The 143,427-nt window shown below is 34.1% G+C and overlaps 12 protein-coding genes, 2 long non-coding RNA genes and 1 other non-coding gene across 27 annotated transcripts in view; 13 read left to right on the top strand and 2 right to left on the bottom strand.

The window, feature by feature from the left end:
• The window catches only part of LOC110668072 (protein NRT1/ PTR FAMILY 5.1), a 3,981-nt gene extending 3,598 nt beyond the window's left edge, over positions 1-383 (top strand). The window contains exon 4 of the mRNA XM_021829131.2: positions 1-383. This exon is cut by the window's left edge and continues 624 nt beyond it. Within this exon, the coding sequence (XP_021684823.1) occupies positions 1-253 (253 nt within the window). The 3' untranslated portion in view covers positions 254-383.
• A 17,860-nt stretch (positions 384-18,243) lies between these two features.
• On the top strand, positions 18,244-19,903 carry LOC110668074 (peroxidase 4). Its single transcript, XM_021829132.2, has 4 exons — positions 18,244-18,543; positions 18,816-19,007; positions 19,113-19,278; positions 19,360-19,903. The coding sequence occupies exons 1-4, from the start codon at positions 18,316-18,318 to the stop codon at positions 19,749-19,751; spliced, it is 978 nt and encodes a 325-aa protein (XP_021684824.2). The 5' UTR covers positions 18,244-18,315; the 3' UTR covers positions 19,752-19,903.
• Positions 19,904-23,250: 3,347 nt separating this feature from the next.
• LOC110668075 (LOB domain-containing protein 15) lies at positions 23,251-25,496 on the bottom strand. The gene is made up of 3 exons (XM_021829133.2): positions 25,064-25,496; positions 24,479-24,728; positions 23,251-24,369 (listed from the first exon to the last, which is right to left on the bottom strand). The coding sequence occupies exons 1-3, from the start codon at positions 25,075-25,077 to the stop codon at positions 23,965-23,967; spliced, it is 669 nt and encodes a 222-aa protein (XP_021684825.1). The 5' UTR covers positions 25,078-25,496; the 3' UTR covers positions 23,251-23,964.
• A 12,836-nt stretch (positions 25,497-38,332) lies between these two features.
• On the top strand, positions 38,333-41,501 carry LOC110668025 (WEB family protein At2g40480). Of its 3 annotated transcripts, XM_058151895.1 has the most exons (3): positions 38,333-39,046; positions 39,803-40,145; positions 40,266-41,501. In XM_058151895.1, exons 1-3 carry the CDS (start codon positions 38,810-38,812, stop codon positions 41,243-41,245), a joined length of 1,560 nt encoding a protein of 519 aa, XP_058007878.1. In that variant the 5' UTR covers positions 38,333-38,809; the 3' UTR covers positions 41,246-41,501. The 3 variants fall into 3 exon arrangements, with proteins under 3 accessions (XP_058007878.1, XP_021684742.2, XP_021684741.2); XM_021829050.2 differs by having other exon boundaries at positions 39,806-41,501; XM_021829049.2 differs by having other exon boundaries at positions 38,334-39,046; positions 39,803-41,501.
• Positions 41,502-42,837: 1,336 nt separating this feature from the next.
• Positions 42,838-44,672, top strand: LOC110668092 (uncharacterized). The gene is made up of 7 exons (XM_021829183.2): positions 42,838-43,014; positions 43,112-43,273; positions 43,581-43,668; positions 43,764-43,850; positions 44,006-44,050; positions 44,181-44,263; positions 44,359-44,672. Exons 1-7 carry the CDS (start codon positions 42,938-42,940, stop codon positions 44,396-44,398), a joined length of 582 nt encoding a protein of 193 aa, XP_021684875.2. The 5' UTR covers positions 42,838-42,937; the 3' UTR covers positions 44,399-44,672.
• Positions 44,673-45,954: 1,282 nt separating this feature from the next.
• On the top strand, positions 45,955-48,780 carry LOC110668076 (uncharacterized). Of its 3 annotated transcripts, none has more exons than XM_058151894.1 (6): positions 45,955-46,039; positions 46,189-46,293; positions 47,048-47,152; positions 47,645-47,718; positions 48,240-48,323; positions 48,413-48,780. In XM_058151894.1, the coding sequence occupies exons 2-6, from the start codon at positions 46,278-46,280 to the stop codon at positions 48,422-48,424; spliced, it is 291 nt and encodes a 96-aa protein (XP_058007877.1). In that variant the 5' UTR covers positions 45,955-46,039; positions 46,189-46,277; the 3' UTR covers positions 48,425-48,780. The 3 variants fall into 3 exon arrangements, with proteins under 3 accessions (XP_058007877.1, XP_058007876.1, XP_058007875.1); XM_058151893.1 differs by having other exon boundaries at positions 47,645-47,706; positions 48,408-48,778; XM_058151892.1 differs by having other exon boundaries at positions 48,408-48,775.
• A 2,230-nt stretch (positions 48,781-51,010) lies between these two features.
• Positions 51,011-55,224, top strand: LOC110668078 (uroporphyrinogen decarboxylase). Of its 2 annotated transcripts, none has more exons than XM_021829137.2 (6): positions 51,011-51,306; positions 51,759-51,880; positions 52,688-52,798; positions 53,492-53,722; positions 54,296-54,421; positions 54,530-55,224. In XM_021829137.2, the coding sequence occupies exons 1-6, from the start codon at positions 51,201-51,203 to the stop codon at positions 55,043-55,045; spliced, it is 1,212 nt and encodes a 403-aa protein (XP_021684829.2). In that variant the 5' UTR covers positions 51,011-51,200; the 3' UTR covers positions 55,046-55,224. The 2 variants fall into 2 exon arrangements, with proteins under 2 accessions (XP_021684829.2, XP_021684830.2); XM_021829138.2 differs by having other exon boundaries at positions 51,017-51,306; positions 53,492-53,680.
• Positions 55,225-57,019: 1,795 nt separating this feature from the next.
• Positions 57,020-60,162, top strand: LOC110668077 (CBL-interacting protein kinase 2). Its single transcript, XM_058151891.1, has 2 exons — positions 57,020-57,274; positions 58,270-60,162. Exon 2 carries the CDS (start codon positions 58,635-58,637, stop codon positions 59,997-59,999), a length of 1,365 nt encoding a protein of 454 aa, XP_058007874.1. The 5' UTR covers positions 57,020-57,274; positions 58,270-58,634; the 3' UTR covers positions 60,000-60,162.
• A 13,527-nt stretch (positions 60,163-73,689) lies between these two features.
• On the top strand, positions 73,690-75,879 carry LOC110668104 (adenine/guanine permease AZG1-like). Its single transcript, XM_021829204.2, has one exon. It carries the CDS (start codon positions 73,911-73,913, stop codon positions 75,696-75,698), a length of 1,788 nt encoding a protein of 595 aa, XP_021684896.2. The 5' UTR covers positions 73,690-73,910; the 3' UTR covers positions 75,699-75,879.
• A 5,141-nt stretch (positions 75,880-81,020) lies between these two features.
• On the top strand, positions 81,021-84,110 carry LOC110668041 (uncharacterized). The gene is made up of 3 exons (XR_009150774.1): positions 81,021-82,833; positions 82,942-83,112; positions 83,332-84,110. It is a non-coding gene; the product is annotated as an uncharacterized LOC110668041 (long non-coding RNA).
• Positions 84,111-85,783: 1,673 nt separating this feature from the next.
• LOC110668024 (mini-chromosome maintenance complex-binding protein) lies at positions 85,784-90,879 on the bottom strand. Of its 2 annotated transcripts, none has more exons than XM_021829046.2 (14): positions 90,669-90,879; positions 90,378-90,491; positions 90,173-90,280; positions 89,765-89,896; positions 89,366-89,410; positions 88,799-88,894; positions 88,532-88,690; positions 88,164-88,238; positions 87,876-87,989; positions 87,518-87,720; positions 87,278-87,413; positions 86,798-87,025; positions 86,181-86,248; positions 85,784-86,049 (listed from the first exon to the last, which is right to left on the bottom strand). In XM_021829046.2, the coding sequence occupies exons 1-14, from the start codon at positions 90,834-90,836 to the stop codon at positions 85,935-85,937; spliced, it is 1,761 nt and encodes a 586-aa protein (XP_021684738.2). In that variant the 5' UTR covers positions 90,837-90,879; the 3' UTR covers positions 85,784-85,934. The 2 variants fall into 2 exon arrangements, with proteins under 2 accessions (XP_021684738.2, XP_021684739.2); XM_021829047.2 differs by having other exon boundaries at positions 87,876-87,986.
• A 421-nt stretch (positions 90,880-91,300) lies between these two features.
• On the top strand, positions 91,301-93,435 carry LOC131182183 (putative disease resistance protein RGA3). Its single transcript, XM_058150862.1, has 6 exons — positions 91,301-91,490; positions 91,533-91,611; positions 91,742-92,055; positions 92,164-92,223; positions 92,320-92,596; positions 92,787-93,435. The coding sequence occupies exons 1-6, from the start codon at positions 91,301-91,303 to the stop codon at positions 93,433-93,435; spliced, it is 1,569 nt and encodes a 522-aa protein (XP_058006845.1).
• A 735-nt stretch (positions 93,436-94,170) lies between these two features.
• Positions 94,171-96,571, top strand: LOC110668031 (uncharacterized). Of its 7 annotated transcripts, none has more exons than XR_009150773.1 (7): positions 94,249-94,386; positions 94,653-94,743; positions 94,852-94,963; positions 95,077-95,134; positions 95,587-95,702; positions 95,916-96,031; positions 96,137-96,571. It is a non-coding gene; the product is annotated as an uncharacterized LOC110668031 (long non-coding RNA). The 7 variants fall into 7 exon arrangements; XR_009150771.1 differs by having other exon boundaries at positions 95,223-95,702; XR_009150767.1 differs by adding an exon at positions 94,171-94,238 and having other exon boundaries at positions 94,318-94,386; positions 94,852-95,702.
• Positions 96,572-118,062: 21,491 nt separating this feature from the next.
• LOC110668079 (putative disease resistance protein RGA3) lies at positions 118,063-127,646 on the top strand. Its single transcript, XM_058150861.1, has 10 exons — positions 118,063-120,784; positions 120,867-121,001; positions 124,076-124,143; positions 125,033-125,507; positions 125,612-125,779; positions 125,885-125,958; positions 126,078-126,106; positions 126,396-126,749; positions 126,974-127,089; positions 127,224-127,646. Exons 1-2 carry the CDS (start codon positions 118,063-118,065, stop codon positions 120,887-120,889), a joined length of 2,745 nt encoding a protein of 914 aa, XP_058006844.1. The 3' UTR covers positions 120,890-121,001; positions 124,076-124,143; positions 125,033-125,507; positions 125,612-125,779; positions 125,885-125,958; positions 126,078-126,106; positions 126,396-126,749; positions 126,974-127,089; positions 127,224-127,646.
• Positions 127,647-139,964: 12,318 nt separating this feature from the next.
• LOC131182747 (small nucleolar RNA R71) lies at positions 139,965-140,071 on the top strand. Its single transcript, XR_009151007.1, has one exon. It is a non-coding gene; the product is annotated as a small nucleolar RNA R71 (small nucleolar RNA).
• The last annotated feature ends 3,356 nt before the right edge of the window (positions 140,072-143,427 follow it).

Here is a 143,427-nt window from a genome sequence, read left to right as displayed (position 1 = left end):
CAGCTTTTTAGTGACAATGGTTGACAAGATCACAGGAAGAGGTAGCAAGAGTTGGATTGGCAACAACTTGAATGATTGCCACTTGGATTACTATTATGGGTTCCTTTTGATTATATCCACTCTCAACTTGGGAGCCTTTGTGTGGGCATCAAGTAGGTTCATATACAAGAAGGAAATCATAAAAGTGAATGAGAGTTGTGTCCAACTGGAAGAGAAGACCTTGGACACATCTCCTCTAGGTTTACAAGTATAATTAAGAGATTAAACCATAATTAATTAATTAATCAACATCATCCTCCTTGTAAGATATGAGTGTTAATTTTAGGTTCTTGTTACTTTTAACTAGGATCCTATCAATAAATTTGTATGTTCTAATTGCCACAGATTCCACTCTTTATAACATACATTTTCCTGTTGTTACCATTGATTAAATGATCCAATTAATGTTATGTTTGGGCCCTCAAGAGGCCCACATGTTTAGTAGTAAAGCCCAATGAGCCCAGAAGGTCATAGTTCTTGTCATAGCCCAAATATAATCCAAACTAATGGGCTAAGGTCTAATCTATCAAGACAAGAACTACTTATTTTTAATTCACTACTTGTGGATGCATGAAAGAAAAGACAAATTTTTAAATAATCTGTATAAACTCATCGAACTTGTCTAAAAAGACAATGAATTTAATTGCTTTTCTGCTAAAGTTTGACTCCATTAATAAAAAAATCACAAGCAAAGTTGCTTAATTTACATAAAATAGACCAAGTCATATTGCAAATGATTAAATGCTTCCCTTCGTTTTGCCAATAAATTCAACATTCAAAAGACCTAGCAGCCTGCAATATTAATTAATTTGTTGAAAGAGATGAATGGAGACCCAAAGTCAAGTTTTGCATGCAATCCCTAAAATTCAAGAATAAATTAAAAAAAAAAAAAAAACAAAGCTTGATTGTGATATGGCAAATTAATTAGCTACCCTTTCAAAAGTCGGCCATGTCTTGTTCAAAAAAATCCGCTGTAGTTTACCAACTAAATTGATATTTACGTTATTAAGACCAGAAATTAATTAATTAATATCAATAATTTTCTTTTTTTAGACCTTGATTTTTTTTTTTTCTAAAAATATAATGGACCTCCTGTTTAGGTACCTATATCTTATTAATGCAAAGTCAGACTGATTTTCAATGTTCATATTAAATATTATGATTCCATCCATATATATAAACACACTATTAAATATTATGAGAATTCTATCAAAAATACTGTATTAGCCTGATAGCGATGATATAGAGATTTTGTTTTTTTTTTTTTTTAATTTAATTTTAATCGTGACATGAACTCGAACAAATGACTCGATTAAATTGGTAATAATTCAAATTTATTTTGTTTAATTTATTTATCACTTTAACTAATTGTTTATCACATAATATTAAAAAAATATTTTAATCTTAATGTTTTACCTCGATATTTTTTTTTAAATTTGTAATATTTTAATTGACCTAAGATGAAGGAAGAAGGTAGAGAGAGTCTCTCCCTTATCTCTAGAAATCCCTTATTTTTCCTATTTTTCACATTATTTTTTCTCTTTCTTCTTTTATTTTTCCTTTTTTTTTTGTCTTTGATATAATTTTTTAATGGCCACCAATTAGTTTTTTTTTTTACCAATAACAATCTCTTTTTTTTTTTCTTTTTTTATGTGTTTTTTAACTCTTAGATTTATATTTTTTTTTCCTATAAGAGATCTATATGTTCATTTAGAAAGGATTTTGGACATTTCTCATTAGATATATCATTTTTTATGATTAATTTTATAGTATCATTGTGATTCTTATGTAAGTAAATCTATATAGAATGGCAAACCAATGAGTAATTTACATACAACAAAAGTAGCTATTTTTACTCATTCTTATTACTTTATTATAAAGATAGTTTCAGATTCAATAACTACTTTTACTTATTTGTAAATTACCCATTGCTTATTTGTAAATGATAGATCTTGAATAAACCCCCAAATCTACTCTTATTGGTGGATATTGAGTATATGATTTTATTGTAATTTCTTCCTTGTGGATTTATTATATGTTTTTGTTAGTGAATTGTTTTTTTTTAGAAAAAAGTGTTATATGAGGTGCATATATCATTTTTTTAGTAAGAGACCTAAATTTAAAAATTAAATTATCTAACGGCTCATAAAAAGAAAATGAAGTTAACTTTATTTGTATAAAAATATAATATATTAATTTGTAGTTATTTTTATACTCTAGTTCTAGTTAAAAAGAGGAATTGAGAATAAGATAGGTAAGAATGGCAACGAGTAGGGTACCTGTGAAAATCACTCTATTGGAATTCGAACCTAATTAATATTTTTAAAACTCGAATATTTTCCAAACTTGTAACACCCCAAAAATTTTAAATTTTAGTATTTTATGAGTAATATTGATATTTTATTTATTTAAATTTTAAGAAATTATTTGAGATTTTTCGGATTTTAAAAATCGGGTTCGATTTTTCAAAAATATAAACTTTGATGATTTTTAAAAATTAATTTAAAGATCACGTGGCAAAACTAAAAATATATTTGGAGTCTACGAATTTTTCTGAGTATTCTGGAATTTTTTCGAAATTTTTGGACCTCGTTTTCGGTCCCAAGGCAGAATAAAAAAATTTAAAATTTTGTATTCTGAATCGAACCGGCCGAATCGAACCGGATCGAATCGGACCGATCGAATCTCACTGGCCTTATTCTTCCTTTTTCTTCCTCTCCCGCGCGCGTTTCTCCTCCTCTCTTCCTCTATCGTTTTCTCTCTCCTCCCTCCTCCACTTGCCGCACCGCCTCTCCTAGCCACCCACTCGTGGCGCCGCCACCCACCCCTTTCCACGGCGGCCGACGCCCAGCGGCGAAAACTGACGCGAACACCCTTCTGTACGCGACTTTTCGTTTTCCCGACCGAAATCGGGTCGATCCGACCACCAATCGGACCGGGTCTTGTGTCTAAATCCATCTACTCGTCGAGAGCTTTCCATAAACACCAAGAACACCGAAATCCATCGAGCGGTTTGTCCAATTTTTGCCCGGGAAGTTTTAGCCCATTTTAACTTTTGGGCTAAATTTCTCGCAAACCGTGAACCCCACGAGAAAACCGAGAGTACCAGAGCGTTCCACTCATCGAGAGCTTCGCAGCAATATAAATTTTAAATTTTTCCGACACTGTTTTTTGGTGGGTCCCATGGAACTTCGCAGTGTTTTCCGAGCATTTAATGAGCTTAGAAAATTCTGTAAAATTTATGTACTAACCCCTGTGTTGTGGGCTTCGTGTAGGTATCTTCAATTCACAGAAATCCGACAGTTGTCCAGGTTTGTGAATTTCCTGCCAGACAGACTGGCTACCGGAAAAAGTCTCCGAATTGAATCGAGGTTTTGGCTACCCCACCATTGTCAGATGTCCCGAGCGCGTCCCCGAAGTCGGAATCGGCAAAGGTAAACCCGAACCTTGCTTTTTCATAATTTTCTAGTGCTTAAATAGGATTAAAAATCTATAAAATATTCGTGGAAGTTCAGAAAATTATGATTCTTTTTGCAATAGCCTAGTAATATTGCTAAGGACCGCGGGGCAAAGTTTTAGAATTTTTAGAGCTTGTTTGGGCAATTTTTGCGAAAATGATCAATTATAAGGACTAAATTGAAATTTTATGTATTGTGATGGATGATTGATTTGATGGGCCCAAGAGGGGCTATGTGATGTGATTGAGTTGTGGATATATGGATTGTGAATATAGAAGTGTGTTTTGAGCCCTTTTGTAGATTGGGTAGGTCCTAGGTATAAGGGAGACTCTGTCGGATTTTTGGCACGACTTAGGACGTATTTGGTCTTTTCTTGATTTGTATTGAGTCAATTGTATTAAATAATTATAATGTAATTGTCAGGTAAGCCGAGACTGCCTTCTTCCTCCACCCAGCCGCCACAGTGATTGCTGTCAAGTTTGTGAGTAAAATATTAATTTTAATTGTAATTTCACTATTATTATATGTCCAAGCATGTCCATGCATCACTTATATGTATGTATCTATGTAGTTAAACTCTAGGCACGTTTTATGTGGCATTCATGACTGTTAAAGTGCCATGGATGTTGTTGTGGTAATTTGGAGTAGTGTGCGTGCGTTGGCGTGCGTGTGATGTGGTGTGGACTATGGATAGGACGGGTAGATACGGCTTGAGATCTTCGCTGGGACCCGGTCCTTCGGGGTAGTCACGGCTTGAGTTCTTCGCTGGGACCCCGATTTGGTTTATTAAGCGAAAGTCCGGCTTGAGTTCTTCGCTGGCACCAGGTTGGATTTAAGAGAGCTGTATAGGGGATCAGCTCCCATATATTATGATTGATATTACTGGGTGTGTGAGTGCTCCAAATTACCTTTTTGCTGTTATGATGTGAATTTGTTGCTGATGTTGCATTTCACTCTACAGGATGCATTAGTTTAGATAGTTATAGAGATTATGGTTAAAATTGATATTTTACTCTCTGAGTCGAACGCTCACTCCTGTTCAATATTTTTCCAGGCCACAGGAGGATATTTTTGAGGTTAACCTGCTTTTCTCCCTCGCAGGTCATCTATTTATGTTTGTGTAATTTTATAAACTTCTAGAATTTTCGCATGTGTTAGAAATATTCATGCGAATTGGGTCTGTAATATAAATTGCTATTTTGGACCTGTAAACTTATTATTCTATACATGTTGATGGACTGGATGAGGGAGCAGAGCTCCCATTTATTTTATGTTGTTATGAGTATATGGAGGGTGAGCTGAGCTCCCCAATTGATATATATTGTGTTTACAGGTCGGGTGAGTCAAAAACTCCCCGTTGAAAGGTCCATTTTATGGCCGGACTCTGTCCGGTTGAATTTTTGAAATTGGGCCCAAATGGGCCTTAGAGTTGGGTTAATGAATAGTTAGGCTTACTACGGGCCTCGAGGGCTTTAGGCTGGCCCAGGTCCTAGTGCCGGTCCGGCCCATAGGTTGGGTCGTGACAAATGTGGTATCAGAGCTTAGGCTCCATATTCTTAGGGATTGTTTGTCTAAAGTGTTGAGAAGAGTCTACTAGGAGTCACATGCGGAAAATAGGGTCCACATTCGTCTTGCATTGTCATCTTTGCTTCTAGTTTCTGCTTTATATATTGTGTGTAAACATGAGTCTATAGAGCTATGTAATGTGCAGTTTTGAATTTTGTGGGCTAATGCTGCTGAATTTTAGGAAAATGCGTAGAAGCAGGAGAGCTGCCACTGCACCAGAACCAGATGTGCCTGATGAGGTGTCAGCATAGGATGAGGCGCCTGCCCCGAGGAGGCGGGGTAGGAGGCCTAGAGTTGCTCAAGTAGAAGAGCCGCTGCCACCAGTTCAGGAACAGTCTTTTATAGCACAGGGTCCCATGGACCCAATGGCAGCTACTCTAGCTGGGTTGCAGAGAACCATCGACATGATGGCACAGTATATGGTCCACCCTCCACAGCAGCAGCAGTCCACCGCACCAAGAGGGGAACCTTACAAACAGATAATAAATTTCAAGAAGTTGGTACCTGGTACTTATGATGTGTCAGACGATGCATATCGGTTTTTGGAATCCTGTAGACAGCGAGAGCAGTGCGATTGGTGATAGAAGACTTATAGAGTGTATGCAGCATGTCATGGGGCCTATGCCTAGACAATGGATGAATGATTACATATTACCTCGGATGGAGGGTTTGTCGTGGACTCAGTTTGTGGAACTGTTCATTAACCGGTTTGTACCAGAAAGTTTCAGAGACCAAAAACAGTGGGCCTTTGAGGCCTTAAGACAGAATCGCAGGTCTGTAGATGAATATGCTACAGAATTTCTGGAATTGAGCAGGTATGCCCCTACAGCAGTAGCTACAGAAACTATGAAGGTGAAGAGATTCCTAAAGGGGCTTGACAGGAGGTATGCAAACCTGGCCATGATGTCTGATCAGTCATTTGATGTGATAGTTGATCGAGCCAGACAGATAGAGATTAGCTATGCTGCTGATGACAGCGGAAGAGCAAAGAAAAACAGAGCAGAGGGTTCTTCAGGTGTTCCCCATATGGGTACTCCAGATAGTGGTGGCCAGAGTAATTTCAGAGGAAGAAGTAGGAACAAGAAGAGTGGTTTTAGACACAAATCCCGAGGGTTCAAACCAGGTGCAGATCCAAAGCGGTGGTCACGGATTCGGGTACAGCAGCCTGGTCCAGTTCAGATCCTCCTTGGCACCTTGTGCACAGTGTGGAAGAGGACATTCAGGACCTTGTATGATGGGTTCAGGAGTATGCTTCAGATGTGGCCAACCAGGTCACTTTGCTAGGGAATGCCCCGTGTTCAGTGAGCCACAGATGGGGTCACAGGGTTCTATTGCAAATGTTCCTCATCAATTGTAACCGGTGCTTCGGCGCATGGCGGCGTGATCGATTCGATGGCCAATAGGGCCGAGGACAAGGGGGACGTGGATTTGGAGGTAGATCAGGAGGTAAAAGTCAGTATCAGGGTTTTGCCACTCAGGGTAGGGGTCAAGCTCGGGTTTTCACCCTAACCCACCAGGATGCTCAGGCTTCCAATGCAGTTGTGGCAGGTATTCTTCTAGTCTGTTCTTATGAGGCTCGTGTTTTGATAGATCCGGGTGCTACGCACTCATTTGTCTCCCCTGTGTTTGCCATGAAATTGGATAGAAACCCTACCACTTTAGAATACCCTTTATCTGTAGCTACCCCACTTAGTGACAACATGGATGTAGATATGGTTTTTTCGGGTAGCCCAGTAGTAGTGGATGGAAAGATTCTCCCAGCAGACTTGGTTCCTTTACCAGTAATGGATTTCGATATAATCTTGGGGATGGATTGGTTGGCAACTCATTATGCCACTTTAGACTGCAGGAACAAAAAGGTGTATTTCCACATACCTGGTGTGGATGAGTTTAGCTTTGACGGTGACAGGAGCATGGCTCTATATAATTTGGTGTCAGCAATTAGTGCTAGAAAAATGTTGAGGCGTGGATGTCAAGGGTATTTGGCATTGGTGAGAGATACATTTGTAGAAGGTGTCAGCATGAAAAATGTTCCTGTTGTTAGAGAATTCATGGATGTCTTCCCTGAGGAGCTTCCAGGGTTGCCACCAGGAAGGGAAATAGAGTTTTGCATTGATGTTGTGCCGGGTAAAAAACCCCATATCAATGCCGCCTTACAGGATGGCGCCAGCAGAATTGAAAGAGCTAAAGGAGCAACTACAGGAGCTTTTGGACAAGGGTTTCATACGTCCGAGCACTTCACCCTGGGGTGCTCCTGTTTTATTTGTGAGAAAGAAGGATGGGTCATTGAGGTTGTGTATTGACTACAGACAGCTGAACAAGGTGACTGTGAAGAACAAGTATCCACTTCCTCGGATCGACGATCTGTTTGATCAACTTCAAGGGGCTAGATTCTTTTCCAAGATAGACCTGTGATCGGGCTACCACCAGTTGAGAATCAGGAATGAGGACGTGTCCAAAATGGCATTCAGGACAAGATATGGTCATTATGAGTTCTTGGTGATGTCTTTTGGACTCACTAATGCACCAGCAGCCTTCATGGACTTGATGAACAGGGTGTTCAAGCCATTTTTGGACCGTTTTGTCATCGTATTCATAGATGACATTTTGGTATACTCTCGGACCAAGGAAGAACATGTGTGGCACTTGAGGATGGTGTTGCAGACTTTGAGGGAGCACCAGCTATATGCCAAATTTTCAAAATGTGAATTTTGGCTAGAAAGCATCTCATTCTTGGGACACGTGGTTTCCAGTGAAGGTATTCAAGTGGATCCCAAGAAAATTGAAGTTGTAACTGATTGGCTTAGGCCTACAACAGTCACTGAGGTGCGAAGTTTTCTGGGCCTAGCTGGCTACTATAGGCGTTTTGTGCAGGACTTTTCCAAGATAGCAGCTCCCCTAACTAAGTTGACTCGGAAAAATGTTTCATTCATTTGGACAGATGACTGTGAGGAGAGTTTCCAGAAGCTTAAGGAGTGTCTAACCACCGCCCCTGTGTTGACACAACCTATGAGTGGTGAAGGATACACCGTATACTGTGACGCCTCCAGAGTTGGCCTAGGGTGTGTTTTGATGAAGAATGGAAAAGTAGTGGCTTATGCTTCAAGACAGCTGAAGAGGCATGAGCAGAACTACCCCACCCATGATTTGGAAATGGCGGCTGTAGTCTTTGCACTAAAAATCTGGAGACACTACCTGTATGGTGAAGTGTGCGAGATATACACCGACCACAAGAGTTTGAAGTACATCTTCCAACAGAGGGACTTAAACTTGAGACAGAGGAGATGGATGGAGCTTCTGAAAGACTATGATTGCACCATCTAGTACCACCCTGGGAAGGCCAATGTAGTAGCAGATGCTTTGAACAGAAAATCTTCTGGCAGTTTGGCGCACATTTCAGCAGAGAAAAGACCGTTGATCCAAGAAGTACTTGAGTTGTTAGATCAAGGTTTAATCCTAGATCTTTCAGATGAGGGGGTATTATTGGCTCATTTTTCAGTGAGGCCAGACTTGCGAGACAGAGTTAGAGTTTCCCAGCACAGAGACCAACAATTAATGAAGATCATAGAAAGAGTACAGCAAGGTGAAGATGGTGAGTTTGGATTTGCCAATGATGGCACCTTAGTGCAAGGTTCTAGGATATGTGTGCCCGATGTGGACAATCTCAGAAATGAAATCATGCGAGAGGCACACTATACACTGTACAATGTCCACCCAGGCTCCACCAAGATGTACCATGATGTGAAGGATAGCTATTGGTGGAATAGCATGAAGAGAGACATAGCAGACTTCGTGTCCAAGTGCTTGACTTGTCAGAAGGTGAAGTTTGAACACCAGAGACCGTCAGGGAAGCTGCAAGAGCTCCCTATCCCAGAATGGAATTGGGAAATGATTACTATGGATTTTGTGATTGGGTTGCCTCGTACCACGCGAGGATATGATTCGATATAGGTAATTGTAGACTGCCTAAACAAATCAGCTCACTTCTTGCCTGTAAAAACTACATATTCTGTGGCACAGTATGCTCGGCTTTACATTCGAGAAATAGTCAGATTGCATGGAGTTCCTGCTTCCATAATATCTGACAGAGGGCCCCAATTGTCACGACCCAACCTATGGGCCGGATCGGCACTAGGACCTGGGCCAGCTTAAAGCCCCCGAGGCCCGTAGTAAGCCTAACTATTCCTCAAATCCATAACCAGGCCCACAATTTAGGCCCAATATGCATATAAAATAATTTAAATCAAACTGTTATAATTTCATTTCAAGCCAACTTAGCCCAGAAATTTTCAGAAACTAAAATCAGGGGAGCCCAGCTCAACCCTGTTACCTCATTTACAAACTGTTTAAATACCATACAAATCTTCATTTATTAATCTCAAAAATTTAAATTAACACAACATCTACCAAGGTCCACACTATTTCTAACACATGCGGAGTTCTAGATTTTAAATTTAGAAAAGATAGTAAAATAATTAAATAATCGACGTTAAACCTGCGAGGAAGAAAACAGGTTGCTCTGTAAAATAACTCCTCCTGTGGCCTGGAAAAATATTGAACAGGAGTGAGCGTTCGACTCAGAGAGTAAAATATCAATTTTAACCATAATCTCTATAACTATCTAAAACTAATGCACCCTGTAGAGTGAAATGCAACATCAACAACATTTTCACATCATAACATCAAAAAGGCAATTTGGAGCACTCACGCACCCTGTAACATCAATCATAATATATGGGAGCTGATCACCTATACAGCTCTCTTAAATCCAACCTGGTGCCAGCGAAGAACTCAGCTCGGACTTCCACTTAAATACCAAATCGGGGTCCCAGCGAAGAACTCAAGCCGTGTCTACCCCGAAGGACCGGGTCCCAGCGAAGAACTCAAGCCGTGTCTACCCGTCCTATCCATAGTCTACACCACATCACACGCACGCCAACGCACGCACGCTGCTCCAAATTACCACAACAACATATATGGCACTTTCACAGTTATGAATGCAACATAAATCATGCCTAAGGTTTAACTACATAAATATATGCATATAAGTGATGCATGGGCATGCTTGAACATATAATAATAGTGAAATTACAATTAAAATTAATATTTTACTCACAGTACACCGATTACTAATTTGGCTGCTGGACGCAGAAAAATAGCTGATATCGATCACCTAATAATTAAATTATAAATTTATTAGTACTAAGTTAGAATAAAACTCTAAAGAGGCAATAGACAGCTTAATTTATGCCGAAAATCCGGCAGAGTTTCCCCTATACCTGGGACCTACCCAACCTGCAAAAGGCTCAAACAACACTTCTAAATTCTCAATTCCCACAATCACATCTCATCAATATCACATGGCCCCTCTTGGGCCCTCCAAATCAGACAATACTCAAAATCTTAAAAATTACATTTTAGTCCCTATAATTGACATTTTTCAAAAATCCACTCAAACAAGCTCTAAAAATTCTAAAATTTTGCCCCGCTGTCCTTAATAATATTATAAGACTATTGCAAAAGGAATTATAATTTTTCGATCATCCACGAATATTTTATGAATTTTATTCTAAATCGATATTCGTAAAAAATGAGCAACTTGGAGTTCGGGTTTACCTATGCCAATTCTGACACCTGGAACGCGTCCAGAATGTCTGAAAATGCTAGGATTGACTGTAATATTGACCACATTCTGAGACGGGCGTCGGCAAATGGATCTGCCGAAAATGCGATCCGACGCCGGTGAGCTATCCTCGATCCGATCGCACCTAATTTTTAAATTATCATAAAATTATTTTTAAATTTTAGAAACCGAAAAAGTTCGAAAATCTCACCAAGCGATCTGGACCGTCCGATTATCGCCTTTTTCAAACAGTGTCCGATCGGAGCTAGACCAGTCCTATCTCGAAGATCTCGTCGTCCTGAGTCCATCGGTGGCCTCGATTTCGACCGACGGCGGATCTCCGTAAAAGTGATCGAAACCGAGAAACCCATATGATTTTCTTCCAACTTTCCTCGCCGGTTCTCTTCCTCCGCCACCAAACGGGTGCCACCGGTCTCATCCGAAAGTTCATCATCTTGGGAGTCCGTGGCACTTGAAATCACCGGAAATGGCCGCGGAGTTGGCCGGGCGACGCCGCTGCGCGCTCTCCCTCTCTCCTCTCTTTCCTCTCTCCTTCTCTCTCTTTCTGCTGCTTCCTGCTCGGTGCTGCCACCGTCTGGTGGTTACTCCGACACGGGGGGAGGCCGACGGTACCTCGCCGGCACTGATGCTGGCCGGCCGGATGAAAAAAAGGGAGGGAGAAAGTGAGGGGGAGAGTGGAGTCGGGGAGAGAGAAATGGGGTAGGGGAGTGCTGCATTTTTTTGTTTTTAAGTTTCTGCAGTTTTTTTTTTTTTTTATATGGGTTGTTACACCAGTTCACTTCTCGGTTTTGGAGAAAGTTACAGGAGGCACTTGGCACACAGTTGAACTTCAGTACGGCCTGCCACCTTCAGATAGACGGACAGTCCGAGAGGACAATCCAAACACTGGAAGACATGCTTCGCATGAGTGTTTTGGATTTTGGAAGTCAATGGGATGATCAGCTAGCTTTGGTGGAGTTTGCCTACAACAACAATTACCATTCCAGCATAGGGATGGCACCCTATGAGGCACTATATGGAAGAAAGTGTAGGTCTCCTCTGTGTTGGATGGAAATGGGAGAAGCGAAGGTTCATGATGTAGACCTAGTGCAGTACACTTCAGAGGTAGTTCCTTTAATCAGGGAACGATTAAAAACAACTTTCAGTAGGTAGAAGAGTTATGCAGACCCCAGACGGAGGGATGTGGAGTTTCCAATAGGCGACTATGTATTCCTGATGGTTTCTCCAATGAAGAGAGTCATGAGGTTTGGAAAGAATGGCAAGTTGGCACCTCAGTATATCGGACCTTTTGAGGTTACTGATAGAGTTGGAGCAGTTGCCTACCGGTTGGAGCTACCACCCAACCTTTCTCACGTTCATCCTGTGTTTCACATCTCCATGTTCAGGAAATACATTCCAGACCCTTCTCATGTACTACAACCGGATGTAATAGAGCTAAAAGAGAACTTGACATTTGAGGAGCAACCTGTAGCCATAGTGGACTACCAAGCGAGACAGCTAAGATCAAAACAGATCCCTATGGTTAAGGTTTTGTGGAGGAGCCAGTTAGTGGAAGAGTGCACTTGGGAGTCAGAACGGGACATGCGTAGCAAGTACCCTTATCTGTTCAATGTGTAATCATGTACTTTATTCTGCCTTGTGTAAAATTCGAGAACGAATTTTCTGTAAGGGGGGAAGAATGTAACACCCCAAAAATTTTAAATTTTAGTATTTTATGAGTAATATTGATATTTTAATTTTATTTAAATTTTAAGAAATTATTTGAGATTTTTCGAATTTTAAAAATTGGGTTCGATTTTCCAAAAATATAAACTTTGATGATTTTTAAAAATTAATTTAAAGACCACGTGGCAAAACTAAAAATATATTTGGAGTCTACGAATTTTTCTGAGTTTTCTGGAATTTTTTCGAAATTTTTAGACCTCGTTTTCGGTCCCAAGGCAGAGTAAAAATTTAAAATTTTGTATTCTGAATCGAACCAACCAAATCGAACCGGATCGGATCGGACTGATCGAATCGGACCGGCATTCTTCTTCCTTTTTCTTCCTCTCCCGCGCGCATTTCTCCTCCTCTCTTCCTCTCTCGTTTTCTCTCTCCTCCCTCCTCCCCTTGCCGCGCCACCGCCTCCCCAGCCACCCCAGCTCGCCGGCGCGCCGCCCCACCCCTTCCCCACAACCAGCTGATGCCCCAGGCTGCCGAAAAATGCACACGAACGCCCCCTTACGTGCGCACGACTTTTCGTCTTCCCAGCCGAAATCTGACCGATCCGGCCACCAATCGGACTGGGTCTTGTGTCTAAATCCATCTACTCGTTGAGAGCTTTCCATAAACACCAAGAACACCGAAATCCATCGAGCAGTTTGTCAAATTTTTGCCTGGGAAGTTTTAGCCCATTTTGACTTTTGGGCTAAATTTCTCGCAAACCGTGAACCCCACGAGAAAACCGAGAGTACCAGAGCACTCCACTCGTCGAGAGCTTCGCGGTGATATAAATTTCAAATTTTTTCGACACTGTTTTTTGGTGGGTCCCACGGAACTTCGCAGTATTTTTCCGAGCGTTTAATGAGCTTAGAAAATTCCGTAAAATTTATGTACTAACCCTCGTGTTATGGGCTTCGTGTAGGTATCTTCAATTTGCAGAAATTCGACAGTTGTTCGGATCTGTGAATTTTCGGCCAGACAGATCGGCTACCGGAAAAAGTCTCCGAATTGAATCGAGGTTTTGGCTACCTCACTATTGTCAGATGTCCCGAGCGCGTCCCTGGAGTCGGAATCGGCAAAGGTAAACCCGAACCTTGCTTTTTCATAATTTTCTAGTGCTTAAATAGGATTAAAATTCCATAAAATATTCGTGAAAGTTCAGAAAATTATGATTCTTGTTGCAATAGCCTAGTAATATTGCTAAGAACCACGGGGCAGAGTTTTAGAATTTTTAGAGCTTGTTTGGGCAATTTTTGTAAAAATGATCAATTATAAAAACTAAATTGAAATTACAGATTGTGATGGATGATTGATTTGATGGGCCCAGGAGGGGCTGTGTGATGTGATTGAGTTGTGGATATATGGATTATGAATATAGAAGTGTGTTTTGAGCCCTTTTGCAGGTTTGGTAGGTCCTAGATATAAGGGAGACTCTGCCGGATTTTCGGCACTACTTAGGACGTATTTGGTCTTTTCTTGATTTGTATTGAGTCAATTGTATTAAATAATTGTAATGTAATTGTCAGGTAAGCCGGGACAGCCTTCTTCCTCCGTCCAGTCGCCACAGTGATTGCTGTCAAGTTTGTGAGTAAAATATTAATTTTAATTGTAATTTCACTATTATTATATGTTCAAGTATGTCCATACATCACTTATATGTATGTATCTATGTAGTTAAACTCTAGGCACGTTTTATGTGGCATTCATAACTGTTAAAGTGCCATGGATGTTGTTGTGGTAATTTGGAGCAGTGTGCGTGCGTTGGCGTGCGTGTGATGTGGTGTGGACTATGAATAGGACGGGTAGACACGGCTTGAGATCTTCGCTGGGACTCGGTCCTTCGGGGTAGTCACGGCTTGAGTTCTTCGCTGGGACCCCGATTTGGTTTATTAAGCGAAAGTCCGGCTTGAGTTCTTCGTTGGCATCAGGTTGGATTTAAGAGAGCTGTATAGGGGATCAGCTCCCATATATTATGATTGATATTACTGGGTGTGTGAGTACTCCAAATTACCTTTTTAGTGTTATGATGTGAATTTGTTGCTGATGTTGCATTTCACTCTACAGGATGCATTAGTTTAGATAGTTATAGAGATTATGGTTAAAATTGATATTTTACTCTCTGAGTCGAACGCTCACTCCTGTTCAATATTTTTCCAGGCCACAGAATGATATTTTTGAGGTTAACCTGCTTTTCTCCCTCGCAGGTCATCTATTTATGTTTGTGTAATTTTATAAACTTCTAGAATTTTAGCATGTGTTAGAAATATTCATGTGAATTGGGTCTGTAATATAAATTGCTATTTTGGACCTGTAAACTTATTATTCTATGCATGTTAATGGACTGGATGAGGGAGCAGAGCTCCCCTTTATTTTATGTTATTATGAGTATGTGGAGGGTGAGCTAAGCTCCCCAATTGATATATATTGTGTTTACAGGTCGGGTGAGTCAAAAACTCCCCATTGAAAGGTCCATTTTATGGTCGGACTCTGTCCAGTTGAATTCTTTAAATTGGGCCCAAATGGGCCTTAGAGTTGGGTTAATGAATAGTTAGGCTTACTACGGACCTCGGGAGCTTTAGGCTGGCCCAGGTCCTAGTGCCAGTCCGGCCCATAGGTTGGGTCGTGACAAAACTGATCGATTATTATTAACTAGAAAATATCTGAACTCGTTTAATTTTATATATTTTAATTAAAAATCTACATAAAAAATTATTTTTGTTAATAATTTTTATTTTAAAATTTTAATAATTTCATAAAATATTTCAATTTTATTTAATAAAATATATGAAAATTTATAAATATTATTATAAAAACATATCTTTTATATTTAATTAAATATTTAAATAAACAGGTTTGGGTAATGGATATTTAAAATGTAAAATCTGAATCCGATCTAAACCTGTTACGAGTATAAAATTTCAAATTTAAATCTATCTCAAATTTAATTATATACTATATAAATCTATCTATTAAAATTAGATTGAATTGAATACCGACGAAAATCCAACCTATTATCATCCCTAGACGCTAGAGTTAGGAAGAAAATTATGGTGCGTGAAGAGTGATTGCAATTTGTGGTTAATCAAGAGTCAAAGCATGAATGATGAAAGCGTTGAGCCATTCCCTAAACATAACATGGATAAGAATCAAACATCCACAAAGTCAACCATAACCGACTAGTTTTAGGGTTAATTTCTCTATTGTTGATGCTGACCCCTTACTTCCCTGTCCTCAATAAATACAAATTAAAAAAAAAAAAATATATATATATATATATATATATATATATATATATATATATATAAATAATTTAATTTAATTTAATATTTATAGTGCGCATCTTGTATTTGACATTTATGGAAGCTTGAGTAGAAAGCAAAAAATATATAGAGTAAAAATTAAGATTTAGTTATTCCAACTTTTAGAAAAATTTCTTATTCAACCATTTACATTGACAATTTTTTTTTAAATTTATTATTCAAATAAAATCAAATATTTATGTTGATAGTTGATTATATTTAAAACTTTTAATTTTGAACAACTTAATTATAATTCAAAATTAAAGAATTTTTATTCAAAATTCAAAAACTAATTTAGAACACAGAGAGAGATGAATCAAATAAAAAAAAATGAGAAAATATGACATGCCATGTCACATAACAATCTAAATATAAAAAGTCAAAATCTCCACATTGATTTTCGAATTTTGAAAGTTATGATTAATTTGTCCAACGTTAAAAGTTTTGAATATAATCAATAACCAAGATAAATGTTTGGATTTATTTAGCCAAAAGACCTTTTTTTAAACATAAATAAAAGCTTTAATTCAATAAAAAAATTCCTTTATAATATTAAAAATAAATCAATTGGTTAAATATTTGAATTGATCAAAAGACGAAAAGCATATTTCACTTGATTATAATTTGATCTATTGGATTGTTAATTCTAATGTTTGAAAACTTAATAGGTGAAAGAATTTAATTATTTTTAACTTAAAGAATTTTTATTTAAAAAAAATAGAAATTATATCAAAATAATATTATTATGTCAGAATTGAATATTAAATTATTTTCTTCCAAATTGATTTTTTTTTTTTCAAATGATTTGTAATTGGAATCTATACCTAAAAACCTATCAAAGAATAAAAAGGGGAAACATAAATCAGAATTCCTAACTAAATGATTTGATATGTCTACCTGGCCAAACTTCCATGGATATTGTTAATTTTCTAGATAGTTTGGTATAATAGACTATTTAAACATGAAAATCTTCCTTTTTTCAGAGGACAAATATGATTGCTAATTGAATTAAGCCAATCCAAAGAAATCTAAATAATGCATGTTTTGTCTTGGTTTAGATACTTCCACTTCCACAGCCTATATTCAATGAGTAGGATGGATGGATTGATTCTTTTCATACATGGTGATGAATTCTAAAGCAACTTTATATGGTTTAACCAAATAAGACATGTTGAGCTACATTTTGAAAACAATACATGATTCTAACTAATCCCATTAATCTTTAGGAAAATTCAACTAGAAAGAAGAATTTTTCCAAGTTGATTTTGATTTATTTATATAATTGTGTTTGAATTTCTTTTCTATAATTTTTTAATTTGTGAGTCTCTCTCTAGGTATTATGCATAAATATATTTCAAGAGATTATATAGGTTTAAATTATAAAATAATTGTGAAAATAAATAGTTTTTTTTTATATTATTTTGATCAATTTCATTGTTAATATCTAATAGATGAAAAAATTCGAATTCCACAGTTCCATTTTTACAAAATAAGAAGATGAATAATTGTGCTTATTTGACTTAGTTAGCTTCAAATTGAAGCTACCAAACCCTTCTTTTGCAGAACCTATAAGTTGAGGACAACTAAAAGTAAGTAAAGATGATATTGATGTAGAAATAGAGCAGAAAGAAGATGCTTATATTGTAGCAAGGAAGTACTCATTTGTTGGTATAAATACACAAAAAGTGTTGTGAAATTGAAATGGTGTAGTATATGTACCCTATATTTAGAGCCTTCTCTAGATATATAATAGTCACCCTGCATAATGGACAAGCAAAAGAAACCGCGTTAACTTCACCAAACTTCACCAAGTACCTTCCAAAAGAACAAGTCAATGTCATCCTTCTCTTTATTTTTTTTTTTAAGTGCATTGATTAGGATATCCTTTGTATGATTGATGAAAGATTGATCCCTCGCCGGACTGCATTTTATGGTCAATAAAAAACTAATTCAAACTAAACTCAAGTTAATAAGTCTCTCAAATACACCCATAATCTAGAGATTATGGATTAAAAATATTAAGTGAAAAAATCTAGTATAACATCAGAAACAAAAATATTACATAAATAGCTCGAAGGCCGATCGGAACTAGTGAAAGATAATAACTCTTTATTATAAAAATGATAAATTTAACTAGATAAAAGAAACAATGGCGGACAATTGTATTCATCTTTTTGTTCCCAAGTCTTTAACCAAATCTTAGAGATTGATGCGTTTATGTGGGGACCTTATGCTTTGACAAAAATCGTTACCAATAAATTAATACCCAAGCTGGAAGATTTGACAAATTATCAATCTCCATATCACAAAAAATTCTCAAGTCCTTGTAGCATACCATTCAAAAGTCGCGTTCTTACTCAAAAGTCTAATCTTTTTAGTTAAATTTCACTAATTAATCAATAATCAAAGCAATTTCAATTCTTATTTTAACGTAATATAATGCCATGCACACACACGAGTCTACGTGTTAGGTTACCTGTCTTGTGTCGACCATAAGAACCTTGAGGAAATGTCGTCTATATAAATCCCACTTCCTTGCATTTCTTTTCAACAACACACACAAACCCAATTTCACTGTGTTTCTAGTAGTGCTGCAACTGTTTAATCCATGGCTTTTTCTTCATTTTTCAAGCCTATTGTAACTTCTTGTCTCCTTATTTTCCTTTTGGCCATAGGACTCACCATTGCCAATGCTCAACTTTCAACAAACTTCTACTCCAAATCTTGCCCTAACCTCTTTTCTGCTGTGAAACCTGTTGTTCAATCTGCCATTAATAACGAAAAACGAATGGGTGCATCCCTCGTTCGCTTGTTCTTCCATGATTGCTTTGTTAATGTAAATTTTCCATCTTTTAATCATTTTTATATTATTGAGACATGATGTTAATTAATTTGTCAAAGAGTCAACAAAAGTGTCTATGAAAGCTGTCTTTAGGATCTTTTTTTAATCTAAATTCGGTTTATTTATGTTCTGCAATAACAGTACATATTTTGTCTAAAATTCATGATGGATAGAGTTTATTACAAAAATGTTCTGCAATAATTGTACATATTTTTTTTTCTTACCGTTGTATCAATATGATCATTTAATTTAAAACTTCATGACAGGGATGTGATGGTTCAGTTCTACTTGACGACACATCTTCTTTCACCGGAGAGAAAACTGCAAATCCAAACAGGAATTCAGCTAGAGGATTTGATGTGATAGACAACATAAAATCTGCAGTTGAGAAAGCTTGTCCTGGAGTGGTCTCATGTGCTGATATTGTAGCCATTGCTGCTAGAGACTCTGCTGTCATTGTAAGTTCTTTTAATATATAATTTCACTCTGTTTTATATATAACCTATTTCATGGATCAATTATTGAATTAATCATGCGTTTTCTTTCTGCTAATAATTAATTAGCTTGGAGGTCCAAGTTGGGATGTTAAACTTGGAAGAAGAGATGCTAGAACTACAAGCCTTTCTGCTGCCAATAATGGCATTCCTCCTCCAACTTCAAACCTCAACCAACTCATCTCAAGATTCAGTGCTCTTGGCCTTTCAACCAGAGACCTGGTTGCTTTAACTGGTTAGTTATCTCTTTCTATATATTTGTTACATGAGCTAGCAGAGGTCCTGATGACTAGTTCCAATGCTACATATGTTACAGGATCCCACACAATTGGACAAGCAAGGTGCACATCATTTAGGACACGAATATACAATGAGACCAACATAGATAGTTCCTTTGCTCGGACAAGGAGGTCAAACTGCCCAAGCACAAGTGGGACAGGGGACAACAACTTGGCACCACTTGATTTGCAGACTCCTACATCTTTTGACAACAACTACTTCAAGAACTTACTTAACCAGAGGGGCCTCCTCCATTCTGATCAGCAATTGTTCAATGGTGGATCCACTGATTCAATAGTTCGCACCTACAGCAATGGCCAAAGCACCTTCTTCTCTGATTTTGTTGCTGGCATGATCAAGATGGGAGATATCAGCCCACTTACTGGATCACAAGGAGAGATCAGAAAGAACTGTAGGAGGGCGAATTAATAAAGAATTGTGGGTCTTGGTTCTTATCTTTGGATTAAGAGTTAAAGAATAAATTAGATTGTCCGCGAGTTTTGACTGCGTGTGCATTTAAGAATTTAGGTTATGTTTGTGATTTTTCATTATAAAAAGTAGGTGTTCCTATCTTTCAAGAACACTTGTGTGTATGTGCATTTTTTTTTTATTAAATTATAACTAAAATTCAAATTTAGCAAAATTATAGCCTTACCCCACCAGATAATCTGGGTTTTAAATAATCGATGTTGAACATAGTCAAATTGCCCTGTTTTCAATTTACCAGTCTCCAGATTCTTGTGCTGAGCCAAGGTGTGCCCCAAGCTCATTCCATGGCCAGTGGGTTGGCCACCAGGTACTAGCTTATATGATTATTTTCCAGGCCTGGGCATTTTGGGAGGCCTTCTTTTGAAGTCCAGACCCAAACAGTCTTGGCATTACCAGAGGTTCTTGAAAGTCCAAATACTTGGATGGGCCTTGCAATGGACTTTCTTTGGGCCATTTGGGAGCATTATACTTGGAAGGAAGAAAAAGTAATGATGACAATGATAAGGAATCTTGATTAGGATGGGAAGTGTAAAAGAGAAAAAAGGTTGGAGGATTGAAGGTCATATTGACATATAGAATTTGAATAGAATGAAGAGACGGATGATATTGACAGGGTTCTACACTAGATCATAATTCATGTCCCCTAAATAATAGAAAATTTTATATGATCATCAGATTCTGAATTGATTGATGATTTCACGTCCAAAATATTATAGTTGATGAATGACTAGAATTCAAATTTTACAGGCCACCATCATTTTACCTTATCACATGACAGGATTCTTCTAAACCCACTAGCCATTTGAGCAATCTCACAGATTTCTTTAGAAATTAATTGCCTTCTTTAAAAAATAAAGTTTTCTTGGAGGAATTTGATTTCTTGATGAAGGAACTTCTTTTATATGCAAAAAGAATGTATAACAGCTAGATGTGCGGTCTAAGTTTGCAGAACCCTCCTCTATGGGGTCTAATAAACATTTGAATTTATATATATATATATATGGTGATTAACATTTACAAGAAATATTATAATCATGACCTACTGGTTTAATTTAATTTCTATTTTCATATCGAGATTTGAGAGTGTGCATGTGCTGCTGGTGAGACACAAACAATATAGTCATTGGTCAAATAATATAGAATATACATTATTTATACCAAACTGTCATAAACAGTGAGGGTTTCTTTAATCTAATTAAGTCTGCCCATTTTTCCATATTCAAGATATGTATAATCTGTTTTTTCTTTGAAATAAACAGGCCAATGAGTAGCTGCAAGCAAACGGAGTACTGTAATTATTGCCTTGTAACAAAATAGATATTTGATTCCTGAATTATCATCATTATATGTTGACAGGTCTTAACAAGTGTAAATTAGGCAGAAGAAGCAAATGCTGGGCCTGTAGCAGATGGGGAAGTTACACCCACTTGATTCTTGATGTGCATCTTTCAAAGCATAGAGAAGAGCTTGCTGCTCTCTCTCTCTCTAGTAACCATTCTGGCATTGGATGAATAATCAATAATAATAGAGTTAGTCTTGTAAGGATACGATTCCCTCCTTTTTATAATTTAATTTTCGTTAAAAATATTTTAAAATTATTTATCTGAAAGCTCCCAAAAAATTAATTAAGTGATAAAAAAAAATTCATTCAATTTAAAAAGAATTAAGTTTAAATTCCGATTAATTTCATTCATAACTTTACGAATTAATAATAAACATGGGATTTCTATTGTTTTCTGTGAAATACAAGTTTAAAGGGCCTTGAAGGACAAGGTATGCCACTATTTCAAGCAACCATGACATGAGACCAGATTCAGTCACATCTTCAGGGATTTCTAGACTCCATTGACACAGACTAATCCATGATCAATTTTTTTTTTTTTTAAACCAATCAATTTATTTTTTTATTTGACTCTAAATAAAACTTAAAATTAATATTTCATAATTTTAAAAACATTTTTTTTTCCTTGCCTTTTCTAAAAAAATAAAATAAAATTCAACAATATTAATCCCTTTCCCCACTCAAGCTAAAATCCACACGCCAAGGAAACCCAACTTGTTGAGAAAATAATTAATATAGCTGCCACAATTCCATTGACTAGCCAACAAATACTTATATACCTTCAAAACTATAGCAACTTACCCTCGAGATAATTATATAATTTTTTTTTAATTCACAAAACATCTTTTTATATTTATTTTTACAGTTTAAAAATAATAATCTCTTCAGAATTTTATTGTTCAAAAAATATTAATCTTTTTAAAATTTATAATTGTGTCTCTCAATAATATCTTTTCTAATGATCGATTCTATATTCTTTTTTTAAAACGGCATAAAACTTTATCAATGCACCCAACACTTATTGGTAAAGAAAAATATTTTATTTTTATTACAATTGATTGAGTTTTTGTTATTTTTTTCATATAATAATAATTATAAATTTAATATTTTAATTTTCTCAAAATCAGATTGATGATAAAATTTATCAGAAAAAAATCATTTAAAACATATATATTTCTCACATAATTTGATGTTAATATTAACTAAAACATTGATAAATGATAACACTATGAATCTTACACTTTTTTTACCAAGTAGACTAGCTTTAATTTATAATTCACACAAGCTTAAATGAGGAGTTTGTGAAATGTATTCAACACAAATTATAGCATACAAATACCTAACTCTTCCCTAATTTTCAAGTCAAAAGAATAATTCTTTAGAAACATTAGACTTAAAAAAAAAAATTCCTTCTTATGTTTACTAAAGTTTTCATTATCAACAAATTTTCCCAGTTTTCAGATAATAATAATAATAATAATAATAATAATAATAATAATAATAATAATAATCTAAATTATAGCTAGTCTTTCAATTATTATGCTATTTTTTTTAGATTTTTTTTTATAATAGCCATAATTTTTTATATATATAAAGAAATTAGAGATTTGAACATGATACTTACTAGGTAAATAATACGCCTTTAACCATTAGATCAAGCCGAGCTAAGTATAATAGCCATAGACTTAAACATTAGTAATCATTGCTACACCATTTAATTTCTATCTCCAATCCATGTATGAGACATGTTTCTATAAATTAATTTAGTAATTTTTCAGCTAACTAGGATATTAAATTTTTCTATATATAATGATCAATCCTTTATATAATGGTCAAGAAAAGCCATTAATTAAGAACCTGCAATATATAATAAGAAGACTAATTGCACCATTGATTTCCTTCTTCTCACAAACTGCTTATCATTTGATAAACAAGCAATTGAGGAATTATGATTGATGAAATATTAGAAATTCATAGAAAATGAAAAATTAATGCAATGCTTCTCCTAACTCATCAATTAAAAATTCCCTCTTCTAACATTTGAAAAGGAAAGGAAAGGAAACAAGAATGTAAGCGCCTCATAAAATAATAGAAATGAAGAATCTCAAACACTAGTAGTTTTCAAACTATTCATTAATACAAGGGTACTAGAGTAATATAACAAATGTAATTTAAAAAAAAAAAAAAAGCTTCTCCTACATGTTTTCCAAACTGTAATCAAATACTTAAGAAGTTTCTAACCTCCATATGGGGATTATCACAGCCATACCTTTTGTCTCCCATCACTTGAAGCAACATTCAGATTCTTCATCAATGGCACAGACTAACATGTCGCGAAAACTGTCGGTAGTGATCCATCTAGCATATGTGCAATGAGTTCACACACATTAATTCATTCCAAGATCAGAAAGAACTCAATGGAGTAATTAGACCATTGATGGACCTTGAATCTGTTATCAGTTAAAATATTCTTTAAGTTATAGCATTTGCAGGTATCATTGTAATGGAGGAAGTGAAGTAAGATAGATGGGACGGCTTAAGAAACATGATCCAAGAGAAGTGAAAAACAAGAAATTCAGTATAAAGGAAAAGAAGTGGAGAAGAAAGAAACATATCAACCAACAATATCTAATGACATATATAGGCCTCAATCAAGCAGTTTAATTAACAGTAATAAAAAACTAATTAAACAACTCCTTCAACCAATCAAATACCAGTATCAATTAATCTCTTCCTCCTTTTTATTGCTCAACCAGATGATTCATGACAGAGAAATAAATAGCTTCCTTTTAGATCAGTAAGAAATTTTAATTAACCAAAGAAGGAGACATTTTCATTTGCAATGGTGCTAAAGTCGGTGACGTTGGTGGGCTGGTGGGTGTAAATGGAAGAAGAAGAGGAACTAGGAGGAAGAGGAGGAGGAGGGGGAGGAGGCGGTGGCGGTGGCACCGGAGTTAAGGATGGAGAAGGTGCAGAAACAGTAACAGCCCCAGAAGAAAGCAAAGCTACATGCGAAGAAGGTAGAATATTTGCGTCTCTATACTTGTATTTGAGAATTTCAGCCCTTACTGCATTAAGTTCAGCTTGTAAAGATTGAACTTGTTGTTGTAAAGCCGAAATTGCACCCATGCACCCATAAACTGGATCTCTTAGCCTTACATTAGCTTCATATACAAGACTATTGGCTGCATCGGCTCTTTGGCTCTCTGGAACCTCCTGAAATATTTATATTTTAGACCATCAAGAACAAGAATTTGATAATAGAGAATGTGATTAGAAAGGTGAAAAATCATGGGGGCATTTTGGTAGGGTTTAATTTAATTACCATTAGCATCTTTGAGACATTGCTGGCACCAAAAACTTTGTGAACAGATGCAAACTTCTGGGGTTCATGTGGGGAGAAATATGGAGAAAAAGGGCATTCTTGTGCACATCTTCTTCTCAAGAGCTTGCAGGCAGCACAAGGAGTAATTGTATTTAGGGTTCCAGGAGGACCCAGCATGTGTCTTCTTCCCATTTGAGATGAGGCATCTGCTTCTCTCTTGATCTTCTTGCCTATCTCGTCAAATCTCTCCCTACATAAAAGAACAAAAGGAATAATTCAATACTAAATTAAATTACTCATATATATATATATATATATATATATATATATATATATATATATATATATATATATAGCCATATATAACTCGAAGAAAAAATTTGATTGAAAATTATTAAAGTAGAAAGTAATTAGAGTTGTTAGTGTTAGTTATAGAGCACTCATCAACATGGTCAAAAAGGGAATATATACGATTCCAACCTCATGGAAGGAAACTTACTAGCTAGAAACTAGATAAAGAAAACTAGCTAGGGTTATAGGCATATCTTGCAATTAGAGAGAGGAGAGAGAGTTTGTATTTGTTACCTTTCTCTGGACATTCAGGCATGCTCCCTCTAGGTATGGAGGTGGAGTTGCAGAGAGAGAGAGTGAGAGAGAGAGAGAGAGAGAGAGAGATTGAATAGAAGAAGAAATGAGAAATAAGAAGAGGAAGAAGAGAGTGCTTGAAAGGCAAGATATAAAAGGGAAAGTGTATCAGAGAGAGCTTATATTAATAAAAGAAAGAATAAACAGAAAGGATATATGTATGTATATATATATATCTGAGAAGCTAGCTAATTTGTGCTTGTTGATGATGTGCGAGGATTTCAGCAATTATAGCTTGAAGAAAGATAAGTAGTGGGAGATTAACGGTGAGCTTCAATGGAAGCTCTAGCTAGCTAGTAACAGTGTGCTATGGCTTTTGAAAGAAAAAGAAATAGCTAATGTATAAATGCCAGCTTTGATCTCTGCTTGCTCACGTGTGACTTCTTAAATGTGTTTTGACTTTCTTGAAATCAATTTATAATAATAATATATATTGGATTGCTTAATTCTTTCCATAGCCTACATGTGGGTCTTTGCTTCTTTCTCAGGAGAGTCCTTAATTATAATGTTTTATTTCCATTATCTAATTAAATACTTAATTAACTTGTTAGTTTTCTGTTAATGCACCTTAAACAAACCATTAAAAGTCTTGAAGTGAAAATTAAGATGATCATCATCATCATCAGCTGTACTTTGTTAATTAGGCTATGTAGCTAAGCTAGGCATGTTAGTTTCTTGTCAATATCAAGAACCCACCTTCATTAAAATGATCATATCTGGGATCTAGTTCCAAAAAAAAAATTAAAATTAATATCAGCATCACCGTGTAAAAACCGCAATCTACACCCCTTTTAAGATGGCTATAAGGCTAACACCAATTGCAGTCCATCCAACAACATTTCGTAATGTAATTGAAATTGCCAATTTTAATTCCCATCATCAAAAATTAAAATTGTGTAAAATAGATATGATATACACTGTAATCTTCTTTAGAATTATGAGATAGTTGAATTTGAATTCTAATGAGAACTAAATAAATTCTTTATAGACTTATAATTCATAGTACTGAACATCTCATATTCATTCTTAATTTGCTATTTGACTATCGAGTAGCCTAAATTTGCGTCAATGCTTTAAAGACACTTGTGATTAAGGAGAAATATTTATCTCTTGCAATAATAATAGTAATTGACATAGTTAGAAAAAGATTGGACACCTTCAAGATAAAGTTGATTCATCTTTTGTAGACAGTAACTTGGTTATTATGTGGATCGATGACAGATTGATGCATGTGCTGATATATATGGAAGACATCCCACCTATATTTTTCATAATTGGAAAGCATTAGGATTCAAGATTCTTCAAAAAATTTGATCCATATTGTCAACTAATCTCGCTAATTTAATTTACTATTTTTTTATAAATTAAATTTTTATTTATTTATAATCAATTTAGTAAAAACTTAATAAAACAAATCACTATAATACCCTAATCAAATAGATCATTCAAAATTTTAATTTATGACTTAAGATGTTAAGTAAAAAAATTTAAAAATTTTTCTTAATTCATATTAATTAAAAAGTATTATTTTTTTTTTTATAAGCAATAAATTTATTGAATAAATATATACATATTAAAAAAAATACTTAGCATGCATTATATAGCTAAGCGCTGATTATTAGACCACACTCGACTTAACTCTATAGGTTGAAACATGTTTATGTTTTTTTTCATCTATTTTTATTTTGATCATTCTTTATCCATTGAATCAATCAACTTATAACATAATCAACCTAGACCATTTTCACCCAATACACCTCAATGCATAATTTTTTACTTAAGTTAAAATTAAATCAATTGCTGTAATCAATGAACTTTAATACCCTAATAAGAGTCAATAAAAAGTCAATTGGTGTCCACTGAAGTAAAAGAGTATTAAAATGATCAAATCAAGATGAACATGCATGGTCTTAGCCTCGAAGATAAGAGATTTTGGATTCATATATCCCAATAGGTAGGGGCTTATGAATGGAAAGCTATACCTATTTATGTAGCTCATTTAAATTCCAACTTACGAAAAAACAAATGGAAGATGAAAATGATATTTGCTTCAATATGATTTTGAGGAGAAGTGCCATATCATAGCCAAGAACACAATCAACCAAAGCAAAAAGATTTGAAATCCTAGATGGGATTGGGATGTTTTGATAGAATATATGTTATATGAAGATGGGTAGCTTTTTTTTTTTTTTTCTCTTTCTTTTGGGTGTGATTTTTGGAGGAGTGATATATCAAAGTGGGTGGTGAAAGAGAGGGAAATGAAAGGAATTGATGAATATTGAAGGGTATATTTGGAGGGGATGGATTGGATTAAATTAAAATGACATAGATTAATTTGCTTAGATTGTAAGGAAATGGCACCATCCAGTTCTTGTTTGACCCGTATTTTGAGGCTAACAAATCGCCCCGTTGTTCTCTCTTTGCCAACCTAACTTTCCCAACTTCTCATTGCACCAAAACCCAGAAGAAAGGAAGAAAACTCACCCACATGATCATGGGCTTGTATATTCAATTCATGTCACTTCATGCACTGGTCAAACTCTCTCTTCTTCATCTCTGAACCCCTAAACAAAACCCCACCTAACACAGTCTCGGATCCAAGACTTGAGACCACTTATATATTATCCATGTATCTCTTTTCAACTTCCTTACCAAACAAACATTCGTTTCAAATCTCCATGGTCAAAATCCAGGAGAGAGCTTTATATATTTCCAGGAAAATTCTATTTACTTGTAAGTGAACTTGGGGCTGAAAGTGCAACTATCATCTACTGTACATGATCTCTTCTTCATTAAAACTCTTTGAATCTTTTTACTTCGCTCCTTCCTTTTCTTTTTTTCTTCTATCTTTTTAGCTGGAGTGATAGCGAGTGATCAGGTGCGTCAAATTATGGTTGCCATCCAATTCAAGAATAGGTTCATCTTTGTTGGGTTAATTAGTCTTCATCTTGCTTTTGTAATATTTTCCTACCAACGCAATATATTGTACTGTTTGAGTTTATGTGAAATTGGCTCTCTGGGGAAGTTGAATGATGCCTCCATGGGCCTAACTTGGAAGTTCAACATATATATATTTCAAAGCTCCAACCACACAAGTCATATTGGGATTTCTTTCCCATGTATTAAAAAAAAGTGACCATTAAGATTTAGTTCAATAATATTAAAATCATTTAAGATGATAATATTGCGAGTTTAAATTTCAATAGAAATCAAATTATATTGAGATACATTTTGTGTGCACCTCGATCAATATATATATATATATATATATATATATATATATATATATATATATATATATATATATATATATATATATATATATCTTAAAGGCAATGGAAAAGAAAAGTGTGTATCCATAATTTGACAAAAATTTTAAATTTAATTTAAAAATATGTTTTTTTTTTAATAGTGGGATTGAAGAAATGGAGACTTAAATTTGAATCTATTAAATGAATAATATATCTTTAATCACTTAATAAATCAGTTTAGACAAAAATAATTAATATATATTGAACTTCAAATCTAAAACTCTTTCCATTGGATAAATAGATATATATGTTAAGATTTTTTTTTTTTTTTTTTTTTTTTTAAGAATGGGCATCTATCATAGGAATTAAGGAGCAGAGGTGGTTAATTGTCCATGTCAATGGTAGTACACTCCATTGTAATTTTTTTTCCCCTTCTCCTTTTGAACAAGATCAGCTTAAAAAATATATTTAATTTGAATGGCACATGCATCATGAAGGAAGAAAATGATCACAATCATGCAAATTCTGACACAATGTAGTCCAATATTTTTCTATGAAATAATTTATTAACCATTCTCAAAATAAAATGAATTCACTAAGGCTGTTATAGAAACAAAGTCTTGTGGGGCAAGAGTAGAAGCAATTATAAGAAACTGGAATTGGTTTTATGAATTTATTTTTTCGAATATTATTATGGGTAATTACATTCTTAAGTTTCAATGAGCTCTGACGGTGGTTTGAGGCACCTGTTGCTATTACCATTTTACAACTCTAGGATTTGCAGTCTTGTGTTCTCGTACTGGTTGCTGCCAATGTTTGTCTCTAGGAGCTAATCTTTGCGTTTTCAGCAGAACTTCCAGCAGTTGCTCTTACCTTTCGGATTCTTCGTCACTTTGTATCTACTCTGTTTTTGCCTGCAGCTGCTTCCATATTGGATTGTTTTTGACTTGGTTTGTTTTGTTACTTACTATTCTCTTTTTGTGTTCTCTACTCTCTTATCATCTTAGTCTACTAAATTATTTATCTTTATATAAAAACAAAATTAATATAAACCTAAAATAAAATATATCTCTATCCATCCGATGATTTTTATCATTCTTTATATATGTTAAATTTGAGAGAGTGTTAAATAAATTACACTTTAATTCATTTTAATTTAAGTTTATATGGGTAATTAGATTACTTTATATATCAAATTAATTAATCAAATTAATATTACAATCTAATCACTTATATTTAAGTTTTTATATTTATACTTTTTCGATGTGAATTTTATAATCCCAATAATATATAATATATTAAATTCTGTTCCTCTCTTCATGAAGCACTCAATGGAGCTCATTTTGGGTAAATTAACCTGTAATAACTTTAAAAATAACTAATATGTTTTTCCTTTAAATTAAAATATTTTTATATGAATTTTTCCATTTAAAAAATGAAAAATCAAAACGCAAAGAGGAAAACAGCTCAACAGTGTGAGGACCAAATAGGTTTATTAATGATAGCACGTGGATTATTAATGCCCAGTGAAAGGTTTCCCCATTGATTGTCTAAGTCGTTAGTCTCCCTTCACTTCAATGTCCTTCTCTCCCTTTCATTTTTTATAATTATCACACGGTAACAATTAATTTTATAAATATTTTTATAAAAATTATTAAATTTTAATTTAATTTTATAAAAATTACTTAATTTGAAATTTACTTGTCAATTATTTTATAAGTAAAAATATCAAAGTAATAATTGCCGGTGAAGAAAAAATAGAGAAAAGAAAAAAATTTAATAGCAAAAAGGGAGGAGTTTGACTGTAAAAAGAGTAACTAAATTCATTTTATGTACTTTATTTTTTTTTAAATTTAATAAAATAAAATAATTTTATTTATAAAATAATTGATAGGTCAACAAATTAACAAGAAAATTTTTTATTTCTGAATACCAATGATAAATTAAATTGAAATTCAATAAATTTTATAAAAAAATTAAAATTTAATAATTTTTATGAAAATACTCATAAAATCGAGTTATTGCGTATGATATTTATCTTTTCATTTCTTCAATTCTTTATCCAAAACCACCAACTCCCTCTTCTATTTAGCCCCTTGAAACCATTTTTAACTCAATCCCACTCGTGACCTCTGAACAAATGCGACGATTTTATTATGAATATTCATAATACCCTCCTTTGAGCATTGTTACAAATTAATAACATTTATTGCATCTAATTGATATTTTAACAACATGCATATGAACAAGACGTTAATTAATGTTAACACAGATGATTTCCATTGCTAATTAACATAAAAAAATAACAATAGAACACTGAACAAATCAAGCTTCTACTTGGAATATAAAAATTAATTATTAACACCATAAAGAAAAAAATAAAATGACGATTTTGAGTTCTTGAAGGTTGATGAGGATGAATAAAATGACGGCAACGATGATGAGGAAGTTGATGTTGTAGTAGAAGACATTGAAGATGATGGTGAGACACGAGTCTTTCTACCATTTTGAGAGGTGAGCTTAGGGAAGATAGTGCTGAAGAGGTTCTGTTTTGTTGATTTCTTGTGCATAGATTTTGATTTTGAAGTGGAATGGTATGAAGGAGGAGGTGTTAAAGGAGGAATAGAGGTATCAGCAAAAGTGTGCTTAGGAGTACCTGGACTTGACTCCCACATGAATGGAATTGCACCTGAAGTTCCTCCATAGTAAACCCTGCGAGAAGAATTGGCCATGGAGGTTTCTTTGGACATGATTCTGGAGAAGAACTTGTCATCTTGCTTGATTTCTAAAGATTTTGGAGGCACTACTTCACGTCTTTTACTTAGCATCTTGAATTTGCTATTAGCAAGTAGGCTTATTTTCTTGGGTTTGCAACACTTACCAAATCTAAAGATTCAAGATCCGCAAATGAGCTGATAAAGAATAGAATAGAATATATATAGACTATAGTTGGAGTGAGTCTTTGGTGCTAGTAGTCTGTCGACTAACTAATTTAAGGTTGTACTAGCGAGAGACATTTAAGGCTTTGTTACTTCCATAACATATATGGGTATATTACTTTAAGCATATAATTTAATTGTGACAACATCTATAAAGGCATTTATATATAGGCTGAGTACAAGTTGATAGAGTAGACGTGTGACTGATATTTATTATTTAACTATTGGAATAATAGAAATAATTATTAAGAATATAGCAAGGCTAGCTTAGCTACAGCCATTGATGGAGGGGTTTACGTGGATATATTTTGGACCCTCCAATTTTAATAGAGCAGTTGAGAAGATGGGAGTATAGTTATAGATGGGGAAGGGAAAATAAATGAGAAGTTGTGGTCCATGACGCCAGTGGGCGGAGCACACTAGGGCCAAGGGGGGAGGGGGGGGGGGGCACTGGTCCCTTCGAATTTCTAAATCTCTTAGGGTATACTAGTAATTTTATTAAATTAAGATAAAAATATCACTTTTTTTTATGTCCTACGACAAACTGATAATCATTATTTTACAGTACTAACGTAGAGCTGATAGATTAAATAACTCATTTTCTGACTAAGAGATAATCATAAATTATTTTATTTTTTATTTATTTTATCTCCAATCATCTATAAGAAAAAAGTTCTTATTTGTTTTAGGAAGACAATGTTCTTAATTTTTTGTCATTGTAATTACATCCTTATTTATATATATATTTTTTTTAATTAGAAAAAAAAAGAACAACATATGTCATAATTATAATTGAAACAAAAGTATAATTGTAAGAATAAAAGTCTATATTTGTGCAACAAATTATATATTTCTTAAATTTATATTTTAATATACAAAATTAAATTGATGTTAAATTTATATTTTTATGTTGTTAACTATAAAATTGAATTGTCAAAGTAAAATTGATCATTAATCTTATTAGTTACATGAAAAATTCATTTCATAATAGGATAGGAAATGAATTACTAAATAATTATTTAATGAATTATATTAAAAGAAATATATTTATAAGTATTGATAACGAAATTATTATAATTAATTAAATTTTAATTGATAAAAAAAAATAATTATTATAATTTTTTTATAATATCTTATTAATTTTTTATTAAAAATTCTCTTATCAATTTATCTCTATTTTATATATGTTATTTTTTATTAAAAATTCTCCTATCAATTTATCTCTATTTTATATATATTATTTTTATCAGTTACATATTTTAATTGTACCTCTCAAATGAATTATTGCCTCCGGCACTGCACGAGGCTATGAAAATCCTGTTTTAATGGAGATAGGATGAGGGGGCTATGGGTAGATGAAAAGATGCTGCTCTCTCCTGCCTTCTATTCCTATTCTATTGCTTCAATTTCTTTCTTTTTTTCTTTAATATATCTAAGCAGCTGCATCTATTAATTTGGTTGAAAAGAGCTTATGGGGGTATGGCGAGAGAGCGTATATATCACTGGAAAGTTGGTTTTTAGGCTTTATAAAAAATAAATATTAAATTATATTTTTAAAATAAAATAATAAATAATATTTATAGTACGTTGCAAAAATAGCTAATTATCTTTGAATGCTTAATAGGAATATGAGTGGTGACACTTGATTTTCGATCAGAATTGATGGTTTCACTTCCTAACTTGAAAATTTAAACTATATTTTATGGGAAAATTTGCTGTGATTTTAATCGCTTTTAGTTTCAATTTGATTTTAAACCAATACAATGACAGTTTTAATTTTGGTTGTATTTGAATTGAGACAATATAATAATTGAAATAATTTTTTTCTTTAAATTACTCTCCTCTCTCCTTTCTTTATTTTAAATTCCTTCCGATTTTTTTATTTTTTTAAAATAATTTAGCTAATTAGTAGCATGTGATTTGCAAATATTGAATTTACACTAAAAAAAAAAAAAAGATTAGCAACTAATCAAAAAATCGGTTGCTAATTGATTTAGCAACTAATCCAATCGATTGCAATAAGTTTGATCATAAATTGCAACCATTAATCAAATTAGTTGTAAATAGCAACTGATAACCAAATCGATTGCTAAATTAATTAAACTAAAAAAAAAATTCTGGTAAAAAATTGTCACGACCCAGCCTATGGGCCAGACCGGCACTAGGACCTGGGCTAACCTAAAGCCCCCGAGGCCCGTAGTAAGCCTAACTATTCATTAACCCTAACTATTCATTAACCCAACTCTAAGGCCCATTTGGGCCCATTTTCAAGAAAACAAACGGACAGAGTCCGGCCATAAAATGGACTTTCCAACGGGGAGTTTTCGACTCACCCGACCTGTAAACATAATAAATACTCAATTGGGGAGCTCAGCTCACCCTCCACATACTCATATCCTCATAAAAATAAATGGGAGCTCAGCTCCCATTTATTTTTATGACATGCATATCATTATACGTTTACAGGTCCAACATGATAATAATATTACAGACCATAATCAAATAAATACTTCTAACACATGCGGAAATTCTAGGAGTAAATAAAATTACACAAATATTGATAAACAACCTGCGAAGGAGAAAAGCAGGTTAACCAAAATAAATCCTCCTGTATTGAACAGGAGTGAGCGTTCGACTCAGAGAGTAAAATATCAATTTTAACCATAATCTCTATAACTATCTAGAACTAATGCAACCTGTGGAGTGAAATGCAACAGCAACCATATTTTCACATCATAACAACAAAAAGGTAATTTAAAGCACTCACGCACCCTGTAACATCAATCATAATATATGGGAGCTGATCCCCTATACAGCTCTTTTAAATCCAACCTGGTGCCAGCGAAGAACTCAGCTCGGACTTCCACTTAATAACCAAATCGAGGGTCCCAGCGAAGAACTCAAGCCGTGACTACCCCTCGAAGGATCGGGTCCTAGCGAAGAACTCAAGCCGTAACTACCCGTCCTATCCATAGTCCACACCACATCACACGCACGCCAACGCACGCACATTGCTCCAAATTACCACAACAACATCATGGCACTTTAACAGTTATCAATGCATCATAAATCGTGCCTAGAGTTTAACTACATAAATATATGTATATAAGTGATGCATGGGCAGGCTGAACATATAATAATATCGAAATTACAATTAAAATTAATATTTTACTCACAGACTTGACGGTGGTCACTGAGGCGGCTGGGCGGAGGAAGAAGGCTGTCCCGGCTCACCTGACAATTTTATTACAATCATTTAATAAATTTGACTCCATACAAACAAGGAAAAAGACCAAATACGTCCTAAGTCGTGCCGAAAATCCGGCAGAGTCTCCCCTATACCTATGACCTACCCAACCTGCAAAAACTGCTCAAATAAGCCCTAAAAATTATAAAACTCTGCCCCGCGGTCCTTAGAAATATTACTAAGCTATTGCAAAAAGAAAATCGTAATTTTCTAAGCTACCACGAATATTTTATGGATTTTTAATCCTATTTAAGCACTAGAAAATTACGAAAAAGCAAGGTTCGGGTTTACCTTTGCCGATTCCGACTTCGGGAACGCGCTCGGGATGCCTGACAATGGTGGGGTAGCCAAAACCTCGATCCAATTCGGAGACTTTTCCGTAGGTAGTGCATGCGTAGGAAATTCACAGATCCGGACAACTGTCGAATTTCCGCGAATTGAGGATACCTACACGTAGCCCAATAATAATATATAAAAAACCAGGGGTGTTACAAAAACTATCGGCAATCGAAATCAATTGCAAATAGCAACTGACAACCAAATCAATTGCTAAATTAATTAAACTTAAAAGAAAAAATTCTGGTAAAAAACTATCAGCAACCGAAATCGGGTGCTATAGCAACCGAAATCGGGTTGCTATAGCAATCGAAACATAATCAGTTACAAAAAAATTTATTGTCTTTAATTTTGTAATTATTTTGTAAATAGGTTATTATTTGCAGTTAATTTAAAAAAATACAAAAAAATTAAATTTTCAAATAAAAAATTCAAATAAATAAAATTTTTAAAAATTAATAAAATAATAAATTATTAATGAAAATTAGTGCTAAAAATTAATATAAAATATTATAAAAAAATTACTAATAATAACTATTATCAAAAATATTAACAAAAAATTAAATATAAAAACATATTTATAAGACAAATATATATATATATATATTTATCTTATAAATATGTTTTTATATTTAATTATATATATATATTAAATTACTAAGAATTAATACTACTAATAATTTACTAACAAAAATATATTTGTACAAAAGTTTTTATTTTAAGCAAAAGAAAAATAAATTAAAAGAAAAAGATAAGAAAGAAAAAGAAGTTGAAGAAGAAAAAAGATTAAAAAAAAAAGATGATGAAGAAAATAGATAATAAAGAAAAAGATGAAGAAAATAAATGAGAAAGAAAAAGATGAAGAAGAAGAAAATATATGAGAAAGAGAAATATGAAAAAGAAAATAGATGAGAAAAAAATGATGAAGAAAATAAATGAGAAAGAAAAAAAGATTAAAAAAAATATGCTATAAAAGAAAAAGATGATAAATAAAAAAGACGAGAATGAAAGATAAGATGAAGAAAATGAGAGAAAATGGAAGAAAGAAAGAAAAAAAATGAGTAGTGAGAAAGAAAATGAGTAGCGATGAAAGAAAATGAGTAGTTGTTTATATAAGTAAATTAGCAATCGCTCATGGTTGCTAATTTCTTTTAAAAATTAGGTGAAATTTTTTTTGAGGAAAATTTTGTAACCTATTCACAATTAGTTATAAAATTAATTAATAATAGCAACTGATTTTAATTGATTGCAGAAATTAATTGCTGTCAGTAATCGATTTACAAATCGGCTGCAAATCAAAATTAAAAAAAAAATAAAATAGACAGAAATTTTTTTTGGGGAAAAATTAGTTGTTAACAATCGATTCGCAAATCAGTTGCAAATAAAAAAAAAATTATTGAGCAGAGATTTTTGGAGGAAAAAAAATCGATTTATGAATCGGTTGTTAATAGCAACTGATATTAATTTGTTGCAAAAATCAATTGCTATTAATGATTTTAATTATTTATAAAAATTAGTTGCTATTAGCAACCAACAAGGAATTAGTTGTAAATAACAATCGATTGCAAATCCGTTGCTAATTTTTACAACTGATGCAAATCGATTGCTAACTCTAGAGTTAATTAAAATAAATTTTTAATTTAGCATCCGATTTCTTAAATCGGTTGTTGTTAACAATCAATTTTAAAATCGATTGCTATTAGCAATCGATTTTTAAGTCGGTTGCTAATCGATCGTATAATTTAAGATTTTTTTTAATATTGATTAGCAACCAATTATAAATCGATTGCTAATAACAATCGATTTAGCAATCGATTCTTGAATCGGTTGCTAAATTTTTTTAAAATAAACTATTTTATTCAGAAAAAATGAAATCACAAATCGGTTACAAAATTAATTGCTAATAGCAATCGATTTCAGTCAGTTGCAATAATCGATTACAAAACTTATTATTTTTTGTAGTGAGATAACATGCCTTCCTCATGCTCAGACATAAATATTTGTAATATGAAATTTACAGGCAAACACACGTGAGAGTGATCCAACATTAAAATAGAATAAATTTTGATACCATATAAAGAAAATAGATCACATCACATTCCATCCCAAATGTTAGCAAAGGGGAGAATTTCAACATGAAAGTTCATTGATACCTTTATTCAATATATAATTCAAAGAATCCGATTTCAAATATTCATTGATGCCCAATTTATACTATAATACAAAGAATATTCCGATTTCAAATTCTTCATTATCTATTTTTAAAAAATATTTGAAAAGATCAATCAAATTAGGTCTGATTAGTTAATAATTAATTTAATTATCAAACTAAAACTTAGAATGTATAATTGTATATAAATGTAAATAATCTTCAAGGATTCAGTTAATCATGAAAAATGATTCATTTGAAAACAATGCACACAATGCAATAATCATCTTTTTTTTGTTTTTTTCATTTTAGGCAAATATTAAATATTTTATAAAAAAAATTAATTTAAAGATATTAGACTTGTCTTCGCTCTCCAGATTGTGAGATTTTCAATAGGATATCCTCTTTAGTAAGGCTGTACCAAATAATCATTTATTAAATTTATTTTAATATTTTAATTTAATTTTAATTTTTTTTAAAAATTAAATCGAAATTATATTAAAATCCAATGGAAACTGCATCGAATTGGAACAAAGCTGATAACAAAACTTATATATATATATATATATATATATTTTAAATATATTATATATTTTTTAATATAATTATATATATTTATTTATGAATATATATATAATTATAAACTAAATATAACCTAATATTATATTTTATTTTTTTAAATTTTTTAATAATTTTATTTATAAATATATTAAATTACTTTATAATTCTTAATTCTAAATATATTATTATCTTATATAATAATAATAATAATAATAATAATAATAATAATAATAATAATAATAATTCTTAATTATATTTATATTTTATACTTAAATATTATATAATTAATAAATAATTAAAATATATATTATATGATATATTTATACTATTATCTTATATAATATATTTAATAATAAATTATATATACATCTTATAATTAAAGATTATATAATTTAGATACAATTAAAAGATATATTATATGATATATTATGTATTAATAATTTAATTTAAAATTTAAATATAATTTTTTTAAAAAATAATTATATAAAATTATTTTAAAAATTGAGAGAAGAGAATCAAAATTATACTAAATTAAATTAAAATTAAGAATAATATTAAAATAAAATTAAAATAATAAAAAATTAAACTGAAATCCTACTAATTTTAATTCAATTTTAATCCCTAAATAAATTTCAAACTGAAGTAGAACCGAAAACTCTACTATTTAGGGAAAGGGAAAAAGGATAAAGGCACAAAGACGGAGAGAGTGAGCTTTTATGCATGCACAAAAAACTGCTTTTTCCTACCAAAATTCAATCATAGCTTCACCTTCCTCTTCCTCCACAAGCACTTTTACAAATCCGCAAATCACGGTCAAAATCATCACCATGATTACCATCACCGTGTGTCCGATCTCACCTACACTCACTCAAAATCCCCCTATCTCAACAAATCAACTTTGACCTTCTACGTCAACCTCCAGTCACATCTAGCCACGTCATTGAAATACTTTCTTCTTCTACCATGGAATCACCACCCAAAAAAGCGGAAAAGCGCTGTGTTGGTTACTCACTGAGCGGAGTGTGGACCAGAGTTGTCTCGCTCTTTTGTGGTCCGAGTTGGTGAGTCGGACCACAAAAGCCATCATCACACACAAACTCTGAAATTGCATTCTCATCATGGCTTTCTCTTTTGACCCTTTAAAGCCCTTCTTCCGCTTTTGCATTCCACCATCACTCAACCTTCAACTTTGCATTTTCTGCAATGGCGGATACTTCGGATTCTGTCGCTGAACCGATACCCGGAACTCCAGGAATCCGGGAAGTTAGGTCCGATATTGGGCCCGAGAGTGTCGGGCCTTCCTCCCAACAGAATGGCGCTAACCAGGGGGCGAGGAAGGTGGGTTTGAGAGCAGAGATTGACACGTCCCCGCCGTTCGGGTCAGTCAGGGAGGCTGTGACCCGGTTTGGAGGAAGCGGCTCCTGGATTCCTTATTTCAGGGTTAGAAATAGTTACATTAGCTACTATTTTTTTTTATTCTTAAAAAATTGAGTTTTTAATGAGAAATTGAATGATTTGGAGTCACAGAATCAAAAAATTAAGTTGGTTGATGGGACATTTAATTTCTTTTAAGCTTTGAGAGATTTTATTTTCACATGGATAGTGACTATTTTCAATAGAGATTCTATTTTTTATTTTGCAAGTTGTAGGTCACCTGAATCAAACAATTTAAGTTGGTTGATGGGAAATTTAATTTCCATTAAAATTGGAGAGATTTCATTTTCACATGGATGGTGACTATTTTCAACTAAGATTATTTTATTTTGCTTGTTGTCGGTGAATTTCAATTTGAGCAATTGAAGAATGTATGTAAATGAAATTGATTTTCATGCATTGATTGTTATGGATTATCTTTTAGTTGTTTGCTTACTTTAAACTAGACCATGTGGTGTTCATTCCATTATCCATTGTTGTTTAATTTGTAACTAATGATTGATTTATGTTAATGATGTCATGCTCAGGTTTATGAGTTTCAGATTATTTTTGAGGATGAGTTTCAGATTATTTGTATTCAGTTTTTTTGTGCATTCCTAATTTACACTGGTAGTCACTATGAAAGGGAGATTCGGAACCTACTCATGCATAAGTATTATGTTTGCAATGTGAGATGTTTAATGTTGATTCTGATGAGTATTGCAATTGGTAATTTGTTATATATCTTCCTTTTCTGATTTGAGAGAACATTGTCATGTACAGCAGGGCTTTGAGGAGATTGACATAAAGAAAGTTGAGGAACAGGCAGCAGAATTGGAGAAGGATCTTATTAGGAAAGAATTGGAAACGCTCGATGTTCTTGAAGAACTCGGAATGACGAAAAGAATTGTTGAAGAGTTAAAGCTGCAGCTACAGAAAGAAGCACTGAGATGTATGACAATCCCAGATGAGCAGATGTCAAGTCCTGCTATCAAAGAAATGAACAAGGAAAATTGTAGCTTTCAGGTCAACCACCGAGAACTGAGGATGGGAAGTTTGAGCTCTTGCCCTACGTCGTCCCCTGACTTAATCTTAATGGAATTGAAGCAAGCAAAAATGAACCTTGGTAAAACTATTAATGACCTTGGAGTGATTCAAACTTCAGTCGATTCTTTGAATAAGAAAATGAGGAAAGAGAAAACCTTTCTTCAGAAAACCCGCAAGAGGATAACGTCAAAATTTGCAGGGGTGCTGTCTCTGGAGGAGGAGCTAAAGCAAGCAAGAGTGAAACCACATATTGCAGACAATGTGGTAACTGATTACAAGGCAGAGCAGTTGAAGAAAATGACTGAAGCTGAAAAGTCAGAAGTTTCAAGAGCAATTTTAGTGAATGAACAAACCAAGACAAATTTAACGATTGCTGAATTGAAGTTGCTTGCAGCCAAAAAAATGGAGGAAGCAGCAAGGGCAGCAGAAGCTGTTGCCTTAGCTGAAATCAAGGCTCTATCAAGCAATGAGACCTCATCAGGATTTGTACTGCCAGAGCCTGAGAAAGTAGCCTCATTTGAGGTACGGACACCACTGATGGCTAAAGCTCAAAACAGAGTAGATGTTGCCAAGCTCCACAAGCCTGAAGTTAATATCACTAAATTGTCTATTCTAAGGAAATTGATGGACGCAACAGAGGAAGTCAAACAAAGTAAACAAGCCCTAGAAGAAGCTCTAAACAAAGTCGAAATGGCAAATAGAAAGCAATTTGCTGCTGAAGAAGCTATTCGCAAATGGATGCCAGAGAATGATCAGATGGGACGGGCAGCATATTATGCAACTAGGTTTGGTAATTTCCATTTGCATCAACCGGACGACCCTCAAGATTCCCCACTAAATGCAGTGAGGGATTCCAATGTAGCTAATGATGATCCAAAACCTGTTTTAAGATCAACAGTTTCAATACAGGATGCACTCAGCAGGAAGCAAGTTCTACCAGAAGAATATGTAATGGCAAGGCCGACAGAAGGCCGTGAAGAAAGGAAGAAAGTGGCTTTGAGTCAAATGCTTCATGAACTGAGAGAGGATTTAACATTTCATCCAACAGCTGAGAAGGATGGAGGTGATCAAAAGCAGTTCTTCGGCCAAAGGAGAAAGTTTGGGTTCATTCACATATCATTGCCTATGACAAAACCAAGTAAGAAAAAGACACGAGATTTCAATAATGTAATGCATTAGACAGAAGAATGTTTTGTGATTGTGCAGTGAAATTTTCTTTCCTTTATTGCCTTTGTATTGGTGTTGAGTTATGGTTATAGCTTGCCCATGTTGTTTGTGTCCTTTGTGGTTTTGTTTAGATACTCTTTCCTTGTGAAGATGTATTGTGTGTGGTTCTTCTATATCCATAGCCTGTACTTAGCCCTTGGTATGAGCTGTGGTCTACTATAATTTGCCCATGATTGAATTGGAAATGTGGTAGCTTTTCACTCTCTTATATTGTGAGTTGAGTTCTTTATGATATAGGATTATGAGTCCATCTTATTTATCTTATTTTTGATTCTGAGGTTTCTGCAAGAAGTTAGCTATCAGCAATTTGCAAGTGAACGTTAGCGATTATCAGCACTTGAAGAATTAAAATTTTGACAGTGAAAAATCATAATTTTCACAATTAAAAAGCTAGCCCAGCAATCACATTTATTGAATATCTTTAACTTTTATTTAAATGAATGGTTGGATCTCAAACACTGAATGAATTCTGTGATTAGATATTCAAAATTATAATTGAAACATCAAGAATATGAGATTTAGCTATTAGCAGGGAATATTTAATCTCCAAAGCCATGGTCAGTAGTCGGGCCATTTTCTTCTCTTTTAAATTGAACCGAATTCGGTCGGTTTGATTTTGAATTAATTTTTAATATTCTTTAATTAATATTTTTTTAGAAGTATTTTTCTCAAAACCAAACAACAATTTTTTTTTTGGCACCTTTTGTAACCGCGGGAAAGTTTTTACTTTTTAACCTCCATTCTAGCCTTTTGCCACCATCACCGCGTCCCGCTAAAAGCTGTTGGGCGCACGTTAGCAATGTGCGCAATCGTTCTTTTCTTCTGTATTTTCTATTTTTAAAAAAAATAAAAGTCACGTATTTTTTTTAAATAAGATTATCACAATTAAAATATTACTTCTTTTATTCATATTATTCATTGATATAATATTTATAATAATATTTAAAAATTAAAAGTATTATTTATGAAAATTATTTCTATTAACTTGTAGATATTGAAAAAATTATCTTTATTCAATATTTTTATTTTAAATTATTATATAAATAATTAATTATTAATAATTAATATTTAACAATTAAAAATTAATAAAATAATTAATAATTATTAAAATAGTTAATATTATTGAATATAGTTTAAATATTATTTATCTAGACTTGATATAGATAGATTTAAAATTATATTAAAAATATATTTAATATTATATTCATCAATTTTATTTGAAAAATTTATCAATTTGTGTATTGAACTATATAAATCGATTTAGACAATAATTCATTATGCACCCCCAAATAAAGCTTATAGATAGAGCCAATTGATAATTTTGTTTACTTAATATATTATATTCTATAAGGCTATTTTAAAATTAGAATATTTTATTTTATATCATTGATTTTTATTTTTTTTTTATTTTAGTCCACTAATCATTGAATATACTAAGACTTATTAAAAATGAAAAATATAAATTATTGTATATTGAGTTGCATGGCGGGAAATTGTTTATTGTTATATAAATTACCCTCGAGCGCATGTTAGCAAGACCCACACGAGCTCTTTTTCCACTTTACTTTCTCTTAGCTTTCGCTTCGCATCGATATTGAAGCATTAAAAGAGATGAAGAGTTGCAGAGCTTGAAAAGATCTTTCAATGGCGAATCCTCCAAGAATCCGCAAAAGGGTTCATGCAGTTCGTCGTGCTCCTGATGGAAGTGCCTTTGAGAAGTGGTAATCTATACATACATTTTCGCGCGCATTCATTTCTCTTTCTCTAGCGGGTTGTATATTTTGATCTTGTTCTGGGTTTTTTAAATACATGTTGTAGCGACAACTGTGGTGCTTCGGTGCCAATTGCTTTGGCTGATATGCACGAATGCGAAGCTCAACCCAAAACGGCTGTGAAGAGATTCAAAGGTCTCAATGGGAAGCAAAACATTGTGGAACGATGCTATAGTGACCAACCCAGATCGCCTTTTCGAATCTTTATGTACGTTCTCAACTCTCAACCTTCTTTTGGATTCTGTAATGTAAAACTTACTGCAATCATTCATATATATTTTGATTTTGCTCTTAAAATGGCATGGTTTTTATTATTGTCTCTTTTGAATTAGCATAAAAAGTTAAATTTTATATGAATGGCAAGTGATGCAAAATAAAGAAACAGCTTGAAATTTAATGTGTCAGCAACCAAACACTATCAAATAATTTTGAGGCTCATGATAAATTTGAACCAGCTGAGATGTTTTCCTTCTTTTCTTGAGAATGGTAGAATTGATTTGGTGGGGATTTTACAGGGAAGATTTTATGAACACTTGCAAGAAGAGGAAATTGATTGACATTGATCGAAAAGGGTTTGAGATTTGGAGAAACATGTCCAAGGAGGTAATGATCATAAAGGGTTTCAATAAGTTCCCACTCACTTTGTATATATATATGTCAATATTAATTTTTATTAATGAATTCTTTTTTGTTTCTAGGAAAGGCAGCCATATGTCAACAACGCTACAAAGGTGAACTTAGCTTATCTTAAAAGTTTGATTCAAGAGGTTCACGATTCATCAGAGGTAATTAGGCTCATAGGCTATGTCAGTCCTTCCTTTTGTGAATTCTTTAAATTGCATATTATTGTCGCCCTATATATTCTGGTGGGTATTAGCTTTTTCCCTTTTTCCACATTTGGGGTTTTGAAGATTGAAATTAAGTGTAAAATTGTTTGTAGGTGGATGAAGAGGCAGATTCAGCAATGGTGGGGAAGTTTGATCCGGTGTGGCTAATTCTGAGGCTCACAATGACTTCGATAAATTAAATTTTACATACCATTTGGACTATTACCTTTATTTATTTATTTTTCTATAAAAGATATACTGATTATACATGTTTTGGCCATTTGATAGTTCTATGAAGACTATGGATACAATGACAACTCTGATAGCTTTGATAGCATGGGAGGATTTGAAAGTTTAAACACCTGGGAATGGTACCTCTCTCTCCATCTCCTATGTTTCTGTTTTAGCACAATTTGCTGCTTGTTTGTTGCTTCAGTAGTATTGTGAATTCTGTCTATTGACACAGGGAAATGGTGAAACCCTGGATTGCTGAGAGTTCTCGATAATATCAAAGACTGGCCTAAAGATTCCCTTGCATTGGACTTAAAAAACCTAAATAGGCAATGGTGTGGATAATTTTTGCCATGATCCACTTTCTCAAAAGGCAAGTCGTTTGGCTATTGTAAGGTAACAATAGGAGTTGAGGTTTCCAACCAAAATCGTTGGCTATTCTTCCTTTGTAGAGTTCAAAAGGTTTCACATTTTGGGTTGTGCTCTAGAATTTTTATTGGGGATAGAAAGTGTGAACTTGATACTTGAAAGGAAGCATTTTGCCTATAATTTTGGTTTCCGATTGCATCTGACAGCCATGCTGTCAACCTCCTCCCTCTAAAAAAATAAAAATAAAAAGGAAAAAAAATTGAATAATGATTCTTGAGCATTACATGTAAAAAGTATATTTTTTTAATTTATTTAGTTTTAATTAGAACTCACGGTTATCGTTTATTTTTACTCAAATAATTGTTATTACATCCATTTATTTCTTTTATTTTTATATCAATAATTAAAATATTATTAAAAATTTATAAATATCAAAACTTAAATTTAAATAAAAATTAAACCAAATGAAAAGAAACCCATATTTTCCTTCAATATTTTTTGGCAACCAAACACAAAAAAAAAAAAAAAACGAAGGCTAGCACTCAACTTCCACTCATCGCCATGCCTCCAACTTTCAGTGTAGGCAAACCCATCGAGGCCCAGACCCAAGATGAAGACGAAGAGCTACCAGAGCTGCTCCCCCGAAGCAAGGGCAAGTGATAAGCCAATAGCACATACGTCTTCCCGGTAGAAATTTATTCCTCCCTAGAAGAAGCATGATGACGAAGTAAAGAGAAAAGAGGATTTTGACAAATTTTAAAATAATATATTAAATTTAATTTAAAATATTTTTTTAAGTAATATATTTAAAATATTTTTTTCAATAAAACAATAAAACTTCGTACGGAAACGCACGTGACTGGCTGGAAATGCCGGTAAGGGGACGGAGACGGAAGATACTCCACGTGACATCCATCTCAAAATATTGAAAGCCACAAAGCCATATTCTTTTTTTAAATAATAGAAAAAGAAAATTCGGCTGGGGCGAGCTTCTGTCTTCTTTATCCGAGTCTTTCTCCTAAATTTAATACGCAACAACCCAAGAGATGGAGTGCTGTTGCAGCAATTTTACAACCTCTTCTTCTCTGCTACTCTCGCATTCTACACCCTCTTCTTGTCTCACTCTCTCTCTCTTCCCTTCCAAGCTCAGATTATCGGTCTGCCTTCTACCGGCTCTTTTTGTAAAATATGTTTTTTCCTTCTGATTTATAATTTTTTTTTGGTTGTGTTTCGTGATATTCAACAGAAATTAAAGGTTCGGAATCTTTTATTGATCAGAAACTCTTATGGGTTCGACGAAAATGGCTCTGTTAATGGGTTTCCCATCACACCCAACAAGCTTTTTGTGCAAGAGGTAACTTTTTTTTTTCCTAAATATATTTTTTATTGGGTAGGTTTTTAAAGGCCTGGTTTATTTATTCCTCGGTGTTTCTGTCTATGTATGTTTTGATTTTGATATTTTGCTTTTTGCTTATTGGGCAATTGGAGCTGAATATGGACAAGGTTTTGAGACATTTAGACAAGATGGGCCTTTGAAGGTTGATGTGTTGAGCAAATTTAGCTGATAATACATGCTCTATGACTCTCTTATCTTATGAATTGAATTTGGTGTTTCATATGGTTTCTGGTGCTGAGGAAGCATAGGAAATATATGACTTACGATAACTTTTTTTTTTTTTTAAATTTTTTCAAATAGGATTTTTTGAATGATAGGCTGCAAGAAGGTTTTCTTCAACGGATACGCAATGCCATGAAACCAGATGAAGCATATGGTCTTATTTTCTGATGGGACAATGTTGTGGTAAACTCCCAAAATTCTGCTTTTGTGTTCCAAATTTCAAAAGAGTCCATAAGTTGCTAAACAAAAGTTACCTTTGGCTAGATTTGTGTCTTGATTCTGAGGGACCAAATACACTTGAATCGTTGGTGTTGCAAATTCTTAATGGAATGCACAGTGAATAATTAAATTTCATTACCTTGCTCCCTTTAAGTCCAGTTACATGGCTTATTTGAAAATGCTTTGGCTTCTGTGTGTCTTGATTTTTGCCTTTGGGTGACGCCCAAGCGAAATGCCTTAAGATGTGTCCTTTGATGATCAACCATTAAAGTATGATAAATGCATATGCATTCCATGCACTTTGCATGAAAGGTGGGATCTAAAACTGAAAGATTCCAATGTTTTTGTTAACTCTCTTTTAAACATTTCTAATGGTAGTAGGATATTTCTTCTTGCTGTTTTTGTTGGCATTATTTTATTTGCTTATTTGTTATAATCAATTGATATGAAGTTTTAATGTAGTAAATTTATAAGAACATCTCTAATTGTCAATGGGCATTTGGAGACTATCATAAGTGGAGAAAAAACGTAACTTATCTCTAACTTTAAAAGAAGACAGTTTAATGTTATTTTCCTCCTTTAACTTTTACCTCTTTTTTCCAAACAAGGGAAAGTTTTCTCCTTACTTTTCACCTTTAAAATCTTTTAAAATAGGAATGACACTGGTAACATGGTATTAAAAAAAGGGAGAAAATTCCCAATTATCTGCATGCTACAGGGCTCATTCTACCGCAATTCCTCTGTAATTTTATGTATGATGTGTTTCTGGCAGATACCCGAGCTATGAAACTGAATGTGTGGAAGCAGCTAGCATCTGAAGAGGGTATGTAAAAATGCTTTACCCTTAACTTGCTGGCAGTCAAAATTCTTCGAGTCCATGTGAACTTGTATTTTTACCTTTAATTTAAAGTATAGGTAGAGTCAATGACAGAATCAGGGGAACTTTCTCTGATGTTTTTAACTTTTTGGAAGACAGCTGCTGATTTTGCAAAGATGTTTTGTCATGATTTTTATCATAAGTTCATTTTAAATGCTGGAAACAGCAGCAAGTATTTATGCAAGATTGCCTTTTGTTTTCTCCATCATTGGAGGAGATGAAAGGGTTGGTATGGAACATCTTGTTGTCTCTAGGTGTCAAGTTGGTTTTATGCAGGTGCTGATTATGTATTGCATAAGGTGTCTAGTTGGTTTTATATGGAGGCAAAGATTTGTTTTTGGTTCTTTTAATTGTCAAGAGGCATTTGGAGGTTTTTCTTTTTCTTTTTTTTTTTTTTTTTTGTGACTCTGTACAATTCTTTGGATTATTGTTGTATAGGAAAGGAAATTCCTGATGATGAATATGCACAAAGGTTGATGCTATATGCAGGTGCTGATCATGTATGGCATAAGGTTTGAGAATTTTGGTCATTTTTAGTATCTTTTTCCCCTTCAAAATCACATAATTGGGTGTTGGCTAAAAAAATGCATTTCTTTGTTTGACGAGATAATTCTTCTTGTTTTGTTTAGATGGAATGAATTCTTTCACTGATTGTGTATAAAAAAGAATAAAATTTAATGATTTTTAGTGGCATGGGCTTGCAGAAACTTATACCGTATTTGATATAAAGGGTTTCTTTTCTATTAGTTTTTAGCACCAAGGCAATTCTGGTTAAGAAAGAAAAGGGGTGCGGGGAATGTAAAAGTACAAAAAAGTTCTGCGAATTTTGGATGTGACACTTTTGGTGTATAATTGCATTGCTCAAAATTTGAAACTTTTGAAGGACAATCACTCCAAGTTTGGGAGGTGTTCTTGATCGACCAGCAGTTGGACTTTGGCTTCATTTGTTTGGTGGTGATGTGGAGTCAATTTCCACTGTAGTTACTTTCTGAGACTCTGCAAGCTTACCTGAGCTTTCACATTATTATTTCAGGCATTGCACTGGGAGACAGCAGAAAGTGAAGTGGATAGATTGAAATTGAGGCTATCACAGCTGTATTATTATCATTTACTCAGAGTAAGGTCCTTTCTATTGACTTTATGGCTGATATGTTTGTCTCTTGAATTTAAAATTACATTGTTGTCAATATTCTTCACTCAGCTCAGAGAATCCATTGAGGGGCTGAAAGAATGGCTGGATGCTGTATTGAGAGCTGGCATTCCATGTGCTGTTGTTTCAAGTCTAGATCGGATAAACATGGTTTGGGCCCTGGAGAGGATGGGGCTGAAGAAGTATTTTCAGGTTTATGACTTTCTGTGTGTATGCCAATATATTTTGTGAAGGGAGAACTAATGGTCGTGACTCTTACAAACATGAACAGATATGTGAAAGTATGGGTGTGTGTTCCAATTTCACCTAGTTAGTTTCTCATCTTGATTTGCTGATAATGTTCCATGGCTGATCTAACCGGTTTTACAGCCATCACCCAGCTTCACAACAACAACCCACCACCCCACCCCTGCCGACCGCCCCTCCCCCCCCCCCAAAACACCCCCCCAAAAAAAAAAAAAAAGAGGTGCTGTGATTTTTTATTTACCATTTTTCCAATTGCCAGTGGCTACATATGCTAACATTGGTACTTTCATGTAGTGGTGGCAATCATATGAGGTTGGGCAAATTTGAGTTTGTTCATTTTGGTTTAGGTTGCTTGGATTTTGCATGAGTTTGGGTCATTAACAAGTCAAGTTTTGGGAATTCTTTCTAGGTCATTTGGTTAGGATCATTTTTGTAATTACATTTTAAAAGTTGAAACTATTTGTGTTTTTTTTTTTCTGCAAATTTTTAAAAATTAATTTTGGATTTTTTAATTGAAAAATAAATTATTGTGTGCCACTGTGGTTATTTGGGCACAAACCGAAAATCTTTTAGCTAGTGAAAATTTATTTTGGGTTCAAGTTGGATTGCCACCTCCACTTTCACTTATCAAAATATATTTTCATTTGTGACAATTTAATTTTATGTTTTGGCTTATGAAATATGTACGGTAGTTATAGTACAGATACATTAAGAAATATGACAGTATTTTGTAATTTAATGTGATGGTTTTAAAAATGATTGGATAATATTAGATAGTAATTCTTTGAAGTTGCCAGACTTCGCAATAGTGGTTTGAATTTCAGGATTCAACTATTCATCCAAATTACTGTGGCCTGCAGCTAATTTCATCTCTGTATTTAAGGAAAGGGAAAGAAGAATGAAGCAATCACATTTGGGATGTACACGTACATGCATCATGAAGAATAAGTTAAATAAATTTCATGCCCTAATTGATTCTGTTCACTTTGTTTTGATGTCCTTGCTTAAATTTCTTGCAGCTGGATAGAAAACCATCCAAATGTGTGGTGTTTGAGGATGATCCCAGAGGCAAAACTGCTGCTCACAACTGTACTATGATGGCTGTTGCATTAATTGGTGCTCATCCTGCGTGTGTACTACCAATTTACCTGAGATATTTTAGTTCTGGCATCTGATTCCTTTTCTTGTATGGGCTAAAATGTGCGTAATTGGAGTGTCTTTTTTTTTGGTGGGTTTTTTGAGTAGGATATGGCTTGAAGTATCATTGCTTTCCATGAAAGCTCTTGCACTCTGTCTTGCATTTGAACCAAGAATTTAACCACAAACATTGCTGTCTGTTCACGGACAACAAATTTCTCTTCCCTTGAGTAATGTTTCTAGGAATTTCAAAGTATTTTTTTTCCCTTAATATTCCTGATTCATGTTGAGAATCTGTACAGCCAGTGTCCTCACCCCTCATGTGTCTCAGTTAATTGAATTCATATATTTGGCCTAAGTGTAGTTAATATCATTGCATCATCTATTACAGATTTGGCTAATGTAGTAAAATGCAGGTATGAGCTGGTACAGGCTGATCTTGCAGTTGCTAGCTTCAATGAACTTTCAGTGATCAATCTTCGGAGATTATTTGCTAAGAAGGGTTCTGGATTTAAGGACAGACAAAAGCAGATTATAGAGGAATCTCCCTCAAAAAGAAAGCTAACCATTGACACCATTTTCTGATTAGTTTTCACCTTGCCTCTCTGGTCCTTATTTTCCCCCTGTACACCCCACCCCATCCCCGCACCCCCTTCCCTTCTTTTTCCCTTTCACCTTTTAGGTTTTTTTTTATTTATTTTTTATTTATTTTTTTATTTTTATATACAATGTTTGTAGTTCTTATATCATGTGATTATCTGATTGATATCAGAGGTTATGTACATTATTTTGATCATTTTAGAAATTAGAATTAGTAAGGAGTTCCCCTCTTTCTTCCTCTTACTTTGCCTGAGACAGTGACAATATTGAGCATAATCGAGTGGAGATTGTTGGAAGTTAAACACTATCTAGTAGTTGCACGTTAATGGATTCTATGGATAACGTTGACAATTGGAGTTTTCCTCTGATGACCTTATCTGTGAAGGCCTTTTAATATTGGTTGTGTAATAATACATACAGATTGAAAAAACCTAGCTCAATTATATATTAAGGATAATGATTAAATTGTAAATTTTTACAAGTAAATGCTTATTAAGTGTCAAATTCTGTAAATAAATTTTTGTGTGTTTTGTTTTTTTAATTATTAAATTTCTTATTATTTTGTGGATATAATTAATGTAAATTCAATTTTTATATGACTAGGCGAATCATTCTTTCAAGGTCTTAATAAAAAATTGCACTTTAAGAATCCAACTCCCAACAATCTTTTCAAACAAGGCCAAAGGCTGACATGGCAAAAGAAAACAGGCAATTAGATGCCCTTATCCATCTCTCTGTCTGTCAAAGGACCCCTTTTACAGCCTGGGCAGAGAAGAGAGAAAAGCTTCCGCAGCAGCTTAAATCCAAAGTTTGAAGCTTTCATTCTAAGTCAAAACTGGGTTCACCCCAATATCAGCATCAATGTCTTGCATTTGTAGCATTAACTCAATCTCTTCTTTCTCTGCTCTCTCCTCTTCTCCAAGAAAATCAATACCTAAGCCTCCAATTGTCCACTGCTCCCTTCCAGGTAATTTTTTCTTTTTTTTTTTGTTTCTTTAATTCATATTGTTTCTTATTTGCTTCCTCTTGAAATCTCAATTCTTTGTTATTCGAAAGGCTGAGTTGATTTTATTTTCTGTATAGTATTCGTATACTCCAAATTATTGTCTTTTTCCATCGTTCTCTTGGCAACCAAACAATTCCTTTTGGAATTAGGTTTGTTATGGCTTAAATCGAGCTTATTTTGAACCCTGTTTAACCCGCAATAAAATCCATTTTATTCAGCTTTGACTTTAATTGATAGGGGAATTAGTGTAATCTTGCAATCTAAAAGTGTATAGCCAATGATAATAACACCCGATCAAGTAATCGTTGGTCGTGGTTTTCGATTCATATGATGGCCTTTCTATGCTTTTCTTCCTATGTCAAATTCTGGGTTTGCTAAGAATTGCTGGGTTTCTTTAAAATTTTCTAATCCAGGGACGGTGGCGGAACCAAAGACTGCTTCCGTGGCTGAACCCTTGTTGCTTAATGCTGTTAGAGGAGAAAATGTTGAAAGACCCCCAGTTTGGCTTATGAGGCAAGCAGGGAGGTACATGAAGGCAGGTCTATGCAGCTTTAATTTTCACATGCATTTCTACTGTTGTAGTTTTCCATGTTTGAGGGTTATACTTTTTGTTGCTTTCTTCTTTCTAGTTTGATGATTGATTGTGTATAATTGTGACTTTAGAGATTCTACATTTGTATTTATTGCTGTCTTCTATTTATCATGCATAATTCTGCCGTCATTTTGATATATAGTGTTTACTTATCAACTTAGGCCATTATCCATTACTTATACCAGCGATTATACTAGTGTTTAGAGTTTGAGTGAGTGGTTAATGAAATATTAGCCCCCCTAACTTTTGAATGTTGAGGGAGTGTTTTGATTAGGGTTACAAATATAATACCACTACTTTTATATTTACCCGCTAATCCAATAATTTTATCAAACTCTTCCATTTTAAATTACTATATAAGCAGCTAACAGCCAATAAAACAGTCGACAGTTACTAGAACAACTAATAGATACTAAAACTGCTAATATTACCAAACAGGGCCTTAGTATTTCAATATGAGGACCAAGTGGCCGTCTAGGAATAGAATTGCTTTTGAAATTGAAACTAGGCATACAGCTGCACTTATTGTATGACTTAGCTTATGGCATCACGTTTCCCTTAACATACCATAAGGCGAAATTGTTCTGCTTTAACATATCATCTTAGCCAGAGAGTTTTTATCATCTCTCCTTATTGTCTTATACTCTTTCATCCATCAGTAAAGAGGGTAGCTTTATGTATCTTCCATTTTAGCTAAAGCCTATACATTTTATTTAGCTTGGATCTCATTTATTTATTAATTTATTACAGAGTTACCAAACCATTTGCGAGAAGTATCCTTCGTTTCGTGAAAGATCAGAAAATGTTGATCTTGTGGTAGAAATTTCTCTACAGCCTTGGAATGTTTTTAAGCCAGATGGGGTAAGCCAAATTTTAGATGGATAAATTTTGACAACTGTCCCTGATTTTAAAAATATAACATAAAACCCCATCAACTTTCAAATTTTGCACAATAAAATCCCTCTGACCTCCAATTACTAGTTTTTCAGTTAGACGCTGACCTGGACAGTTCTAGTATGGAGTTTAGTCAGCATTTCTCTTTTCTCTCTCAAGCCATGTGTAAATTGAGTCATTTTTCTCTCTATAGACAGAATAATTTTTCATGTGTAAAGAGAATAATTTTACACTTTGCATAAGAGAGGAGAGAGAAATGTTGACTAAGTGCCATGCGGGAGCTATTCACATCAGTTTCTAACTGAAAAATCAGTAATTGAAAGTCAGAGGAATTTTACTGTGCAAAATTTGAAAGTTTAGGGGGTTTTATGTTACATTTTAAAGTTAAAGGACTGTAGTGTTACAACTATATAAGTTCAAGGACAATTGTTAAAATTTATCCAATTTTAGATATCAGTTATCTAGAATTTTATTTCTTACTTTTGTTGTCTGCAAGCTTGCCTAGTAACTTTAGATTTTTCAATTTTGATTACTATAAAATAACCATCTCTTGCCTAACACTGCAAACAAAATTGACAGCATAAATTTGAAGTTTCATTACTTTATGAGAAACATTTCCTGCTGTCTATTCTCAGTTTTCCTTATTGTTCAATGGGACAGGTCATTTTATTCTCAGACATTCTTACTCCACTTTCTGGGATGAATATACCTTTTGACATTGTGAAAGGTAAAGGCCCTGTTATATTCAATCCTTTACACACGGCTGCAGATGTTGATCAAGTAAGAGAATTTGTTCCTGAAGAGTCAGTTCCATATGTTGGGAAATCGTTGACAATCCTTCGAAAAGAGGTCCAGCTTAGTGTGTTTCTCTTTCAATTTTCTACGTTGAAAGTAATTGTGCTCATTTTTTTCACTTGTCTTCTTTATATGTTAAGCCTTCCTATGCTCCAGTTAGTCACAAGCTGCATTGTAAATTATTGTTTATTTATTGTGATGGATGCATTTGAATTTCCAAGGAAGGAGCAAGTAGTAGATTATACTTTTAAAGCTTTTTCCCCCATCTTTGTGATCCATGCATTCATACTTGCAGTATAATCAAACTAACACCTGTGGTACTTAAGAGAAACTTGGAATCATAGGACTGAATGAAAACCACCTTGCATGTGGCCAATCTGAACATTTCTTCTGTTTCGAGTGAGATTGCTTGAACATATTCATATAGTTCTCACCACGAAAATTTGGTTTCTGTGCATGATCTAGTTTTAATTTCTAAATAATCAAATGCATTTTTTTTTTACTCATTATCCAAAAGACTTTGCCATATTTTACTCTATTTTGCATGAACAAAGGGGGAGTTCTTTCTTTAGTATCTAATGAAACTGGTGATTGATCCATGGATTTTATATTGTTTTATCACAGCCAATAAAATACAGAGTAAGTTCACACATATCATCTTTTCTTCAGGTAGATAATAAGGCTGCAGTGCTTGGTTTCGTTGGGGCTCCTTTTACCCTGGCATCATATGTTGTTGAAGGTGGCTCATCAAAGCACTTTTCAAAAATAAAAAGATTAGCTTTCTCTGAGCCCAAGGTACTTTTATAGTAACATCTGTCTAGTTTTCTTGTAATAGAACATTCACCTGCTAATCTTTTCTTGCAGGCCATATAATGAAACCAAATTTTCATGACCCTCCTACAGGTACTTCATACATTGCTTCAAAAATTTGCTACTTCAATGGCAAAATACATTCAATATCAAGCTAAAAATGGGGCTCAAGCTGTTCAAATCTTTGACTCATGGGCCACAGAACTTAGCCCTGTTGATTTTGAGGAGTTCAGTCTTCCATACTTGAAGCAGATTGTGGACACTGTTAGAAAAACACATCCAAATCTCCCTCTAATCCTCTATGCAAGTGGATCTGGGGGCTTGCTTGAGAGGCTAGCTTTGACGGGTGTGGATGTAGTTAGCTTGGATTGGACAGTGGATATGGCTGAAGGTAGGAGGCGATTGGGACCCAATTTGGCAGTTCAGGGAAATGTGGATCCTGGTGTTCTTTTTGGCTCAAAGGAATTTATCACTAATCGGATAAATGATGTTGTGAGAAAAGCTGGTAAAGGAAAACACATATTGAATCTTGGTCATGGAATTATAGTAGGCACACCAGAGGAAAATGTTGCTCATTTTTTTGAGGTTGCCAAAGGAATCAGATACTAAATGTGGACAATAGTTAGTTGATTTTCTGATAAATGATGTTTATGTATTCTTGGTTTCTTTTCTCTTTCTTCAACTGAAATTGATACTGTTCCATGACATTTTAGTGGTGCAATTCCTCAGCATCCACTGGTTGAGTTTTTTTTTTTTTTTTCAATGATTTTAGTCATTTTATCAATCCAGTGGCACTAGTGCGAGCATTCAAAACTTTAATATCTTTGAAGGCATGAATTCTAGTACTTGCAGACCGCTTTGAAGACGTGTACAATAATTTAATATCTTTTCTTCTTTAATTAATTTGTACTTCCATTGAATAGGCACTTGTTTAACATATAAAAAGGATGATTATTCCATTAAAAACAAATTACTTTATAGATAGACATGAACATGTTTGAAAAAGATGATACATCTTATTCCTTGTTATAATATGAAATATTTGCCCTGGCTTGACTCCTGTGCAGGGCCCTTTCCATCCATGTACTGTCTAAATTAGACAGAAAGCAGCTAAATTAGCGGTTGGTTAATAAAAAAAAAAAAAAATCCAACATTGGACCATAGTTTAAGATAGTTCATGCAAAATCCTCCACAAGTGGGTCTAAAAGCCTCAGCTTTCCATCAACAGCCTTACCTGGACCATGAGCTCATACAACTACATGGGCAAATGCTTCACAGCCACCATATGTCTCTGTGGTCAATAATGATCTCCACTTGTGGTGTATATGAAGTTTTTAACTTTTCTTATTTTAATAGGCTGATCCTTCCTTCTTTTTTTTTTTTTAAATCCTCTAATTCCTTTTTTTAGATTTTTTTAAAAAAGTGCTAATAAAGGAAAATGGGTATTAAGATTTAAAATAATTGCTTTCTCATATTGTAGTATGGGGGAAAAAAATTTAACCATAGAATTATTAATTTAATTATTAAAAAAAAAGATTTTAAACTATTACTCTTATTTAAGTTATTCTCCATGTCAATGATAAACAAAAAACAATCAGAATTATTTACCTACAAAGTATTATTATTTTATATGAGAATTTTATTCAAAAAAAGGAAAAGAATATCAATAATGATAGAAATAATTGAATAGCATGATTGAATTATAATAATTGAATCATTCATGTAATAAACCAAATCCTTTCAAAATCAAGAAAGGGCAAATGGTTAAAGCAAAATTTTCAAGATTTATTTCATGATTTGGTTAATTTTCTATTTCTAGGTGGGATTTTTATCCATTAATCAAAATTATTAGTAAAAATAGGTTAAAATTTTATTAGCAGCAAAAGTGATAACCATCCAACTAATAGAATTTGAGATTGCTTCCCTATTATGTTTAAAGTTAATGATACTTTTTAATTTTATAAAGTTATTATCAGTCATTTAAAAATTAATATTTATTTTATTTAATAGAATTTATCTTTGCTATTTTAATTATTTTATGACAATATTTATGTGAAATGCATGTAATTAGAATGATCATGCACACATATTTGAATGAATATTTGAAACATAAATAATCATTTAATTAGTTGAATTAGAAGCCTTACCAATTCCATAGGTAAGGTTAGGTTGCATACTCCCATTAGAATATAAGTGAGATGGTCAAGATATTGGAGAAATCTAAAATTTTAATTTGTTTTTTATTAACAAAATTTTATAATATTATTAAAATTTATACATTTTCATTAATATTTATAGTTTACTAATATAAAAAATTAGAAAAAAAACCATATATTTTATCATAATATGATATTTCTTTGATTAAATAAAAATATAACTATAAAATTAAAATATAGTAAAAATTGATCTTAAAAAAAAAAAAGCAAATCCCAAGAAGTAAAATTCATAATTTTTATAACAAGCAAACAAATATATCTAAAAATTAGTACAGCTTAAGAAGAAAATTTTGATAATTTCTTAAAAACAAAACAAAGATTCAAACTTTGAATTAATTTAAATACCTTGGCTTTACAGTGCATTCAACCCACCAAACCATCACCAATGGCTTTTTATGTGGGTGTAGCTAACCAACTGCAATCCTTTATATTTCTTCTGCAAGTAAAAAGAAATGCATCTTGTACCTCTGATCTCGCTTTCATGTCTTCTCCTATAAATATTCATCCTTTTAATAGCTCAAGAAGAACAGCCCTTCAATATACAGAGGCTGACAGGCACATCTGATTGGTTTTCCTCTCATTATATCTCTCTATTGACAGAGGCCCTCCCTTCTTTTCAAAGGTAATGCATTTTTTTTAAGAGTTTATCTCTCATTTTGTTTCTCTCTTGATTCTTTTAAGGCTGTTGGTTTTTTTGCTAGTGTTTGTCTGTGCATTTGTCCAATTGTTTGATTTTCCGTCATGTTCTTGATATGGGGATCTGTAGTTTGTGATCTTAATTTAAAAAAAAAAAAAATGGGGATTCGATGTTTTTTCAAATGACAAGCCCATCGTGGATTAATCTGTTGCTGCATTTTGTGAAGCTGGGTGGTTTCAAATATCTGATCTTTTGAGTTTTTGTTCCATTTTTCTTCAATAAAAATTAATTGCTGATCTATGCAATGTCGTGTGAATCTAAAATCAAGGAGAAGATTTAACTCATGATTTCTTTATTCTAGTGTTTTGATTGCATTTAACATTAACAGTCTGCATTTTCGAGCGGTTGTAGCACTCATAAAATTTTGTGAATGAAAAATGTTCTAATTTTAATTTCAGTCATCATTATCGACAACATAGAAATAGGTTAGATTGATTAGCAAGCATAAATGAACTTTGATGTAGAATCCTGTTAGGATTAAGAGTTTGTGATTGAGAGTCCACCTGTACGAGAGTTCTCATGTGGACAGCACTCTAATTATGGCAGTTATCCCAGAATGCTTATAAAGTGAACCAAGTATCCTGTGGTTGCTCGGTTAGGGTTACATGTTACTCCTTACTCGCATTCCAGTACTATTATTTTGGTGGTTGTAACATCAATTATGTCCAGTAAATTAACTAAACTCTGTTATGTTTCATATCTTTATACTGTATTCAGCATTATGAGAAACCATCCATCTCAGAGACATGTCTTGCAATGTAGTAATGGTGAGATTATTGCCTAAATGGTATTGCCTACTATTGGTATGGGTTGGATTTGGGATGTTACTAGATTCTTTTATTATTATTATTATTATTATTATCTACAGAATGATTTCAGTATGAATACTTTTTTTTTTCTGTTAATTATTTGTTTACCAGATTCCTCTCTAGTATTTGCCTGGCTGCTTGGCATTTCTTCTCCTCATATAGCATTGAAAAACACCAGGGAATGCTGAAAAATGTGCTTGAACTCTGGTAATTCTTTCTACGGAGTCCGTAAAATTCAATTCCAATTTCAGCTGCCAGTATCCACCCTTGATGAGGTTGGAGATTCAGCATATGACAGATTTGCAGTTGAGTTCCTAATGGACAAGGGAATCACAACTAGAATTCCTGCTGTGCTAAATCACAATCTTGGTGAAGACGGCTAAGTTCTCGAGTTCTAAAGACCTTTTCCCTATAAATTATAGGCTTCTAGCTAGAGGACATATTTTACTAAAGTCTATAAGGATTTTACGTTTACAATGGAGCATAAAGGGAATGTATTGATGGAGAGGTATGACTTTGGGCGATTGTTAGGCCAAGGAAACTTTGCTAAGGTTTACTATGCGAGGAATCTTAAAACTGGCCAGAGTGTGGCTATTAAGGTCATTGAAAAGGAAAAGATATTGAAGGTGGGGCTGATTGATCAGATCAAGAGAGAGATATCTGTTATGAAACTGGTTAAACATCCAAATGTCTTACAGCTTTATGAGGTCATGGCCTCCAAAACCAAGATTTACTTTGTCATAGAATATGCTAAAGGTGGTGAGCTCTTCAAGAAGGTGGCAAAAGGAAAGCTCAAAGAAGATGTTGCAAGGAACTATTTTCTACAGTTAGTCAGTGCAGTTGATTTTTGTCACAGCAGAGGTGTCTATCACCGGGATTTGAAACCAGAAAACTTACTACTGGATGAAAATGGAATTTTGAAAGTATCAGATTTTGGATTGAGCGCACTTGTTGAGTCAAATAGTCAAGATTGTTTGCTCCACACAACTTGTGGAACTCCTGCATATGTAGCTCCTGAAGTTATTAGCAGAAAAGGCTATAATGGAGCTAAAGCTGACATTTGGTCTTCTGGTGTAATCTTATACGTTTTGCTGGCCGGTTTTCTCCCATTCCATGATGCAAATTTGATTTTTTTGTATAGGAAAATAACCAAGGCAGAATATAAATGCCCTGACTGGTTTTGCCCTGAAGTGCGCAAGCTGGTATCGAAAATGCTCGACCCTAATCCAAACACTAGAATTTCCATTGCCAAAATAATGGAAACTCCCTGGTTTAGAAAAGGGTTCAATCCAAAAGCTGTTAAAACTAAAACTGATGTTAAGAAATCGGATCCTTTGGTGGCCAATACAACTTTGGGTCCTTATGAGAATGCTTTCACTTTTGCTGAAGATAAGAAAGAGTTGGGCAGACCTGCCAGTTTGAATGCTTTTGATATCATCTCTCTTTCAAATGGGCTTGACTTGTCTGGTTTTTTTGCCAAAAGTGACCAGGAGAAAGAAACAAAATTCACATCGATGCACTCTGCCTCAACAATCATATCTAAACTAGAAGACACCGCTAAGCATCTGCATTTGGATGTAAAGAAAAAGGATGGAGGGCTGTTGAAATTGGAGGGGTCTGAACAAGGCAGAAAAGGGGCATTGTCCATTGATGCAGAAATATTTGAGTTTACTCCATCTTTTCATTTGGTAGAGGTGAAAAAATCTGCTGGTGATACATTAGAATACACGCAGATATTGGAACAAGGTTTAAGGCCAGCTCTCAAGGACATTGTCTGGGTATGGCAAGGGGAACAACAGCAACAAAAACAACAAGAACAACAACAGGCGCATTCTTCCTAGTTGGTTTGCTTTGTAAGCTGTTCTATTGTTTTCTATGAAATGTGTGAGTTCATTTCATTAATACATACAAAACTGCTCATCTTTTGTAAGAGACATCTGATTGTGTGCTGTAGCCAACCATATTCATCAGACTTCAATATTTTATTTGTTCTTTTTTATCAAATTAGTAGATTATGTAGTGCATGATCATGGTTTTGGCTCTTGTAAATGAGATTGAACATGGTATATCTAGAGTTAGCAAGCATACAGGAGTTAAGCTGGATCTTTAATATGAAGAAAAAATGTCCACATGTATTGCGTACAAAAATCAGAGAAAGCTTTAAAAAATCAGGGAAATAATTTTCTTTCTGAATTACTATTTCTTGGAAAGTTACGTCTCAAATTTGTTGAAATAATCCATTTTAATTTCAAAAGTTGATGTAGAAGGTAATGCTTAGGGCATCGTTAGGAGAAAAAAGAAAAAGAAAAGAAGGAAAATGGTTCTCTGTCAGAAGTCTAAGCATGCATTGTCCTAGCATTGGAATTTTTGGTTCTGAACCATATTCTACGGTAGTGAGCTTAGAGCCTTGACCTTATTGCTAAGTGGGAAATCTTTCCTACTCTTTGGTCATTATTTATTTATATCAAACAGCTGTTCATCACCACTCATCAGTGTTGAATTCAGCACAACAGAGACATGATGTCCACCATATTTTAGCTCAAGACACTACCCGATAAAACCTTGCCTGCCACATTTCACTCACCAAATTTGAAACTGTAGAAACCCAATATTTATCTATTTAATTATTTATTTATTTTAATTATCTAACAATAATTTAAAATATTTATCTAAAAAAATAATAATAATAAAATAAAATAAAAAATATTTCATTGGATGACCTGTTTAATTATTCTTTTATATATATTATTTTCGAAATTAAATATACTTCTATAATCTGAACAGCTCAATTCAATAATAACTTTTATCTCATTCTACACCTAATAGAACTCTTGAAATATATATACCCTAATCATTTCTTCTGCTAAACTTTGCTCTCAAAATCTGTTTATCACCTCCTTTTCCTACCAAATTATTTATTTTCATCATCTTTTACATATATATATATTTACAATTTATAATCTGATGTGCGCAGAAAATTTCTAAATTTTTATTTCTCAATTCATCACTTTTGATTTTGTTTTCAAGGTAAAAATTCTCCTTCTTTGTTCAATAATGGGTAAATCTAATTTTATTTTCTTTCCTTGATCTATTACAACTATTCTAGAAATTCTTTTTTTTTTCCTCTTTGATCATTGGTATTGAATTGGGTTGATCATAATTACTGTTGGACAATAATTGATTGTTATTATACACACACACACACACACACAAAAGAATTGGCTCTGCATCCTTTAATGCTCTGCGTCCCATTCGTCCCATTCATCACGTCCCCAGCGAAAATATATATATATATATATATATTAAAGTTATTTTGTTTTATGATTATTTGATATTTTTTTTATATTTTGGGTGTGTAGGAGATTCGAATATTTAATCTGTTAGTTGAAATTGTCTCTCTTCCATTGAATATAATTATTATTTTGAAGGTTCCAGGTGAGTGGTAATTATAGTACATGACACCATTTTAGCTCCTTTTAAAATTTCTCAGCATTAAATTTGTTATTAAATGAAATTTTAAATCAGTATTTTAATAATTATTTTACATGTGATTTTCTGGAGTTTTATTTTATTATTGAATTTTATTTCGATTTTGATTAAATAATTGATTTTGTCAATTATCTCTGCATTAGAGCCATTAGGATTCTGGGATTAGAGCCATTAGGATTCTGGGAACAGACCTTTGATGTCTTTATATTTATTGATATCTGAATATAAAATTTATCGATGTGTTACGTTGAATTTAATTGAGATTGATTTGATCTTATTAACTCTATGAAATTATTGAAATAAACTATTGTAATTACACTATCAGTTATTATTTGCTATTTGAAATTTTTCGTGGATTTTGATTGATTTGTACAATTTGATTTTCTGTTTTAAATTGGTAGCTGTGCCTAGTATTTGTATCTGCTATCTAGCCCCGCCGTGTAAACTATCACGGTATTAGGTTGTATTATTGAGTCATGCATCATTGCACTTTATGGTTTGCATTAGTATCATATGCATTGATATCTGTGAAGGAGGAGGAAGGTATCTAATATCTGGTAGCGCGCTTACCATATGGCCTTTGGTGATGTGGGGTATCATCACCCTGGTGCACTGTACCATAAAATTTTTATTGAATGAATTTCTTTTGTATATATGTTTTATGAAATTATTTTATTAATGATTTTGATAGCATGAGCATGATTTTATTGAATAGAAAATTTATTGTGAAATTAATCAAGCGTCTGCCTGTTCCTATTCCGTTGTATGCTATAATTATCATTCACTGAGCATTTAACTCAAACCACGTTTTCTCTATCTGTTATCTGTTTCAGATCAGTAGAATTCTGCAGTTGATCCAAATATTCAATCCATTTTCTGGAGAGGGACAATCTTTGATTTGTTCTCATGGTATGCTCGAATTCATGTTTCCTCGGGCCAATAATTAGTTTAGTTTATTGAACAGTTTAAGTTTTTATTTGAAATCTGTAGAGACTCCGCAGTTTACTTATGGGATATTTATGATGTTTATTTAGTATTTTGTTTATTTGGATTTTGTCTATTTTTTTGGGATTAGTAAGTGATAATATATTTATTCAAGATACTTTGATAAGGCTTGTATGATTTAAGAATACTTAAATTATACGCCGGTCACGGCTTAGAATTTTGGGTGGTGACAAAGTTGGTATTAGAGCCAGGTTGAGGTCTAGTAAACTTGCGGAGCATAGGATCCTTAACGTCTTTTCAGTTTATCATCGCTTTAGATATTCGCGTCCTTCATACTTTTTCAACTGTCTTAATTTGGCTCACATTTTCAAATTTAATACTTATTTATTAAAATGAATAGGTGCCTGAGTCTATTAAACGTAAGAGGAGAGCTAGGGCCAAGGGTCTTAATGGTGCAAACTTTGATCCAACAAGGGAGGTACCACCTTAAACTATTAATCAGACATCTGAACAGACGCCTATGGCTAAGACTAGGGCACAACCATTCCTTTGTTTCTCCATACTTTTCCATGATATTTAGTACACCACCTACTTTGTTAGAGTATCCTTTATCTGTATCAACACCTATGGGGAACGCAATAGACATTGATATGGTGTATAGGGGATGTATAGTTCACATTGGAGATAGGGAATTAGCTAAAGATCTTGTTTCTTTGGACATGTTTGAGTTTAATGTGATTTTAGGTATAGATTGGTTAGCTACTTATCACGTTTCATTGGATTATCATAATAAAGCTGTACTCTTTAAAATTCCTGGGGAGGCAGAATTTCAATTTCAGGGAGATCGCAGTATAGCCTCTAGTAATCTTATCTCAGTAGTGACTGCTAGATGATTATTGCAAAAGAGGTGTAAGGGGTATCTAGCTTATGTTAGAGACGTTCAGGTAGAAGGTGTAGGTTTGGAGAATGTTGCAGTGGTTAAGGAGTTTCCTGATGTGTTTCCAGAAGAATTATCAGGTTTACCCTCGGAGCGAGAGATAGAGTTTGGTATAGACTTAGTTCCTGGAACTGAGCCCATTTCTATGCCACCTTATCGTATGGTACCCGTAGAACTTAAGGAGTTGAAGGAGCAGCTACAGGACCTACTAGATAAGGGGTTTATTCGCCCTAGTGTTTCTCCATAGGGTGCTCCTGTGTTATTTGTACGGAAGAAGAATGGGTCTTTGATAATGTGCATTGATGATAGGCAATTGAATAAGGTGACTGTGCGTTATAAGTATCCTCTTCCACGCTTAGATGACCTGTTTAACTAACTTCAAGGTGCAAAGTATTTTTCGAAGATTGATCTTTGATCTGGGTATCATCAATTGAGGGTCAAGAAAGAAGAAATACTCAAGATGACCTTTAGGACTAGGTATGGACACTATGAATTTCTTGTAATGTCTTTTGGTCTTACCAATGCTCCATCCGCTTTTATAGATCTCATGAATAGAGTTTTCAAGCCTTTCTTAGATGAATTTGTTATAGTATTCATCAATGACATTCTAGTGTACTCAAAGAGTAAAGAGGAGCATGAGCAGCATTTGAGAATTGTCTTTCAGACCTTACGGGAACACAAGCTATATGCCAAGTTCTCAAAATGTGAGTTCTGGTTAGATAGTGTGGCTTTCCTAGGCCATACAGTATCTAAGGATGGGGTGCGTGTTGATAAGAAGAAAGTTGAGGCAGTGCTTCATTGGCCTAGACTCATAACTGTGTCAGGGATTCGTAGTTTCTTGGGTTTAGCAAGGTATTATAGATGGTTTGTTCAAGACTTCTCTCGTATTGCAACACCTTTAACTAAGTTGACACAGAAGAATGTAAAATTTCAGTGGACTGCGGTTTGTAAAAGAAGTTTTCAGGAGCTTAAGACTCGTTTAACTACTGCACCAGTGTTAGCCCTTCTGTCTGGATCAGGGGGTTATGCAGTATATTGTGATGCTTCTAGGATTGGTTTGTGATGTGTTTTGATGCAGCATGGATGGGTTATTGCATATGCTTCTCGTCAGTTGAAAAAGCATGAGCAAAATTATCCAACTTATGATTTGGAAATGGCTGCAGTAATTTTTGTTTTGAAAATCTGGAAGCACTATCTGCATGGTGAGACTTGTGAAATCTTCACAGACCACAAAAGTCTCAAATACATCTTTGACCAACGTGAACTTAATCTTAGGCAAAGGAGATGGGTAGAATGGCTGAAAGATTATGATTGCACCATACAATATCACCCTGAAAAAGCTAATGTGGTGGCTGATGCTCTAAGCATGAAGTCTTCTGGTAGTTTAGCCCATATATCTACCAAGTGTAGGCCTCTGATTGGTGAATTACATGAGTTACTAGATCAGAGAGTAGAGTTTGAAATCTTATCTGGATCATTCTTAGCACATTTTCGAGTTAGGCCTATCTTGATTGATCGAATTAAGGCTGCTTATAAGAGGGATTCTCAGTTGTATAAGATTATAGATAGTATCCATTAAGGCCAAGCTCAAGGGTTCATGTTAAATGATGATGGAGTTCTTCGTTATGGCACTAGACTTTGTGTCCCCAATGTTGATGAGTTGAGAAGAGAAATCATGGAGGAGGCACACCATTCTGCTTACACAGTACACCCAAGTTCAACTAAGATGTACCGTGATTTAAGGGAGCATTATTGGTGGGGTGGCATGAAGAGGGATGTTGCAGACTTTGTTGTTAAATGTTTGACTTGTCAACAGGTTAAGGCAGAACATTAGAGACCATCTGGGTTACTTCAGTTGTTGCCTATTCCCTAGTGAAAGTGGGAGCACATTGCTATGGACTTTGTTGTGGGTTTACCTAGTACACAAGGTGGTTACAATGCAATCTGGGTGATAGTGGACAGATTGACAAAATCTGCTCATTTCCTTCCTGTGAAGACTACATATGACTTTGCGAAACTTGCACAGTTATATATAGACAAGATTGTTAGTCTTCATGTCTGATCGTGGTACTCATTTTACTTCTCAATTTTGAAAGAAATTCCAAGAAGCTTTAGGAACACGAGTAGACTTTAGTACTGTTTTTCACCCTCAGACAGATGGATAGTCAGAAAGGACCATACAAACATTAGAGGACATGCTCTGTGCATGTGGTATGGATTTTGGTGGTTGTTGGGATCATCATTTGCCTTTAGTGGAGTTTGCTTATAATAACAGTTATCAGGCAAGTATAGAGATGGCTCCATATGAGGCATTATATGGTTGAAGGTGTAGGTTACTGATTTGTTGGGATGAAGTTGGAGAAAGAAGGCTTACTAGACCAGAGTTGATTAGACCAGAGTTGATACAGTTAACTTCAGAGAAGGTTCGACTAATTCGTGATAGACTTTTGACTACCCAAAGTCGACAGAGAAGTTATGCTGACCCTAAGTGTAAAGATGTAGAGTTTATGGTTGGTGATCTTGTATTTCTGAGAGTTTCACCTATGAAAGGAATCATGAGGATGGGGAAGAAGGGAAAGCTTAGCCCTCGTTTTGTTGGTCCATTTGAAATTTTGGAGAGAATTGGAGCAGTTGCTTACCGTTTAGCCATTCTACCTGGTTTTGCACATGTACATCCAGTTTTCCATATTTCTATGCTTAGGAAGTATGTATCAGATCTATCTCATGTTTTGTAACCTGAGACCATACAATTTAAGGATGATATGTCATATGATGAGCAACTAGTAAAGATTTTAGATTGACAAATTAGGAAATTCTAGTCTAAAGAAGTGGCCTTGGTTAAAGTCTTATGGCATAATCACTCAAGTAGTGAGACCACATGGGAGGTAGAACCTGAAATGCAAGCCAAATATCCCCACTTATTTGATTCTTTAGGTTAGAATTTTGTCTGTTTAAATTCGGAGACCGAATTTCTTTTAAGGGGGAAGTATGTGGAAACTCAATAGTTATCCATTTAATTATTTATTTATTTTAATTATCTAATAATAATTTAAAATATTTATCTAAAATAATAATAATAATAAAATAAAATAAAGAATATTTTATTGGATGGCCTGTTTAATTATTCTTATATCTATATTATTTTCGAAATTAAATATACATCTATAATCTGAACAATCCAATTCAATAATAATTATTATCCCATTCTACATCTAATAGAACTCTTAAAATATATATACCCTAATAATCTCTTCTGCTAAACTTTACTCTCAAAACCTGTTTGTTACCTTATTTTCCTACCAAATACTCTCAACAGGTATTTTCATCATCTTTTATTTATTGTTATATATATATATATAAATATATAAAAATTTACGATTTATAATCTGATGTGCGCAGAGAATTCCTAAATTTTTATTTCTCAATTCATCACCTTTGATTCTGTTTTCAAGGTAAAAATTCTCATTCTTTGTTCAATAATGGGTGAATCTAATTTTAGTTTTTTTCCCTTATCTGTTACAACTACTCTAGAAAATTTTTTTTTTCTTCTTTGATCATTGATATTGAATTGGGTTAATCATAATTACTGTTGAACAATAATTGATTGTTATTATATATATATATATATATATATACACACACACACAAAAGAATTGGCTCTGCGTCCCTTAATGCTCTGCGTCCCATTCATCCCATTCATCACGTCGTCCCATTCATCTCATTCATCCGTCCCATTCATCACGTCCCCACCGGAAATATAAATATATATATATATATATATATATATATATATATTAAAGTTATTTTGTTTTATTATTAGTTGATATTTTTTCTTTTATATTTTGGGTGTATAGGATATTCGAATATTCAATTTGTTAGTTGAAATTGTCTTTCTTCCATTGAGTATAACTATTGTTTTGGAGGTTTCAGGTGAGTGGTAATTATAGTACATGGCACCGTTTTAGTTCGTTTTAAAATTTCTCAACATTAAATTTGTTATTAAATGAAATTTTAAATCAGTATTTTAACAATTATTTTACATGTGATTTTCTAGAGTTTTATTTTATTATTGAATTTTATTTTGATTTTGATTAAATAATTGATTTTGTCAATTATCTTTGCATTAGAGCCATTAGGATTCTGAGAACAGGCCTTTGATGTTTTTATATTTATTGATATCTAAATATAAAATTTATCAATGTGTTTCACTGAATTTAATTGAGATTGATTTGATCTTATTAACTCTATGAAATTATTGAAATAAACTGTTAGAATTGCACCATCAGTTATTATTTGCTATCTGAAATTTTTCGTGGATTTTGATTGATTTGTACAATTTGATTTTCTGTTTTGAATTGGTACCTGTGCCCAGTATCTGTATCTGCTATCTGGCCCTGCCATGTAGACTATCACGGTATTAGGTTGCATTGTTGAGTTATGCATCATTGCACTTTATGGTTTGCATTAGTATCATATGCATTGATATCTATGAAGGAGAATGAAGGTATCTAATATCTGGTAGCGCGCTTACCATATGGCCTTTGGTGATGTGGGGTATCATCACCCTGGTGCATTGTACCATAAAATTTTTATTAAATGAATTTCTTTTGTATATATGTTTTATGAAATTATTTTATTAATGATTTTGATAGCATGAGCATGATTTTATTGAATAGAAAATTTATTGTGAAATTAATCAAGCGTCTGCCTGTTCTTATTCTGTTGTATGCTATAATTATCATTCACTGAGCATTTAGCTCAAACCACCTTTTCTCTATCTGTTATCTATTTCAGATCAGAAGAATTTTGCAGCTGATCCAAATATTAAGTTCATTTTCTGGAGAGGGACAATCTTTGATTTGTTCTTATAGTATGCCCGAATTCATGTTTCATCGGGTTAATAATTAGTTTAATTTATTGAACAGTTTAAGTTTTTATTTGAAATCTGTAGAGACTCCGCAGTTTACTTATATAATATTTATGATATTTATTTAGTATTTTGTTTATTTAAATTTTGTCTATTTTTTTGGGATTAGTAAGTGATAATATATTTATTTAAGATACTCTAATAAGACTGGTGTGATTTAAGAATACTTAAATTATGCACCGGTTACGGCTCAAAATTTTGGGTCGTGACAGATACAGTAAATTATCCCTTTATGTTTGAATATTGGTTTAATCACAAAAAATCCAAATCGTTTCACAATATTACAATTTAATCCAATCATTTCAACTTTCAAAATTTAAGTCAAATTGAGCAATTAATTGCAATTTATTTCTATAAACATCTGAAATCACTAAAAATCAAGTAAGGCATTAATTTAAGATATAGAAGATAAGTGCATGAAAGAAATGCTGAGCCCACATGTCTATATGATGTTTTATCTATAGAATAATGAACACAAAAGAATTGTTCTCCAGTGTCCTATTCAAAACAGAGAAAAGAAAAAAGAAAACTCACATCCTGAATTGTCTCCAACCCAGAAATGTTTCCACTTGCTAAAGCATCATTCATTCAGGCCCCAAACATGTTCCAATTTTTAGACATAGACATGACTAATAAATCTATCTCCAAACGTATCCCATCATTTTTGAGTCTTGGAAATACCAATTCCAACACTCTTTTGGCTCTTTCCATGTCCATCCATGCCCATAAACCTGTAAGCAACCATCAAACTTGGCCACTTGTCCTAGAACAAACTGGTGGGTCCTGCCCTGCCTGCCTGCTTGCTTCAACCTTCTAAACAAGTGATATTTCTGACCACTAAACTAATCATCCATTTATTGCCCTTGATACTATATACCTCCAGTTGGTGCCCGCCTTTACAGCAAGTAAACAGATTCCAAGTTCAGGTTTCAAGCACATTGTTCACAAAAGGTTTCTGTAACATGTTTTCTGATAAAATAAAAGGACTTTTAAACAAGCAGATTAACTAGAATCTTAAGTCAAAAAGAGCAAAATTAATTAGATGAATGATGATTGATTGGCACGTGTTTTCATGCTTGATTTCAGTAATTGATTTAGCATCTATCAAGTGTTATATTTATCAATGAAACGGGGAAGCTTAAAAAAGAGGAGAAAATTCACATGATGCGTGTCAGGCAATTGTAAGTGGTGAGAGATATTAACAAATGCAGGTTCTGTTTTGGATTGAGATTGAAAGCTTAAAAAATATATATATATATATATATCAAAATATATCATTTTAAATAGCATTGAAAAATATAAATTTAAAAAGTAATTTTTTTAGGTTTTTACAATTAAAATATATTAAATTTAATTTTAAATTAATTTTGAGTGCAGGTAAAAAAAAAGTTGGGATCTTTTCTGGTACCCTACAAACAAATTGAATGGATTTATGTATTTTCACCTCACATCACCTTTCACTAACAAAAGGAAGAGAATATATATATATATATATATATATATATATATATATATATATATATATATATATATATATATATAGCTGTTGAATATGTATATATTTATATGGAGTGGCAAAAAATAAAAGAGAGATGTTTCTCTCCTTCTGGACCATTAAAGTCTCATATTACATGAAATTGTGGGCCAATTATTCAAATTATAATTTGTTTTATCTTATTGTCTCATCATTTGAACTAAATTTCTTTTCCTTTTCGTCTAAGGAAGCGAGATGGGATTTAGTAGACACCCTTCTGATTAAGGAATTAGAGAAGAAATTGATCTAAAAAGCAAGTACTACCTGCTAATCGAATCCAATTGAATAATTGAATCGATTAAATTAAAAATGATATTAATAATTTATTTAATTTGATAGATAATATTATTGAATTGATCTAGTGGTTAATTAAAGATATAAAATTAATGATTAATTAGTATTAATTATAAAATTTTATCATCAAATAAAGCAACCAAATGATAATGCCACTAAATATCATTATGATACAAGTGGCCAAAAACATGGGTCCAACTAAGCTTGTATTTGTCATTTTTATGAAACTGAACTCTTATTAGTTCCTATCACTTTTTCTCTCTATATTGAAAGAGATATTCACTATCTATAAAAATAAAAATTAAAAGAAAAAAAGAAAGAGATATTCACTACTAAAAAAATTAATATGATATTTATAAATAAAAATTGAGATGTTACTTTCTTTTTTTATTTTTATGTGGGAGCAAACTTCCTTGCATGTTGAGGTGTTGTGGGCCACTTCTTTTAATTAAGAAATTGATTATCATCATTATGCAGAATCTAATTGGGATTTATTCCTTCATCATGATGATCATCATCACTCAAAGAAAAAATTGACATCACCTAACATAAAATCCCAAAATTAGTTGTTATGTGATGCTAAGGAAAGGAGTCAAGTAAAGGCTTGATCATGATTATTATGATGATAATGCCAATTAAATAATTAATTACATTTGTTGTCCATTGTTACCATGCATCTTAATTTTCATGATTACTTAATGTTAATACTCATTTGCTGAAATTAAAATTGAATTACAGTTAATTAATAATGATCTCCTTTTATCAAGAAGCATTTTACTCATATCTAATACTCTCTTTGTCCACTTTTATTTGTCATTTTTTTATAAATTATTTTGTATATAATTATTTATGATTTTGAGAAAATTAAGAAGTATTAATTAATTTTTTTCAATTTTATTCTTATTTCTATTAAATACAATAACTATTTTTTATAATTTTTTAAAATTGATTTATTACTTACCTCTCTCTATATTAATTAGGCGATAAAAAGTATTTTATCATAATTTAAATGATTTTTTTATTACTTCCTTAATTATGATGTAAAATTTTTAAATAATAAATAAAAGTGGATAGAGGGAGTAGAAAGAAAAAAAAAAGTAAATAGTTTATTGGTTTTTTTAAGGGATAACTGTAAAATAAAATCATGTACTTTTTGAATTTGTAATTCTACCGTATATTATAAAAATTATTAATTAAATCCTAAACTTTTTAACTCTTACTAATTTTATCCTACCTTTAACAAAACTGTTATCTCACTAATGGAGATCCATGTCAGATGTCATAGAGACGCTATATTGATTACATATCAGATGTCACGTCACGCTGCAGTAGGATACAATTGATAAGAGTTAAAATGTATAGGGCTTAATTGGTAATTTTTTTAGTATGGGTATAATTGTTAAAAAATTTATATGTATATGATTTTTTTTTAATTTTTATAATATAGGGTAAAATTGTAAAAATTTAAAAAGTGCATAATTTTTTTATAGTTATCCATTTTTTTTAACAAGTGCAACATTATTGATTTTATATCGGTAATATAAGAAATTATATATTTTTATATAATATTACATCTTTTTGAATGTAATATTACATGTTTCTGTATAATATTGATAATTTTGGATATAAAATTAATAATAAATAAGTGTATTAAATAAATCTTAACTAATGCAATATTGTAGAAATGACAATGTTAGATCATGGATATCAAATCGGATAAGATATTGAATAGCAAACCTGAAAATCCTTTGTTTCTGTGGAAAAAAAAGAGGTTGGTAAAGTAAGCTACAACTACAAACGTACAAAAGGTGGTGATTGTCTTTATGGGTATGTAACTATGCTTTTTAAACAAATATCGTAAGGCTATTATCCCTTACTATTTGATACAGGAAAATGGTCTAGATGTGAGAGTTAATATATGTCTGTGGAGGTAGATAAGGCATTGAATACTATAAAGTCCGATGTCTGTCCAATGTCTCGTGAAGTCGCCACCCTATCCTTGTATCCTACTCAATCGTCCTGGATTCCACATGTTGCCAACTATAAACACTAATAACCGAATATATATATATATATATATATATATATATATATAATTCTAAAATTACCCAATAAATTAAATCGCAATTGATTGTCCATACCAAAAAATTAGTGCACTTTAAAATTTTAAACATCTTTATAGTTTTAGATATATCTATCTCTTTAATCAGATCGAGTATTTAATTTTTATAAATAAAAAAATATTTGTTGGAAGTGTTTTATTTTATTGTTAATAATGTTACAATGAGTAGGAGATGATTGAAGGATGATTTAAGCACGTGGGGGTAAGGAGCTTAAGAGAGGAAAATAAAAATAGATAGTGGTTTGACCCACAAAACATGGCAAGCTCACCAAAGCCAACTGAGACAGCTGGGTTTTGCTGACTAACAAACCTTGGAATTGGAATTGGATTTGGAATCCTCTCTTCAGATCCTTAATTGCTGGCAAATCTTTCCTTTTGTTCATTTTTCATTCTAAACTGCTACTTCCTATACATACTTGATTCATAAATACGTGTAAATTTGTTTAGTCTAATTTAATTTAATAATTAAAAGTATATCATTTATCTTACATATTCATGTTTAAATCATTATTCTCTTAATCTCCTATTAAAAAGTGTGAAACGAAACTGCTTGAAAGTGCAGTTTTTTAACAAATGAGAGGAAAGAAAATATCAAGAAATAATGGTACTCCAGGAAAATGCTGAATATTTAGAAGTCAAATTTTGAAATATTTTTGTTTTTAAGGAGAGTCAACCTTGGCCATTGCTCCCATTTGTCCATGCCTCTTATTTCCCATTCAAATGGCTACTATAAGCAAGTTGCGTCTTCGTCCCCACTACTTCCTTTCCACACTACTACTCCCTTTCCACACTTGCACACACACAAATATATATATATATATATATATATATATATATATATATATATATATATATATATATATATATATATAAAGACTTTATTAAATTAGTTGATAATATATAAATTATTTTTTACTATTTAATTTTATTCGAAATTAATTTCACGTTAAGTTTTCCCTTATTAATAAAATTTATTAATTTATTATAATAACATGAATTAAACGTTAATCATACTGGGGCAGCAAAAATACCATTTAAAAAATAAATAAATAAAATTCAAACCTTGCAAAATTAAAGATAAACCCAAAAGCAAAAGTTTCCCAAAAACCTTAATAATGTTGTCACTTTCTGTGTGACCAAAAATTAAGGGTGGGTAATGAGAAGAAGTTGATGATATCTTACGTTAGTACGTAAGAGAATTAATGGCAAATTAGGTTTAGCAATTTCAATATTTTCCAAAGTTGCTCATTATTTTTCACACTTAATTAATCTTTTTTTTAATTAATAAAAAAAAATAAAAAAGAGATTCATTCATAACCTACCACGAAAGCCCATGAGATACTTTCCTCTTATTAGGAAAGAGATCCCATCCTCAGAATCTATATCCTCTTCTTCTTCTTCGACCAACAAATCTCCTCTGCCCTTCTCTCTCTGTCTGTGTCTCTGTTATATATACATACGAATTTAGAGAAAGACACCCATTAATAGAAAGTTTCAGTCTTTGATGGTCATGGACATGGAAGCTGGATCTCCTCCACCCAAACAAAAGCCTCTAACTAGGCTAAACACCTTCGTCGCCAATTCTCGACTTGGCAAGCGATTCAAACTCGCCGAGCGAAACTCAACCTTCACCACTGAGTTACGTGCTGGCACCGCCACTTTCCTCACCATGGCTTACATCCTCGCTGTCAACGCCTCCATCCTTGCCGACAGTGGAGGTCCCTGCTCTGTCTCCGACTGTGTCCCCCTCTGCTCCGACCCAACCATCCCAGTTTCAAACTGTACTGGGTCATCCCTCCGAATCATTCAGCCCGACGATTCTTGCAAGTTTGACCCGATTAATCCAGGCTACGCTGCTTGTTTAGAGAAAATACGTAAAGACCTAATAGTAGCCACTGTAGTTTCGTCCCTCATTGGGTGTGTGATAATGGGTGCTTTCGCTAATCTTCCTCTGGCGTTGGCTCCGGGTATGGGTACGAATGCTTATTTCGCTTACACAGTTGTCGGGTTTCACGGGTCGGGTAATGTTTCCTACGAGAGCGCATTAGCTGCTGTTTTCATAGAAGGTTTGATCTTTTTAGCCATATCTGCAATTGGGTTACGAGCACAACTCGCGAAACTCGTCCCAAAACCGGTTCGGATCAGCTCCTCCGCCGGTATTGGTCTTTTCCTCGCTTTTATCGGCTTACAAAACAACCAAGGACTCGGATTAGTTGGGTACAGTCCATCAACCCTGGTCACGCTCGGAGGCTGCCCGGGATCCTCACGTGCGTCGTTAGCTCCAGTTACGACGCTAGCTAACGGCACTATTGCTTTGATGGCAGGCGGCACCGTTTCAGGGGATATTCTGTGTCTCCGCGACAGAATGGAGAGTCCAACGTTATGGCTTGGAATAGTTGGATTTGTGATTATAGCTTATTGCTTGGTGAAGAATATTAAAGGGGCAATTATTTATGGAATTGTTTTTGTAACGGCCGTTTCATGGTTCCGTGACACAAGAGTAACGGCGTTTCCTAACACCGATGCAGGGAATTCAGCTCATGAGTATTTTAAGAAGGTGGTGGATGTGCATGTAATAAAAAGTACAGCTGGGGCTCTAAGCTTTAAGAGCATAGGGAAAGGTTATTTTTGGGAGGCTTTGGTCACGTTCTTATATGTAGACATTTTGGACACAACTGGTACCTTGTATTCAATGGCTAGATTCGCCGGATTTTTGGATCAAAATGGAAATTTTCCAGGTCAATACTTTGCTTTCATGTCAGATGCTACATCAATTGTCATCGGCTCATTGCTCGGCACATCTCCAGTTACAGCCTATATTGAATCGTCGACCGGCATACGTGAAGGTGGCCGAACAGGACTTACAGCATTGACCGTGGCTGGATATTTTTTCTTAGCATTTTTCTTTACGCCATTATTAGCATCTATTCCAGCTTGGGCAGTGGGTCCACCGTTGATCTTAGTGGGGGTGTTGATGATGAGGGCAGTGGTGGATATTGAATGGAATGATATGAGGCAAGCTATACCAGCATTTGTTACATTGATTTTAATGCCTTTGACTTATTCTATTGCTTATGGGTTGATTGGTGGGATTGGGACTTACATTGTTTTGCACTTGAGTGATTGGGGGGAGGAACTCTTGGTGAAGATTGGTGTCATGAAAAGTAGAGGTGGCGGAGGAGGAGTTAGTGGTGGTTTTGACAGCAGCAGTGGCAACGGCAATGGCCTCAATGGGACAAATGAGCAAGGTAGACAAGACGGAAATGTGAAAGCAGCTGAAATTGAAGTTTAGCAAACTAGGGTGAGACATTATAATTTTGCAATGCCTTTGTACTTAATTTTAGAATATATACATATATATCTTCACAGTTTGAAATTTTTAAGAAATAGTAGGGATTTAGATGTGGGTTTCATAAAAGGGATTGATGTAAATATATATTATTCATGTTATGGTTGATCAGAATTTTATTTTATTTTTTTATTGATAATTAATTAATAGACTATAAAATTAAAAGTAATTTTATATTCAATAAATAAAAAAATTCAAACTTAAAATTTTCTCATTTCATACACTTTAAAGATTAACATATTATTGCTTGAATGGTTTATTCCAAACTTTTTGATAGCGCAATATCTCTCTCTTCATAAATAAATGGATCTATTGCCTTTCATTTTGTTGCTTTATGGTTAATCATTAACACTTTTTCCTTGGTTCATGTAAAGTTTTCTCTTTAGTGTTTATAGCCCTACCACTCATGCACCCAATAACATTTTTAGATATATATATATATATATATATATATATATATAATATGATGCAATAAAAATTATGATTATATAATTTTAAATATGAAATTAAATATAATGGATAATATTTATTATTTTATTATTTGCAAAAGAATATGTTTTTTTTAAGGCAATTAAAAATTCAAGATATATATATATATATAATTGGAGTAAATTTTAATACCAATTTTTTTTTAAAAAAAAAATGGTGATGAGCCTATGGGAAATTTATTAATAAAAAAGTGTTGAAATTTACCAATAAAAATGAAAGAAAAGATGAAATGGGCACACAATTTTGTCTCTTTTTGTTTGTTCACACAGGCAAACTGGGAGTTTGGAAAAACCAATTTCAGTCACATAGATGGCGACTTGATTGATTTTCGACTTATTGTTCCTTCGATAACATCATTTATTTATTTATTTTGATGGGACCTCTTTCATTTTATTTACTTATATTTTTATTTTAATTAAAAAAAATATTTTATTTTTGACTTCCCTTGATTTAATAATAAAAAAACTATATATTTATCTAATTCACACATGTAAATGATGAGGCAATATGTTCAACTCATTTAAGAGCATGTCTCGAAATATATTTTTTAAGTTATTTAATTTTTTTTTAAATTATATTTTTTTTTCTCTTAAAAAATAATGAATGAAGTATTATTTTTCTAATTTAGTTTAGTGATTCAATGCATATCACACTCACTTGATAGATTCAAATTTGAGTTTTTATTTTTTTAATTTGTATTAAAACAAGAATTTAAAGATTTAAATTTAAATATTTATTTCTATAGTTACATTTTTTTTAATTCTTAACCTCATAATTGATAATTACTGCTTAGATAATTGAAGGGAAAATGGGCATTGGGCAATAATGTTGGAAGTGTCTTAATCACTGCCATTCCTTTCTGTCACAAAGTAGTAGTAATTGAGCAAGGCAGGCAACCCATTGAAAGTGGCTTCCATTTTCCAATGGAAATGATTCGCTACACACATTTTCATTTTCACACAACATATTAAGTTTGTGTGTTAATTTTTTTTTTATCTAAATTAAATCTGGTCATTATTTAATTTTCAGTTGAAATTATTGATTTTAATTTTTAGAATTGAGGGTCTTGACTTCAGTTTAGGTTGGATTTAATTTAAGCTAATTTAATAATTGATTTTTTTTTTAATTTTCTTTTAAAAAAATTAATTTAAATTAGATTGACTTGATTCTATTTTACTTCAAGATCAATAAAAAAATTAATCTGAATTAATTTAGCCCTACTGAATTCTAGTGTAATTATAGATCATACTACATCATAATCACATCTAATTTAAAGCTCTGTTTAGGGCTGAGGTTGGAAAGCTAAAAAAGTAATAAAAAAAAAAGCATCACTTTAAATGCTGTGAAATAATTTATTAATTATTTTTAATATTTTTTAATTAATATATTTAAAGATATAATTTTTTAATAATAATTATAATAATAATATTAAAATTAATCTAAATATATGAGATCTATGTATTTAATAAGTGAGTCTCACTATACATATTGTATTTTAAATTTATATTATTTCGCATCTAAGCAAAAAAAATCTAACATAAAACATATCATAAATTTAAAATATAATTTCACTTTTTTATTTTTTAAGATAGGGGAAATCTTTCCCATGATAAGCATGGAAGAAATAAAAAAAACACTGAAAAACAAATAAATGATAAATTTAAGGCTAAAAGATAAGATTGAATATGATATAAATATAAAACAAGTTAAAATAAGCTTTGATTGGGGTGATTAGGCTATCCATAATAATAATAAAAAAAATTTATCAGAGTAAAATAATCTCAAAAGTTGATTTGGTTGGGGTGAAAATAAAGTATTAGGTGGCATGCAACACCATTTAATTAATTAATTAATTGATCAAACTTTTCATCCTTAATTTTAGCCCCACTTGCTACCTATAATTGATATTAGTATTCTTTTAATTAATATATTCTTGCCCTTTTTTTTTTTTAATCAAAGCTTCACATCCCAATACACTCCTCTACTCCCCTTTACTTTCTTCAATTCTCCCTTTTTTGCATATGGAGTAACTATTTAAGATGCGTGAGGTTCCAAATTTCTAATTAACATCATAAGATGATTACATTAAGTTCACCTTCTTAATTAATTAAATTAAAGATACATGATCCCTAATGGAAACATAAAGATTATGATATTCCAAAAGAAAACAATGATATATGTTAGATCAAAATATTATTCAGAAACAACGAAAAATACATTAAATCGGACCACTTTAATTTAAGTAATTTTTAATTATGAATCATTTGAGTTGGGTGATTTTAAATTACAGATTGAATAAGGGATTTCTTAGACCAAAATTTACACAAGAAATTGTAGAGGTGGTGGTAGCCATTGGATTAATACCAATCTTAAGAATGAGGAAGCATAAGCAAAGATAAGTGGGAAGTGAAAGATTAGAGGCAAGAACCACACACGTGTAGTGTATATTGTTGGATTAGTGGGGATCTAAACTTAATTAAAGTGCAACTAATGGAGTTGATTCAACAAGGGAGAGAATCCATGAGATGGATTAGATTAAGAAAAGACAAGTACTAATGTACTTATCAAAGAATTGAGAACTTTGATAGCAAGTGGCATTCATTTCATTAAGCTTTCATTCCATACATGACTCATTATTCTAATTCTTATGATTCTAAATAATTTGGACCAAAAATGGTGATGGAGAAATGAGAAAGAAATTAAAAAGAAAACAAAGGATGATGAGAGAATATGTTCTTTGCCTGATTGTTGCTGTGAATTGAGACATAGAACACCGTTTAGTGAAAAAGGATTATTAGATAGAGTTGGAATTATTCTTCTGTTTTTTATCTTAAATATATTAATTTTTATTTTTTATTTTAATTTTATAATATTATTACATATGTTAATTTTTATTTTTGTTATTTAATTATAGTTTTCATATTAATAAGTATGTTTATAAAAAAAATTATTATAATTTTTCTATAGAAATAAAAAAATATTTAATTAATTAAAAATAAAGTACAAAAGAGGAATTCAAATTAACATATTATATTTTTTAAATAAATGAAACAATCACTCATATAAAAAATAATATAAAAATTTAGAAAATTTGAAATGTTGATAGAGCACTAAAATTGGCTCATTAATGAGTTATGCACGCTCCACTATTCGACTCTGCAGTCTTTTGACGAATCTAATTAAATAATCTCTAAATTTAGATCTCATATTGAACGAGAGATTTCACCTCACCCTTAATATAAGTACTCTTCTCAAATTAAAAAAAAAAAATCTCAATAATAAAAACATATAAAAACTTTAATAAATAAGAAAAAATACTACAAAAGCTCAACAAATATAAATTTAAGAACTTATTTACTCAAAATATATCAACAATAATAAATGTAAAGAAATACACTTAAAATCTGTTTCAAACTAATATAGATTTGTGATTTATTAGAAAAAAATTACCAAAAAAGGGGCTGTTACCGATGAAAATATTCACGGATGATCACTTAGAGCGAAAAAAAATTATTAAACTAATTTAATTAAACTTTTAGCAATTGATTTATTAAATTAGTAATTAATTAATTAATCAATTCAAAATTAATTGAATCAAAATTAGCAAATTAATAATGGGATAAAAACAATCATTTAATATATTAATATGAATTATCTATAGATTTTTAAGTTTTATTTGGTATTGAAATTTTGAAGCTAAAAAAGTGTTTTCCATTAAAAATATTAGTTTATATATTATTAAAAATTAAATTTAATTTTTTACATATTTTAATTAATATTTTTTTTAAAAAAGTACTTTTTACAATAAATATCAATTCTAATAATAATAAAATATCAAACATGTTATGAAAGTGAAATTTTGGAGGTTTTCAATCAAGAAAAATAAAAAGGGAATGGGAATGGGAATGGGGATAGGCAAATGGATGATAGGTAAATGGATGATTGACTCACTCCAAGATGATAGCATTTCTCTTTCATTAATCACTCTTCTTCATGGATTGGGCTTTATCTTATCCCATGTTCATTTTTCTTTTTATTTAGCTTAATCAATGGTGGCCTAATTAATCTGAAAATTTCGGCCAGGTTTTGAATCAAGTTCAATTTAAATATGTCAAACGATTCAATTATTGATTAATAAATATAAATTTCAAATCTCACCCATTATAATATTGAAAAATATAAAATTACCCCCAAATATTTATCTGAAACAACTAAACAAGATTGAAATCAAATCATGAATTAATAAGAGATTGAATTAACCCAATTAAAATCAAAATTAAGAAAAATCGACTCAGTTCAATTCAATTTAGATCTCCTAAATAACAAATTAAAATCATTGATTTTGGATTGAAACTAGGGTTTGGCCATCCCTACCCAAGACCCCACAAAGATAAGGCAGTTGAGTAGATGGTTAGATGTCCTTTGCATATTTTTCATGTTTCCATAAAAATTTAGAGCTGAGTACTTCACACTTTACTTGAAGGAAAGGAAAGCTCTTCTGAAAGCACATATCACATCTTCATATTTATGAGGTGGCCACGTATTTGTACAATGAATCCCCTTTGAGACATTGAAAAAACATTATCATACCACCATCATTGTATTCAATTTTAAGATTACCATTCCTGGACACATGATCATGTTTGCGTAAAACTTATCTTCAGCTTTTGAATTGGATTGAAATGAAAAAAAAAAAAAAATTACATCATCAGAAGGTGGTGTTTTGTAATTGTTTAAGAAGGGGCATGAAGGTAAAATGACTCATGTTGTATACAATCTGACAGGAAGTTGAGGATTAGCAAGAAAAAAAATGGCTGTTGCTAGTAACTGGATTTTCCTCTCTTCCGTTTTCTGTTACCCACTTGAAAATGAAGTGTTCTTGATAAGAAAGATATCCACATGCAGATTTTTGCATTCCAAGAATTGCTTAAAAATGGGTGGGATCATTTGTAAGCTACCGGATAGTGGCCTCGAGGAAAACCCCATTAGAAAAGATGTGTCATTGAGCTCGAGGAACAGGATGGAGGAGTACAATATAGCCATGAAAGGGATGATGTTCTTGATGTTTTTGTTTCATTGCCACTTTAGATTTATTTCTCCTTTTTCAAATTTCATTTGGTGCATTGAGAACAAGGCAAACACATAAATAGGCAATGACATAGAGGCTGTGTTTGGGAGAGAGAGATGTGGGTGTCTTCTGTTTTTCTTCCCTTTGATATGAGCAAATTTCTGCGCAAAATTTTGCTTTGCTGTTAATTATTACAGATGATAGTGTTAGCTGTATTCTATGGCAATCTGATACCAATCAATGTTGATGATTTTCAATCCGAATTCTGCGGCAGAGAAAACTGGAGTAATAATTAGACAATGAGAGACTTTATTAGGTTATTTTGGAATATTTGGTCTGTGTTTTAATCTATTTGCATTGGAATTGATGAAGGAATCTTTAATTTATTAATTTAAGCTGGATCTGGATCTAGATAGTATCCTTGTGAACTTGTTTTTATTTTATATTATCTGATGTAGATTGCAATGCCTAACATGGGTAAAGGATCTACCTTTCTGTGAACCTTTTTCATGTTTTATGTTTTTAATGGAGTTGACCCTTTTAATATATCACATTGGTTTGATATTGGAGTAATATGCCTCTTACAAGGATTTGGGCACTCTTCCTACTTAAGCTACTTTTTGATAGTGAGTTAGACTTGGCCTATTTTCTTAAGAGACCTGCTCCTAGATACTAGTGTCAATTTAAAGTTCTTGTTCAAAAGGTTAAACAAAAAGGCTTAAGTTCTGGTAAAAATCACAGGGATTCGCAAAGGAAACCCCATATGTCAAAATTGATGAGAAAGTAGGAGAGCTTGATGTGAAAGTATTGTGTTTTTTTGTACAGTTTTAAGATATGGAATCCATATGCAGATAAAAGGCTTCATATAGTTTAGCTTTGGTTCAAATTTTAAAGATGGAATAATTATTCCATGGAATAGCTATTTCACAACCTCAGTTTTTGGTTAATGTAAAATTATAATAATTAATTATTATATAAAATGGACATTCCCCTAATCTGTAGAATTAGATCTCCACATATTAGTCAAGAATAACTATTCCATGGCCATGGAATAATATTTGCTTATCACTAATTTCCTATGGATACTTAACTAGGTCTGCTTTATGCATAGAAATCAAAACCATTTGGAAAAAGTTTTGAATTCTACCATTATAATCCCAGTTTTGGCACCCTTACTCTCCATGTGTGAATAAACCCAATTAACTTGCAATGTTTTGTTGTTTTCTTATGTTTCTCCAATTTTCCTGACTTCAGGTATGAACTAAACACTGATAACCGATAATTTGATTGTGGCTCCCAGCCTCAGAAACTTGAAGACATGGATCATCTGAAATATGAAGAAAATGTAGCCCACATTCTAAATTTGCAGCAGGACAAGGACATTGAGTATTGGGGGTGTTGACTTGCAGTCTATAATAAAAAGATGTCAAGAACTTGGAATTCATCATATGAGAAGACCTGCAAGGAAACTATTGTCATTTCAAATATAGAAAATACTCAAAATTGCCAAATTTTGAATGAGTTCTTGTTTCTTGAACCTTTTTATGTGTATATGGTTATATTCTACGTTCTATCAATTATTTTGTTGGTGCTAAGTGAATGAATTCGGGATTTATTTTCTTTCTTCAGGCCAAAGATTTTGATCCAGATTCCTTAAGAAGTATGTTAGCTAAGGCAGTCTCATCATTGGAATGGGCCATTTCCTAGGGGAAAGGCGGAGTGTATGTGCATTGCACCGCCGGACTGGGAAGAGCCCCTGCTATTGCAATCGGTTACATGTTCTGGTTTCGGGGCATGAATGTCAGTCCTCAACCCTTCTGCTATTACTTTTAAGTGCATCAAATATTTCTGCTAATTATATCAATGACTTCTTGGCTCATTAGGTGTTTTTGTTATGTGAAGCTTATTATCCTATTGCTTAGAGTTATAGAGCGATTGTTTTGCTATTTTCCTAGCTAATAAACTGATTCTCTACCTGTAACATATGCTTTCTAATTAACTTTTATGGTTATGGAACAGCTGAACACAGCATATGATAAACTAACTTCAAAATGACCTTGTGGACCCAATAAAACATCAATACGAGGAGCAACTTATGATCTTGCCAAGAATGATCAATGGAAGGAGCCATTTGAGAATCTTCCGGAACATTCTTTTGAAGATATAGCAGATTGGGATAGGAACTTGATTCATGCCCATGTTCATTCCCTCCATGGAACTTGAACATTCAGGTAAGCATTTGTCATCTAGCATTTGTTTTTTTTTTTTTAAATTCTCAGGGCTGATCTCTCTTGGGGATTTTTGACCCCTACCATTAGTATACATATTGAAAAATGCAGCAGCGAGCTAACTGTTCTGCATTACACCATAGAAATGTTAAACAATTCTTTTCTGATAATTTAGTTTGGTAGTGTCAATCCTAGCATTGAACTCCATCAGAACAAATTTTAAACCAATTATCTTCAACACCAAAAGAACAAAAGAGTAAACCATAAGTATTATACAAAGATACTGCTTAAATCCAATAGTTCTACATTTCAATTCTGAAGTGTGATTAATTGATTATCGCGGTCATGAGCTTGAACATGCTTTAGACTAGTGAAATTTCTACACATGTAAAATGTCTGAAATTCTTTTCAATTCAGCTACAGCTTATCCCAGGCACCACAATCCCCCACAGTAGATAAAATGAGAAGCAATAAAATCAAACGCATAGCTTCCAATACCAACTTCTCTTGCTTGTTGGTTCTTATGTCATTTCATTTCTTGGATACTACTTTGTTGCATGTCTCCTTGCGCGGTGTGATGATAATAAAAACCTTGTTAACCAGGAGATGAGCAGCTAGAAACATGACAAAGCTGCTATGGGGAGCAACATTCTAGAGTGGGGCTAATGCAAAGAGAGCAGCTTGGAAGCAATAACATGGTACCAATAAAAGCTAGAGGCCTTCGAGGAACCTATGATGGACAGTATAGAGATAAAAATTGTGACACCAAGATGTGGAATCCAGCAGTCAGGAGCTCTTCTTGTTACCATATTGTGGTACATAGGATATCTGCAAATGCTAGCATAGATGCAATACATTTGAATGATCTCCAATTCAATATTTCATTTCATCAGTCTCCTAGCTTAATGGCAACTGGAATGTGCTTTGAAGGTTACAAGTTGATAACCGGCAAGATAGAAGAAACTGTTTACGCCTTTCTGTAGGCTGACTTTGTTCATTTAAGCTCTTATTATGGGGCTAGAGTGTTTCTTTGGCAGAAAGTATAGAATTTCACATCTTAGATTTCTGCATCATTGCGACTGATATCATCTCTAAGAAAACTCGGGGAAATAACATCTAAACAAAAATAGAACTTCAAAAACTAACAAAAATATTGGATCAATAATCCACTATGTTCCAAAATACGTACAAAATACCAGTGATGCATACAGGCAAGACATAGAAGGAGACAGTTGAAGTCTTTCCCCGAGGAGTGATGAATAGCAGTTTATACGTTCCTGCTGCTGTATCATCTCCAAGCCGTTGAAAAATTACATCTATGCACACCTGCAGCACCATTTAATGGTAGTAGTCATGATGTCTGATGCTCCAATTATTCCGCATGGTGGTGATACAATATAAGATGCCTCATGAATCAGAATACAGCATGGGGTGAAGTGACACTTTGCTGCTTAATTAGAAAAGATCAGCACAATACTTGCATTCCTAAAGGAGTTTGTAACAAATCTTCCTTAAAGTCTCACAATGGCAACTGCTATCCAAGTAGGCCAAATTTGAGAAGGCAACAACTGGAACAGATCATATTGCTGTAGTGACCCCAAGCTATAGTTAGAATTCGCCCATGTATTTGGCTTGATAAGTGAAATCAAGAGAGATAAAAGTGTGTATCCTAATGAAATGAAATGCTACAAAGCTCATGACTTAGTCCCCAGAAGTTTACATATGAAGAAAATATTGTATGAAGAAATTCATCCCACCGAATATTTTAATTTAGTTGCCAGAGGATGAACAGACAGCAGTAATTGCCAGAATCTGCCGTCATTTTTAAAGATTCAAGAGTGCATTAGCTAGTAAGAACCTCAACTCTAATCGCTATAGTCTTTCATGTCAGCCGCTGGATTGGTGGATTTTGCTTCGGATCGAATTTGCAACAAACGTTCAATGGGGGGTTTCTTACCTTTGATGGAAGATGTCTGCTAAATTCAATAGAAAATATTGCTTTCCTCTCTCTCTACTTCCTAAAACATCATAAGGCTATATTTTTTAAAAATCTAGCATAAGCAAGTTCCCCATGTTTCATGCAAGGATTTTATTTTAATGAACAACGTCAGAGGATATTAGTAGATTAGTTGTGTATTTGGGAGTTAGATTCAAGTCCAATGCAGAATTCTGCAATTCTTTGGGAGTTGTGCAAAGGTTAGAGCTTAGCAGCTTTTTGAGTGCCATACTACAGAATCAACAACTGGAATAGAAAGTAGGTAACTTGATGTACTATATCGTTAACGCCTTCGCTCAAAAGAGCACAATAAACATGAATTAAATTTTCGGCATTGGACTAGTTTTTTACAAGAACTGAAGTGGGTCAATTCCAGTAAGGCAGTAACAGAGCATATTTCACTTGAGTCTCTCCCTCCTTTGCCTCTCTAACTCCTTCACCATTTGCCAATGCTCCAATGATAGTGATGTCTCGCCAAAACTTGAAGAAATTAGTCGGCCCATTGTCAACCATCTGTTATCAAAATAATGTTAAAGAACTTTTATGCAACCATAATGATGGAATTGGAAATTAATATCACACAAGAAAGTCAATATCATGCAAGGAAAACCATTACTAGGCTAAGAAACTTCTGAGATTATAACCTGCTAAAATCTTGGCTGCCTATACTTCGATCTGTCTGCCTTGCAGCAACCAGGTCATCTTCTACCACCTGTAGAAAACAATAATGGCATCAAAATTTGGGAAGGAGCTTCTTTTTTTATCACTTTGCTTTTCTTTTTCCTTTTTTTCCCCTTCATACTGAGAAGAAAAGACCCCAACAAAATAATTACAAAGAATCATCTTTAACCCTTCAGAATGATTAAATGAATTGTGGACTAGGTTCAGGGCATGGGGCTGAGTTTCCAATAGATGGAAGTGTTATGTCATCAACTTTAAGTTATTAAGTGATGAAACATTTACAAATGCCTCAAAAATAATATGAGCATCAAGGACAGACCTTGGCAACAAAAAGGGGAACAGAAAAAGAAACTGGATACACCTATGAGAAACTAATGTAGGATGCTAGGTCTGTTAAGGAAAATAAAATTTTTCTAACGAGTTGTCCAAAACAAGGAACGGCAAGAGCAACATTATTATTACCCTTTTGAAGTTTTAATATTGGATGTAATGCAGTTCACTTGCTGTTAAGAGGATAAAAATTCAATTAAATGTTGAAAGAAGGATTTGCTTGACAAACAAATATAAATCTAACTCCTACCTTCTGCATTTCAGACTCAATAGAATGTGGCAATGATCTGACAGTAGCCAAGTACCATCTCCAAGCCTCCAGGGCTTTTGTAGCCACAACTTCTGAGGAACCAACTGAAGAAGGCTGGAAGGGCATGATTATATCAGCTGGCAAGATGTTTGATTTCCCCTCAGACAATATTAGCAATTGAACATCAGCTGTCATCTCCATCTTATAGTATGTAAAATCATACTCAACCTGAAACAAACGTATTTTAACAGTGAGACAACTTAATCGCTTGCAACACCAAGCGCTGATGAACCTACATTAAAAATCCCTTTTCAAAAGACTAAACACCAGAAGATTCTCTGCACTAGATTGAGCCTGCAGAGGAATAAATCGTGTTCAATTTCCACATACATGCTATAAGAGTCAAGCTCTGATAAGGGCCAATAAAAGATCATAAACAGAAAATGCAGGCATCCACAGCCAAGAAAAGATAAGCACCACCTTTTGGAACTCTATTAAATTTCTTAGCAACCTTGCATTGTCAACACCAACAGAGTTGAGGGTTCCTGTCTCCAATTGGGTCTCATCAATGATCAAGTGTGAGCCCTCAGCAAGCTGCAGGACTCCAGGTATCAGTCTGGAACATAAACCATGTAATACTGTCAAAATGAGCATGCATCCTTCGAATTCATCCAATTGATAAGGAAAAATGATTTCTCTAATAAGTATAAGAGCAGCAACCTGTTTGTCTGATAATCTTTTTTGGGGGCAAGAGAACTTCTGCTAAGATATTCCACAGTTAGGGGTATGCATGTTGAAAATGGTAGAAGGTTCTTGATAGCAAGACTAAGCTGGGTGCCAAATACAGAAACACTCTCTTTGCTCAAACAAGTAATGTTTAATGAAAGCTTCCCCACTGCAACATTGTCTACCCTGGAATGTACCTGATTGAGAATAGGTGAATATTGTACAATCAGATGCGCTAGGTATGTTGTGTAAGGGAATGTTGGGATAAAAGATGTGAAATGAGCAAACATAGCAAGTGTAACTATGCATGAAGTAGAACTGAAACCATGAACACAAGAAAAAAATCATTTACCCTGGACAGGAGATGCAGCAACATGTAATGTGCTGCTACCCCATCATTTCCAAGAACATCTGTAAGATGCTTCAACAGAGATTCCCTCACATCTTTGACCCAATGGGGCTTCTGCTGTAGAAAAAGGGGACAAGTATGATTAAAGAGCACTGAAACAAGGAGAGGTTGACTACAACATGAAATCCATAGAGAAACCAGTTTTCCTGAATTACAATAAATAATTCATTTATAAAAAATGAAATCAATCAATCTGATGTGTTAAATGATATCAAATAGCACAACAATCACCTCAATTATGGGGGAAGTGTGCAGAAAATCGTGAGCTGCAAGCTTCCGATGAATAATACAATGTAGCCGTGGGACCTTGATCAAAAAGAAATGATGCAACTATCAGACATCACATCAATAAAACAAGAAATGCAATTTCAAAAAAATTCGGTGAAAAAATGATAAAAGACAAACTCAAGATGCTACAGAATCAAGATAAAAATATGTAAACTTGTCAGAACTGATAAGCTCAGTCATAAATTATTGAAAACCTATAAGGAAATTTCAATAACACCGGTTAATAGCAATCCTTATGAGACCATCACACAATGTAGGGATTAAGGATTACTGGAGGGTGTTGAAAATTCAAGAAATAGCAATGTCAATACCTTGCTGGATGGCAAATGTACCAAATCATCATCACAATAATCATTACAGAACTCATCGTGATCACCCTTCTCTGCTGGAATCTCTGAATCAAAAGTAAGAACCCCAACAAATTCAAAAACATCATTTAGCTTCAACTCTGACTCAGGAGAATCATATATCTGCACAATAACATCAGGAAATTCATCACTTCAGAGAAAATGTTGAAAAGATTTCAGTTCAATTAAGGTTATGGAAACCTAGAACTTGAAAATAATTGCCATGTTTACCTTCACTAGACAAGGAAAAGAATCTTTGTCAATTTCTGACACCACAGTTGTGCCAGAACATGCAGCTTCAGTTTTATAGTCTTGCCCATCCTCTTTCTAGAAGAAAACAATATAAGTAAAATTTGAAAGTCTTAAACAGGATCACAACCAAAAGGAAAGCATCACTGTTGATACAAATCTAGTCAACTGAAAACATGGGCCACTAGAAAGGGTCTCATTAACTACTAAAAAAATGTTTAAGCTGCCATCAATCAGTTAGACAGTAACCACATCCATCTACAGTGAAATAACCAATCAATGCAAATTACAAAGCATGGTATGGTACTACATGACAATCCAATGCTTTCATAAGAATGATCATTAAGAGAATTAGAATAACAAGAATGTTAGAAGCGAAACATACAGAAAATCTCACTAAAATTTTAGCCTCAAGAAAACTAACCTTAATAGTGAAAGTTATACTAACATGATAGGATCATATTTTTTTTTTTAATTCGTGAAACTAAACAAAGTTCATATCTTCCAAAGCATGATAATTAATAACTGGATACAGAAACTTATGCTTACCATCCTTTTTGCACTAGGAGAATCTTCAAAATTACTGCCTGAAACCTGTTGTTGGACAGTGATATGTCAGAAAAGCAAACTAGTAAACACACAAGGCACACACAAAAAAAAAAAATTTCATAAAGTAAAATCTAACAGGTTAATGCTCAGAAATAAATAGAGCATGGAAAATAAATTTAATACATCATGCTTGAAATGATAAGATAATAATCACATGCCAGATTATCGCATTGCTGTGTAACTAATCAGGATTATTTCAGAGATAAATAAAGACAGTAAAAAAAAATGGAAGCTAGACTTCAGTTATTATCATACCTGAAGCATTTGGAAAATTCATTTTCTTTTCGAAAAAGAAAAAAGAGACAAATGAATGAATAAAATCATAGTAATAGAAATTACAGGAAAATCTTTGGCATCCATAGCTTCAAAATCCATTCTCCCACGCTTATCTCTTTGTTGGGATGTCCAATTCATGCATCCATCAATGGCTACCTCAGAAGCAGATTCAGCCCATGAATTTATTCCAGGAACCTAGAAAGCCAGCAAAATGTAGCAAGCTCAGAACAATTATATCACCAAACAAGGACCATTTATATTCCCCGCAAGAAGGACAGTTTAATAATAAGAAAGATAAATGCCAATTAAAGGTACTGAAAACATAGCTAGCGTCATGAAAATCATAGTTGATAACTATTTCTGCCAATTATCTCTTCTCAAAATCCAAAATAACTTAAACATAAACTATGGCTATTATAATAGGCCAAGAGCAGCAATTGCAGCATGAATACTTTACTGCAGGAAACTCACTGGAACACAGTACAGCAGTCGGCGTTCCCAAACTCGACTGCCTGGGGAAGAGCCTATGGGGAACTGAGAAAAATCCATGTACTTGTTCGTCCTCCAAACTGAACCATCCTTCAAGACACAAACACCCACTTATTTAGCAGCAACAAATATAGAAAAATGTGAGTGCACAGTTAAGATGGCTGAGTTAATCAATTTACGGATTTACCTTGTAAGCACCAACATAGAATTCATTTCCTAACATGTCTTGAATCATTCCCCGGAACCGAACTAGAGTGTTAGGCTGAATCCATCTTATAGTTGCAAGATTAAGAATAGGAACCTAAACCATTCAATAATCACATTCAAATGGAAATAATTACAATTTCTGCTTAATAATCAACGAAAAATTAGAGATCAAGAGATTATCCACACACAATCTCAAGAGCTAATCATCGCCGTCTGGATCTAATAATCGAGAATCAAATACAAAAGCTAGGATTTTTATGTATGTGGGTACCTGAGAAAGGTGGGATTGGTCGAAGAGAAAGTGACGGAACAGGTCGACGGTGCCCCAATCTTTGCCATCGAAGGAGGAAGGGTGCGAGCCGGACCCAATCGCCTTCTCGAAAGTCAATCGGACGGCTCCGAGAGGGTTTGCCAGGCAATCGTACGGTGGCCCAACCATTTTCCTGAGGACAGTGATAACGGCTTCGCACTCTAATGGATATTAAGTAGAGAGAATTTTCCCGCCAAATCCATTCTTCCCGCCATTTTTAGTGAGCAACGTAGCCCTTAGCCCAACTTGGCCATTCTGGGCTTATGGTTAGCTCAAATTGGGCTTTGCACGTTGTCAACACATTTGCTTGCGAACCGGCACGAACCGGCCATAATAATCAGTTAATTACCACCATTGTCATGAATCTTGATGATGGTAGCAACTAGCTGGAGCACTTGACTCACCATTGAGACTTTGCGAAAGAGGGAAATAAAGAGAACAGAAGACAAGTGGAAAATGCTACAATTGAATTGACCTAACATCAACCATAAGATTACTTATTTTAAGATCCTCTTTAAGTCCTTAACTATTATCATCTTTTACTTTTCAAACTGTACTTCAACCATTCCTCTGATCTTTGCAAGAAAGAGACCATGGCTGACATGATCCTCAGTTTCGTGGCGGATGCAACTCTGCCTAGGGTGGCTTCGCTCATCACCGATGAAATCATCCATGCTTGGAATCTCAAGGACGACTTGAGAGCCCTTCAAGATTCCCTCGACTCGATTCGTCATGTGTTGCAAGATGCTGAGGACAAACAAAATGAGAGAGAACATGTCAAGCGTTAGCTGAAGAAGCTCAAAGATGTAGCTTGTGATGCTGAAGACGTGTTTGATGAGTTAACCTACGAGAATCTTCGCCGAAAGGTTGAGATGCAAGACCAACCAGGGAGGGAGCCAGGGAGGTATGCAACTTTTTTCCATTCTCCAAAGGCAATCGTTGTGTTAAAAAATTTCTTTGGAGCTTGAGAAGGCTTTGGAGGGGAAAAAATTTCTACTTGTTCTTGATGATGTATGGAATGATATATTAATAAGGTGGGATGATTTAAAAATCCGTTTGGAAAAAATTAGTGGAAACAACGGAAATGCTATTATTGTCACGACTAGGAAAGTGGAGACTTCTATTTCATGTAGGCATACATTAGATTTGTTATCTGATGATGAATGTTGGTCCATTATGAAGGAAAAGGCATTGGGAAATAGAACATCAATCCCTCCAGACTCACACTTGGAGGCCATTGGAAAGGAGATTGCAAAAAAATGCAGAGGAGTGCCGTTAGCTGCAAAAGTTTTAGGTGGGACTACGGGTTTCAACATGAATAAGAATGCCTGGCTGTTAATTGTAAAAAGTGAAGTTATGAATGCGTCATATAACAAGGATAGTGTTAAGTCTATACTAAAATTAAGTTTTGATCACTTGCCTTCATTCTTAAAGTCATGTTTTGCACATTGTTCAGTTTTCCCAAAAGATTTTGAGATTGACAAAGAACAATTAATTCAGCTTTGGATGGCTGAAGGTCTTCTTGCCCCCCTATCTAATGAAGATGAGGGCAATAATTATTTAACGCCTTAATAATTATTTTAACGCCTTACTTCAAAATTCTCTGTTCCAGATGTGGAAATGGATGAATATGAGAATATTAGATCGTGCAAGATGCATGATCTTGTGCATGATCTTGCATTGTCTCTTTCAAAGTCTGAAACATTAACTTTGGAAAATTGTTCAACTGGTGATGATATATCTTCCACTCGTCATTTATATGTAGATCGTCAAAGTGCAATGGCATTTTCAAAAGGGAGTGCTAAGAAGTTGTGCAGTTTATTCATAAAGGATATTGTCTTTGATGGGTCTTGGAAGTTGAAAAGGTTGCGGACTCTAAACTTTGGAAGGTGCTAATATTGAAGAGTTGCCATCCTCAATTGGCAAGTTGAAACATTTAAGATATCTTGACATCTTATGGACTAAATTTGAAGTGTTGCCTGAATCCATCACTGAGCTCTACAATTTGCAAACTTTAAAATTCCTTGGATGCAATTCACTGAAGTATGTTCCTGGAAATAAAATGTGAAATCTCCTCAGCTTGAGGCATATTGTTTTTTCTGAAGATCACCATATGCCATCTGTGCTGGGGCGGTTAACTTGTCCACAAACACTGCCATTATTTGTTGTGGGTCCAGATAGGGGAGGTAGCATTCAAGAACTAGAAAGCTTAAACCAGCTAACAGGAGAGTTACACATAAAGCAGCTTGAGGAGGTGAGAGACAAAGAAGAAGCTAAGAAATCAAATCTGCAAAGGAAAACGAAAATAAAAGCCCTGCGATTTGAATGGACTGGTGAAAGAGAAATCATAAGCAATGATGAGGAAGTGTTGGAAGCCCTTGAGCCTCAACCAAACATAGAGAGTTTATGGATCAAAAATTATTTAGGTGAAAAATTCCCGTCTTGGCTGTTAATGAAGAGAATATCAAGTGATGGTGATTCTTTCATAGTATTCGATAATTTGGTGGATCTTTATTTGGGGGGCTGTAAGTGGTGTGAAGAACTCCCAAGGCTTGGCCATCTTCCTCGTCTTAAAATACTTCATATATATGGAATGGATAAGATCAGAAGTATAGGGGATGATTTCTATGGCATTGATGGTGGAAGCACGAGTAATGCAGTGAGAGCTTTTCCAGCATTAAAGAATTTTATATGGAGAGTTTCGTCGAATGGAAGGCAGCACCAGTAGATGAAGGAGGTGAAACAGTCGTATTTTCTTGCCTTGAAGAATTGGGTTTTAGGGTATGTCCTCTGTTGACAAAAATTCCATTAGGTGATCGTTCATCGCTTGTAACACTGATAATCGATGGCTGTGAAGAATTGAGTTACTTGTTTGATGAACTCAACTCCTTTCCATCTCTTAAAAGCATTACAATGGGAAGGTGTAGTAAACTAACTCGTCTTCCAAGTGACCTGAAATCCTTCACTTCTCTGGAAACTTTGGAGATATATGGATGCGAAGGGCTGACATCTGTTCCTGAATATTTTAACGAATTGCATTCTCTTAATAATTTAACAATAACAACGTGTAGAAGTTTGAGTTATTTTTTGGAAACGATATTAGGCTGCCTCACCCAATTGAGAGAATTGCATATTGGTGGTTTCTCAGACGATTTGAATTCTTTCCCTTATTTGAATTCAATCCAAGACCTCCCATCCCTTGAATTCTTAGCGATACATCGGGATGTTAGAGGTAGAATCAAGTCTCTGCCGGATCAACTTCAACGCCTCACTGCACTGAACTCACTGCGATTATGGAATTTCAATGGAGTTGAAGCTTTGCCAGAATGGTTGGGCAACCTATCATCTCTAAAATTCCTTAGCCTTGTGAAATGTGAGAATTTGAAGCATCTGCCTACAGCTACAGCCATGCAACGCCTCTCCAAATTAAGGAGACTTGAAATTAATGGTTGTTCCCTTCTTAGGAAAATTGCGCCAAGGGGAGTGGCTCTGAGTGGTCCAAGATTTGTCATCTCCAGTACATATATTTAGGTAAGTTTACTCTTCATTTCTCCCATTCTCCTGCTCACTTTTTCCCCTGATGATTCATTCTTTTTGTTTTCTTCTACAGATTGATTACCCTTTTTTTTTCTCCTCTTTCGGCATGGACAACAAACAAGCTTTATCTGTGAATTCTCTGGTATTTCAATTGCATTCATCTCCGTTCTTCAATTATCACATGTTGACTGTGTTATCTTCAAAATATATAGATAAATAAATGAAGTTGTTTGTTTTGAACTGAAAGAAAATAGATGCATTTTGAAAGCAGCTCTTTAATACAGTTTCAATCTTTTAAATTCAGTAAAAATATAGAAAAGACAAAAGAGTGGTTGTATAATAAGAATCTTACTACAGATGGATACTATTTTTAATTTCTCCTAAGTATCTTTTTTTTTTTTTTAATAGTTCTCCCAGGATGTTGTTTATGAATAAATGATCATCTTATGTTTTTTGAAGTCTACACAAGGGTGGATTGCCTTAATCTGAGAAAGTTCAGGTGAGAAATATTATCTTTTATTCATTATCCTATACCTTATGGTTTCATTAATTATTGTTATGACTCTCCAGCACTTGTTAATGAGTTTATGGGATGTCTTTTTTCCAGATAATTCCGTGGAAAGTGAAAACTTTTGGATTATAAATCAATAAAACGCACAAGATATCGGCTTTTGCTTTGCCTTTCACATGTACCATCTCCTGCACTTCATTTTTCATTGGTATTGACTTGCCTCATTGAACTCTATATGCTATGATTCATCATTATATGATGTATTCCCTTAATGTAATTGTTTTTGCATACTTCCACTTGTGAAACCTTTCAAATCAACAGGGGCATTGCTGCAATATGAGGAAATGCAATTATTTTTCTTTGGCATTTTCCTTCATAGGTATTTTTCTCCAAAACTAGTACTTCCCAAAATTCAAGTGCTTTATATCCTTTTTTGCCTATGTTTATTGGCTGAACTTTCACAAAAGAAACACAGAAAGTCCATCAAAAGAAGATTGGATCTTCATGATGATGAGACAGATAATGGGAATGATGATGACCCAAAATTAGTAGACTTTCTAGATTCTCTACATTGTCTTGGATAGCAAATTAAAGGGAAGAAGATCATACCGACTTATGAGCAGAAGTTGCAAAGCTGTTTGCAAATCTTGAGGCATATATTTTTCTTATATATTGTGCGCGGAAACACCTCATTATGGAGGGGTTCAATCATTTGTGAGTTTCTTGGTGGACCTCATGCACTTGAAGATTCTGTGGACTTGTATAATTTAATACTATCCAACTTCTCTTTATACTCCATTAAATAATCTCACTTTATGTTTATTATTGCAGCATTAAATTTGCTGGCTCCAGTTCACCCGCTTATTTGATGATTTTTCTCCGCAAGGTAGCTTTGGAACTTCAGGAAAAGATATGTTGTTGGTCCAGTCCACATTATACTTCATTAGGTACATTATGTAGCTGGAAACCATTATTCTTTCATGATATAAAATTGTTTTGCAATATTTGGAATTTGAAAATCAGTGGTCTCTAATGATCAAAGCAAATATAAGAAAAGAAATTAAAATTAGTCCATTCATTCAAGGTGATGAGGATTACTAGGGGGAATACTTTAAGATTCTTGTATGTAGATCAATGCTGATAATCTTACTTTTTATTAGAGATTGCAGGATGCAAGATAACTTCAGATGCACAGCCGCATTGTTTTCTCTGCAATTTTCTGCTTTGATTTGAGCTAGTTGTGAGACGACAGAATATTGTTCAACTGAGTAGGAAGGTGAATGAGACGTTCTATTTTATTTGTCATAGATATTTAATTTCAGTCACTGTTAAACTCTAATTACAATTGTTACAAATGAACTATTTGTTGTTTTGCTTTCAGCATGTCTTTGGAGCCATCAACTTTGTCCCAAGTGAAAGACTGAACAGGCTTTGGAGATTGTTATCGTGGCCAACTTGAGCTTTGAAAGAGCCAAAGAGAACTGATAACTGTTGCTTGTGCAATTTGAGCTTTAAGCTCCCAATTTGAAAAGTACTTCAATTAAAGATCGACCAAATGGAGAATTGAACTTGCTTTGCAAATAGAACCATTAGAAAATGGAACTGGACTTATCCATAGTGGCACTTGTTACAGTTGTTTTATATCTTGTTAGATGTGAGAAGGATGTGAAATAATTTCAATTTTTTTCTTCTTCACAATTTCAGGATAATCTTGATTGTGGAATTCTAATGTGTATGTTGTTAAACTTTGTTACTTCCTGCATATTGATATGAATTATGAAATACATATGACAAAAGGTTTCTTTTCTGTGTGCTACATTCTGACTAGACTTTTTTTCATTGTTTCCATAATCCATGCTTGTGATGGTCTTACAGATAGCATTGAGACTGGAAAAGAAAATGAAATGAGACTCTGAAACAAACACTCTGTTTATGTTACTTCAAGAAAATGAATTCTGCAAATGTTGTGATGTACTGGTGGAATTGGTAGCTGAATCATCCATAGAGTCTCATTGGAGGATTTGTGCAGAATTATATCCAGAATTATGTTGCAGTAGATACCAAGAATGATGAACAGCTCAACTTGCAAGTTTACATACTAAATTGACACTCACACAGCACCTGCTTGATTTTTGGTTGTTGGATTCTAAGGATACACAAAAATAGTCACCTCAACTACATAAACGTTTGGCAAGAAAAAAGTAGGGAAAAGGAAATTGTAACTTATTTCTTATCCTGCTATATATATATTGGTTGATATGGCAATTGTACTCGTTATCACAGCTACAGTTATCATTGTTGGAGCTATGAACCTATAGTTCGTTGTAGATATCCTGTGAGTCTGGTCATCAAACCCAGCATCGCATCGCCAATCCACAGAAGACCTCCAGGCGACTCCAACGGTGCAGGTCCAATCGCCTGGAGTGGCCCAGAAGCCTTGATCCGTTCGGGTCACTTCTCGACCAGAATCACAACCCGATGTGAAGTCAACAGATTCCGCTGTCCTCACCTCCCCAGAGCTTCGCGGAACGCTAACCGATGCATTCCCGCCGTCAGAACTTCTATCCGATGTCTTCGCTATATGATCAGGCCGAGTTAGGTCAAGATCCGTTAAGTTTGAGCTCTCAAATTGACAGGGCTGTATGCTCATTCCAGCATTACATCTTGCCACGTCAGTGGCATGGCATCCACACATCATCATGTTATCAGCATATAAAGCAACATCTGCTTTGCCAATTCAGCTCTACGTGGCTGCCACATCAACATTAAATGCCACATCAGCGTTCCCATTCCACTCCCACATTACGTAATGGTTTCTAAAAGCTTCCGCTCATGAAACCTTTCACATGATCAGCAGGGGCAGGCATGGCTACAACATGGGAAAATGCAGGTATTTTTCCTTGGCAAGTTTCCTTTGAAGCCAAACAGTATTTTTTCAAAACTAGTACTCAATTCAACTAAGCCTTTATTCCAAAGATTTGGAGTCGATTATATAGATTCGTTTTCTCCACTCTAAACGATTTTGGGTTGCTTTACTTCATATCCTTGTCGTCGATGTTTCATTGGCTCAAATTTTTTTTTAGTGGTTTAATTACCTTAGGTAAGAATAATATATAGGTTGATATTAAAAATTAGTTTCCCTTAGCAAGTTGATATCGGAAAACATTTAATTATACAATATTTTGACTCTTAAACCAAACCTATGTATGGATTTTCCCGTTCATTTATAATGTGTAACAACAAATTGTTTATTTTTTAACAGCAAATTTAATTTTTAAAAAATTAATTAAAATTTCCAACGGCATTTTATAATTCTAATATTAGATCAATAATAACCAACATCATAATGAAAACTCAATTATTAATTTATAAAGACTTAGCCCTTCAACAAATCAATTCTGACATTAAAAAATGACTGCTGGCCTTGCAGAGTTGACATGGACCTATATATTCACATACAGTGATTAGCATTGAATCATATCGCTACCTACCATCACAATCATTTTCTTGTTTTCAGATTTTGATCAAACTCTTGTCTTCAATCTTTGCAAGAAGGGACTATGGCTGATAATTGTTCAATTGAGTACAAAAGTAAATGAGGCATTCTATTTTACTTCATATAGATATTTGAATTTCATTCATTGGTAAACTCTAATTAATATTGAATTTTTATTAACTAAGGTCAATTAGTGACGTTGATTATGACGCACATTTACAATGAATTAAGTGGTCACGTAAGAATTGTTGTTGTTGTGTTTTCAGCACATCTCTGGTGCCATCGACTTTGTTACAAGTGGAATACGAAAATGCTTTGGAGATTATTATTAGCTCCTTATGGGATTAGGCCTGCTAAATTTCGACTTCGAACTAAGACTGAACTTAGAAATACAGAAAAGTTTGCTTCACCAACTTGAGCTTTGAGACTCTAGTTCTCCTGATACTGCTGACACCCTTTAGCTAAAACGGACTAGAGGAGCAAACAATCTCACTTTGCAATGGGAACCAGTAGAAGATTTAAGAGAATCTAGTGAATTCAAGCCATAAGATCAAACTGCATTAGTGATAATTGTTGCTTGACAGCTTCAGCTGGGAGCTCCCAATTGAAAACACCAATGAACAATTGAACTCCCTTTGTTATTAGAACCATTAGAACATACAAAAATTACATTCCTTGTTGCATTTGTTTACTGAATTCGAAGGAATGAATTTCCTTCTGACATTCTTTATTCTATACCTTGGATTTTGCTAAATGTGATGATTATGAAAGTATAACCTGTATGTTACTAAACTTGGTTACTTCCTTACGTATATAGATATGAGCTGTGAAATAGAATTGAATGAGTCTTTTTTTGATAATTTAGTGGATAATTGTTTACTAGTAGGTACCTCTGAGGATAATAACAGGTTGATATTAAAAATTAGTTTCACCTTCCCAATTAGCAAGTTGGTATTGAAAAACAATTTCCTCCATCTCAATCTAATGTGGTGCCTTCAATGAATTTCATAATAATTAAATTATTATTAATTAACATCATTTAATTTTGACAAGAAAAATGACCCCTCAACTAACCTATGAATATTTTCTTTCCTTGCCATTGCTAACAAAATGACATCCAACAGCAACCTAATCTTTCTTTTTATTATGCTCTGTCTTTAATTTTTAATGGCCCGTCGGTAATTGTATATTTAGTATGTGAGAAGTTGATATTTTAGCACAATTTTAATTTAATGTATATCTAACCACCTAACCTATGGATATGTTCTATCCCTCAATTTTTAAGATTATGTCCCCGTGAATATATATTAATAAGAAAAACAACAGATAAAAATTATATAATCAATCACGAAAAATTTAATTAGTATTGTCAAGTTTTTTTTTTTTTAGAAAATAAAAAAATGGAGCTTTCATTATATAGAAACAAAATATAATTCTGAAGTATAAAATTTCATACTACTATAACTTTGTACAAGAAAATTTAAGATAAACTATTTATATAAAATATAATAGCAATTATCTTAATTTGAAAGACTTATTGTATTAACAAACATTTGATTTGACCATTGTGGTAAATCTACCACTATTCAACTTTATGATTTTTCTATGAACCCAATATGAAAACTTTCAAATTTTGATATCCTTATAAAGAGAAAATCTATACTTTTTGTTATTGTGCTCTTACCTAAATAATAAAATAAAACACTTAAAAACTCCATGATAAACAAGAAAAAATAGATCATCGCAGTAGAGGAAACATCAAATCCTCGCAAAAAAGGAAATACTACATCTTCACAAAAGAGGAGATACCAAATCCTCTTGAATGAGGTGCCAAAACTCAGGTCCATCAACAAAAATAGATTGAGGACAAATACAAATCTGTTTGATGTGTGCTTCTGCAAAAATACGGGCCGTATCAAGTAATAAAGTGATAAGTCAAGTATCGTTCTCATGAGAATTTGCTACTTGAGTACTAAACTATGAATGAAGCGATTATTTGTGCTAATGATTGATGAAGGTAAGTGTAAATGTAAATGAGCAAAGTAAAATTGATAAATCTAATTAAAATTAATAAAGAGTAAGCAAATAAATTCTAAATCTAAATACAATTAAACTAAATAACGGGTAATCTAAATCAAATACTAATTAATGGTAAAAACGATTCCAGATTAGAGATTTATGCATAAATTAATTGGGATTTGTCATGGTTATATTAATTTTAAGGGAAAATAGAGTTTAAAGGTGATTGATTTTAAATTTTTCTTTGATATCTTTTTCAAGCAAACCAAAGCGTATTTTTAAAAAACCAAACCTACTTTTGTACGATATTTGATTAACTTAAAACTTATTAAGTTTTGTAATTAATCAATAAATCCTCTTAAAAGCCTAGTTTATTTCTAAATCTAGATGATTTTAAGTTTTAATCCTTGATTATTTATTAATAATTTTCACCTTTCGGTCTTTCAATCAAAGATTAATGTAATACCCAATGGGTACTAACATTAAGCAAGTAAATTAGGCACACAAGGAAATAATCAAAGCTCATATTTATATAAAATATAGAATAACCAGTCCAAATCCATAAATTAATCTAAAACATATTTTTCAACTCTGAAATCTAAAGATTCTGCTCGCTAACATTAATATTTACAAGATGAAATGATGGAAAAGTAAAGAAAAACATGATAAGGGATTAAAAATACAAAAATCCAGGTAGAAGAATCAAAAACTCTGAATCCTGGAGCTTTCAGAAATGGCGGCAGTAGCTCCTTTCTCCAGAATTGATGGCGTGTGGAAACCTAATATTTTATTTATTTATTTTAATTAGCTAACAATAATTTAATATAATTAAAAAAAAAAGAAAATATATAAAAGGTTTCCTCTTTACTGATACTTGTAATATATATATATATATATATATTTCGGTAGATAGTGGAACGACAGGGACGTGGAGTTGGTTTCGGTGGATGAACGGGACGCAGAGCCAACTCTTTTGTGTGTGTGTGTGTGTGTGTGTATATATATATATTAAAGTTATTTTATTTTATTATTATTTGATATTTTTCTTTTATATTTTGGGTGTGTAGGAGATTTAAATATTCAATCTGTCAGTTGAAATTATCTCTCTTCCATTGAAAATAACCATTGTCTTGAAGGTTCCAGGTGAAAGGTAATTATAGTACATGGCACCGTTCTAGTCCTTTTTAAAATTTTTTAGCATTAAAATTATTATTAAATAAAATTTTAAATCAATATTTTAACAATTATTTTACATGTGATTTTCTAGAGTTTTATTTTATTATTGAATTTTATTCCGATTTTGATTAAATAATTGATTTTATCAATTATCTTTGCATTAGAGCCATTAGGATTCTGGGAACAGGCTTTTAATGTCTTTTATATTGATTGATATCTAATTGTGGAATTTACAGATATGTTACATGAAATTAATTTGAGATTGATTTGATCTTGTTGACTCTTTAAAATTGTTGAAATAAATTGTTGGAATTACACTGTCAGTTATTATTCATTATCTGAAATCTTTGGGTTGATTTTGATTGTTTTTGGAAATTGATTTTATGTTTTGAACCTGTACTCAGTATCTGTATCTGCTATCTGGCTCTGCCGTGTGGACTATCACCGTATTAGGTTGCATTGTTGAGTCATGCATCATTGCAATTTATGGTTTGCATTAGTATCATATGCATTGATATCTGTGAAGGAGGAGGAAGGTATCTAATATCTGGTAGCGCGCTTGCCATCTGGCCTTTGATGATGTTGGGTATCATCACCCTGGTGTATTGTACCATAAAATTTTAATTGAATGAATTTCTTATACATATATATTTTATGAAATTATTTTTATTAATGATTTGATAGCATGAGCATGATTTTATTGAATAAAAATTTTTTTGTAAAATTAATCAAGCGTCTGCCTGTTCCTATTCTGTTGTGTGCTATAATTATCATTCACTGTGTATTAGCTCAATCCACGTTTTCTCTGTCTATTATCTGTTTCAGATCAGTAGAATTCTACAGCTGATTCAAATATTCAGCCTATTTTCTAGAGAGGGACAATCTTTGATTTGTTCTCATGGAAGCTCGAATTTATTTTTCCTCGAGCTAATAATTAGTTCAGTTTATTGAACAGTTTAAGTTTTTATTTGAAATCTATAGAGACTCCGCAGTTACTTATGAGATATTCATGATGTTTATTCAGTATTTTATTTATTTGGATTTTATCATTTGGAATTAGTAAGTGATAATATATTTATTCAAGATACTATGATAAGGCTTGCGTAATTTAAGAATACTTAAATTATGCGCCAGTCACGACACAAAATTTTGGATCGTGATAAAGTTGGTATCAGAGCCCGGTTGAAGTCTAGTAAACTTGCGGAGCATAGGATCCTTAACGTCTTTTTAGTTTATCATTGCTTTAGATGTCTGTGTCCTTCATATGTTTTCACCTGTCTTAATTTGGCTCACATTTTCATATTTAATGCTTGTTTATTAAAATGAATAGGTGTCTGGGTCTGTTAGACGTAAAAGGAGAACTAGGGCCAAGGATCTTAATGGTGCAAACCTTAATCCAACAGGGGAAGTACCACCTCAAACTATTAATTAGACATCTGAACAGACGCCTATGGCTAAGACTGGGGCACAACCATTCCAATTAGCTACTGCAACTTAAGCACCTAGAGCTGGTCAGGTTACTGTGGCAGATCTGGCAGTGAGATTGCATGCAGTGAATCGTGCTGTTAATACTATAACTGAGTACATTACAACTCAACCACATAAACCAGTGGTTGGCCCTATTTCAGCACCAGCTCAGGATAGGGCTTGATTCCTTGACTCTACAGACTTTTTCGAGCTAAAACCAAAGGAGTTCAATGGAGAGGATGCATTAGCTGATCCCTTAGATTTTCTAGATGACATGGAGAGGTGTTATGACACTATGGGTTACAGTAGTGCTAGGATGGTGATGTTGGCCGGAAATCAGTTTAAGGGAGTTGCTAGTGAGTGGTATCTCTTTAAGAAGAATGGGTGACCTAAAGGTTCTATCCTCTGGCCTGAGTTTCACTCTCTCTTCTTAGAGCGATTTCTCCCTGCTAATGTTCAAGAGGCTAAGGCTTTGGAGTTTGAAACCTTGAAGCAAGGCAACATGACAATTACATAGTATGAGATGAAGTTTACCAAATTATCTCGCTTTGGTAAACACTTGATTCCAAATGAGGAGAAGAAGGCTCGCAGGATTAAAAGGGGCTTACGAGACAGGCTAATTGATTGTGTAGCTCCTTTACGATTACCTAAATATGAGGAGGTGGTTGATCGGGCTAGACATATGGAGATATATGATGATGAACGTTGGGCTCATGAACAGCACAAGCGGTTTAAGAAAGATAGTCAAGGTAATCAGTTTAACAGAGGACAGAGTCATCAGGGTTCTTATCAGAGTAATAATTAAGTTTCTCAGTCTACAGTTGGCAATAGGGCACATCAATCTGGAGTTGGTCAGGGACGTGAGCAGAGGACTCATGCAGGGAATGCTTAGTATAGTCAGATTAGCACTAGGCCTGTTTCCACTCCTTGTCAGCATTGTGGTAAGCTGCATAAGGGCATTTGTCATTGGGTCACTGGAGCATGCTTTGGTTATGGACAGCTGGGACACCATAGACAAAACTGTCCTACTAGTGGGACAACTTAGGGTACTGGTTAGGCAGCACATTCTACTCCCTCTCAGGTTCAGCCAGTTTCACAGTATAGTGGTAGAAGTCAGGGTTCTGGTGGTTGTGGTCAGGGTGGTGGAGGTTCTGGTGGTAGAGGATTTGCTCAAACTCAGGGACAAATATCTAGTGGTAAAGGTCAAGCTAGGGTTTTTGCTTTGACTCAGTAGGATGCTCAGGCATCTAATGCAGTAGTGACAGGTACACTTTCTATTTGTTCATTTGATGCTAGAGTCCTGTTTGATCCGAGTTCCACTCATTCCTTTGTTTCTCCATACTTTTTCATGAGATTTAGTACACTACTTACTTTGTTAGAGTATCCTTTATCTATATCAACACCTATGGGGAATGCAATAGACACTGATATGGTGTATAGGGGATGTATAGTTCACATTGGAGATAGGGAATTAGCTGCAGGTCTTGTTTCTTTGGATATGTTTGAGTTTGATGTGATTTTAGGCATGGATTGGTTAGCCACTTATCACGTTTCATTGGATTGTCATAATAAAGTTGTACTCTTTAAAATTCCTGGGGAGGTAGAATTTCAATTTCAGGGAGATCGCAGTATATCCTCTAGTAATCTTATTTCGGTAGTGAGTGCTTACCGATTATTGCGAAAGAGGTGTAAGGGGTATCTAGCTTATGTTAGAGACATTCAGGTAGAAGGTGCAAGTTTGGAGAATGTTGCAGTGGTTAAGGAGTTTCCTGATGTGTTTTTAAAAGATTTATCAGGTTTACCCCGGGAGTGAGAGGTAGAGTTTGGTATAGACTTAGTTCCTGGAACTGAGCCCATATCTATGCCACCTTATCGTATGGCACCCACAAAACTTAAGGAGTTGAAGGAGGAGTTACAGGACCTACTAGATAAGGGGTTTATTTGCCCTAGTGTTTCTCCATGGAGTGCTCCTATGTTATTTGTGCAGAAGAAGGATGGGTCTTTGAGAATGTGCATTGATTATAGGCAATTGAATAAGGTGACTGTGCGTAACAAGTATCCTCTTCCACGCATAGATGACCTGTTTAACTAACTTCAAGGTGCAAAGTGTTTTTCCAAGATTGATCTTCGATCTGGGTATCATCAATTGAGGGTCAAGAAAGAAGACATACTCAAGACGACCTTTAGGACTAGGTATGGACACTATGAATTTCTTGTAATGTCTTTTGGTCTTACCAATGCTCTAGCCGCTTTTATGGATCTCATGAATAGAGTTTTCAAGCCTTTCTTAGATTAATTTGTTATAGTGTTCATCGATGACATTCTAGTGTACTCAAAGAGTAAAGAGGAGCATGAGCAGCATTTGAGAATTGTCCTTTAGACCTTACAGGAACACAAGCTATATGTTAAGTTCTCAAAATGTGAGTTTTGGTTAGATAGTGTGGCTTTCCTAGGCCATACAGTATCTAAGGATGAGGTATGTGTTGATAAGAAGAAAGTTGAGGCAGTGCTTTATTGGCCTAGACCCACAACTGTGTCAGAGATTCGTAGTTTCTTGGATTTAGCAGGGTATTATAGACAGTTTGTTCAAGACTTCTCTAGTATTACAGCACCTTTAACTAAGTTGACATAGAAAAATGTAAAATTTCAGTGGTCTGAGGCTTGTGAAAAAAGTTTTCAGGAGCTTGAGACTCGTTTAACTACAACACCAGTCCCTTCTGTCTGGATCAGGGGGTTATGCAATCTAGGATTGGTTTAGGATGTGTTTTGATGCAGCATGGACGGGTTATTGCATATGTTTCTCGTCAGTTGAAAAGGAACGAGCAGAATTATCCAACTCATGATTTGGAAATGGCTGCTGTAATTTTTGCTTTAAAAATTCTGGAGGCATTATTTGTATGGTGAGACTTGTGAAATTTTCACTGACCACAAAAGTCTCAAATACATCTTTGACCAACGTGATCTTAATCTTAGGCAAAGGAGATGGATAGAATTGCTGAAGGATTATGATTGCACCATACAGTATCACTCTGGAAAAGCTAATGTGGTGGCTGATGCTATAAGCAGGAAGTTTTCTGGTAGTTTAGCCCATATATCTACCAAAAGGAGGCCTCTGATTGGTGAATTACATGAGTTGTTAGATCAGGGAGTAGAGTTTGAAATCGTAGCTGGATTATTCATAACACATTTTCTAGTTAGGCCTATCTTGATTGATCGAATTAAGGCTGCTCAAAAGAGGGATTCTCAGTTGTGTAAGATTATAGATAATATTCATCAAGGCCAAGCTCAAGGGTTAATGTTAAATCATGATGGAGTTCTTCGTTATGGCACTAGACTTTGTGTCCCCAATGTTGATGAGTTGAGAAGAGAAATCATGGAGGAGGCACACCATTCTGCTTACACAGTACACCCAGGTTCAACTAAGATGTACTGTGATTTAAGGGAGCATTATTGGTGGGGTGGCATGAAGAGGGATGTTGCAGACTTTGTTACTAAATGTTTGACTTGTCAACAGGTTAAGACAAAACATCAGAGACCATCTAGGTTACTTCAACCATTGCTTATTCCCGAGTGGAAGTGGGAGCACATTGCTATGGACTTTGTTGTGGGTTTACCTAGTACACGAGGTGGTTACAATGCAATCTAGGTGATAGTGGACAGATTGACAAAATCTGCTCATTTCCTTCCTGTGAAGACTACATATGACTTTGCTAAACTTGCAGAGTTGTATATAAACAAGATTGTTAGTCTTCATGGTGTTCCAGTTTCCATTGTCTCTGATCATGGTACTCAGTTTACTTCTCGATTTTGAAAGAAATTCTAAGAAGCTTTGGGAATACGAGTAGAATTTAGTACTGCTTTTCCCCCTTAGATAGATGGACAGTCAGAAAGGACCATACAGACATTGGAGGACATGATTCGTGCATGTGTTATGAATTTTGGTGGCTGTTGGGATCATCATTTGCCTTTAGTGGAGTTTGCTTATAATAATAGTTATCAGGCAAGTATAGAGATGGCTCCATATGAGGCATTACATGGTCGAAGGTGTAGGTCGCCGATTTATTGGGATGAAGTTGGAGAAAGAAGGCTTACTAAACCAGAGTTGATACAGTTAACTTTAGAGAAGGTTCGACTAATTCGTGATAGACTTTTGACTGCTCAAAGTTGATAGAGAAGTTATGCTGACCCTAAGCGTAAAGATGTAGAGTTTATGGTTGGTGATCATGTATTTCTAAGAGTTTCACCTATGAAAAGAATCATGAGGTTTGGGAAGAAAGGGAAGCTTAGCCCTCGTTTTGTTGGTCCATTTGAAATTTTAGAGAGAATTAGAGCAGTTGCTTACCGTTTAGCCCTTCCACCTAGTTTTGCACATGTACATCTAGTTTTCCATATTTCTATGCTTAGGAAGTATGTACCAGATCCATCTCATGTTTTGCAACCTCAGACCATACAATTTAAGGATGATATGTCATATGAGGAGCAACCAGTAAAGATTTTAGATCGACAAATTAGGAAACTCTGATATAAGGAAGTAGATTTGGTCAAAGTCTTATGGCATAATCACTCAAGTAGTGAGACCACTTGGGAGGCAAAATTTGAAATGCGAGACAAATATCCTTATTTGATTCTTCATGTTAGAATTTTGTCCGTTTAAAATCGGGGACCGAATTTCTTTTAAGGGGGGAAGTATGAGGAAACCCAATATTTTATCTATTTATTTATTTATTTATTTTAATTAGCTAACAATAATTTAATATAATTAAAAATAAATAAATAAAAAAAGGTTTCCTCTTTACCGATACTTGTAATATGTATATATATATATATATATATATATTAAAGTTATTTTGTTTTATTATTATTTGATATTTTTCTTTTATATTTTGGGTGTGTAGGAGATTCGAATATTCAATCTGTCAGTTGAAATTATCTCTATTTCATTGAAAATAACCATCGTCTTGGAGGTTCCAAGTGAGTGGTAATTATAGTACATGGTATCGTTTTAGTCTCTTTTAAAATTATTGTAAGGGTTGGGCTCCAACCACTAGAGGAATTGTCCGCTTTGACCATAAGCCTCACGGTTTTATCCCATAGGTGGAATGGAGAACTTTCCTGAAGGTCACCCATCCTAGGATTTCTCTCAAGCGAGCACGCTTAACCCTGGAGTTCTTCCAAGTCTCCAGGCCGTTTCACCAAAAAGCGCTTTTAGTGATTAGTTTCCCCATTTTATATATCATTACTTTTTGAACCCAAGACCATCTCCATACTTTGCCGATGTGGGATTTGCCTAAGGGACCTTTCTCTCCCCCTTTCGGGACTCAGCGTCCTTGCTGAGGTTTGCCCCACCATCGCCCAAGAGGACACCCGAGCGGCTTTGATGCTAATTGTAACGGTTGGGCTCCAACCACTAGAGGAATTGTCCGCTTTGGCCATAAGCCTTACGGTTTTGTCCCATAGGTGGAATGGAGAACTTTCCAGGAGGTTATCCATCCTAGAATTTCTCTCAAGCGAGCACGCTTAACCCTGGAGTTCTTTTAACTCTCTAGGCCATTCCACCAAAAGGCGCCTCTAGTGATTAGTTCTCCCATTTTATATATCATTACTTTTTAAACCCAAGACCATCTCCGTGCTTTGCCGATGTGAGATTTGCCTAAGGGACCTTTATTGTAACAGTCGGGCTCCAACCACTAGAGGAATTATCTGCTTTGACCATAAGCCTCACGGTTTTGTCCCGTATGTGGAATGGAGAACTTTCCAAGAGGTCACCCATCCTAGGATTTCTCTCAAGCGAGCACGCTTAACCCTAGAGTTCTTCCAACTGTCCAGGCCATTCTACCAAAAGGCACCTCTAGTGATTAGTTTTCCCATTTTATATATCATTACTTTTTGAATCCAAGACCATCTTCGTGCTTTGCCGATGTGGGATTTGCCTAAGGGACCTTTCTCTCCCCCTTTCGGGACTTAGCGTTCTCGCTGAGGTTTGCCCCACCATCGCCCAAGAGGACACCCGAGCGACTCTGACGCCAATTGTAATGGTCGGGCTCCAACTATTAGAGGAATTGTCCGCTTTGGCCATAAGCCTCATGGTTTTATCTCATAGGTAGAATGGAGAACTTTCCAGAAGGTCACGCATTCTAGGATTTCTCTCAAGTGAACACGCTTAACCCTGGAGTTCTTTCAACTCTCCAGGCCATTCCACCAAAAGGCGCTTCTAGTGATTAGTTCTCCCATTTTATATATCATTATTTTTTGAATCCAAGACCATCTCCGTGCTTTGCTGATGTGAGATTTGCCTAAGGGACCTTTATTATAACTGTCGGGCTCCAACCACTAGAGAAATTGTCTGCTTTGGCCATATGCCTCACGATTTTATCCCATAGGTGGAATGGAAAACTTTCCAGGAGGTCACCCATCCTAGGATTTCTCTCAAGCGAGCACGCTTAACTCTGGAGTTGTTCCAACTCTCCAGGCCATTCCACCAAAAGTTGCCTCTAGTGATTAGTTCTCCCATTTTATATATCATTACTTTTTGAACCCAAAACCATCTTCATGCTTTGCCGATGTGGGATTCGCTTAAGGGACAATTTTCATGACCTAAAATTTTGTGTCATGACCGACGCATAATTTAAGTATTCTTAAATCATGCAAGCCTTATCAGAGTATCTTGAATAAATATATTGTCACTTACTAATCCCAAAAAAATGATAAAATCCAAATAAACAAAATACTGAATAAACATCATGAATATCCCAAAAGTAACTGCGGAGTCTCTACAGATTTCAATTAAAAATTTAAACTGTTCAATAAACTAAACTAATTATTAGCCCGAAGAAACATGAATTCGGGTATACCATAAGAACAAATCAAAGATTGTCTCTCTCCAGAAAATAGGCTGAATATTTAGATTAGCTGCAGAATTCTACTGATTTGAAACAGATAACAGACAGAGAAAACGTGGTTTGAGCTAATGCTCAGTGAATGATAATTATAGCACACAACAGAATAGGAATAGGCAGACGCTTGATTAATTTCACAATAAATTTTCTATTCAATAAAATCATGCTCATGCTATCAAATCATTAATAAAAATAATTTCATAAAACATATATATATATATATATAATTCATTCAATTAAAATTTTATGGTACAGTGCACCAGGGTGATGATACCTCACGTCACCAAAGGCCAGATGGTAAGCGCGCTATCAGATATTAGATACCTTCCTCCTCCTTCACAGATATCAATGCATATGATACTAATGCTAACCATAAATTTCAATAATGCATGACTCAACAATGCAACCTAATACCCTGATAGTTCACACGGCGGGGCCTGATAGCAGATACAGATACTGGTTACAGGTAGCAATTCAAAAAAGAAAATCAATTTTCAAAAATCAATCAAAATCAATCCAAAGATTTCAGATAATGAATAATAACTGGCAGTGTAATTCCAACAGTTTATTTCAACAACTTCAGAGAATCAACAAGATCAAATCAATTTCAAATCAATTCCACGTAACACATCTGTAAATTTCATAATTAGATATCAATCAACATAAAAGACATTAAAGGCCTGTTTTCGAAATCCTAATGGCTCTAATGCAGAGATAATTGACAAAATTAATTATTTAATCAAAATCGAAATAAAATTCAATAATAAAATAAAACTCTAGAAAATCACATATAAAATAATTATTAAAATATTGACTTAAAATTTCATTTAATAATAATTTTAATGCTAAGAAATTTTAAAAAGGACTAAAACGGTGCCATGTACTATAATTACCACTCACCTAGAACCTCCAAGACAATGGTTATTTTCAATGAAAGTGAGATAATTTTAACTGACAGATTGAATATCTGAATCTCCTATACACCCAAAATATAAAAGAAAAATATCAAATAATAATAAAACAAAATAACTTTAATATATATATATATATATATATATATATATATTTCGGTGGATGGTGGAACGACAGGGACGTGGAGTTAGTTTCGGTGGATGGTGGAACGACAGGGACGTGAAGTTGGTTTCTGTGGATGAACGGGACGCAGAGCCAACTCTTTTGTGTGTGTGTGTGTGTGTGTGTGTGTGTGTGTGTGTCTGTGTGTGTGTGTGTGTATATATATTACAAGTATCATTAAAGAGGAAACCTTTTATATATTTTCTTTTTTTTTTTTTAATTTTAATGCTAAGAAAATTTAAAAGGGACTAAAACGGTGTCATGTACTATAATTACCACTCATCTGGAACCTCAAAGATAATGGTTATTTTCAATGGAAGAGAAATAATTTCAACTGAAAGATTGAATATTTAAATCTCCTACACACCTAAAATGTAAAAGAAAAATATCAAATAATAATAAAACAAAATAACTTAATATATATATATATATATATATATATTTCAGTGGATGGTGGAACAACAGGGATGTGGAGTTGGTTTCGGTGGATGAACGGGACACAGAGCCAACTCTTTTGTGTGTGTGTGTGTGTGTGTGTATATATATATATATTAATTATATTAAATTATTGTTAGCTAATTAAAATAAATACATAGATAAAATATTGAGTTTCCACATGGCATCCTTCCTCCTTCTCTCTTTGTGATATTCTTTCCTCTTTTTTTTTATTGTTTCTTCTTTTGGAAAAAACTAGAAAATGATGCTTTTATATGGTCCCAAAAGTTGTCCTAAAGTAGGTCCAAAAATAGATAAAAGCTAATAAGTTGATAGAAAATGAGGTGTAAAAATATCCAGGTCAACAAAGTTTTCGACGTTTTGGGCTATCTGCTTAGGGTATTGCTTACCCTAAGTAACATTTTCAATAAATTTTGGCTTCTACATAGCCTATCTGCTTAAAGTTAAGCAGTACCCTCAGCAAATCTTGGCAGGTTTGTGTTAAAATGAGTTTTTCGCTCATGCTTGAGTTCCAGTTTGACTTGAGCCGCACCTTTGTCGCATACCCTAAGCAAGATCTCAAGTAGAATCCTAAGCAAATCTTGGTAGGTTTGTGGATGAAAACTTGAATATGTTAGAATTAAGCTGTGCTTAACTTGCGACTTACCTTAGGTTTTAAGTTAAGCAGTATGACATACCTTGAGCAACATTATAAGTAGGATCTCAAATAAATTTCGGTCAAGTCAATCTTCCAAGGTTTGATTCTTTAACTTTTCTCCATGCTTAAAGGGCTCTAAATTTCTTTAAATCACTTTCTAATGCATTCATTGACCTTCAATTTGCCACAAAACCTATTAAAAACATCAAAATTACAAAAATCAAATATAAAGTAACTAAAATCAGCAAATAAGCTAAAACAAAGCTAAAATCATAAAAAATACTTAATTATAAGAGCAAAATGGATACAAACCTACCCTAAAATGTCTATATGAAATTAGTGCAACACTGTTATAAAAGGATATAGATATGAAAATTATTAGGAGAAACACAATAAAAAACCAAAAAAAAAAAAAGAGGGAAAGGCAACTACTGGTGAAAATACTTAACGATGGCCACCCCAAAATGCTCACAAGGAGAGAAGGAAAAGAAAGAAGAAGAGAGTTTAGAGGAGGCAGCTAGGGTTTCTTTTTCTATTATTTGGGTAATTAGTACTCTCAAGTCTTAGCTTTAAAGATGTAGCTTGTAACACCCCCGCTGTATAGCCTGGTATATTTCACTGTTCCGGTGACCGGTGTCGGTCCGGACAATTAATGGGATTAGGGCCACACTTAAGACAATTTGAGAAGCTATAAATGCAAATAATTAGTAATGTTTAATTAGTTAACTATAAATAAGAAAAACAGAACATAAGAGGTTAAACGAGCCGAGAGTCACAGCGATGAGTGACCTCCTCGGGAATGACTGCGAAGTCATTTTAAACTCAAATTTCGAATCGTAAAAAGTGACGCTGCGGTCCTTAGGACCCTTATGGACACAGTGGAAAAGAGAAAATCACGAAAATGAACTGTTAAGTTAGTCAAATAATTAGGTCAGGGAGCCGGAAGAAATATGGAATTATTTGCAAACCGGGATGAACCGGCGAGGGGCGATTTGGTCAATTAACCCCGAGAGCTGACTCCTGACCTAACTATCAAATAAAATCAGAGAAAAGAAAATTTCGGAATCGAGAATTAAATTAAAGAACTAATAGAAAAAAAAAAAAAAAGAGAAAAGGAAAGAGTTTGGAAAAGTCAAAAGTTATGAAATCATGCATGATGTCATAACTAAATTAATAAATTAATTAAATGGATTTAGTGGTCTTCCATAAGCAAAAAAAAAAAACGTATAAAGGAAAACAAAAGAAAAAAAGATAGAAAATCTCTTCTTCTTTCTTCTTCCTTGCCACCCCACTTTCCTCCCAAGTTCCTCCATTAATGGTCCTCCATTTAAGCTTATATTTAAGCTTAATTTCCTTCACTTAATCCAAATAACTCCCTTAAAAACCTCCCTAGAGCTTGTTAGTGTAACTTAAGAAGAAGATTACAAGAAGAAAGAAGAGTTAAGGATAGGGTTTGAAGCTTTAAGTTGAGGTTAGTATGTTAACTCCTTATTTTTCCATTTAAATGCATAATTAGTGTTTGAAATGAGCCTAGAACTTGATTAAATGAAACAAATATGGGAAAGGACCCTTGCTAAAATTTTGGCCTGTTTGAAGGGAGTATGAATTGCATGAATTTAAGGGTTTGAATGAGTTTAAAAGCTTTGATTAGTTGAATGGTTAAGGTTAAGTGCACTAATTGTAGTTAAATGCATGAGATGAGTAAGTTAGGGTTTTGAATGCTAGGGTTTGTGAACCAAAAATGTGAAAAGTAAGTAAATGGCATGTTTGACCAATTGTGAACTGAAAAATGGTTAATAATGACCAAAAGAGATGTGTGGGAATTATTAGAATGGAAGGCAAATTCGTAGGTTTAAAGGTCATGCTGCTGGCAGCATGACCAAACCCACTTTGAAGGACCAAAACTCAAATTTTACAAGCCTAATTGATATGCCACCAATTGGAGATGAAAATAGACATAAAAGAGCACAATTTTCATTAAGGAACCATGGCCAAAAACTGACCAAAACTTGGTGAAACAATTGACCAAAGTGAGTTGATAGCAAGCTGCCACTGCACTAAACTGACCAAATGAACAGTAACTGTTCATTTGGTCAAAACTCGAGTTAGACAGGTCAAATTGACCTGAAATTTGGCCAGGGGTTAGAGGGCATATAGATCTAAAACTTTCATGAAGAACATCACCCCAGATTATGCCATTAACCCTTTCAAAATCATTGAGCAAAATTAAATTACTGTACCTGCAACTCTACAGATTTTCAGTTGAGCAGTAAGGTTTGGATGGCTATAACTCTCTCTAGAAAACTCGAATTTAGGCGATTCTTGAACCGATGGAAACCTAAGACATAGTAGAACATTTCATATGGAGAAAGTGAAACCAAATTATGAACTTAACTTGATCAAATTACTGACCAAAATTGGATCAAAATCTGCCAGAACCCAAGATATCAGTATGAACAGTGCACGTGAACAGTAAACTTGTTTTGGCCATAACTTGAGCTACAAAACTCCGATTGAGGTGATCCAAAAATGAGAATACACTTAAGACAATAAGGAACATTTTCTATGAAGGAAGTTTTGTCAAACTCCAACAGTAGATCGACCAATGAAATAGTGCAACTTCGGAGCACAAAACCGAAAATTGGCAATTTTGCCAAAATGACCTAAACTTTGAGAAAATGACCGAAACCAACAAGTTTAACGACCAAAATGTGGTATGTGGGTGAAGTTGGAGTTCCCATACCTATTAAGTCTTAGAAAGTCAACTATTTGACTGGAATAGTGCAGTGAATAGTAACCCGAAACACAAAATTTCGAGAACGTCGAATTTAACACGTTAGAGCTAGGTAAATGTGAAGTTAAGTTTATTTTGGATTTATTTTAAGTTTTAGTACTGAAACATTGGAAAATTTCGTGTTTCAGTGGAAAAGAATACCGAGACAGAACCCGAGGAGTCGAGTCAAGGCCAACAGGCGACTCGTTTGAGGTTTGTGCACAACATATACTTTTATAATCATCTTTTGCATATTGTTTTGAATAATGTGAAATATTGGATTATTGCATTCTTATGATGTTTGATTTAAATTGTGAAAGTTATTGTGTATATTTGAAATGACAATGGTTAGCAAATTGTTAAGATAAGTTTTGAAACCACAGTGTCATGACCATATATTTGAATACCTCACTAGCACGACTAGTGGGGGTAATTAGTTTCGAATTTTGATTCCTTCTCTGGAGAAGTGTTGAGGTGTGCCAGTAGAAGAGGATGTGAATGGATATCCATATATTTGAGCTAGCTAGCCTTGTGATGTGATTTCTCTTTAGCCTCTGGCTATTGAGATTCATGTGATTTCTCTTTAGCCTCTGGCTATTGAGATTCTATTTGTTTCGAATGGCATGATCTAACTGTGGGTTTTATGAAATGTGTTTTGATACTTTGAAATGAACCTGGTTTGCATTAAAATCTCATAATTTATGTTTTGTGTTTAATGCTCATGTTTAGTCAAATTTTTGAATAAATGTGATTTAAGTTTTGCATAAAGATTATTTTAGTATGTTGTGCACCACTGAGTCCTAGTACTCAGCGATAGCTTTTATTGCTGTCGCAGATACAGAGACTAGAGGAGCAAAGAACCGAGTCTTGAGGATTGAGGATCGTCGCTTTGAAGCTATCGGGTATAATTTATACCCTGATCGTAAATATTTATTTTGATGTATGTAATGCACAGAAATGTATGGACATGTGAAGATGGGTTTTGAGCAGCTTGTATAAAATCTGTATAAAATTTGTAATAAACTTTAGTTTGGATTTTCTTAATGTAAATTTTTGTATGATGTATACATAAATTGTTTATCTTTAAAGAAATATGAATGTATGAAATTGATTGACTGTACCTTGAGGACTATTGAATTTTGAACTTGAGAAATTTATTGAAATGATTGTGAAATTGATTGAGTTTGATTGTGAAACCGAAGTAGTGGTTGAGAAAAACTTTTAGAAGTGCTTTTTACAGGTATTTGAAGAACTGTTTTCTCAAAATACAGAGGAAACTCTGTCAAAATTTTTATAAAAATTGCGGAAAAATAAAATGGGCCAAAATTTCCAATTAGCTTTCAACTTAATTACATGTTTTAAATATTTATTAGAAATGCTCACCACTTATCAAAAAGAAGAAAATTGTTTTAAAATCCCTTGTAGGGTACTTAATGAGTTATCGGTAGGTGAAGTTCGGTAGTTCATTAGGTATTCTACGGGATCATGTTATGCCTTACAGAGGGGTAAGGTGTGACATAGCTAGAAAGTAAATAAGAAATTTTGTGTTTATGTTCCTCATATCTACCATGATATGATACTAAGATATTTGATATTAGAAGTTTTAACCGTGAAAAAACTTTACGTTTATTCTTTAATTATGAAAGTTTTCATTTCAATACTTCTAATTTGTTGATAGAGAGATCACTTTTTGCCGTAAAATTATTATTATAGTTTTGTAACTTTTTGCCGTCAAATAATTATCATAGTTTTACTATTTTAAATTCTAACAATTTTCCTCTTTTAAAATTTTCCTCTTTTAAAATTTTCGATTAATAATAGGTTTCTATGTTTTCTTTACAAAAGCTCAAACCAATTTTTATATTTTTTTTTGAAACTAAGTAATTTTTATAGTTAATTATTCTAAAAATATTATAGTTAATTATGAAAAAGGTTGTTCATTTAATTTCAAATATAACCCAACTTCAAAACTTTATAATTTTAAAAAAATAAATGAAATATACAAAAGCACAAAAAGGCTAAGAAGAAATCAAATGCGGATGTCCAACCCCACAAGAATCATGGACTAGCCATGAACGAACAGCATCCGGACGACACTAGTGATCAAACAAAACTTTCAATTATACAGTACTTTGACTCTTTAGCCAACCTATATATGGATATTCCCCTCTTAGTTTATATGAACACTAACAAATTGTTTGTATTTTTAACTGTAAAATTAATTTTAAAAAACAACCATTCACACTTTTTCCCTAAATTAATATATATATATATATATATATATATATATATATATATATATATATATATATATAATTGAAAAAAATTAAAATTAATTTTTATAATCTGATATTATAAAATTCAACATGCATTAATTATATTAATTTTATAATCAAATAATGAACTTTCCATTCAATTTCCTTTCAATATTTTTCTAATGGCTGTCATGCATTAATTTTATAGTTTTAGTATTAGATGATAAATAATCAACATCATAATGAAAACAAAATTATTAATTTATAACGACTTAACCCTTGCAAAGTTGACACGGACCTGTTTATTCATTCATATAGAGTACTTAGCCCTGAATCATATCGCTTGCTATCACCACAATCACCTTCTTGTTTTCTTCCATCTTTGCTAGAAAGGAACCATGACTGACATGATCCCCAGTTTTGCGGTGAATGGAACTCTGTCCAGGGTGGTTTCACTCATTACTGATGAAATCATCCTTGCCTGGAATCTCAAGGATGACTTGAAAGGCCTCCAAGAATCTCTCACCATGATTCGTGCTGTGCTTCAAGATGCAGAGGAGCAACAAACGAAGAGCGAGCCTGTGAGGCTCTGGCTGAAGAAGCTCCAAGAAGTAGCTTATGAGGCTGAAGATGTCTTTGATGAGTTAGCCTATGAGAATCATCGACGGAAGGTTGAAATGCAAGACCAATCCGAAAAGAAGGTACGCAACCTTTTGCCGTTTTCCAAAGGCACTGGATTTGTTAAAAAGGCTGCATTTCATGTCAAAATGGTCCACAAAGTTAAGAATATAAATGAGTTGTTGAATTAGATTAAGAACGAAGCTATGTGTTTTGGACTTCAAGTTATAACTAGAGGGAGAATAATGCCTCAAATCGACTTGGATCGGGTCACAGACTCAGTCCTTGACAGCGCAGTTGTGGGGAGGGAAGCTGATGTCTCCAAAATTACGAACCTGTTGAGTTGTTCCAGTGACCAATAAGTTCTTACCATTGTTCCCATAGTGGGGATGGGCGGTTTGGGAAAGACAACCTTAGCTAAACTGGTGTGTCAAGAAGTAATGGAAAAAAAACTTTTTGATCTTAAAATATGGGTCTGTGTCTCTGATAACTTTGATGACCAAAGGATTTTAGGGGAGATGTTGCAAACTCTCAATGCAAACATGGGTGGGTTGACCAACAAAGATGCAATAGTTCAGGAGCTTGAAAAGGCATTGGAGGGGAAAAAATTTTTACTTGTTCTTGATGACGTGTGGAATGAGGTATCAAAGAGATGGGATGATTTAAAGACTCGTTTAGTAAGAGTTAGTAGAAACAGTACTGGAAATGCTATTGTTGTCACAACTCGTAGCGAGCAAGTGGCATCCATAATGGAGACATCTGCTTATTACAGGCATCCATTTAATTTGTTGTCTGATGATGAATGTTGGTCCATTATGAAGGAAAGGGCATTTGGAATTGGAGAAACATCAATCCCTGTAGATATGGAGGGCATTGGAAAGGAGATTGCAAAAAAATGTAAAGGAGTACCATTAGCTGCAAAAGTTTTAGGTGGAACAATGGGGGGTTTCAAAATGGATAAGGAAGCATGGTTGTCAATTATGAATAGTAATGTTTTGAATTCATCAGATAATAAGGATAATGTTGAGTCTGTACTAAAGCTAAGTTTTGATCATTTGCCTCCACTTTTAAAATCATGTTTTGCATATTGTTCGATTTTCCCAAAAGATTTTTATATTGTAAAGGAGGAATTAGTTAAGCTTTGGATGGCTGAAGGTTTTCTTGTGTCGTCTAGTCAAGATGAGGGAAACAAGTATTTTAATGCCTTACTGCAGAATTCCTTTTTCCAAGATGTGGAAAGGGATGAATGTGAGAATATTAGATGGTGCAAGATGCATGATCTTGCATTGTCTTTTACCAAGTCTGAAACGTTGACTTTGGAGAATTGTGCAACTGGTGATGATATATCTTCCACTCGTCGTTTATATATAGATCGTCAAAATGCAACAACTTTGGCATATTCGAAAAAGGAGGCTATGAAGTTGCGTACTTTATTCATAAAAGAAATTGTCTTTGATGAGTCTTGGAAGTTGAAAAGGTTGCGGACTCTAAACTTGAAAGGTGCTAATATTGAAGAGTTGCCATCTTCAATTGGCAAGTTGAAACATTTAAGATATCTTGACGTCTCATGGACTAAAATCGAAGTGTTGCCTGAATCCATAATTGAGCTTTACAATTTGCAAACATTGAAATTCCTTTGGTGCAATTCACTTAAGCAGGTTCCCAGAAATAAAATGAGTAATCTGATCAGCTTGAGGCATATTGAATTTTCTTATGACCACCATATGCCATCTATGGTGGGGCGGTTAACTTGTCTTGAAACACTGCCATTATTTGTTGTGGGTCCAGATAGGGGAGGTAGCATTCAAGAACTAGAATGCTTAAACCAACTAAGAGGGAGTTTGCGAATAAAGCATCTTGAGGTGGTGAGAGACAAAGAAGAAGCCATGAAATCGAATCTTCGAGGAAAAACGAAAATAAAAGCTCTGAAATTTATATGGAGTGATGGAAGAGAACTCAATAGCAATGATGAGGAAGTGTTGGCAGGCCTTGAGCCTCATCCAAACATAGAGACTATAGTGATCACTAATTATTTGGGTCGAAAATTCCCGTCGTGGCTGTTAATGAAGAAAATTCCAAGTGGTGGTGATTCTTTCGTAGCATTAGATAATTTGAAGGAACTTATATTATGGGACTGTAAGTGGTGTGAAGAACTCCCAAAGCTTGGACATCTTCCTTGTCTTAAAGTACTTTGGATAAATGGAATGGATAACATCAAAAGTATAGGGAATGAATTCTATGGCATTGACGATGGAAGCACAAGCAATGGAGTGAGGCCGTTTCCAGCATTGATGACTTTATATTTCATTTCTATGAAGAGTTTAGTCGAATGGAAGACAGCACCAGTAGATGAAGGAGGCGAAACAGTTGTATTTTCTTGCCTTGAAAATTTGATGATTAGCAAATGTCCTCGATTGACAAAAATTCCATTAAGTGATCGTTCATCGCTTGTATCACTGAATATTGATGATTGCGAAGAATTGAGTTACTTATTTGATGAACTCCACTCGTTTTCGTCTCTTAAAAGTTTATTTATTGGCAGATGTAATAAATTAACTAGCTTTCCAAGCGGGCTGAAATCCTTCACTTCTCTGGAAAGACTGGAAATACTTAGATGCGAAGGATTGACATCGGTTCCCGAATATTTAGGCAAATCGCATTCTCTTACGCGTTTAAGTATAGTACATTGTCAAAGTTTGAGTTATTTCCCGGAGAAGATATTAGGCGGCCTCACCCGATTAAGGGATTTAATAATTGGTGGTTTCTCGGAGGAGTTGGATTCTTTCTCTTATCTGAAGTCAATCCAAGACCTCCCGTCCCTTAAATTCTTAGTGATACATGGGGATGTTGGAGGTAGAATCAAGTCTCTGCCAGACCAACTTCAATGCTTCACCGCACTTACTCGCCTAGACACATTAAATATATGTGATTTCAATGGAATGGAAGCTTTGCCAGAGTGGTTGGGCAAACTATCATCCCTCAAATCCCTTGGCTTTTGGGATTGTAAGAATTTGAAGTATCTACCTTCAGCTACAGCCATGCAACGGTTCTCCAAATTAACGGAACTTCGTATTCTTGGTTGTCCCTTTCTTCGAGAAAATTGCGCCAAAGGAATTGGCTTTGAGTGGTCCAAGATTTCTCATATCCCTTATATAGATATACGTAAGTTTACGATCACTTGGCCCCTCTTACCTCTCTTGAAGATGATTTTATTTGTTTATTTATTATTTTGTGAGTGGTGCAGGAGAAAAAGGTGATGAAGACTGAGAAGACAAAGAAAGAAGTGGAAAAGTTGATGATTGTTGCTACCGTAACCTCTGAAAACATGAAATTAAGGGAGACAGAGCTCCAACCTTAACCTCTTGAGCATGGAAAAAGGGTTAGTCTTCTTTATCGTGCTTTCCATCTTTTTATAAAACCAAGAGCATGTAATAGCCATTAATCCTCCAAGTTCCATTTTCCAATCCTAATGATTATTTTTAAGAGTGAGGGCACGAGATCAAATGATTCTGTTCTCTTGCCTATAATTTCCATGCACCTAGAAAGATAATTTTTATTTCCACGTTCATATTAACAAATTATAAACGAGAAAATCTTCTTTGAATTTAATTCTCCATGTGTATTGTGAACTAAACCAGTGAACTAGCTTTATGGGCCAATTCTGAGGCATTCTCTTCGTTCTGTGCGAATGGCCGAGCGTCAAAATTCGAGTTGTTTTCCAGGGAAGATATTTGGCAGTCTCACCCTCTTTTAGGGATTAAGAATTGGTGATTCTCAGAGGAATAGGACTCTTTCCCTTATCTGAATTTAATCAAAGACCTCCCATATAACACCCCAAAATTTCTGAAAATAATAGTAATGGGTATCAGTGGAAAATAGAAAGGCAATTCATTAAAGTTTTAGTGAGAGTTCTATTTTAATTTGGACTAGTAAGTGAAGTTCTAAAAGTTTTAAGTTACCAATTAGAATATTGAAAAAAAAGGGAACCAAATGAAATTTTGCTTAAGTGGAAAAGTGGCAGACCCTTTTTCCCTTAAAATTAACCCATGTGATTTTATCTATAAATAAAATAAAATAAAATAAAAATAAGAGAGAAGGATAGAAGTATCTAGAATAATAAAAATATATTTATAGATATTATAATAAAACAAAAGAAGAAAGAATTAAAAGTGCAATCGACCAATGTTCGCCTGGAGAAAGAGCACAATCGGGAGCTTTCTAGAGAAGCATGACAATTAGGGATGGCAATTTTGGACACGACTCGTGAACACGATACGAACACGACACAAAAATATAGAGTTTGGGTTAGGCCTATTCGTGTTCGTGTTGAATTCGTGTCGACCCATTTATGACACGGTTATAATCGTGTTGTGTCACGGGTTAACCTGCTAACCTGACTTAACATGTTTATGACATGATTTAATATTCGTGTCACGTGTTAATCTGTGACCCACTAACCCATTTGACCCACGATGACCCATAAACCCACTTATATAGCGTGTTAAATAGGTTAAGTCGTGTCGAATCATGTTAAATCTGTTATTTTGTGTTAAATGGGTCGTGTCGTATTAAATACACCTAATACAATTTAATATTAATCGTGTCACGTCGTATAACCCGTATAATAGAAGGGTCGTGTTCATGTTTAAATTTTTGACACAAATTTGTTAATCGTGTCATGTTCGTGTCGACCTTAATCGTGTTCGTGTCGACCTTAATCGTATTCGTGTCACGTATTGACACGACACGAATACGACCCATTAATCCGAATTGCCACCCTTAATAATAATAATAATAATAAAGAGAGGCACAAATAGGAGGAAAAGAAAGAGAGTGAGAGAGTTTAGCTAACCTGTTTTCTTTCCCTTCCTTTTTCGAGCATTTCTTGCTTTCATCCTCCCAACAAATCCTTTGTCCTTCCTTCCATTTCTCTAGGAACAGACACCAAAATCAAGCAAGGAAGGAAGATCCTCTGTTGCTGTTTATGCATTTTCGGCAACATGGATGCCCACCGAACCCTTCTATTCTTCCCTTCAAACTATGAAGGTATGCTACCAAGAATTTGCTAAACATATCAAGATATTTGTTTGTTTATACCTTAGAATTATAATATGGAGCTAATTAAGTTTAGCTAATGATTTTTGTTTTGAGTAATCTTAGTCATGTATTTAGGTAATCGTTTTATGAAGGATGTTGGAGGTAGTTGCTTTGTTCTTGGTATGCTTTTCATATGGACTCCCTAACTCTTAGAAGTATGGTGGTTATACATGAAAGAATCCCGAAAAGAGATTTATGGTGAAATTATACTTGAAGTGGTAGTAAGAGCTGTATACAGTTTGTCTTTTTGGAAAGCAAGATCAAATGCTTCTTTTTACTGGATTAAGAAGAATGGATGGTTAGCTTAAATATGCTAATTTAATCATATGAAATAATTAAAATAATAAGTTTAGAAGGAAGAGAAAGTTTATAAATAAAAGAGAAGAAAAGGGAGAAAAGAGGGTGAATAGTAATAGATGCAAGACTCTGCAAGGGCAGTAGTTCTCTCATCCATTCATGTGAGTTTGATTCTTTTTTCGCCATCGATTTTTATATATGTTTGAGGTCTATATGTGTAGAAGTTATGAGTAAAATTTGGTAATTTTTCAACGGTTTGATTTGGAGAAATAAATTGTTGAACATAGGCTGTCTGTATTTGGAATTCTAAATTTTGACTACTGAAATTTGAAAAAAATAAATAGTTAGGATGCTTAGGAAATTATAAAATTTGATACAGATGATCTTTAGGATGTTGCAGTTGTTATGTTAAAATTTGGTGAATTTTCAATTTGTAGTTTATGAGATATAAATTATTTTGTATGAGTTATCTGAATAAGAGTGATTTTTGAAAAATTCAGATTTTGAAGGGTTGGATGAATATTTTGATATCTCATGACATCAGTGTGATATGTTACTAAAATTTTTACTGATGTTGTATATGCATGTCTTGAATATATGGTATAAATTTGAGATTTATCTGACGGTTCGATCATTATATATAAATTTGAATGTACAAGATGCTAGATCGGGCATTAATGGTTGGGTCAAATTGAATAAGTGATTTTTATGGAACTAAAATTATTTTGAGATGGGATATAGTGTTTATTGAATTTTTATGTGATTGTAGAATATTTTTGAGAAAGAATTATATATGGTTAGCTGGATTTTTGGTGTTATGAACACATTATAGAATATTTTGATTAAGATTTGAGTAGGAAGTGTTAGGAATAATATTTATACGGAGATATAAGTTGGGAATATGGATATGTTGATATAATTTTTGAATGGTGGATTTGAGTTTGTGATAGGAGATTTAGTTTAATTTTAAGAGAAAATGTTGTCAAATTTTCATTAGATATTTAATATGAAAAATGAAGCTTGTGGTTGATTTTGATTATTGGATTATTGATTTCCTAGGAGGAAATTTTGAGTATGAATTTATATGGATGGAAAAGTGACATGTGAGTTGGTATCTTGCAATACAGGTGAGTGGTATTTTACAATATATAACATGAATTTACTTCTTAATTAATTCTTATTCCTTCGAAAGTTGTGATTTGCTTCTGATATTATTTGTTATACTCTGACAATTTGATTTTTCATTTTGATTCAATTTGATTCTATTATATAATTGTTCATTATTATTTAAATATTATTTTATGCATATTAGCAAGTCTAGAAGAGAGTTAAGAAATTATGAAAATGAACATTATGCATTATAGAGTGATAGTAGCAAAATTTAACAAATATGATTTAATATTTTAGAATTATAAGAAATATTATGAGATTGTGGATTAGCATGATGACTGATTGATTATTTAGCTACTTTGGATAGCAATTAATTTTTATTCAGTATAATTATGTTATTGGAGATGACAAGTTTGATGGTGTATGGTTTTGACAACTATGACATGCCTTAGTATCACTATAAGATATTGAATTATATTTAGCATATTTGCTCCCGTTAGAGGGATGCCAGTAGTTTAATTATTGCAGTAGGAAAGAATTGTCCATAGAGAGATAGAGTCGCCACTGTGAGGTTAACTCAGTATGAATATGATTTTGATATCTATTTTGATATTTTTGCATATCCTTTGATGTCAAGAGCTAATTATCGATATTTTTACATATTTGAAGAATGATTAGAAATTAGTAAGAATTTAATTGAAGATAGATATAAAGATCTTAAAATTTGCATAACATGTATGTTGAAATTTATTATCTATTTTATTTAGCTTATTCTAAAAATTTTATTATTAAACTTATTCATTTAGCTTCCTGTCCCCTAATTCCTTTATGATATGTATTGTAAATGCTAACTCACAGAGCTTTTTTTCCAGAAGCTCACCTCTCCTATTAATTCAATGATTTTAGATATTCCAATTGGATACAAAGGGAACGTGGTGGTAGAATAAAGTCTCTGTCAGTTCAACATCAACGCCTCACTGCCCTAAGCTCATACTATATATGGTATTTCAATGGAGTGGAAGCTTTGCCAGAGTGGTTGGGCAACCTTTCTTCTCTCCGTTCCCTGTAAATTGTGCATTGTAATTTGAAGTATGTACCGACAACTACAGTCATGAAATGCCTCTGCAAATTAAGGAATCTCACAATTGTTGAATGCCCCCTTCTTGAGAAGAATTGCGCCAAAGGGCGTAGTTATGAATGATACAGGATTTCTCATCTCCCGTACATGTGTATAAGTCTATTTGCCCTTCCTTTCTCCCATTCTCTGCTCACTTTTCCTCCGACAATCCATTCTTTTTGTCTTCTTTTACAGATTAATTACCTTTTTTTTTCCTTCTCTTTGGGCGTGGACACTGAACAAGGTTTATCTATGAATTCTCAGGTATTTCAACCGTTTTCATCTCCATTCTTCAAATATTATTTTGATGATTTCTTCTTCTTGTGAATAATTGCTTCAACTAATGGTAGTAACACCAATATATACAGCTTGAAGCTTGTTTATTTTGAGCTGAAAGAAGATATGAATTTTGGCATTATTAAGTCAATGGTTTCCATCAGCTTAAGATTTCTCAGATCCCAAATATCACAATAGAAAATGAGGAGATGCATTTATAATTAATTATTTTGGGAGGAATATGCAAAGTATCAGTTCAGGTGAGAAATATTATGATTCATTTGTCTATACCTTTTGGTTGCAGTAATTGTTTTTTATGACTCTCCAGCACTTGTTAATGATTTCGTGGGATGTCTTTTCTTCAGTTAATTCCATGGAAATGGAAACTTTTGGATTATAATCAATAATCCATCCACTGCGCTCACCGCATTTTTCATTGGTATGTCTGACTTCCCTTATTGAACCCATATGCTATGATTTTTCCATTATTTTATGATATATTTCCTTTATGTAATGATCTCTACAAACTTCCACTTTCGAAACCTTTCACATGAACAGGGGCATGACTTTGATATGAGAAAATGCAGGTAGCTTTCCTTGGCATTTTTCCTTTAAAGTATAGGTATTTTTCCAAAACTAGTACTTCCCAAAATTCAAGTGCTTTATATCCTTTTTGTCCATGTTTCATGGGCTTATACATTAGCAAAAGAAATGCAGAAAGTCCATCAGAAGAAGTGATCTTCATGCCCCTCATTTATTTACTTTAGTTTACTCAAAATTAGGAGATTTTCCAGATTCAAGATCCTCTACATTGTATTGGATAGCAAAGGGAAGAAGATCATGCTAAATTATGTGCACATGCTGACTTGTGTGCAGAAGTTGCAGAGCTATTTGCAAATCTTGAGGCTTGTAAATTTGTGTTGAAGATTCTTATTTGTGTTCAAAGGAAACACAATTTGTGTTCAAAGGAAACACCTCATTTTGGAAGGGTTCAATCATTTGCGAGTTTCTGGATGGAATTCATGCATATAAATATACTGTGGACTTGTATAATTTGATACTATCCAAATCCTTTACACTCAATTAAGCCATCTCAATTATAAATCACTTCATGTTTATTGTTGCAGCATTAACTTTGCTGGTCGTTTTGGTGATTTTCTTCACAAGGAAGCTTTGGAACTTCAAGGAAAGATAAATTGGTAGAGGTTTCTCCACTTTGTACTTCAGGAGGTACTTTATGTAGCTGGAAACCATTGTTATTCTATTACATAAAAATCATTTCAACATTTTTTTTAATATTTTGATTTTGAAAATCAGTAATCTCTATTGATCAAAGAAAATATAAGGAAAGGAATTAAAATTAATCCATTCATTTAATGAGATAAGGATTTACTAATGAGATACATAAAGATTCTTGTATGTAGATCAATTCTGATAATGTTACTATTTATTAGAGACTGCAAGATGCAAGATCATTTCAGATGTACAGCTGCATTGTTTTCTCTGCCATTTTCTTCTTTCATTTGAGCCAATTGGGAGAAGACAAAAAATTGTTCAGCTGACTAGAAAGGTAAATGAGATTATCTATTTTATTTGCCATAGATATTTGAATTTCAGTCACTGCAATCATCACAAATGAAATGTTTGTTATTGTTCTTTCATCATGTCTTTGGACTTTGGGGCCATCAACTTTGTCTCAAGCAGTAAGACTGAACAGAAAATTTCTGCCTTGAGGTCTCATCACGTTGCCAACATCCTTCAGCTGAAACTGAATAGAGGACCAAGCAAGAGAAAAACAGAACTAGTGACAACGGTTGCTTGTACAATTTGAGCTTTGAGCTCCCTATATGAAATCATCCTTCAATTAAAGATTGATCAAATGAACGATTGAATTTGCTTTGCAATTAGAACCATTAGAAGATGGAACAGAACTTATCCCTACTGGCACTCCTTGTTGCAGTTGTTCTACATTTTGTTAGATGTGAGAAAGATGCGAAATAATTCAATTTTTTGCACTATTTCAGGATAATCTTGGTTATGGAATTCTAATATGTATGTTGTTACGCTTTGTTACTTGCTACGCTTTGATATGCGTTTCGAAATACATATTACAACAGATTTCTTTTCTTTGTGGTACATTATTGTTGCGTCCCTACCGCAAGTGCACGGGTCGTACAAGTAGTATAGAAAAATATCGATCCCACGAGGAGTTGTGTTAATGATTGAATTTTTGATATAAAAAGTTGAGTAAATAGAAATATTTTTGAAATTGAAGTAATGAATTGATGGGTAATGGAGTATGAAATCTAAATATGCAAAATTAATATTCTATTCAACAATGTATTAATTAAACTAAAATTGCATCAAATTGAAATAAGCAAGTTCAAATATGGCAATATTCAAAATGGCAAGTGATTAAATTTAACTAGAAATTAACAATGGTAAAAAGGCGATTCCGGAGTTCGGGATTTCATATTCGAGCTATTTTGGGATTTTAAATTGGTTATCCAATCTTATGAAACTTATGGGTTTTAAGGAGATTAATTCTTAAATCCTTTGAATTCCCTTTTGAGTGAGACAAAGAGTGCCTTAATCAAACTAATCCTACTTTCGTGGAGTTAGAATTAATTAAGACCCATTAAGTTCTTTAATTAATCTGTGAATCCTCTTAATCCTTAGCCTATTTCTAGGTCTAAGTTAATTAAGTCCAATTTCTTGATTATCTATCACAAGGCCTTCTCCTTTCGGTGCTTCAACCATGGATTATGAACATCACTTAATGGGATCCTACACTAAGCATGTCATTAAGCATACAAGAAATGAATAAAACTCATTAAGACCACAAAATATGGATTACCCAATCAAAATTCATAAAATATCTCAAATATTACAACCCTTACTCCAGAATCAAAAGTAAAACTACTCACTATCCATAATGCTTACAAGATATATTGAGTTTAAATGGAAATAAAGCTTTAATCTAGGCTAAGAAGTAAAAAATTAAACACTAGAAATGTAGAAATAGGTAAGGAAAGAAAGAAATCTGCAAATCTTGGTTGAAAATGGTGTGGAAGGTGAAGGTGACTCCTCAAATTCTGCCTCTATTCTCCTTTCCTTTTCTGCTCCTTGTCTCCCTCTCTAAAATGGGAAAATGGGACTATTTATAGCATTTTCTGACATGGAGCCCTAAAATGGTATGTTCTAGGAGGAATTATTTGAGGGGATCTCCTGCCAGCTCATTAAAGAACACTTTATGGGACTGCATAAGTGGACTGCATAAGTTATGCAGTCCCTTATGCAGTTTTCGGCTGGTTCTGAGTCACTTATGCGAAACTGCATGACTTGGTGCATAGGTTATGCACAATTCCGTGAAAGTGCATAAGGGAGGCGAGAATGTGCATAAGCTATACAGTCTCCTTATGCACATTTCGGCTGGTTCTGGAACAGTGATCTTTCTCCTTATGCAGATCTGCAAGGCTTATGCGGCAAGTTATGCACAATTTGGTCAATGCATATTTCAGCTTGAAAACTTGTTTTTGACATCTTTGGCTGTAGAAGACACTCCTCAATGGCAAAATTCTCTTCAGTCCTTCAAAAACACCATTTTTCCTACAAAACAAAGTAAAAATTACAAATTAATGCAAAATTGACAACTATGAAAAACTAACTAATTAACTAATGAAATTAGCTAAAAATGACTAATAATCAAATAAAAATGGCTATGAAATTAAACCTAAATGATTATGCAAAATGTATGCATCAAATACCCCCAAACTCAAGCTTTTGCTTGTCCTCAAGCAAACTTTAAAATGTGATGCAAAATTTTTAGGGGTGCCTTATCCAAAGAGCTATGAAAATTACCAATTGAAGTAACTTAACACACCTTCAGCCATACCAACTATCCATATACCCATCCTTCAAAATGCAAAGAATCTAATGCTTATCCAAGCTTTCACCGCTTAGCCATCAAGTCAATTATCAATCAAAATCCCCAATCCAACCAATCAAAAGAGAGAGTCATGCTCAAAAGGAATTCTAGGATCATCAATAACCAAAGTGTCTCTATATGGAATGATGGAATTGAATGAATGAATGAATAATTTTCCAATCCCATAGGCAAATTCCCTATTCCCATCTCCACTAATGTAGCAAGTACTATCAAGAGATCAAAGGTCTTTTTAGGGGTGTAATGGGGCCATGGGGTTCAAAATGAGGCTAAGAAGAAAAAGGGGTAAAAAGGCTTCAAAGCATGAGAATATTTTCAATTTTGAAACATAAGGTACACTTCTTGTTTTATTATATTTTTTTCTTTTTCTCTTTTTTTTTATATATGGGAGAGAGAAATATACAATGAGAATTGTCAAGTGCTAGCATAATTTACAAAACACATAAAAATGGAGGGACATTTTGATTCTTTAAACTTGCATCTTGCATTTCCTTTTGATGATTGTCCCTAAAAATGCCACCCCCAAACTCATTTCTTTTAATACTTTGGGTGGATTTCTTTCAATTTGAATGACAATAATGAAAAGTACATATACTAGCACTTTTACAAGATGACAAGCATTTCTTCTCCCTTTTATTGTGTGTGTATATATATATATATATATATATATATATATATATATATATATTTTTTTTTTTTTTTTTATGTACCTAATATTATGAATAATTATTCTCATGAAAAGGGTTGGAGTGTTTGGCTCATTGGCTAGGTGGTAATAAGGATTTCAAGAAAAATTAGGGATAAAAAGGTTCAAAGGGGTTTGCAAGGGTTAATTTTAATTAGGAAAAAGGCCAAAGGTTCAAAATGAGAAGGTTTAAATCAAAGAATGCCTAATCATTTCTCTTTTCAAGTATAAGCTGGTATTTCGCCTTGAAAGGTTCAGAAAATTTGTTCTAGGATTGGTGAGACATCATTTGACTGCCTTATATCCAATAACTCCCTCTAAACACTTCCATCTCCAAATGACTAGTTGGGTGGCTTTTTGGCTAAGAAGATATAGGCAAGGGATAGACACTTCAAAACCTTGCACCTTTTAGGAAACTTTCAATCCACAAACCCAACTAAAGGTAAGTCAAATCACTCTCATAGGCACATTTTCAATACTCAAGGGGTTTGGCAAAAGATTTTAATGCATGGTGCATGATTCCTAAAATGAGTAATGCATTAACTAAATGGAGGAAGTCTATTTGTATGCAATGTGTACAATTTCTAAGTGATGTATAATGTGTGTGTGTAAATGTGTTATGTATATGTATGTGTGGAAATATATGTAAAATATTTACAATATATGTAAATGAAATGGGATGAGATGTTCCTATACTCAAAATGTGAAAAATGAAGCAAAAAAAATCAAGCAAAAATCAGAATGTGCACCCCCAAACTCAAAATTGGACATTGTCCTCAATGTCTCATGCAATGTATTATCAAAAGTCAAAGCAAATAGTAAGTACCAGGAATTGTAAAGATTAAGAGCAAAAAGAAAGAGTTACCTGGTATGGAGCAAAAGAGAATTCAAGATAAAGGGATGCATAAGAAACTGCACAGGTTATGCAGAGTTAAGTGCTGTCCAGAACATGTGCATAAGTAAGGTGCATAAGCCGTGCGGTTCTGCATAAGAGGCAATATATGTTGCATAGGCTATGCAGGACAGTTGCAAAAGGGGAATACAACCTGTGCAGTGCTGCATAAGTAGCAGAAAGGGTTGCACAGGCTATGCAAAACAGTTGCATGAGGAAATTCATAGCTGTGCAGTGTATACAAAAGCTGCTGCATGGGAATTGGCAAGGGGAAATGTACAACCAGCAGTAAAAGTATTGAAATATATACAGAGTATGGGTAAATATGTACAAAAGGACAATAAGTGCAATAAAAATCAAAGAAGACTAATGTAATAGCTATCCAATAAAACTTCAAGAAAAACAGAATATAAAACAAACTAATTCAGAACTAACAAACATAATCCAAAACAAACTATAAATGTTTGAACATATTTACAAAGAAAAGGTCCTACAAGATTGAACAAAAATAAAACAAAAGCTAATCGAGGTTTATTGTTTTGCCCTTGTCCAAAGATGTTGCTAAAGGGCTGGTGGCTGCTGCCGGCTGTCGAAATGATGGTGCTGGAGGAGGTGATGGAGGTGGGGGTGGCATGCCCAGAAAGATCATGAGTTGCTTCACCATCTCCTTCAATTCTTTCTGCTTGTCCCTGGTTTCCATGACAAGGTCAAATAGGTGATCATGACGATCCTTGAGTGTATCAAGACCAGTGTCAAGCTTCCTATCCACAAAGAATATATCATCACTAAGCCTTTCAAGATAGGTGAATAAGGCTTTAGTGTTGAATGCAGGAGGTGCTGTGGATGAGGAAGGTTCAGCTGTAGGAGGTATGGGCTGAGCAAAGGCTGCTGGGACGTCCTGTGCAGGCTGAGGGGGTGGGATGGGTGTATTAGGGTGCTGTGGGACGGATGGGAAAGGTTGGGTTTCTGGTTGTGCAAGGCCTGGTTCCACTGCAGTGGAGCGAGATCAAAATATGACAAATTGAACCCTGTTTTGGTTAAGTGTGCAGTATCAAAATATAAAGTGTCCACAAGTGCTGGTATTGAGTGCTCTGCAGGATTAAAATCAAAATGCTTGGCTATGACAGTGATGAGCCCACCCAAAACGATGTCACCTATGGATTTGGTGGCAATATGCAGCACATGCTCACAAAAGAAATAACCAAGAGAAACTTTAACCTTGTGAAATGCACACCATAACATAAAAAGTTCAGATTTTCCCACAGCACCAGAACTAGTCCCTCTGCCCAATATTGTGCTAGCAATCAACCTATGAATAAACCTAAGTGCAGGGTCAAGTATTTGGGATGTTTTTGATCTTCCAGCAGAGAAAGTTTGAGGTTGGTTTGTGATGATTCTCCAAAATTGGGCAGCATTCCAAATGCCCTTGTTGGCTACCTCTACTCCAGTATGTGGTACTCTAAATAACCCATCAATTACAAAACCAAAAATGCTATGAAATTGGTCCAATGACAACTCTCTATTTTGCCCCAAGCATCTAAATTTCATAATTGGCTTATGGTCTACATCATGCAATTTAAGGGTAGCAGAGAATGAATAAATAAACTCCAAAACTAGAGTTGGATAAACTATCTCCTGCTTATGCACAAATTCCATCCAACCCATCCCATCAAGATATGCAACTACATTGTCAAATAAACCAAGGGATTGTAGAGAATCGGCAGAAATATACCTAGTGGGTTGTACCCTTCTATCCTTGAGTCGCTTAAAAGCTGCTTTTTGAATTGTATCAGGAAGAGGCCAGGGTAGCTTTGATACATGTGAGGTCACAAATTGTCTTTTTGCTGGAAGAGGGTGTAGAGGCTAGAGCTTTTGGCTTTTTGGGTGGCGGTTCCGACAATGGGGTGGGTGGGTCTTTGCGTTTGGACAGAGGAGGGGCAGAGGACATGGGTCGCACAGATTTTGACCGGATTTTGCTTTTATATGTGGTTGGGGGAGGTGGTGGGGGCGTCGTTTGTGGAGGGGAATTAGGGTTAGGGGGTATTGTTGACAGTGGTGAAATCTGGAGAGGGGAAACTGGACGGGAATGGGGAGGGGACGCCATTGCTGATGGAGAAGATGAAAGAGATAAGGGGGAAAGAAAAAAAATCGAAGAAGAATGAGAATTAGGGCAAATGTAGTGAGAATCGAAATGAAGGAGAAGGTGTGAGAAGGAGTTATGCCGGAATGAGGATTGTGAGAGAGGAAGGGAAGTGAACAGGGTTTATCGGGGTGAAGGTGGGAAAGAAAAAGGAAAAAAATTTGATTTAAATGGGTTTTGTAAAAGACTGCATAAGTGAAAATTGATTTATGCATAACCTGTGCACTCGTTTATACATGTTTCAGAATGATTTGAACTTCAGAGAAATAGCTTATGCACAAGTGCATAGGTCATGCACTGTCCTTATGCACTATTCGGCTGGTATTGAAATCTTAGGTTGGTGGTCATGCAGTTGTGCATAAGCCATGCACCTTCCTTATGCATGTTTCGGTGACCCTTGAAATTTTGAGGAGCGAAGTCATGCGGGAGTGCATAAGTTATGCACTCCCCTTATGCATCTCACGGCAGAATTGGTTTTTCAGAAAATCGGGTCATGCAGAAGTGCATAGGTCATGCACTCTGCTCATGCACTGTTCGGCAATTTTTGGAATTTGGGTTGGTGGTCATGCAGTTGTGCATAAGCTATGCACTCTGCTTATGCACTCTTCGGTGGGTTTTGAGATTCAGAGTATGAGGTCATGCAGAAGTGCATAAGCTATGCACTCTGCTTATGCATGTCTCGGCAGCTTTTGGAATTCAGAGTCTTTGGTTATGCAGAAGTGCATAAGTCATGCACTTCGCTTATGCACCCCTCGGCAGGTTTGGTTTTTCTGGGTTTCTGGTCATGCAGAAGTGCATAAGTCATGCACATTGCTTATGCACCCCTCGGCAATTTTTGAGAGTCAGAGTTTTTGGTCATGCGGAAGTGCATAAGTTATGCACTCCCCTTATGCAGACTTCGGCAGAGAGAGAAAATGAAGAATTTGAAGTTATGCAAATGTGCATAGGTCATGCACTCTGCTTATGCAAGTTTCTAAAGATGTGAAATTTGACAAAATTAGGCTATGCAGAGTTGCATAAGCTATGCACCTTCCTTATGCACTTGCAATAAAGGTGAAAAATGGCAAGAATTGTGGTTATGCAGGATTGCATAAGCTATGCAGTTGCTTATGCACAATTTAACAAGATCAAGAATGCAATAGAACATGGATTGCAAGTGTGAAAAATACCCTAGAATGAGGAAATATAATTCTATGAAGCATAAACCATGAGAATTTTCACCAAGAACACATCAATATATACAAAGTTCATCAAAAATGCATCACACAAGAACGTAGACATGGATCCTACATAAAAGACCTTTGAGAACTATGCCATTTTGACTCAAATTCTGCAAATCAACATTTAGCACATAAAACTCCATAAAATCTGCATAAAGTTGCATCTAACCACAAATGAGAAATGAACTCTCCAAGTTTTGCCAAGAAAATGCAGCATTTCTACCTTGAATTCTACAACCCAAAGAAGCTCAAAACTGCAAAAATGACTCACTTACCACCATATTAACATTATAAGCACAAGTATTAAAAAGTTACACACCCAACCTCACCAAAAACACAAGCCATTTGCTGCAGACACCCTTTTTGCTGCAGATTCCATTTTTTGCTCTGCATAAACCAGATAGCAGCCCAAGGACAGAATCTATCTGCTGCAGATTGCACTTTGCTTCTGCATAAACCAGACAGCCTCCCGCACAAAGTTATGCAAAGAAACCAATCAGTTCTTTTGAAGGACAAAATTTTCAAGTTAAGAGTCACTTCCCCAACAGTTCACCAGCCTTTCTTCATTGAATTACATCTACAAGGGACAAGATTTAACAATGTCAAAAATTGAATTTGGGGAGATTTAAGATAAAAACAAAAGCAATGAAAATAAAAGTAGATTAGCAAAAGCAAAATAAAAGGACTTGGGATGCCTCCCAAGAGGGCTAATTTATAGTCCTTAGCTGGACTCTTCATGAATTTCACTGAAAAGAGGTGAGGGATTGGAGAGCTTGTAACAGCTTGCTCCCTTTATTGGGTCTCCAGTTATGTAATGTTTCAATCTATGCCCATTGACCTTAAAATTCCCAGATTTTTCACTCCAAATTTCTATTGCTCCATAATGGAAAACCTTAGAAACTTTATATGGACCAGTCCACCTTGACTTAAGTTTTCCAGGGAACAATTTCAATCTTGAGTTGAACAACAAAACTGAATCACCTTCTTTGAATTCCTTTTTCCTCAGATGCTTATCATGCCAAACTTTAGTTCTTTCTTTGTAAATACGGGCACTTTCATAAGCATCCATCCTCAATTCCTCAAGCTCATTAAGTTGTAACAACCTTTTCTCACTAGCTTGCTTAAGATCAAAATTCAAGGTCTGAATGGCCCAATATGCTCTATGTTCTAGCTCCACAGGTAAATGACAAGACTTACCATACACCAACCTAAAGGGAGTAGTTCCTATAGGGGTTTTGTAGGCAGTCCTATATGCCCATAAAGCATCATCAAGTTTAATAGACCAATCTTTCCGATAATTGTTCATTGTTTTCTCCAAAATATGCTTGAGCTCTCTGTTAGAAATTTCAACTTGTCCTGAAGTTTGAGGGTGGTATGGGGTAGCTATCTTGTGCACTACACCATACTTCCTCATTAAGCTCTCAAATTGCTTATTACAAAAATGGGAACCCCCATCACTAATTATAGCCCTAGGAGCTCCAAATCTGCTCAAGACAAATTTCTTCAAAAATTTCACTACCACTCTAACATCATTAGTTGGAGTTGCAATAGCTTCCACCCACTTTGACACATAGTCAATCCCAACTAAGATGTATCTATTACCATATGAAGGAGGGAATGGCCCCATAAAATCTATTCCCCAAACATCAAATAATTCCACTTCAAGAATATTATTTAGGGGCATTTGATCTCTTTTTGACAAATTTCCACTCCTTTGACATTTATCACAATCCAACACAAATTTCCTCACATCCTTAAAAAGATTTGGCCAAAAGAAACCAGCTTGCAAAATTTTACTAGCTGTCTTAGAGATTCCATAATGTCCTCCATAATCAGAAGCATGGCAATGATGCATAATACTCTGTACCTCCTCTTCAGGAATACATCTTCTAATTAGACCATCACAACATCTCCTAAAGAGTAAAGCGTCATCCCACCTATAAAATTTCACCTCATGCAAAAACTTTTTCTTTTGTTGCCATGTCATACCTAGAGGTAAAACTCCACAAGATAGATAATTCACAAAGTCTGCATACCAAGGTAGTTTAGCAACAAGAGAGAAAAGTTGTTCATCCAAGAAAAACTCATCAATAGGGATTTCATCCAATTCTTCACCATCCAATTTCAACCTACTAAGATTATCAGCAACTACATTTTCAGCTCCCTTCTTATCTCTAATCTCCAAATCGAACTCTTGTAGCATCAGAATCCACCTAATGAGCCTAGGTTTAGCCTCCTTTTTACGGAGCAAATACCTGATGGCTGCATGATCTGAAAATATAACCACCTTTGAGTCTATAATGTAAGGTCTGAACTTTTCCAATGCAAAGATAATTGCTAAAAATTCCTTTTCAGTTGTTGCATAATTTGTTTGAGCCTCATCCAGTGTTCTACTAGCACAATAAATAGCATAAGCCTTTTTGTCCTTTCTTTGACCAAGAACAGCCCCAATTGCATAGTTGCTAGCATCACACATAATTTTAAAAGGTAGGCTCCAATCAGGTGGTTGCATGATTGGTGCAGTGATAAGAGCTTGCTTCAACCTGCAAAAGGCATCCAAACACTCTTGGTCAAATATAAATGGTGTATCATTACTTAACAAATTAGACAAAGGTTTAGCTATTTTAGAAAAATCCTTGATAAAGCGTTTGTAGAACCCGGCATGTCCTAGGAAACTTCGAATTCCTTTGACATTGGTAGGAGGAGCCATCTTCTCTATCACTTCAACTTTGGTTTTATCAACCTCTATTCCTCTGTTAGACACCAAATGTCCAAGCACTATCCCTTCCTGAACCATGAAATGACACTTTTCCCAGTTTAACACAAGGTCAGTATCTGCACATCGCTGCAAAACTTTAGAAAGGTTAGCCAAGCATATGTCAAATGAAGATCCATAAATAGAAAAATCGTCCATAAAAACCTCCATTATGTCTTCAATGAAATCTGAGAAGATTGCCATCATGCACCTTTGAAAAGTGGCTGGTGCATTACACAATCCAAATGGCATTCTCCTATAAGCAAAGGTTCCATATGGACAAGTAAAAGTGGTTTTCTCTTGATCATTTGGATGGATAGGAATTTGAAAAAAACCTGAATATCCATCTAAATAGCAAAAGTAAGAATGCCTAGCCAATCTTTCTAACATCTGATCAATGAAAGGAAGTGGAAAGTGATCTTTTCTAGTGGCAACATTTAATTTTCTGTAATCTATACACATTCGCCAACTAGTCACTGTTCTGGTGGGAATTAATTCATTATTTTCATTTTTGACCACTGTCATTCCACCCTTTTTTGGAACAACATGTACTGGGCTCACCTAAGGCATCTCGAGATGGGATATATGATCCCTGCATCAAGCAACTTCAAAATTTCCTTTTTAACAACTTCTTTCATATTTGGGTTCAACATCCTCTGATGTTCAATAGATGGCTTACAATTTTCTTCTAAAATGATTCTATGCATGCAAAAATGTGGGCTTATTCCCTTAATGTCATATATGGTGTACCCCAAAACTTTCCTAAATTGTCTCAACACTCTTAACAACTTATCAGCCTCTAAAGTACTCAAATTTGCATTTACAATTACTGGATAAGTGTTATTGGTGCCAAGAAATTCATACCTGAGCTGAGAAGGAAGTTGCTTAAGTTCTACCTTAGGTGCATCTTCTTCCTTGAATGATGGTTGCTTAGTTTCTGCTTTTTCCTTTTGTGTGAGTTGAAAAACTGGAGCAGAAATGAATGGTGAACTTCCCTCTAAGTGTTGAGCATATGCAGCTACATGAGGGTTGTCATAATCTATGCCTCCTCCATGAACCAAACAATTTTCAAGTGGATCTTCTGGATATTTCTTTCTGAAGTGTTCTTCAACCAGCTCATCAATGATATCAACTCTCAAGCAAGTATCAGCTTCAGAATGATGCTTTTTCATAGTGTTATTAATATTGAAAACCAATTGCTCTTCACCAACCCTAAGAGTCAGCTTTTCTCCTTTCACATCAATCAATGCTCCTCAGTAGCTGTGAAAGGCCTTCCCAAGATAATTGGAATATTAAAATCTTCCTCCATGTCCAAGATGACAAAGTCAACAGGTATGTAGAACTTCCCAACCTTCAGAGGCACATTCTCCAAAATCCCTTCAGGATACTTAATTGACCTGTCAGCTAACTGAAGAGAAATGTGAGTTGGTTTAAGATCTCCCATGTTGAGCTTCTCATAAATGGAAAGGGGCATAAGGCTAACACTAGCCCCTAAATCACATAAGGCTTTTGTAGAACAGGACTCTCCAATGTGGCATGGAATTGAAAAACTCCCTGGATCCTTAAGCTTTGGAGGAAGTTTCCTTTGAAGGATAGCACTACATTCTTCTGTCAAAGCTACAGTTTCATCATCTTCAAGTTTCCTCTTGTTTGAGAGAATTTCTTTCAAGAATTTTGCATAAGAGGGCATTTGTGAAAGAGCATCTACAAAAGGCACATTTATGTAAAGTTTCTTCAAAACCTCTAAGAACTTCCCAAATTGCCTATCAAGCTTGGCTTTGTGAAATCTTTGTGGGAAGGGGAGTTGTGGCTTGTAGGGCTCAGGAGGTATATATTTCTCTTCCTTCTCTTCAAATTTCTCCCTACATTTTTCTGCACTCTCTTGTTTTTCACTCTCATCAGTTCCTTTCTCATTTTCTCTCTTCTCACTGTTTTCACTCTTCTCATCATTTATAACTTTTCCACTTCTTAAAGTAATAGCTTGACACTGCTCTCTTAGATTTTCTGGTTGACTTGGAAGTTTTCCAAAAGATTTAGCACCTGAGGAAGATGCTTGTTGTGCAATCTGGTTTTCCAGCATTCTGTTATGTGTTTGCATCTGTTCCAGCCTTGCTTTCATCTCTCTCATCTCCTCATCATGCTTATTTTGGTTGGCAAGAATTTGTTGCAATAAAGCTTCAGTGGTGGAATTTCGTTCTTGCTGTTTTGGTGGAGGGTTCATATTTTTCTGCTGAAAATTAGGCAATGGTTGCCTATTTTGCTGATATGAAACTCCTTGTTGCTGTTGTGGTTGAAAATTCTGATTTTGAACTTGATTTTGCTGATTTCCCCATGAAAAGTTGGGATGATTCCTCCAATTTGGATTGTAAGTTTGAGAGTAAGAATTCCCCATTTGTTGGTTTCCATAATTACCAACATATGCTGCTTCTTCTCCATAATCTACTCCACAGCTGGTTGTTTCCTCTGCATAAGCCACTTGTTGTGAACTTCCAGCTGATGATGATGAACTAACCAACATACTCAGGTCTTCCATCTTCTTAGCAAGCACATTTGTAAGTGCATCAAATTTTGCATTAATCATATTGAATGGATTAAGATCATACATTCCAGCAGCTTGCCTCTTTTGAGTTGGAGCTGGTCCTCTTGGACTACTCCAAAGATGAGTATTTTTTGCAATTTTCTCCAGTAGTTCATAAGCTTCATCTTCATGCTTTATAATAAATTCTCCTCCTGTTTGAGCATCAATAATCCCTCTAATTGCAGGAGTGACATTTGTGTAGAAATTCTGATTTATCATCCATTTTGGAATGGCATGATGTGGGCATAATCTCTCTAATTCCTTCCATCTCATCCATGACTCATAAAGAGTTTCATCTTCTCTTGGTCTGAAAGCTATCATTTGATTCCTCAGCTCTTGAGTTTTTCCAGGTGAAAAATATTGTGCAAGAAATGCATCAGTGAGTTGCTCCCAATTTGTAATGGAGTTGTGAGGTAAAGAATCAAGCCAATCCAATGCTCTATCTTTCAAAGAGAATGGGAATAGCTTCAATCTTGCTGCATCATCTGACACTCCAGGTTGTTTTTGCATGTCACAAATCATAGCAAATTTCTTCAGGTGTGTGTGTGGATTTTCAGAAGGATGTCCTCCAAATTGAGAATTTTGAATCATTTGAAGAACTCCAAAATCCATCTTGTAACTATTTGCATCGATTCTTGGTCTTGCTATGCTCTCTCTCAAGTCATCAAAACGAGGAAAAGCATGATCCATCATACTTCCCCTAGGAACGTTTACATTAACAACTTCTTCCCCTTGGGCTTCATTTTCATTGTTTTGACCATTTCCAGCATTACCAACACCAATTCTAATTCTTTCATCAGCCATGTCTGCTTCTAATTCAGTTTCTCTCAAAGCTTCTTTCCTTTTCCTGGTTTCTTTCTTGTTGGCTTTACAAAATTTCTCAATTTCTGGATTGAACAATAAGGTTGTGTCACTTGAGCTTCTAGCTCTTCTCATAAAAGATTAAAAGTACCTGAAAAAGAACAAACAAACACAAAATGAAAAGATAACAAAGGTAAAACTAAAAACAACTAAAATAATCAAGAATTCAATGTTAAACAAACAACTCCCCGGCAACGGCGCCAAAAACTTGTTGCGTCCCTACCGCAAGTGCACGGGTCGTACAAGTAGTATAGAAAAATATCGATCCCACGAGGAGTTGTGTTAATGATTGAATTTTTGATATAAAAAGTTGAGTAAATAGAAATATTTTTGAAATTGAAGTAATGAATTAATGGGTAATGGAGTATGAAATCTAAATATGCAAAATTAATATTCTATTCAACAATGTATTAATTAAACTAAAATTGCATCAAATTGAAATAAGCAAGTTCAAATATGGCAATATTCAAAATGGCAAGTGATTAAATTTAACTAGAAATTAACAATGGTAAAAAGGCGATTCCGGAGTTCGGGATTTCATATTCGAGCTATTTTGGGATTTTAAATTGGTTATCCAATCTTATGAAACTTATGGGTTTTAAGGAGATTAATTCTTAAATCCTTTGAATTCCCTTTCGAGTGAGACAAAGAGTGCCTTAATCAAACTAATCATACTTTCGTGGAGTTAGAATTAATTAAGACCCATTAAGTTCTTTAATTAATCTGTGAATCCTCTTAATCCTTAGCCTATTTCTAGGTCTAAGTTAATTAAGTCCAATTTCTTGATTATCTATCACAAGGCCTTCTCCTTTCGGTGCTTCAACCATGGATTATGAACATCACTTAATGGGATCCTACACTAAGCATGTCATTAAGCATACAAGAAATGAATAAAACTCATTAAGACCACAAAATATGGATTACCCAATCAAAATCCACAAAATATCTCAAATATTACAACCCTTACTCCAGAATCAAAAGTAAAACTACTCACTATCCATAATGCTTACAAGATATATTGAGTTTAAATGGAAATAAAGCTTTAATCTAAGCTAAGAAGTAAGAAATTAAACACTAGAAATGTAGAAATATGTAAGGAAAGAAAGAAATCTGCAAATCTTGGTTGAAAATGGTGTGGAAGGTGAAGGTGACTCCTCAAATTCTGCCTCTATTCTCCTTTCCTTTTCTGCTCCTTGTCTCCCTCTCTAAAATGGGAAAATGGGACTATTTATAGCATTTTCTGACATGGAGCCCTAAAATGGTATGTTCTAGGAGGAATTATTTGAGAGGATCTCCTGCCAGCTCATTAAAGAACACTTTATGGGACTGCATAAGTTATGCAGTCCCTTATGCAGTTTTCGGCTGGTTCTGAGTCACTTATGCGAAACTGCATGACTTGGTGCATAGGTTATGCACAATTCCGTGAAGGTGCATAAGGGAGGCGAGAATGTGCATAAGCTATGCAGTCTCCTTATGCACATTTCGGCTGGTTCTGGAACAGTGATCTTTCTCTTTATGCAGATCTGCATGGCTTATGCGGCAAGTTATGCACAATTTGGTCAATGCATATTTCAGCTTGAAAACTTGTTTTTGACATCTTTGGCTGTAGAAGACACTCCTCAATGGCAAAATTCTCTTCAGTCCTTCAAAAACACCATTTTTCCTACAAAACAAAGTAAAAATTACAAATTAATGCAAAATTGACAACTATGAAAAACTAACTAATTAACTAATGAAATTAGCTAAAAATGACTAATAATCAAATAAAAATGGCTATGAAATTAAACCTAAATGATTATGCAAAATGTATGCATCAATTATGACTGAACTTTGATTCACAGTTCCATAATCCATGATTGTGATAGTTTTGCAGATAAAATTGAGACTGGAAAAAAAAAAAGAAATGAAATGAGACTCTGAAACAAACACTCTGTTTATGTCACTTGAAGAAATAAAATGAAATTGTTATAACAAGCACGCAAATCTAAGGTGCATACACAAATCGCACAATCACACAGTATTGAAAAGAGAAGAAGAATAACACAGGATTTAACGTAGTTCAACCGTAAGGTCTACGTCCACGGACAAGACAAGAGAAAAAGGTTCCATTATGATGAAAAGAACAAGATACAATCAATCAGAACTCTCAAACCCTAACCTCAGTGTGTTTTCCGAATATCTCATAACTCTACCGCAAAGGATAGAATATTACAATATTTATACTGGTCCATACAGCGGAGGCATTACCCCCGCACCCCCAAGGAGATCAGTGGTAGGCTTCGGGCCCTGACCTATCGACTCGTGCCCTCCACTACTACCACAGATATCACTTTTTATCCCAATCGGGTCGCAGCTCGAAACTTTCGGATCGGATCACAATTCGGCTCCATGAAAATATATCCAAAATTTCAAAGCCACAAAAAATAATAATTCTTCCCCTTGGCTTGAATTCTCTCAATCATCAACAAAATAACCACAAAAATACTATGTCTTGCCATATGCCCTCGCAAGGGCATTACTGAGCACTACAAACACCAACCAAGTCTAGGCAATACCTAAACTTGTTGACTGGGACTCCCTTGGTCATCATATCTGCTGGATTATTATGTGTAGAGACTTTCTGCACAACTACAGTCCTCTGAGATACAATGTCCCGAATGATGTGATATCTAACATCAATGTGTTTAGTTCGCTCATGATACATTTGATTCTTAGTAAGACGTATTACACTCTGGCTATCACAAAACACTGTTGCCTTATTCTGTATCAACCCAAGATCACCCACCAAACCTTTTAACCATAAAACTTCCTTTACTGCCTCTGCTAAGGCC

Source organism: Hevea brasiliensis, chromosome 8, assembly GCF_030052815.1.
Source record: "Hevea brasiliensis isolate MT/VB/25A 57/8 chromosome 8, ASM3005281v1, whole genome shotgun sequence".
NCBI lineage: Eukaryota > Viridiplantae > Streptophyta > Magnoliopsida > Malpighiales > Euphorbiaceae > Hevea > Hevea brasiliensis.
This window is presented reverse-complemented; position numbering and strand designations above follow the sequence as displayed.

What these genes read in the sequence shown, in the direction of transcription:
- LOC110668074 (XM_021829132.2), top strand. Translation starts at nt 18,316, where the DNA reads ATGGCTTTTTCTTCATTTTTCAAGCCTATTGTAACTTCTTGTCTCCTT. An exon ending in TCCATGATTGCTTTGTTAAT is followed by an intron (nt 18,544 to 18,815) that starts GTAAATTTTCCA and finishes ACTTCATGACAG; the next exon opens with GGATGTGATGGTTCAGTTCT. An exon ending in CTAGAGACTCTGCTGTCATT is followed by an intron (nt 19,008 to 19,112) that starts GTAAGTTCTTTT and finishes ATAATTAATTAG; the next exon opens with CTTGGAGGTCCAAGTTGGGA.
- LOC110668075 (XM_021829133.2), bottom strand. An exon ending in ATGTCTCAAAGATGCTAATG is followed by an intron (nt 24,370 to 24,478) that starts GTAATTAAATTA and finishes TAAATATTTCAG; the next exon opens with GAGGTTCCAGAGAGCCAAAG.
- LOC110668025 (XM_021829049.2), top strand. Translation starts at nt 38,810, where the DNA reads ATGGCGGATACTTCGGATTCTGTCGCTGAACCGATACCCGGAACTCCA. An exon ending in CCTGGATTCCTTATTTCAGG is followed by an intron (nt 39,047 to 39,802) that starts GTTAGAAATAGT and finishes TGTCATGTACAG; the next exon opens with CAGGGCTTTGAGGAGATTGA.
- LOC110668092 (XM_021829183.2), top strand. Translation starts at nt 42,938, where the DNA reads ATGGCGAATCCTCCAAGAATCCGCAAAAGGGTTCATGCAGTTCGTCGT. An exon ending in GGAAGTGCCTTTGAGAAGTG is followed by an intron (nt 43,015 to 43,111) that starts GTAATCTATACA and finishes TACATGTTGTAG; the next exon opens with CGACAACTGTGGTGCTTCGG. An exon ending in TGGTGGGGAAGTTTGATCCG is followed by an intron (nt 44,051 to 44,180) that starts GTGTGGCTAATT and finishes GCCATTTGATAG; the next exon opens with TTCTATGAAGACTATGGATA.
- LOC110668076 (XM_058151892.1), top strand. An exon ending in GCAGCTAGCATCTGAAGAGG is followed by an intron (nt 47,153 to 47,644) that starts GTATGTAAAAAT and finishes ATTGTTGTATAG; the next exon opens with GAAAGGAAATTCCTGATGAT. An exon ending in CTGATCATGTATGGCATAAG is followed by an intron (nt 47,719 to 48,239) that starts GTTTGAGAATTT and finishes TTATTATTTCAG; the next exon opens with GCATTGCACTGGGAGACAGC.
- LOC110668078 (XM_021829137.2), top strand. Translation starts at nt 51,201, where the DNA reads ATGTCTTGCATTTGTAGCATTAACTCAATCTCTTCTTTCTCTGCTCTC. An exon ending in AAGCAGGGAGGTACATGAAG is followed by an intron (nt 51,881 to 52,687) that starts GCAGGTCTATGC and finishes AATTTATTACAG; the next exon opens with AGTTACCAAACCATTTGCGA. An exon ending in TAGCTTTCTCTGAGCCCAAG is followed by an intron (nt 54,422 to 54,529) that starts GTACTTTTATAG and finishes ACCCTCCTACAG; the next exon opens with GTACTTCATACATTGCTTCA.
- LOC110668077 (XM_058151891.1), top strand. Translation starts at nt 58,635, where the DNA reads ATGGAGCATAAAGGGAATGTATTGATGGAGAGGTATGACTTTGGGCGA.
- LOC110668104 (XM_021829204.2), top strand. Translation starts at nt 73,911, where the DNA reads ATGGTCATGGACATGGAAGCTGGATCTCCTCCACCCAAACAAAAGCCT.
- LOC110668024 (XM_021829046.2), bottom strand. Translation starts at nt 90,836, where the DNA reads ATGGTTGGGCCACCGTACGATTGCCTGGCAAACCCTCTCGGAGCCGTC. An exon ending in TCTATGTTGGTGCTTACAAG is followed by an intron (nt 90,281 to 90,377) that starts GTAAATCCGTAA and finishes TGTGTCTTGAAG; the next exon opens with GATGGTTCAGTTTGGAGGAC. An exon ending in TGCTGCATCTCCTGTCCAGG is followed by an intron (nt 87,721 to 87,875) that starts GTAAATGATTTT and finishes ATTCTCAATCAG; the next exon opens with GTACATTCCAGGGTAGACAA.
- LOC131182183 (XM_058150862.1), top strand. Translation starts at nt 91,301, where the DNA reads ATGGCTGACATGATCCTCAGTTTCGTGGCGGATGCAACTCTGCCTAGG. An exon ending in TCAGCTTTGGATGGCTGAAG is followed by an intron (nt 92,224 to 92,319) that starts GTCTTCTTGCCC and finishes TCTCTGTTCCAG; the next exon opens with ATGTGGAAATGGATGAATAT. An exon ending in CGGACTCTAAACTTTGGAAG is followed by an intron (nt 92,597 to 92,786) that starts GTGCTAATATTG and finishes AAATCTCCTCAG; the next exon opens with CTTGAGGCATATTGTTTTTT.
- LOC110668079 (XM_058150861.1), top strand. Translation starts at nt 118,063, where the DNA reads ATGGAAAAAAAACTTTTTGATCTTAAAATATGGGTCTGTGTCTCTGAT. An exon ending in TATCCCTTATATAGATATAC is followed by an intron (nt 120,785 to 120,866) that starts GTAAGTTTACGA and finishes TGAGTGGTGCAG; the next exon opens with GAGAAAAAGGTGATGAAGAC.